General features: G+C 30.6%; 7 protein-coding genes and 1 pseudogene across 10 annotated transcripts in view; 7 read left to right on the top strand and 1 right to left on the bottom strand.

Moving 5' to 3' along the window:
• The window catches only part of LOC123212900 (receptor protein kinase TMK1-like), a 3,711-nt gene extending 2,054 nt beyond the window's left edge, over nt 1-1,657 (top strand). The window contains exons 1-2 of the mRNA XM_044632136.1: nt 1-348; nt 1,098-1,657. The exon at nt 1-348 is cut by the window's left edge and continues 2,054 nt beyond it. Of these exons, the coding sequence (XP_044488071.1) occupies nt 1-348; nt 1,098-1,495 (746 nt within the window). The 3' untranslated portion in view covers nt 1,496-1,657. The remainder of the gene's footprint in view (nt 349-1,097) is intronic.
• A 23,410-nt stretch (nt 1,658-25,067) lies between these two features.
• Nucleotides 25,068-29,569, top strand: LOC123214010 (receptor protein kinase TMK1-like). Its single transcript, XM_044633690.1, has 2 exons — nt 25,068-27,617; nt 28,740-29,569. Exons 1-2 carry the CDS (start codon nt 25,307-25,309, stop codon nt 29,267-29,269), a joined length of 2,841 nt encoding a protein of 946 aa, XP_044489625.1. The 5' UTR covers nt 25,068-25,306; the 3' UTR covers nt 29,270-29,569.
• A 5,772-nt stretch (nt 29,570-35,341) lies between these two features.
• LOC123213665 lies at nt 35,342-39,010 on the top strand (annotated as a pseudogene).
• A 5,114-nt stretch (nt 39,011-44,124) lies between these two features.
• On the top strand, nt 44,125-45,646 carry LOC123213006 (U-box domain-containing protein 21-like). Its single transcript, XM_044632315.1, has one exon. It carries the CDS (start codon nt 44,231-44,233, stop codon nt 45,551-45,553), a length of 1,323 nt encoding a protein of 440 aa, XP_044488250.1. The 5' UTR covers nt 44,125-44,230; the 3' UTR covers nt 45,554-45,646.
• Nucleotides 45,647-65,820: 20,174 nt separating this feature from the next.
• Nucleotides 65,821-91,968, top strand: LOC123212848 (THO complex subunit 2). Of its 2 annotated transcripts, XM_044632067.1 has the most exons (33): nt 65,821-66,176; nt 66,274-66,399; nt 70,834-70,875; nt 71,551-71,610; nt 71,752-71,814; nt 72,480-72,560; nt 72,668-72,739; nt 72,835-72,882; nt 72,997-73,065; nt 73,166-73,299; nt 75,341-75,416; nt 75,764-75,957; nt 76,843-76,923; nt 77,464-77,674; nt 77,767-77,830; nt 77,867-78,009; nt 78,090-78,170; nt 78,263-78,382; nt 78,491-78,550; nt 79,226-79,353; nt 82,691-82,787; nt 82,883-83,011; nt 84,068-84,171; nt 85,235-85,415; nt 85,611-85,789; nt 85,954-86,560; nt 86,704-86,808; nt 87,277-87,432; nt 87,539-87,619; nt 87,691-88,140; nt 89,180-90,283; nt 91,132-91,448; nt 91,609-91,968. In XM_044632067.1, exons 1-33 carry the CDS (start codon nt 66,042-66,044, stop codon nt 91,676-91,678), a joined length of 5,568 nt encoding a protein of 1,855 aa, XP_044488002.1. In that variant the 5' UTR covers nt 65,821-66,041; the 3' UTR covers nt 91,679-91,968. The 2 variants fall into 2 exon arrangements, with proteins under 2 accessions (XP_044488002.1, XP_044488001.1); XM_044632066.1 differs by having other exon boundaries at nt 77,767-78,009.
• A 1,575-nt stretch (nt 91,969-93,543) lies between these two features.
• Nucleotides 93,544-95,110, bottom strand: LOC123214988 (putative clathrin assembly protein At2g25430). The gene has a single exon (XM_044635015.1). The coding sequence runs from the start codon at nt 95,052-95,054 to the stop codon at nt 93,720-93,722; it is 1,335 nt and encodes a 444-aa protein (XP_044490950.1). The 5' UTR covers nt 95,055-95,110; the 3' UTR covers nt 93,544-93,719.
• A 20,715-nt stretch (nt 95,111-115,825) lies between these two features.
• On the top strand, nt 115,826-118,354 carry LOC123214538 (G-type lectin S-receptor-like serine/threonine-protein kinase At5g24080). Of its 2 annotated transcripts, XM_044634359.1 has the most exons (2): nt 115,826-116,790; nt 116,884-118,354. In XM_044634359.1, exons 1-2 carry the CDS (start codon nt 115,880-115,882, stop codon nt 118,250-118,252), a joined length of 2,280 nt encoding a protein of 759 aa, XP_044490294.1. In that variant the 5' UTR covers nt 115,826-115,879; the 3' UTR covers nt 118,253-118,354. The 2 variants fall into 2 exon arrangements, with proteins under 2 accessions (XP_044490294.1, XP_044490293.1); XM_044634358.1 differs by having other exon boundaries at nt 115,827-118,354.
• Nucleotides 118,355-121,362: 3,008 nt separating this feature from the next.
• Nucleotides 121,363-131,721, top strand: LOC123215132 (protein POLLEN DEFECTIVE IN GUIDANCE 1-like). 2 transcript variants are annotated; one of them, XM_044635204.1, is made up of 11 exons: nt 121,363-122,014; nt 122,762-122,913; nt 123,310-123,402; nt 124,663-124,747; nt 126,662-126,735; nt 127,645-127,795; nt 127,879-128,046; nt 129,817-129,914; nt 130,011-130,133; nt 130,240-130,308; nt 131,233-131,721. In XM_044635204.1, the coding sequence occupies exons 1-11, from the start codon at nt 121,462-121,464 to the stop codon at nt 131,437-131,439; spliced, it is 1,773 nt and encodes a 590-aa protein (XP_044491139.1). In that variant the 5' UTR covers nt 121,363-121,461; the 3' UTR covers nt 131,440-131,721. The 2 variants fall into 2 exon arrangements, with proteins under 2 accessions (XP_044491139.1, XP_044491137.1); XM_044635202.1 differs by having other exon boundaries at nt 123,310-123,413; nt 124,659-124,747.
• Nucleotides 131,722-144,179: the final 12,458 nt, after the last annotated feature.

Genomic DNA, 144,179 nt, shown 5'->3' with positions numbered 1-144,179 from the left:
GCTATTGCTTAGATGGAAATGAGAAGCTCCTTGTTTATGAGTACATGCCACAGGGGACCCTTAGTAGGCATCTGTTCAACTGGAAGGAAGGGGAATTGAAACCGCTTGAATGGACTAGAAGGTTGACCATTGCCTTGGATGTCGCTAGAGGTGTTGAGTATCTTCATGGTTTAGCACAGCAAAGTTTTATTCACAGAGATCTAAAACCATCCAACATCCTTCTTGGAGATGATATGCGGGCAAAACTTGCAGATTTTGGATTGGTTCGTCTTGCTCCAGAGAACGGAAAACAATCAATTGAGACAAGAGTTGCTGGAACTTTTGGATATCTTGCTCCAGAGTATGCAGGTAACTAAAATCAGATTAAATCTTAGTGTTAAGATGTCATGCCTGATTATATTTTTATTTTGTACATGTGCATGCAATGCAAATGTTTAGATTTTGGTAGTTAAGGTAAACAAAGGTAACTTGATATCTTCATATTTTTCATTCCTAGCAATTGCCGATACATCAAACTGGAGCATGTATCACTGAATAATATTTAGAACATTTTCTAACAGGACTGATACATGTAAAGATTATGGAATCGAATTAATCTTGCCCATTTCCCACCTTTTTATTCGCTAAATATTTTATTTTCTGTAGGCATTTTTCTGGGGCATAGGATTGTAGAAGTGAGTCTGTTTCATTATTTTCAATATATTTAAAAAAGTTGATGGATTATGTACAATTGAGTGGTCTTTTTCTAAAGTGACAATTATTTCCTGACTCATTGTATGAAAATGACCTGTGAAATCAAGATAGCACATTACAAGAGAGGGTGTCATATTAGTTGCAAGGATAAATCATTTGCCACTATGATGGTAATTGCACGCCAACTAGGGAGACAATCTGTTTCATCAGAGTGCCTTTCCTGCACTTTTAACTGTTATAATGATTTATAATCTTTGCATTTTCATCAATGCTTAATTCTGAACTTTAAGTTTTAGTTTTCAGTAGTTCAGATTACAATGGTTATTGTTGCATTCATTTGTATTGGTTTCTGCTTAATGTATTTTTGTGATCCGAATGCTGAAAGTGTACTTATGACTTGGCAGCGACTGGACGTGTAACTACCAAGGTTGATGTATTCAGCTTTGGAGTAATTTTAATGCAGTTAATTTCTGGTAGAAAGGCCCTTGATGAAACTCAGTCTGAGGATAGTGTGCATCTTCCAACATGGTTCTGGAGAATGCATGTTAACAAGGACACATTCAGAAATGCTATTGACCAATCGATTGAGCTGGATGAGGAAACCCTAGCCAGCGTAAGCACTGTGGCCGAGTTGGCTTGCCACTGCTATGCGAGGGAGGCCTACCAGAGGCCTGATATGGGTCATGTTGTAAATGTGCTTTCATCTCTGGCTGAACTGTGGAAACCGGCGGAACTGATCATACCTTTTAACTCTTTCTCTGAATCTAATTTTGTACATCAACCTAGATATTGTTCTATATGATTTGAGAATTAAGACTTCAAGATCAAGGTAAACCGGCCTTGATGACGATATGTCGATGTCAAGAAATGTAGTATGAAACTCAAACACGCAATTTTGAAAGGATGCTTTGTATACGTAGTAGAAATTATATTTTCTAAAAAATAAAAAAATTATGTATTACCATGGTATCATGTAAAAATGGATTGAAACTTGAAGATAGAATAAAATTTTTAAGAAATGTAAGTTGTATTAACATGTGAAAATAAGAAACCCTAAAAAAATAGAGGCTTGTTATAAAATTTATACCCTAATTTAATAAAATGTTATTTTATATTTTAAAATAATTCCTTTTTTTCTTTTTTTTTTTTCTGTCTTGGGCATTCATTATATCTAGACATGTTAAAGGGGTTAGGTCAGTTTATAACACGACTCAAACTTTTTTTTTTTGACATAGTTTGTAAGGTCTAAATAAAAAAAATTGTAGATCATATCAAAGGTCTTAAAATAAGGTTTATAAGTTAGTTTGACACGACTCAAAGGACTATGAATCATATCACAGGGTTTCTTATGCTTGCTTGCTAGCATACAAAACTAGCTAATTGGGTGCTAAGTACAATACGACTCATAAATTTGACGGATTGTGTCAGATTTAATTTGACATAACTCAGTACAACTCATTGTTATGTCTGCCCATATCATTATTTAGGAGTTGTAAAATAAGTATATTTAGCCCGTTAATAACACAATTTGCTCATTATATCCAATGGAATTCCCCTTTCTAAAATTATCATTTACATGCTAATACTCTAGCAAGAATCATAAGCAATCAATAGATACATAATTTGCGTGTGAAAGTGCGTATGATTTCTAGCTACTAGTTATCTTTATTGCTTATAAATGACGGATGGTACCATGTTTGCATTTATGCATTCTTTGAATTAGAGGCGTAAGTGGGCCGGCCGGGCCAGCTCCAGGTTGGGTAGAAAGCCTTTTCGAGCTAGGCCAGCCTTCAAATTACGTAAGCATCACGGCTCAGCCATTATATACAAAGGGTTGGGTTTTTGACGGGCCGGAACGTTTATATATTAATTTTTAAAAAATTAAATAAATATTTAAATTTATTAATATAAATTTGTATTCAAATTAATATAACCAATGATTGCAAACGGTAAGTCAATCCCCCTAAATTATATTTTATTTATATTTTTAAACTATGTTAAATTATTTTGTATTATCAATTATTCTATCCAATTAAACGAAACTCTTTATTTTATCAATGGTGTTGTAATAGTCGTGTTTTCTCTAATTATATTTTCTTGATTTATCTGATATTTAAACTGAGATAACTATTTTTTATACGTTCAACTACTAAGAATAATTGAATAAATAGCATGAGTGGTCGTCTGACAGTGTTTGTTGTATTTTTCTATGCTTGCTACTGTCATTATTTTGTATCTATTAACAACATAGTTTTTATTTTATTTTTATAATTTTGTTAATTATTATTTTTTAAAAATATTTTTACAATGAAAATACTTAATATATTCTAAACAAAAAAGATATTTAAACAATTGAGACGACTTCATTTTTATAGAATCAATTGATCAAGAATGGGTGCAGTGTAAACACTGTAATGAAGCCCATGTAATACATGGTCTCTATTACAGTGTTTATAGTGCACCCATTCTTGATCAAGTGAGTTTACAAAAGTTAAGTCATCTCAATCGTTTGTACATTTTTTTATGTTAAGAGTAAATTAAGTTTTTTTCATTATGATAATATTTAAAAAAATTAACAAAATTATAAGAACAAAAAAAAATATTATTAATAAACAATAAGAGAATGGTGGTAGTCACAAGTATAGCAAAAATTATAAGTGATATTGTCTGAAGACCAAACACTCAAATTAGTTGGTTCTTCTTACTTGCAAAACATATAAAATATAATTATCTCGACTCAAGTATAGTGTAAGCCTCAAAGACGTAATTACAAAAAGCAAGTTTATCATAGTGACATCGATAAATTAAAAAATTCCTTTTAACTAGATATGATAATTAGTAATTTAAAATGATTGTACGTTATTTGAAAATATAAACAAAATGTGATTTGGAGGGTTGTTTTAAAATTTACGATCCTCCATTGTATTAATTTAGAATAAATTTTATATTAATAAATTTAAATATTTATTTTTAAAAAAAATTTAAACCAAAGATAAAAAAAATTAATACAAAAATTTAAAGAATAAAATATAGAGAGAAATTGAAATTGAAATATTAAAATTGAATAAAGAAAATGTTTGAATGTAAAAATTTAACCCTATTTTACATGGTAAAAGTAAACTCTTTTAAAATTATGATTTCCATGCTAATATTCTTGCAAGAAACATTCCAAGTTTGCGTGTGAAATTGAGTATGATTTCGAGCTACCACTGTTCTTTATTTTAAAAAGACATATTAAATACACTCATAATTATTGTTTATTTTTAATATTTTATTATTATTTAAAAAATATATACTATTTACAATATATAATACGATTTTTTTTTTATATATGATTTAATTATCATGAATATAAATACACTCATAATTTTAATAAAAGAAATTATTAAAAGACTATCCCAAATTATAAGCATATTTTTAAAAATTTTCAAAAATTTCAGAAAAATAAACTCATTAATAAATATGAAAACAGATGAAATTTTTATCCCAAATTTAACTCTAATTTAAAAAAAAAAAAAAAGAAAATTGATAGAAGATTGTAAATGTCATTTTCCTTTTAAAATGTTTGAAATCTAAGAAAAAACTATTAACTTTAACTAGTAGAATTATTGGATCGTATCAAGAAACGTATAACTTTAGCTATTGAAATAGTATATTTGCGGGTGCGATTCAATTCATTTATGTATGAAAATGTGAAATATGATCACAAGATCACTTTAGAAGCAATTTAGCACCATCACACATTTTGGGTGTTTAATTTAGCCTAAATTACGTTTGAAAATATACGATTTTGACAATCAAAGTCATCAGGTTTGACTAGGTTACTAATTAACTCTTTTAAGAGAAAATAAAATAATTTTTTAAAGCGAGATAGTTACAAGTAAGACAATAATCTCTCTTATGGATATTATACCCAAGCTTCTTTTTTTGGTTAACGGTGATAGGTTTCGTTGCAAATTTGTTATTTAAGAATTTTATGGGTAGGACCAATGATTTCCCCTAATCTTGAGTGGAAAACAGTTATTTACTCTAATTAATTTAATAAAATAATTGTAATAGCATATTAGGGTTAGTTCGGTTCAATTCAAATTTGTTTAGTTTAATTTCAAATCGAATTTAAGTTAAAAGATTCAATTTGATTTGTTTTCAAATAGAGCTAATAGGTGTTCGATATAGTTTAGTTCAAATTCAATTCAAATCTATAGTTTGGATTGGTGGCTAAAGTTCGACTATAATATATAACTCAAACCAAATCAAATCATTTTAATTTAAATTGAACTCAAATTATTCTTAATTTTAGTTTGAAAAACTCATATCAGACTCAAATTGGATTATTTTTATTCGAATTGAACTCAAATTATAGAGTGTTTGAATTCAATTCGGTTCACATTTATGGCTAGTTCTGTTTATGGAACTTGAAATACAATACAAACTAAGATATAATAAAATGAATGCATCATTTATCTTAACATAGCCAATTAATTGATTATGAAATTTGTACCGATCCAAACATGACGTTATTATTATTAAAGGGGGCAACGGGAAAGATGAAATTGAAATGAATGTGACGTTGAGTTAAATTCCCTCGACTCCATAATTTAAAGGCAAAAAGATTATTCCCGCCCAAGGTTTGGCATTTTTGAAAGCTCTCACACAAAAATACCTACCTTTTTTTTTATTTTTAATTCTCTATTATAGTTTAAGATAAAACTATCTAACAAAAAATTAAAAAATATTACTCATTTGTTAGGTAATTTAAAAAATTAACAATTTTTCTTATTTAAAGTTTGAAAAATTATTATTTCTCTTATATAAGGTTTTTTTCTCTTCTTTAATCACATTCGTTTCGATCGATAGTCAACTATTTTCATCCATATCTTTATTTTAGTTACTCAGAAGATATCATCGACGGCTAAAGAAACAAACAAAGAAGCATTTCCGTCTGACAAGGAGACTTTTTCATCTATCTAGACAATGCTTAGATGAATTTATTGTTGTTCATCCAAGCATCAATTATCTCTCAAAATTTATGTCATATATTTGTAATTTATCTCCTCTCTCACCATATCCATCTGATTATTTAATGGGTCAGGATATATTCATATATCTTCATGACTACTGGTATAGAGCACATAATGTAAGATATGGTAAATGTTATAGTGTATAAAAAATTAGTACAATATTGACGAACAATCTTACAATATGATATGAATGAGTTAGTTTTGATCGTTTAAAATCTTTTTTAAAAGGTAATAATTGTGTGAGAGGTATATATATAATCTTACAATATGATATGAATTTCAAGAATGTTTATAATATTTGTTAAGATAATAACATTGTGGTCATTAAAAAGTTTATTCATAAATATTAATCTTATTATTTGAAAAATGTATCCAACCATACAAAAAAAAATATTTTAAATATGGGACATCACAAAAAAATTAATGTAACATTTTAAATATTACATTAATTGGATAAATTTTTTTTTGGGACAAATTTCAATAATCACTTGACTTATAATTATTTTATGAAAGTACCAATAATAATTATAAATAAATTAAACTAAAATATAATGCCAAATAAATGAAATAATAATTGTAATATTCTGGAATTTTCCAGCTGGTTGTCATTTAAACTAGTTTGAATTTTTTTCTCAACTTCCACTTAATCACAAAACTCTTGAATCTATTCCTCTAAACTAAATTTTAGCATATTCTTCTCAAAATATTTTCTACAATTTAATTGATTATAATTTAAAAAAATAAAATGCTTGGTCTATATTTCAATAACTCTATAAGCTTTTGATATGGCATCAACCGAATCGAACTGATCTCCGAGTCACCATCAAACCAATTCAATTGATTGGGTGGATTCAGGTTTTAAAATTCCTATAAACATCACAAGCATTATATATTATATTTATTTTTTGAGGATAATAATATTTAAAGGCATTAATCTATCACTATTTCTATTTAAATGACTAACTTTATTTTTTATTTTAGTTGAGAAGGTTGAATTTTCAAATTTTTCTATCTAAACTTTAAAATTTTTTTGTAAAAAGAAGCAAACTTTCAATTTTTTTAATTAAAAGTACCAAACAAATACAATTAGATTGTTTTATTTTGTTTTGGAAGAAAAAAATATATATAGTTCAATCACTTTAACAAAAAAAATTATGCACAATACTATACGTACTTATTTAAAAATTATGAGTCTTTAAAAAGTAATTAAATAAAATGTTTCAGAAGGACAAATTCAAAACTACTATTTGTACGACATCGCATCCCTGAAGGATTGTAAGTTGAATATGTGGATATGATAATAAATCTATTAAATTTGTGAAGAAATTTGAAAGATAAATTTAAATATTAAATTCAATAATACTCTCAATGACTCTATTATTTAGTACAACTCTGTTATATTCAGAATCTTTTCTCAACTAAGGTTATGTGGAAGAGAAAATGTTCTCCACTTTTTATTTTTATAATATGCTCTTGTTATAACAATATTGAGAAAAAAAATTTGAATTAATATTTTCTCATTAATGAAAAATCATTAAACTCACCCCACAAACGTTGCATTGTTCTTTGAAGTAAATGCAACTACCAAAAATAGTTATCATAGGTGTGAGTAAGGTCATGAATGAAATAATTTTGACTCAAAGATGGTTATAATAGAAAATCTCAATCATACCATCAGAAATGGACTAAGATTGAAGCGAAAATAATAATAATAAAGAGTAAACAACAAAATAATAAGTATGGTTGTAAATGTCATTGGTTGTTTACCCGTAGTATACAAAAACATTGGTTAGATCTATATTAAACATTCATATAATAGAATCAAATTTGTTAATGATTTATATTTTGTTAATCTAATAAATCTTAATGTTTCAGGACTTCTTTCAAAAATAAATATATAGGTCACTTGACTAGTGACATAAATGCCAAATATTTTTATAATGAGAATCCATCATATATCATTATTTTAGAATTATGAACATTATTTTGTGTTTTATTATTATGTTTTCCTCCTTTTTACTATTTTGTATACATTATGACTAACGCAATTTTCAAATGAAATGACATGGACTCCAAAATTGAAGTTTTAACTTCAAAAGCTAATGATAAAGACATGTTTGATGGATAGTGTAACAACGCATACAATTTTCAAGGAAAATAAATTTTTCTTAATTTTAGTAGTAATTGACGCTAAAGTAAACACTATATCAAAATTAATAAATCTGATTAAAGGCTTCAGAAGAGCCATAATTTTGTTGAAAAAGAGGACAAAATTAAACATCAATAATGCATTATATTCAAATAGATCCAGAAAAAATCTATTGCGTTTTAAAAATATAAGAAATAATGGGTATCACATTGAAACCATAAGTGAAAATGGTGCAGAATTCATCTGTATAACTGGTAATACTTCTGGAAGATGCTTATACTAGAAAATTTATTCGCTTTGTATTATACAAAACTAAAGGCATTTGAATTGTATTATATAATCATAAAGGCAATTGAAACTTTGTAGTATCGAACCAAAAGTTCTCTAATCCAAAACTATTTATGTTTTGATATAACTATTTAGGTTACCTAGGATCTACAATAATGCATAAGATTATTGAAAATTTTTATAGACATGCAGTAAAGAATCACAAGATTTTATTGTCCAGTGAAAATTTTGTCATCATCTGTTCATAAGATAAATTAGTAATCAGACCATCTCCCTCCAAAATTTAAGTTAAATTCTCATCATTCCTACAAAGAATTTAAGAGGATATATGTAGACTCATTTATCCATCGAGTAGGTCATTTCATTATTTCATGCTCTTAATTGATGCCTCTATAATTGTTTGGTCTCTCGACCCAAAAAAGGAGTCATTCCATCCTAAAGAAAAAGATGAAAAAATACTCGATCTTGAGTACCATATTTTAATGTCATCAGAGCTTTATTATATTTGACTCAATGCATTAGATCGAATATATCTTTCACAATCAATTTATTGACCTGATTTAGCTCTGCACCAACCCGTCAGCACTAGAATGAAATAAAAAATATACTCTGTTACCTATGCAAAATTAGATATTTGCGATTATTCTATTATGTCAAATCCCCTAAAAATCTTAGTTTGGTTAGATATGAAAATATCAGTTATCTTTCTAACCCTTATAAGACCCGTTCACAGATGAGATATATTTTTATTTATAATGATATAACAATATCATGACATTCCATCAAACAAACTTTGGTTGTAACATCTTCAAATCATTTGGAGATTCTAACTCTCTATAAAGCGAACCGAGAACGCATATGGTTATAGTTTGTCATTCATCATATCTGGAATACATGTAATTTTTCTTCTATAACAGATACTCTTTCCATATTATATGAAAACAATGTAACATATATTATCCAAATTAGAAGAGAATACATTAAAGAAAATAGAACCAAACGTATCTCACTGAAGTCATTTTACACTCATGAGTTTCAGCAGAGCTAAAAGATTGATGTTAAACAAATATAATCTAGTGAGAATCTCACAAATTTGTTCACCAAGACATTATCGACATCAATATTTGAAAAGTCAGTGCATAATATCGGTAAGCGGTAGCTCAACAGACAACCAAATTAATCTCACTACAATCAGAGGGACCATTCATCAAAATAAACACTTATTAAGGGGAGCAAATTGTTTAAGTTCATCACATATTGAATAAAATGTGTACTGTATTTTTTTTTCATTAGATTTTATCTCACTGGGTTTTTCTAATAAAGTTTTTAATGAGATAGTTTAAATACGTCCAACTCTTTTTTATAAGACATTAAATAATTATATTTCTTTGCCGTGATTTTTATCCTACTAGGTTTTTCCTCAACAAAGTTAATATAATTATTTGTAAGTGATAGAAATCTAATGAGAAGTATTATACACAAGGTGGCTTTCCACCACAAGAACACATTGACATGCGTAAGTCTCTATATATGAGTTTGAGTGTAAACACATTTAATGTAATATGGAGTGAGTAAAATATTCGGGCTCATAAGCGGTCGCTAAGCTTATAAATAACCCTTTTCTATTTATATTTTAATGATCCAGAAAAAGAATCTATATATATATATTTCTCAGTTTTCTCTCAATTATCTTCTCTTAATTTCTTCCATTACATTATATGTCTCTCAACTCTTCTTCTTCAGATTATAATATAATGAATATAATTTATGATTGCAATTGTAAAATGGAAATTTAGAGTTTTAAGACACCTGAAGAGAAGAATGGAAGCTGAGTATATTAATGAAGAAATTGAAAGCCGAAGAAAGAAAAGTAAAGAGAAATATTCCTCTTAACTTCTGCATCACTGTACAATGGAAAGGGGTGGGTTCAAATAGCCAAATCTCACCACTCTCCAACCAATGAAATTATTTCACCTTCCAAAGTTATAATAAATGCAACAATAAAAGCTTTGCCATTTTATTATTCAATTCACGTTCAAGTAGCCACCCATAATTTATTGTTTTTACATTGGGTGGAAACCCATCTGATTCGTAACTCTCTCTTTCCCTATCATTTATGTATAATTATATTAATTTTATTAAAAAAAATTTAATATGAAAAAAATTAAAATAAAAAACGTAATTATTTAACATCTAATTCTACTTTATTAAACATTAAATAATTATATTATTTAATTTTAATTTTATTAATTTTTTTGACAAAATTAATATGATTATATATTAGTGGTAAAAATCTAACAGAAAATGTTACATAAAATGGTTTATATTAGTGGTGATTATATATTAATGTGAATGTGAATGGAAAGATAAAATGACAAAACTTTTAATGTTGCATTTATTATAACTTGGAAGGTAGAATAATTTTATTGGTTGGAGACTGGTTAGATTTGGCTATATAAACACTCCGCTTTCCATTGAATAGTGATGAAGAAGTTAAAAGGAATATTTTCTTCGCTTCTCTTTTTCTAGTTTTCAGTTTTTTTCTTTAATATACCCAACTTCCGTTTCTTCTCTTCAGTTATCTTAAAACTCTAAGTGGCCGTTTGATTCCAATTTTTAAAGATTACTTTAGTAATTTATATTTTATTCTTTTATTTGATTTATCAATAATAAAATATTACAGTAATCTTCTATTACCAATACTGACGTGACAGACAATATATGTGGTAATCTGATTATTACCTTCACTTTAGTTATTTAAAGATTACTAAGGTAATTTTGTTTTTATTATAATTATATTATAATTTATTAATTTTTTAAGAAAAAAATAAATTTATTTTTAATTAATATAACAAATAATATAAAAAATATTTAAAAATAATTATGTTCAAGGGCATTTAAGTAAAATAATTTATTAGTAATATTTTATTACCTTTAACTAAACATAATAATTATTTATACCTATCAAATTTATCAAACATAGAATCATTTATACCCAGTAATCTTTTAAATAATCTATCTTCAAGATAATCTTTCTATTTTGGTAATAAAACATTACTCAAACCAAACGCCTCCTAAATTTCCATCGTACAATTGCAATCATAAATTATATTCATTATATTATATCAGAAAAGAAAATGGAAAAATGTCACTTTGTTTTTGGCATGATATTATAGGCAAAAAGACTTTGTTTTCACCTAAGGTATAGTGAAATCTTAATATCTCATTCTTTAACTTTTAAAAACTCAAACATCTATCTATAAACTAATTTTTGTTAAAATTTTTAGTCAGTATTAAAGATAAAATTATTATTTAACAATAATATTTAAAACAAGAAAAGTTTACATCATTTTACTTCCTTAATTTAGAAAACTAACAATTCCCCCTCAAAATTAAGTTTTGAAAAAAGACATTTTTCACTTATTTAGTGTTTCAAATTTCACTGGTGATTTTTTGACAAACTACAACCTATCTCTCTCCCTCCTGATGATGTCTCTCCTTTCGACTTTTTTTCTCCAATTGATGACATCTAAATTTGATGGAATCAATATGAAATCCAAACAAAAAGTCGAAATTGTTTGTCTGAATCTTTATTGTCCAGATGAATCAACTTTGTCTGGATGACAATGATACATCTGGACATGTCATCGTCATCTAGATGAAGTCAATTCATCTTTGACAATGAAGGTCTAAACGAAGAGGATTCCATCAAATTCAGACATCATCGATCGGAGGGAGAGAGACTGCTCGTCATTTGTTGAAAAATCACCGACAAAATTTAAAACCCTAGATAAGGGAGAAAATATCATTTTTCATAACTTAATTTTGGGGGTAAATTATTAGTTTTCCAAACCAATTGGGTAAAATTATATAAAATTTTATTTTTTAAATACTATTATTAAATAAAAATTCTTTCCTTATTTCTAACTGAAAATTTTAATAGAAATTGACTTATGAGTAAGTGTTTGAGTTTTTAAAAGCTGAAAGGTGAGACTTTGGGACTTTACTATACATTGGGCAGGAACAAGTCTTTTGGCTGATATTAAAAGGCAAATAATTTTTTCTTAGCTTTAAGGGCTAGCATGAGTAACACAAATTATTGTATTTTAATAAATCTAAAAAAAAAAAGTTATATCATATATTTTAAATAATAATAATTAATTCAATTTAGGATTAAGAAAATCTAATACGATTTTATTTTGAATCGAGTTATAATTTGGGGTCTTCGACCTAAAACCTAAATTAATACTACACAAATATAATCTAATGGCACGAAGTGTCAGATTTAAATAAATTTTTTAAGAAATGTTAATTGCATTGACATGTGAAAATAAAAAACCCTAAAAAAATAGAGACAAGTTATAATATTTATATACTAATTTATTAAAATGTTTTAGTTTATATTTTAAAATAACTTCCTTCCTTTCTATTTTGTCATTTTGTTTTGACCATCTTTCATATTTAGATATGAAAGGGGTTTGGGCCAATCAATAACACAATTTAGACTTCCTTTTCAATGTGGTTTGTAGGGCTTTAAGATAAGGCCTGTAAGTTGATCCGATATGATTTAATACAAAATTATAATATTTAAAAAATAATTAAAATATACAAATTATGGATCGACATGCTAAGAGTAGATGAAAGCACATCTCCAAGGATCTTCTTGGACCATTTCATGTGCCTTCCAATGCTTGTTTGCCAGCCCACAGGGCCTATTAATTAGGGTCTAAGACAACTATAAATACAATGTGTCATGTTAGATTTGACTTGATATAATCTAATACGACCTATTGTTGTGTTTAGAATGTTCTGATCTAGTTTTTAAGAAAAGGGATTATACTTCATAAGATTTTAAATTAGCAATACGTGAAATCTACGCTTAGTCCATTAATAACGTAATTCGCTCATTATGACTAATTGATTTTCTTTTTTCGGTAACCTAAAGTTTGAAAGCAAAGTCTTGGCCTTTCAAAACATTGACGTGAAAGAGTCAAAATTTACAGCTCACTGAAAACACTTTATGATTTACATGCTAAATATATTGAAATCACTTTAAAATTTACATGCTAAAATTCTAGCAAGAATCATTGTATGTTAGTCAATCAAGCAATCAATAGATGCATAATTTGCGTATGAAAGTGACTATGATTTCCAGCTACTGCTGATCTTTTTTGTTTATTTATGACGGTTGATGCCGCGTTTACGTTTATGCATTCTCTAAATTATCAAACACCGTAATATAAATATAAATATATTTAGTATCTTTTTAATAATATGATATATATCATTAATATAAATTAATATATAATTTTTAAAAATAATGTTATGATATCGGTATATAAAAGGCCTTTAGAAGTTTTTGAAATACTTATAATATTATTTTATGTTTGATATTATATATGATTTGACTATCATAAATATAAATATACGCATAATTTTAAAAAAATTGTAAAAATAACTTTTAACCTATTCAAAGACTATCTTAGAAGGATTTTAATAAATTAAATTATAAGGGGGCCTTTAAAATTTTGTAAAATGCTTTTGGAAAAATAAACTCATTAATAAATGGATAAAACTATGTATATATAAAATTATACATAAAAATTATATATAAATACTATTAGTCATAAATATGAACTGAGGTGAAATTTTGGGTACCTCGTGAACTTTGCAATTTTGGAAAATGGAGAAAACGCGTTGAGCATTGGAAAGGTTTCCACAAATACAAATTGTAGCTTTTAACTTTCGCCGTGATTGAAATAAGTTCTAAAAATAATAGATTTTTAGCATGGCAAAAAGACTAATTACCACCCAAGGTGTAGTCCATCTCTTCTTATCTATTAAATTTTAAAAATTTAAAAAATTATTTATTATTTAAGTTTTATTAAATTTTATTGTTAGTTTGAAAAATAAAAATATCATTTAATAAGTTTTTTAATAAAAATTTATCATTTTTTCTATTGTAATTTTAAAAATTAACAATTCCTCGTTTCTTAGTTTTAAAAGGTCATTCTCTCCCCCCTCTCCTCCCCACTCCCCCCAAAAAAAAAATCTAGGGGTACTCAAGTTTTGAATTTTTTTTTTACCTTTTAATCTCATATTTTTTAAGTTTAAAAACTAATTTTTCTTCCCTAAGTCAACGATTGCAAACTCTCACATTTTTCCCATTTACAACCCCCCTAGTCTTCTAGAAGATTTTAGTTTCACCCCTCTTCAGCTTTCAGTTTCTAGATCGCCTCCAATGTCTTTCTCCCTTTGTCCTTGGCATACTCCTCTGTGGAGACCGAGCCGCCGTCAGCCTATCCTTTATCTCAAACGATTTCTCTCCAGTCCAGTGCATTTTTGACACGACATTTCCCCTTCCATTCATTGTCGTGCATATCTTCCTCTCTTGGGTTTCATCCCCCTCTCCTCCGTGATTGAGCACCCTTGGTCTATTTTTGTTGTCAATGCTAGCCTTCCTCCCTACTATGTTACGTTGATGTGAATCCGACCAAAATTGAGTGAGATCTCTAGCTTAATTTATATTAAATTTTACGTGTTTGGAAACCACCAAGGAGAGATAGGGTGCTAATCGTAAGGTTGATGATGTGCTGAAATAAATTGTTAAGAAGAATGGTTGTTGGAAACAAAGAATACATTTTGTGATGATGTAACTGTAACACCCCTATTGAGATGTATACTCCTACACAGAGAATACACCTGAAGAGACATGTCAATTAAAACTTTCATGCATAAATATTTAAACTAAACATACAACAATATTAAATATTATCCCACAACCCTAAAAATGCATTTATTAATTTACAAACCAAAATAACAAGTCTAAACACCAAATTGTAAAATCCAATGTGTGTAATAACTAAATACAACTCAAAATAAATAAAAAAAAAGTACAATAATGGAAAATTACAAGCTGACCCACTAGTTCACTCACTACTACCCCATTACTCTAAAACTCTATCTACACAATCACATAAATAGAACATGTGAGTAAAATACACTCAGTAAGTAGGTAATCTATAGAACACAATACATATTCCCATATCTATACTCTGTGAAATTTATGTGTCCTCAATATTCTATTTGTGGTCTTATGGATATTTAGATTATCTCAACACACAGTGCCTTTTTCTAAGTTGTGGTGTCATCCTCGATGACTAGGGGATGTATGTTGAGGTCCTAGACGTTTGGTGAAAGTAGATGAATGGTAGGCGGTGCTGAATGCTAATCTGGTAGGTGGTACTGAATGATTATCTAATACCTAGGGATTTCTTCAAACTCTGTCAAAATGTCGAAACAAACCTCATATCCCTATCCGATACGATCGTCTTGGGTGCCTTATAAAGCCTCACAATCTCTCTAACATAAGCTTGACTCAACTGATCGATATTCGTCCTATCCTTGACAGGGATGAAATATGCTGATTCTATCAATTTATCCACAATTACCTATAAAGAATTATATTCACCTTTGACTCTTGGTAAACCAGCCACAAAATCCGTTGAGATGTGCACTCATTTTCACTCAGTAATACTCAAAGGTTGTAACAAACCTTATGGTCTTTGATGTTCAATTTTAACTTGCTGACACATTAGACACTTAGAGACAAAATTTGTCACATTTTTTTTTCATACCAACCTATCAAAGTGATTTCCTTAAATCTTGGTGTAGTTTTACACTCTTAAGGTAGACATTGTAAAAGGAACTATAAGCCTCAACAAGAATCTTATCTCTTAACTCAACAATATTGGGATGTAACACATTTCACAACCAAAACATTTATATATAATACATATATACTGGTTCTTCATTGACATTCGTTCAACCTTAAGCATATTTGATTCGTCATTACTCAACCCATTCACACAAATTTCCAGAATCTCAATGCAAATAAACATAAAATAGAACATCAACAAAATTGATTGCCTACTTACCTCTCCTTCAATTATGCTAATCAATCCTTCACGTGGCCTTTGATTAATCTCCTACGATTTCTTCTTGTGTCTAAGGCTTCCAAAGAACTCAAAAATATCCCAACTCTTTGATTTCCAAAGAAAATGACAAAAGAATAATGAGCTAAACGCATCTAGATTCCTTTTTATTTTCACTTCAGATAGTAATACATAGACATGTGTTAAAGACACATGACTATGCATGTCATTGTGCAAATAAAGCCACATTCTAAAATCCTATTTAAACACATCCTTATCCTGAATTCAAATATGCTAATGATGCATAGACATGCATTCCCCATGCACAAGCATGCATATCCTCTAGACTTAACCAAAAATAAGGCAACAAATGGGAAAAAGACGATTTTACCTTTTTTCACCACACAAATAGGTGTGTGGCCTCCCCACATTGTTGTGTGTCAACAATTTCATACATATTTAATTACTCAAACATAAATAGACATATACAAAGCTAAAAAATGAAAATATCTTTGGACATATATGTGGGTGATACAATAACTGCAATGTTGTGAACTTCAAAGGGGAGCATTTGTTAATCCTAAAATATGGAAACCCTAAATGTAGGGGAAAAAGTAACTTTTTAAAACTAAAGTTGAAGGGAATTGATAGTTTTCAAAACTAAGGTAACAAAAGTGGATAATTTTTTTTTTTGTAATAAAATTATTAAATAATGTTTTTACCTTTTACACTGATAACAAAATTTAGCAAAGTAGCAAAGGTTGAATGATATATGGATATTTAAGTTTTCAAAGTTGACTAAATGTTAGGTGGGAATAAGTCTTTTGGCCTTTTAAAATCCATTTTTCCACTTCGGGATCAAATCCCGATAATGGTTAATTTGCAATACTACAATTTACAATTTTTTTAAAATTATTGAACTCTAAATCTTAAAACTTAAAATTAATTAAATTCGCTATCCACCTAAGGTTTGGAGAAACCTAATTTCACCTTTTAATTCTTAAACTACAAATTCTTACCCAAAATTTAGCTTTGTTTGAAAAAGGTTGATAAAATATCGTAAATGACATTTTCCTTTCAAAATGTTCGAAAACTAAGAAAAAATTTATTAACTAGTAGAATTGTTGGATCGCATCGAGAAAGGTGAAACTTTAACTATTGGAGTAGTACATTTGTAGGTGTTATTCAATTCAAATCATAGATGAAAATGTGCAATATAATCACTAGATCACTCTAGAGGGTGATTTAGCAAGATTGCACAATTTGAGTGTTTAAATTAGCCTAAATCATGTTTGCAAAGGTATTATTCTAACAACCAAAATAATTAGATTTGACTAGATCACTAATTAACCCTTTTGAGAGATAATAAAATAATTTACAGTAGTGAAACAATTACAAGTAAAACGATATTTTATCTTGTGGATATTATATCAAACTTTTTTTTGTTAATAGTGTTAGGTTCTATTTGGAAATTTGTTGCTTTGGAATTTTAGGTGTAGGACGATGATTTCCCCAAGCTTGTGTGGGAAACAGTTATTTACTCTAATTAATTTGATAAAAATATGTATAATTAATATTATAATAACATATTAGGGTTAGTTCGCTTTAATTTAAATTTATTGAGTATAAGTTCAAATCGAGTTTAAGTTAGAAGCTTCTGTTTGTTTTTAAATCGAGCCAATAGTGTTTGGCACAGTTTAGTTTGACTTCAACTTAAATCCATAGTTCAGATTCATAGCTCAAGTTTGACTAAAATTGATAATTCGAATTTGTGGTTCAAATTTATAACTCATTTATAGAACGACATTGGTTTGCCCATTATTGAATAAAATGATGTCCTTTAATCAACCGATCACAAATTTAAACTACAAATCTAAGTATATATTTGAGTTATAAATTTGAGTCAAACTCAAGCTAAACTAAATCGAACTATTTTTATTTGAACTAAACTTGAGTTACTCTTAATTTTTGTTTAATGAACTTAAATTAAATTCAAACTGAACTATTTTTTATTCAAATTGAATTCAAACTAGAAAATGTTTGAATTCAATTTGGTTTGTATTTACCGCTTCTAATTATGAAGCTTGAAATACAATACAAACAAAGATATAATAAAATGAATACATCATTTATCTTGACATAGCATATTAATTATTATAAGATGATGAAAATTTTCGCTGCTTATTCAAACAAGACGTTATTATTATTAATGGGGGCATCTATGCGTTAGTTGACACACAAATCTATCACATGAATCAATGCAATTTGCACAGATTCTTGCGACAAGTCAACCACTTTGGCCAAATTTTTGGTAGTTTCTACTCTAGGAAACTACCAAGAAAGGAGAGAGCTTATCAGTGATGGGGTTGATAATGCGTCAAAGAGAATCATGGCAAAGAACGGTCGTTGGAAAAAGGGAATGAAATTTTGAGGGTGTAAGACAATGTTTTGAACTTTGAGGGGGCAAGTGTTCACCCTAAAATATGGAAATCCTAGGAACTCTAAATGGTAAGGGCACAAAAATAACTTTTTAATTAAGTTAGGGGAAAATTGTGAGTTTTTAAAACTAAGGTAAAAAATGAGAATAAATTATTATTTCTTTAAATAAAATTTCAAATAACAATTTTAACTCTGAAAGTAACGGTAAAAATTAACAGATGAACATGTATTTAAGTTTTTTAAAGTTAATAGGTGAAAACTTGAGAAAATAGTAAACTTTGGGTAGAAGTCCTTTACCCTTAAAATAACGAGGTCGATTATCTCTCACCTATCCATCTAATTATTTAATGGGCCAAGATATATTCATGACTCTTGGAACACAATACATATTGTCACATACGGTAAATGTTATAGTGTTTAAAAAATCAATATAATATTGATAATCAATTATACGATATGATATATATTAGTTAGTTTTTGATAATTTTAAACCGTTTTAGAGAAGTAATCACTAAAACAAATGCAGATATGCGAACTTGTTGAATTTTAAAAATATTTCTAATATTTTTGAGATGATATCGTGATTATTAAAAAATTCATTCATTAATATTATTCCTATTATTTAAAAAACCGCATCCAACCATACAATGCGTAATACATAATTTGAAAATTAAATTTTTTATACACAATTTAACTAAGATACAATTCAAAAAAAAATAATAGAATTTTGCTATGCAATTTGGCTAAAATGAATATATACTCGTTAATTTTCAAGTATGACAGGTCATATTTTATTATTTATGGCGAAAAGTCGACAAATTTTAGATATATAAATTATTAAAATGGCCTTTTAATTTTTATTATAATCATTAACAGTCTATTAAATTCTAAAAAATGTCAACCTGAAAATGATAAAACTTTGCCTCTTATAATTATGAAATTAAAAAACAATATTTTAAATATGAGACATCATAAAATCGAGTTTTATATTACATCAATTTTATTTTTTTGAACAAATTTCAATAATTACTTGATTTATAATAATTTTATAAAAATACTAATAATAATTTAAAATAAATTAAACTAAAATATAATGTCAAATAATAGCTGTAATATTATGGAATTTTCCAGCTGGTTGTCATTTAAACCAATTTGGATTTTTTCTCACCGTCCACTCTACCAGAAAACTCTGGACTCCATTCCTTTAACTAGAATTTAGCATATTCTTCTGAAAATATCTTCCAGAATTTAATTGGTTGTATTGTAGTTTGAAAAAAATTGCTTGGTTTATATTCCAATAGCTGTCTAGGCTTTTGAATTCTAATATCAACTGGATCCAACTAATTACCGAGTCCCCGTCAGACCAATTCAATTAATTGGGTTAATTTATGCTTTAAAAACGGCCAAAGGATTTATCCCCACCCAAATTTTGATACGATCTGAAAATTACATTTATGAGATTTCAAAAATTTTAAATCTCGTTCATAAACCAATTGAGTTAAAATTTTTTGTTAAAAGTAAGGGTAAAATTATTATTTTACTATTAATATTAAAAAATATAAAATTCAGTATATTTTTCTCTCTAAGTTTTAAAAACTAATAATTTCATTCTTACTTAAAGTTTTGTAACCATAAAAAGTCATATTTTCTCCTAAATTTTAAGGTTTTTTTCTTCTCCCTTCTTGCTATCATTTTCGACACTGACGACATCCCCTCTCTATTCTAAACTAGTGGCTGACATAAGGAAAATAATCTAGAGTAGATCTCTTCGTCAAACATGAAGAGAGTGATAAAGAGATCTCTTTGTGTCTAATAAAGAAATATACTCTAAATTGCTTTCCCTCTATCAATCACATATTAGGGTGAAGAGGGAAGGTCGTCACTGCTAGAGATGGTGGCTAGAGGGGTGTCGAAAAAATTTAAAGAGGGAAAAAACTCATATATTTAACATAAATTTAGTATTTGCTCTATCTTAATGGGATGACATTACAGGACTAAAATATAAAAATTAGAATAAAGTTAACCCGACAATAAAATTAAAGCTGACCAATTCCCACCCAAGGTTTGATAAACCAACAATTTTCACTATCTAAATTTGAAAATACCATGATCCCATCCATTAATTGTTAGTTTTAATTGTTAAAGTGCATTTATGTTATTTTACCTCAATATTACAATAATGGTGTAATTAATTATCATTTTGTTTTCAAGTTTTAAAATATTATAATAATACCCATACAATACTATTGAATAATTTTGGTATAAATATCATTTTTTAGAACTTATAAGAAATAAATAAACATTTCTTTTATCTTGTTTAGAAAAATATTATATTTGTCCTCACATATTTTAAAAATATTTATAATCTTAATAGTTTGAAATATGACATATACATTCCTAAATTTGTTGTCAATTTTTTGGAATGTCGTTGTTATCTTTGAAACTATCAAAGAGCACCCTAAATTTTAATTTTTTTCAAAATACTTTGAACTTTTTAAATTTCCAAAAACCTTTGAAAAGCTTTTATTAACATCCCTAACATTCTAAAAAATTTTACTTAATTTAGTCATCCTTAATTTAAGTATAACCTCATTTAGGTTAGCGTATAAAGTCATAAGAAGATAATTGAAAAAACAAATAATATTATTAACGTGATAAATATTGTTATTAAAGTGATAAATAATATCACTGAAAGTACAAATGAGTTGAATTAAAATTTCAACTTGTTTAAATCAAACATGAATTCAAACTCAAATTAACTTAACTTGAATCTACTTACAATACATGTACGACAAGTGACAAATTATTGTATTTTAATAAATTTGAAAAAATATCGTTATGTCATAATACTATCTTAACTAATAAAACTATATATATAGTTTTGAATACATAAAATTTGTGTATCTAATTGTTTACTCAAAACTGTGTACATATAAAATTTCTTTTTTTTAAATCTCAATAAAATTATTTATATCTAGTTTAAGTATACAAATAAATTTATACTCAAGAGGCGTTTGATTTGAATAATATTTTATTATTAAAATTGAATGATTAATTTAAAGATAGATTACTTAGAAGATTATTATATATAGATAATTATTATGTTTGATAAAATTTAGATGATATAAATAATTATAATATTTAATTGGAGGTAATAAAATAATACTAAGATATAATTTTACTTAAATATCCTTAAGTATAATTATTTTAAAATATATTTTATATTACTTGTTATATTTATTAAAAGTGAGAGCATTTTAATTCTAAAAAATTAATAACTATGAATAAAATTATAATAAAATTAAGATTATATTAGTAACTTTTAATACATAAGGTGTATTATTTATTACATCATTATTATTGCTAATAGAATATTACTATAATATTTCATTACTGATAATCTAAATAAGGTAATGTAAGTAATAAGAGGACATTTGGTTGAGGTCTTATAAAAATTATTTTGATAATCTATCTTTTATTATTTATATTACTTTATTTGATTTATAAATAATAAAATATTTCAATAATATTATATTATCAATTGTGATATGACAAATAATATGAGAGGATAATCTGATTATTACTTACACCTTAGGTATTAAAAAATTATCAAGTAATATTGATTTTATTATAATTTATCTTTATTTATTAATTTTTTTAGGATAAAAATAATCGCATTTTCAATTAATATAACAATTAACATAAAAAATACTTTAAAATAATTATACCAAAGAATATTTAAGTAAAATAATATATTAGTATTCTTTTATTACTTCTAACCAAATACAATAATTATTTATACTTATCCATTTTTTTTCAAAATTTATTAAACATAGTAATAATTTATACCTAATAATCTTCAAATAATTTTTTAATTTTAGTAATAAAATATTTTCTAAACTAAATATCTCCTAAAACAAATATTATCACACCGAAAACTCTACAATTAGTTAATGTGTGTTATTAATTGACTGATAACTTTAATTTAAAAATAAAATAATATTTAATTACATTATCACAAATAATTTTACCATTTAAGTCCTTGCATAATTTCAAAATTATTGAGATATCATTACTCGCTAGAATATCCCCTACACTAAATGAAAAATCCAATTCAAAATTTAATTTAATCATATATTTCCCAAATCTACACGTCATAATCATATATATTCTATATCATCCCAAATATTCTATGAATTTTAATTATTATTTTATTTTTCAAAAAGAAACAATATCAACAAATTTAAAGGAGGAATGATATGGTCCATTTAAAGAGAAACAAAACTGATGTATGCGTTTATACATAAAAATTGATAACAATGAGAGGACGGGATTAAAAAAAAAAAATTGAGACGATGGGAATGGCCCGTATGGGACACAAAATTACCCAACTTGCATTTCCAAAAATTGAACAAAATTTCATATGACATGGTTTTTTTGTCACAAGATATTATGGTATAATATAATAAATATAAAAAATAATATATATTTTAAAGTTTATTAAATTATTACAATATAATAGATGTATAATATGATATGATATATATTATCAATATAGATAAATATACCTTTGTAGAGAAATAATAGTGTAGTAAAAATGTAATAAAAAATTTTAAAATATCAAGAACATTTATGATATTTCTTAATATAACGATGTGATAATTAAAATTTATTATTATTATTTTAGCATTGTTGATTGTTTATAATATTTGAGTGTTATAACAAAGAAAAAACTAGTTATGAAAATTTTAAAGCGAAAGAAAGTGAATACAATGTTTCATATATAGACTAGGTGTTGACTTGATCAAAATGTTAGTTTGACTAATTGTCGACGAGTAATATTAGTAATATAATTACAGTTTTACATTCGTATTAAATGGAATGAATACGATTCGAAGATATATTAGCTGTCATACAACCAAACTTATTTGAGCCTAACCACGAACATTTTCATATTCATTTAATATTAATTTTTCAATTGCAAAATTTTATTTTTGATGTCAACAAACCCAATGATCCATCCAGGCCACAAAACATGGGATGAATGTAGATGCTTCTCCAGCCAACGTGGAAAAAAAAAGAATTTTTGAGGGGGAAAGAAAGGCTGAATAACTATGTCCCGCCTGGACTTTAATTAAACTTTCCTATCTATTAAGTTTGAAAATTTTATTTTCCCTCTCGTTTGTCAAAGTTTCATGTTACTTTTAATAATTATTGGATATTTTGTTATATTGTATTAGATATAATAAATTTAATATCATTTATACCTAATAGGATATTTATTTTAGGTATTAAAAAAAAATTTTAATAATATATTTTATTATTAATATTATTTTATTTGATTAAAGAATAATTTTATTATTAATTTCACTACATATTTTAAAAAATTATCAAAATAGTATTGATTTTATTATAATTATATTATTATTAATTATTTTTTTATGAAAAAATAATTTTATTTTCAATTAATATAACAAATAACATGAAAAAAATATTTTAGAATAATTATACTTAATGACATTTAAGTAAAATAGTATCATAATGTTTTTTATGACGTTCAATCAAATATTATAATTATTTATATATATTATTTTTTATCAAATATAGTAATAATTTATACTTAATATTATTTTATATAATTTATTTTTACGGTAATTTTTTATTTTCGTAACAAAAAATTAACCAAAATAAATATACCATGATAGTATAAATAAATTACATATTCACCCTAACTATTATATATATAATATATATATATATATATATATATATATATATATATATATATGTCTCTTAATTTTCTTTCTACATCATTGCCACTCTTTTGTTCCAGCACACCACACCCCCCACCCCCCCAAACTAGATCTTACTATCATAATCCAATCTTGTTGGGGTCAGGGGATTGTCAGTTGGTGGTTAATCAAACACCTAGCGATACTTTGATGAGGCAATGATAATGGTAGTGGAGGCATGACACAAGAGGCATATGACGATGGTGTGCGCAAGTACAAAATGTATGCATAGCATGTGATGTAAGACATAGTCTCCCGAAAGGAAGTGCTCTAGAGGTGCGAAGGCTAAGAAAGACATAGACGATGGCATAAGAAAATAAAGATGAGTGGTGATAAGGTATACATAGTGATGATGGATGAAAATCATTAGAAAAATACAAAGAAGATAACCTAATAAGATAAGTTAAAAGTGAAGGTAAACAATGATATTTCAAACAATCCATACTTGAGAAAAAAATATTTACATATATTTGATAAAAGATTTATAAATTTATTCGAAAACAAAGTTATTTAGCTTCAATAAAAATGGAGGACATTTTTGTCTATTCACTAACTTCATAGCTAAATAAACAAATTTTATTACTAACAAATTTAACAAAGAGGTGGAAAATAGACTTTTCAAACTCAAGGAATGCAAATTTATTTCATCAAAGTTTGGGTGGAAAATGGTAGTTCACCGAGAAAATAGGACCCCACTTCCATGTGCGGATGTGCCTGCAATCACGGTAATTTCAATTTCAATTTCAATTTTCTCCAAACATAAAATCCCACGCCACCATCTTTCCAACATTATTACACTATTATTCTCCTCTATCTCCGCCGCTTCTCCTCACGCCGTCAGCGTCAACACCACTACCAACAACACTTCAAACAAACAATAGAATTTCGCTTAAACACCTTATCTGCTATGACTGTTTAATATATTTTTTCTAGTAAAGTTTCCGCCTTTTCATATTTTCCTTCACTTTCTCTTCTGTTTTCTCAACAAAAATGAACAAACCCTATCTGGGTTTTTCTTTTTCTTTTCTTTCCCTTTTCCTCCTCTCGTTAACTTGTTCAGTTTATTCTCAGTCTAGTCCAGATGCTGCAGCCATGCAAGCTCTCAAAACCAGCCTAGGAGACCCGGAAAGCTTGGGCTGGACCGACCCGGACTCGTGTAATTGGAACCACGTTGCCTGTTCGAATGGGCGCGTCACCCGGATCCAAATCGGATCGCTGGGCCTGACCGGAACTCTCCCATCGGACCTCAGCAACTTAAAATCTCTGATTATATTGGAGGTGATGAATAATCAACTGAGTGGGTCTATCCCAAGTCTTGCTGGGTTGAGTTCTCTTCAAAGAGTGCTTTTTAATAACAACAGTTTTTCATATATTCCTCCGGATTTCTTTACTGGGTTAACTTCTTTGCAAAATATATACCTTGATTCTAATCCCTTTCAGTCTTGGGAGATTCCTGCGAGTTTAACAAATGCAACGACTTTGCAGACATTTTCTGCAAACGGGGCTAATATTTCAGGGACTATTCCTGAGTTTCTTGGGGGATCTGTATTTCCAGGATTAATTAATTTGCATTTGGCTTTCAACAATCTCCATGGGCAACTTCCGGAGAGTTTTGCTGGGTCAGCAATTCAGACACTTTGGTTGAATGGCCAAAACGGTGACACTAAGCTCAATGGCTCAGTTTCTATTCTACAAAACATGACTGCTTTGACCCAGGTTTGGCTTCAAGGCAACCAATTTACCGGTCCTTTGCCAGATTTATCAGGGCTTACTGGCTTGAATGACTTTAGCTTGAGAGATAATCAGTTGACTGGTATTGTTCCTTCATCTTTGGTTAATCTTCCTGGACTTAAGAAGGTCAATTTGTCTAATAATTTGCTTCAGGGTCCGACTCCAAAGTTTGATATTAGTGTGGATATCAGACCTGGGTCTAATAGTTTTTGTTTAGATACTCCTGGTGTTCCTTGTGCGAGTCTAGTTAATATTTTGTTATCAATTGCCGAATCTGTGGGTTACCCAGTGGTGTTTGCACAGAGTTGGAAAGGAGACAATCCTTGTGATTCCTCTCAGACATGGAAGGGGATTACGTGTGATGGTAGTGGAAACATCACTGTTGTTAATTTCCAAAATTTGGGGCTTGTGGGCACAATTTCTTCAAAATTTTCTGAGCTGACATCTCTGAGACAATTGATACTGTCTGGTAATTCACTCACTAGTACTATACCTACCGGGCTTACAACTTTGTCTAAACTTGAGAAGATAGATGTGTCAAATAATCGTATTTATGGTCAAGTGCCAAAGTTTGGACAGAATGTGGTTGTTAACACTGCTGGGAACCCTGATATTGGAAAAAATAGCAGTAGCTCCTCACCTTCTGGAGCACCATCAGGGGGTTCATCTGGAACTCCTGGTACTCCAAGTGGAGGAAACAGTTTGTCAGGTAGTGGGAATAAGAATACCGGAATAATTGTTGGTTCTGTGATTGGTGCTGTTTGTGGTGCCTTTATTATTGGATTAGGTGTCTGTTTGTATACCAGGAAACGAAAGCGTTCCAATAGAGTACAGAGTCCGCATACTGTGGTGATACATCCTCAGAATGCAGGGGACGGAAATGGAGTGAAGATTACAGTAACAAATTCTAGTGTTAATGGAGGTGGGAGTGACAGCCATAGTCTCACAAGTAGTGGGCCTAGTGACATTCATGTGGTTGAGGCTGGAAATATGGTTATCTCAATCCAAGTTTTGAGGAATGTAACTAACAACTTCAGTGATGAAAATATATTGGGAAGAGGTGGTTTTGGGACTGTGTATAAAGGGGAATTACATGATGGGACAAAGATAGCAGTGAAGAGGATGGGGTCTGGAATTGTGAGTGAGAAGGGTTTGGCAGAGTTTAAGTCTGAGATTGCAGTTCTTACCAAAGTTAGACATCGCCATTTGGTGGCACTTCTTGGCTATTGCTTAGATGGAAATGAGAAGCTTCTTGTTTATGAGTACATGCCACAGGGGACCCTTAGTAGGCATCTGTTCAACCGGAAGGAGGAGGAATTGAAACCGCTTGAATGGACTAGAAGGTTGACCATTGCCTTGGATGTTGCTAGAGGTGTTGAGTATCTTCATGGTTTAGCACATCAAAGTTTTATTCACAGAGATCTAAAACCATCCAACATCCTTCTTGGGGATGATATGCGGGCTAAAGTTGCAGATTTTGGATTGGTTCGTCTTGCTCCAGAGAACGGAAAACAATCAATTGAGACAAGACTTGCTGGAACTTTTGGATATCTTGCTCCAGAGTATGCGGGTAACTAAAATCAGATTAAATCTAAGTGTTGAGATGTCATGCCTGATTTTTTTTTTATTTTGTATGTATGCTTGCAATGCAAATGTTTAGATTTTGGTAGTTAAGGTAAACAAAGGTAACTTGATATCTTCATATTTTTCATTCCTAGCAACTGTCTATACATCAAACTGGAGCATGTATCACTGAAGAATATTTAGAACATTTTCTAACAGGAATGATACTTGTCAAGATTATGGAATTGAATTAATCTTGCCCATTTCCCACCTTTTTATTTGCTAAATATTTTATTTTTTTAAGGCATTTTTCTGGGGCATAGGATTGTAGAGGTGAGTCTGTTCCGTTATTTTCAATATATGTAAAGACAGTTGATGGATTGTGTACAATTGAGTGGTCTTTTTCTGAAGTGACAATTATTTCCTGACTTATTGTATGAAATTGACCTGCAAAATCAAGATAGAACATTACAAGAAAGGGTGTCATATTAGTTGCAAGGATAAATCATGTCACTATGATGGCAATTGCACCCCAACTAGGGAGACAATCTGTTTCATCAGAGCGCCTTTCCTGCACTTTAAACTGTTAATCTTTTATGGATAATGATTTATACTCTTTGCTTTTTCATCATTGCATGATTCTGAACTTAAGTTTTAGTTTTCAGTGGTTCAGATTACGATAGTTCTTTACTATGTTCCTTTAATTAGAAGTAGTTGGTCTGTCTCACTTGGCACCTAGTTGATCCATTTTTTGAGGACCTCATTTTTGGTTTTGATGAATGATTATCTAATTGGGTATACAAATTAGAAAGATAGTTTAGTTTTATTGGCCATATTTGAGTTTGTTATTTGAATTATTTACTGCACCATCATTTTTTTATTTTATGGGTGGAGAGGTGTTACTTATTTTGTGTACAGAGTCATGATCTATCATCTGAAGCCAATTTGAATTATGGGAACAGCATATGCTGCTATAATTTACTTTAATTTAAATAATGGATAAATCTGTGGATATGAGCATCTCAGTCACGGCCTATTTCTAGATGTTATTGTTGCATTCATTTGTATTGGTTTCTGCCTAATGAATGCTTGTGATCCGAATGCTGAAAGTGTACTTATGACTTGGCAGTGACTGGACGTGTAACTACCAAGGTTGACGTGTTTAGCTTTGGAGTAATTTTAATGGAGTTAATTTCTGGTAGAAAAGCCCTTGATGAAACTCAGCCTGAGGATAGTGTGCATCTCGCCACTTGGTTCCGCAGAATGCATGTTAACAAGGACACATTCAGAAAGGCCATTGACCAAACAATTGAGCTGGATGAGGAAACCCTTGCCAGTGTGAGCACTGTGGCTGAGTTGGCTGGCCACTGCTGTGCAAGGGAGCCCTACCAGAGGCCTGACATGGGTCATGTTGTAAATGTGCTTTCATCTCTGGCTGAACTGTGGAAACCGGCAGAACCTGATTCCGATGACATATATGGAATCGATCTTGACATGACCTTGCCACAAGCACTAAAGAAATGGCAGGCATATGAGGGAAGCAACTACATGGATGACTCTTCTTCATCATTCCTTGCAAGTGCGGACAATACCCAGACAAGCATACCTACTAGACCATCCGGATTTGCAGAATCATTTACTTCAGCTGATGGACGATGAAGGGAAGAGTACAGAAGAAAAATCAACAGAACATGGTATCTCTTGATGGTTCTAGAAATCTGCTTTGTTCATTCCATCTACCTCTTGTTTTCGACTTTCTGTGAGGTTTTTTCTATTTTCCAATTCCAATATTTTTCTGGAGACAATGTCTTCGCCGCTTCTACATTGTAGCTTAAATGGTAGTTTTATGTTTTCCCAGTGTTCTTAAGTTGTTAAAATACAACTTCAACCTATGATTCTTCAAACTTATCAGGATGGTTAAATTGGTGTAAAAAGAGTACAACATTTAGCATTTTCTTATACCGGGAATTGTGTTTTCTTTTTATACATTATGTTTTCATCGGTGTCAACATCTGAATTCATAATTTCGTCATGTAATTTCCTATTCCCAATATCATGCATTATTGTAAGAGCCAATTGTTGGAGCTTGATTAGCATGCAGAAGATATTAAAGCGGCCCCATTGTAATATTATAGTCATTGGTGGCAAAGGTATAGCTTTATCAGAAAGGTTAGGTGATTGGATGACGATAATAGATTGAGCAGAACAGCTCATCTTCATCCGCCAATGTCATTCCTAAAATCTATGTTGTTTGTCATTGTTTACACTTGGTTGTAAAACAATGGTGGTTGATATGCTTGCCAGCTGCAACTCATTCGCTCTACCCGGAATACTCTTCATTTCTCTATACGGACTACTTTGTGGTAGGGCTTGATTCAATTTGGTTATTGGGTGTGGATATCTTTTCGATGATATTATTAATCGTATCAATGATATATTATATATTTTATTAATAATATTATTTATTTAGATAATAATCTTTAATTATATATTTGGTCAGAATGAATAAGTTTGAATCTAAATTTAAATTAATCGTTTAAAATTTGAATTAAACTCAGGCAAATCCATATTCGGATTCCGCTGAATGCAGCCCCACTGCATGGGTTCATTATTCTTTTACTTCAACAATTACTCAAAATTATTTTTTAATCATGAGATTTAGTAGTGCTTCTCAACTACTGTGATTGCTCTGTTTTGACTCGAATAATTTAATTTCAATTGATTCTGGCCTTTCACCACCAGCCTGCCGGCTTTTCTGTATGTTTTGTATGCCGACTTTTGAATTCTATCTCAACACTTCATCCGTGACTCGCCAATCATGTCAAGCAAAATAGATCTAAATTTCAATTAGCCCCCTTGGATTCAGCTTATCATCTCCAGATTCTGTGGACTACATCAGATTCCCGACATGTGCTCCATAAATTGAGATGTTAATGTAGAAAAGTCTAATGTTGTTAATAAAATAAAGAAATATTGTTAATACACTGTAATATGTGATTTAAATAAAATAATATTGTGTGTATATTTTTTTATATATAATTTAAATATACAGATAATATGTTATTATATAATTGAGTGTTATTTTATCTATAATTTAATATCATCTAATTTTATAATAACACATTAAAAATATATACATATAATTTTATTGGTTTAAATATTAGATATAGTTATTTTATTAAATTAATTAGAGTAAATGACTGTTTTCCACCCAAGATTAAGGGAGACCACTTTCGACTCCTTAAGTTTTAAATAACACATTTTCATTTGAAACTAATGTTGTTAATAGAAAAAGGTCTTGACACGATATCCACAAGATAAATTACTATATTACTTTCAATTATGTCATTTAAGAAAATAATTTATTATTTTTAAAAGGGCAATTAGTGATTTAATTAGATCTTATTATTTCGATTGTCAAAATCATGCACCTGAAGGTGTGATCTTGCCCAATCACACCTAGAGATGATTGATTTTGATCGTATTGCACATTTTTAGGTATGATTTGGTATGAATCAATATTTTGGAAGAAAAATGACATTTATATTTTTCTATAATTTTTTAAAATAGAGTTAGATTTTAAATGAAAATTTGTCGTTTAAGAATTCAAAGGGTAGAACGGTGTTTCCCAAATCCTTATGCGGGTAATGAATTTACTCAATTAGTTAAAGTATTTGTCAAAACTTTGAAAATCATAAGCAGTTTTTTTAAAAAAAAAAAAAACTTTAAACGTTTTTCAAAAATGGAAAAATACCAATACAAAGGTGTTTTTTATGGTTTTCCCTTTGTTAAAAGTTAAAACCTACCATTTGTATTTATGGAGACGTTTCCAATACTCAACGTGTTTTTTTTATTCTATTTTCCAAAAGTTGTGAAATTCTCCATGCACCCAAAAATTCACCTGGTTTTCATATTTATTAATGACTTTATCTCTTTGAAATTTTCAAATATTATTATTCCCTTCATCTTCCATATCAAAAAGAAGTGATAAAGGACAACGAAACATTATCCTTCATCGTGTATCTTCCAAACGATGCTTTGCCATCGTGGGTGGCCGTCTTTCATCATCCTTCGTGGCTAAATCTAAAAAATAGGTAGAAAGTGACCAATCATTAATCAAAATGGTAATAATCAAAGAAGGGATACAAACCCTAGAGATAAAATATACACACCTTACAGTTTTAAGGTTTAAAAATAAAATAACAATTTTACTTTTACTTTTAACCGAAAATTTTTACGACAGTTAACTTATAAGTAGATATTTAAATTTTTCATCTTTCATAGATATAATAGGTTCAACTAAAGTTTGGGTTGGAAATAGTGCTTTTCCCTTTTTTTTTATTAATATACTTTCTTATTTAAAAAAAAAGAAAAAAAGAAAGAGAATGCATAATTGCAAACGCGGCATTAACCGTGTCATAAATAAACAATAAAGATGAGTAATAAATAGCTGGAAATCATAGCCACTTTCACACGCAAATTGTATATTTATTTATTGATCACTTGACTAACTTTGAATGAATGAAGATTACCATTAACTGATTTTGGAAAGTTTTTTCAATCAGCTGTACATTTTGAATCATTTACGTCAAAGTTGTTCAAGTCTAAGAGCCTAAGACTGAAAAAAGAAGTTCAATTTCTTATAAAACAGCTAATTTGCTATGAGTTGAATTGCCTTATCCCACCAAAGGTTTTGTCTTAAAACACTTTTTCACCCCTAATTACTATAAATAACACTTTTACACTTAACCATATTAAAGAGTAAAATTACTATTTTACCCCTATTATTTTATTTTTTTAAATGATCATATAGCCCTGAATTAATAAAAATAAAAAACAATATTTTAAATATTCAAATAATTTAAGAAATATATTATTTTCTTTTTTTTTTTATTTTCACTCCTTCCTCTATTCTTATAGATAGAGATGTTTTTATTGTTTAATCATATATAAACTATTGTTTATTAAAATAATAGGGTCTTTATGAATTTTTCAGGGGGTCTTGAAAATTTGAAAAAAATTTGTGGATTTTTAAAAAAAAATTGAAATATTAGTTTATTTTTAATAATTTCAAAAAAAAGACAGTTACACTAATAAAAAATTAAATAAAATGTAATAGAGTTTTTTAAAAATTAAATTTTTATATTTAAAACAAGTGGGTTCTATAGAAAATTGTTGTTTTTTTTTTAACTCTTACGGCACTGAAATTTTTTTAATCGAGTTTAGATTTGAGTGAATAATATTATTTATATTAATTAAGGATGAAAAAATATTTTAGAGAAAACCTTACGTGAAAAAATGTCATTTACTCATTTGTTATTAATCGACCAAGTATACTTATTTTACTACTAATGATATGATAAATGGTGGGAATAAAAGAAAGAAAAAAAACAGATTATATTAAAATATAAAGTAACATTTTATTAAATTAGTATATATATATTTTATAATATGTTTCTACTTTTTTTAGGGTTTTTTTTTTTAATTTTCACATGTTAATACAAATTACATTTTTTGAAAACTTTATTCACCTTGAGATTTCATTCCACCTTTACATGGTATGCTAGTAACATATAGTATTTTTTTTTTTCTAAGAAAAAAAAATCTCAAATATGAATACAAAAATCATCTAAGTATTTTTTCGAAATTACTGTTTGAGTTTAATACTATATTTTCTAGTCGAAGCCAATTTACCTTGACATTGTGTTCTATAATTCTCAAATGATATAGGACAATACAAAGATTTAAATGTAAAAATAGATTATGAGCAAACTCTAGAAAAAAAAATATAATTTTTCAAAACTATTAATAAAAAAAAATTATTAATTTTTAAAATTAAAGAAAAAATAAGATAAAATTTTTATTTTTTAAATATTTTCTATTAAATGAAGATTTTATTCTTAACCTTAAGAGAAAATTTTAATTTTTAAAACTTTACATATGGGAATTTAAGAATGGATAGAACCCTGGGTTGAGTAAGTCTTTAGGCCTTGGCTAAAAGTAAACAATCTTTGCCATGGAAAATTTGAAAGTTCATTTTTTGTAAGAAAGATGGCAAGCCACGTTCTTCTTACCAAGCTTTGGCAAGTTATTCACATATTTTATAGAAGAACATAAGGAGAGTGCTCAAGCCCAGATGATTTATTCAATATAAAAGCCCAATATTTTTTTCTTGGCTAGACTGTCCCTGTGTTTGGGGAGCCTTTACACAAACTAAGAGTGTTCGAAACTATCTAATAATCGAACTGAACTTATTTTTAAATTGAAAACTAAACAAAAAAAAATGTTATTTAAAAAATAGCTTCAGATACCAGTTTAAGAATATGAAAAACCTATACTAGTCAACCGAATTGAATCGATATTAAACAAATTGAAAAAGAAATTAATAAAATATTAAATATATTTTCAGAAAAAAATTGAAAAAAATAATAAAATAAGATGATCTTTTAAAACTAGGTTTAAAACAGATTAACTGAAAATTCAATTCGGTTAATTAGTTTTTCAATTCAGTTTAAAATAAGTTAGTTTTTAAATCAATTTGATTTTAGTTTATGATTTTCTTCGAACCAAAATTCGGTTTGATTTGATAAAAAAATTGGCAAACTGATTTGGTTAACCGGTCCAACACCCCTCACATACTCTAAATTCTACAGCAGAACGTGACCCTTCACCAAAAGACATCTCAGAATTTGACTACATTGCGCATTAACTTTTTCTACAAGTACAGACATTCACTAATCAGAAGTATTTCAATTTACAAGTCATTTAAGAAAATATTTTGAAGAAGCTGATCAAAACTCTTACATATTTACTCTATACTGCTGGGCTGAGTTCTCATTAAGCAGTGTTTTCTTGAAAGCAGCAGTTTCTGCAAAATCTTTAAGTCTTAATGTAGTTAAAACTATTGTCTCTTACTTGGAAATACTTGAACGTTTGAAATATGCATTTCCAGGATTAATTAACAAAATTAACAACTTTCTCCTTCTACCGTCTGTAATTTTTTTCGTATTGAGTTTTTCACGTAAAATCTTGCGCTCTTGTGTTGCTGTGTATCATTCTTTCCCTCTTGAGTTTTCCACACTAGTTAATGTGGAAAGACCTTTGCAATTATATAATGGCATGCAGGTTTTTCTTTCTTTCTTTTTTTTTAAACTGTTGTCATGTTATTTTCCATATTTACACATATCTCGAACTTAGTCCCATCACTAGGGAATTTTTCAGTTTATCCACTCAAACCAACCCCTGGGATGAAGAAAATACACATATTAAAGCAATTTAAATTTAAGTTTAATTAAGGTAAAGTTGATTATATTAGCATAAGTGGCTCCGAACTTTTACTCAAGTAAATATATGGCGATCGTGATTGATTGTTATTAAAAGAAATGAAACATTAAAAAGATTTCAGTCAGATTTTTATGATTATATATTTTCTGTATCGTGAAGACCCCTAGAAGAAAGGGAAATCTGTATTCATAAAGAACATCCGCACTGTTCTTTTATTTTGTTTCTTCCTGTATCTTTGTTGGACGGCTTGCAATTTATTGGATTAAAAATATATGAAATTCCAGACAGTCTGACTGAATAAATTTATCCTTTTCATCGTAATTTCCCCTCTCAAGCAAGAAGCCGACCCACAAGACGACTTTGTTCTTTTTCAGAAACTTGGAATTGCTGACAACAAGAGAAAAATTTATTTCTAGACAATTTTTGTATGCCATATTTCCTGAGAAAATGAATAAAGGCCATCTGGGTATTTCCCTCTTCTTTGTTCTCTCACTCATTCTCACAGTTTACTGTCAGTTAAGCCCAGATAGCTCACCAATGCACGCTCTGAGAACCAGTCTAGGAAATCCATCGTCATTGAATTGGTCTGACTCTGACCCGTGTGAATGGAGCCACATTATATGCGGGAACAGCAACCGGGTGACCCATATCCAAATCAGCCGCTTGAACCTGAAAGGAAGGCTTCTTCCAGAACTGAGGAACCTCACTTCCTTGATGGTCCTGGAAGTGGCAAACAATCAGCTCACAGGGCCGATTCCAAGTCTTGCTGGTTTGAGTTCACTTCAACAACTATGTTTCACCAACAATAATTTCTCATATATACCCTCTGATTTCTTCACTGGATTGACGTATTTAGAATCTGTGAGTCTTGATTATAATCCCTTCTCTTCCTGGGAAATTCCTGAAAGTTTGAAAGAAGCCACAGCTTTGACGAATTTTTCCGCAAACGGGGCTAACATTTCGCGGACAATTCCAGACTTTGTAGGAGATTCATTTCCAGGATTGATGAATCTACATTTGGCTTTGAACAATCTCCAGAGGTAAATTCCAGGGAGTTTTTCCAACTCTTCTATTCGAACACTCTGGCTGAATGGCCAAACTAGTTCTTATAAGCTCAATGGATCAATTACAGTGTTACAGACCATGAATTTTTTGACTCAGCATTGGCTTCATAGAAATTTATTCACAGATCCTTTGCCAGATTTTTCTGGGCTTGTATATTTGGAGGAATTAAGTTTAAGAGAGAATCAGTTTCCAGGCATTGTGCCTTCATCTTTGGTTAATCTTCCCAGGCTTAATTGTCAATCTGACACATAACTTTCTCCAGGGCCCGACGCCAAAGTTTAATAATTCTAATGTTCGCGTTGATATGGAAAATGGGACTAACAGTTTCTGCTCGGATGATCCTGGACTCAAATGCGACAGTCGGGTTAATATCTTGTTATCAATTACCGAATCTGTGGGCTACCCAATGATTCTTACACATGATTGGAAAGGAAATAATCCTTGTGACAACTGGAGGGGCATCACATGTAATCATGACAGAAATATTACCGATGTTAATTTTCCAGGATTTAATCTTTCAGGTACAATTTCTCCGAATTTTTCTATGCTTACCTTCCTGGAACGATAGATTCTTTCAAATAACTCACTTATGGGCACTATACCGACTGAGCTCATAACTCTGAAAGGTCTTGTGGTATTAGATGTTTCCAACAATCTTCTTACTGGTAACATGCCAGCATTCAGAGACAATGTAACTCTTTACACTTATGGGAATCCTGGTATTGGAAAAGATAATAATACTTTGCCTGCTCTGCCTGGAATTCCCCCTTCTCAGCCTGGAATTCCTCCCATTAACGATGATAATGGAGGAAAAAATTACTCTACTGGTAGGGGTAAGTACTTGAATGCTAGAATTGTTTTGGGTTCTGTAATTGGGGCCGTCTGCGGAGTGTTTATTGTTCTATTAGGTGTTTGTATGTGTATCAGAAAAAGGAAGTCTTATGTGTCGATACAGAATCAGAGTCTTCTTGAAATGCAAACTTCTGATGAAGGGGATGGAAGTGGGATTAAGCCTATGGCATCAAAGTGGAGTGTTAGTTCTGGAAGTGAATTCGGATGCATTTTCAATTCCATTTAAGTTTTGCGAAATGCAACCGATGATTTCAGCAAGGAAAACATTCTGGGATGAGGTGGTTTTGGGGCTGTTTACAAAGGCGAATTCCAGGATAGGACAGAAATTGCTGTAAAGAGGATGGAATCTGGAGTGGTCAATGATAAGGCCTTGGCAGATTTCAAGTCTGAGATTGAAGTTCTTTCCAAGGTTCGACATTGCCATTTGTTGGCCCTACTTGGCTATTGCCTGGATGGAGATGAGAGGATTCTTGTTTATGAATACATGCCCCAGGGGACTCTCAGCAGGCATCTGTTCAACTGGAAAGAGGAGGGATTGAAGCCACCTGAGTGGAAGAGAAGGCTTACAATTGCCTTGGATGTGGGCAGAGGTGTCGAGTATCTTCATGGTTTAGCACATTGGAGTTTTATTCATAGAGATCTTAAACCATTCGACATTCTTCTCGGAGATGACATGAGGGCCAAGGTCGCAGATTTTGGATTGGTGCGGCTTGTTCCAGAATACGGAAAGAATTCAATTGAGACAAGAGTGGCAGGAACTTTTGCGTATCTTGCTCCAGAATGTATAGGTAACAAATACATCTTCTGCATATAAAATCGTCCTCACATGTGACCAAGGATAAAAAATTTAGGATTATGCAACCTCTCAGGTAGGGCAGGATAGGAATTGAATTGAGCTCGAATACTTTCTAACTCAAGTTCAATTTGGATTAAAAATATTTTGGCTAAAGTTCGATACAAATTTGTTAAGTCAAAATTAATAGTAACTTAAGTTCAGTTTATATATAAAATAGTTCGCCTCAAGTTTGGTTTGAATTTATCACTCGAATCAATGATTCGAATTCATGGTTTAAATTTGTAATTTGAGTTTGCGTTTCATTGATAAAATGACGTCAATTCGTAGATGAGTCACAAACTTGAATCACGAATTCGAACAATATATTCAAGTCAGGAATTCAAGTTGAGTTCAAGCTATGAATCAGAACTACAGATTCGAGCTAAACTCGAGTTGAACTAAAACGAACATCCCTTCACTAGAGTTTAAATGACAAGCTTCTCTAACCCAAACTCAATTCGAATTCAAACTAAACCAACTTTCAAGACCGAACCAATTTGGTTTGAATCCACCTTATTCTTAGGTCCAGCGTCAAAAATTTTTTTGATTTTATTCTTATCTATCTCAAATAATGAGGCTCATAGAATTTCATCCTTACAAATGAATTAGGAAAACCTAATTTGTTTCATAGGTAAGTCTTGAGTTAGGGGTGGTCTAATTCGAACAAGTCAAGTTCTTACTGGAATTCTAATTTAATTTGATATCTACTCGTTTGTTCATTTAGTGATATTATTTATCATATCAATAATATTATTCACTCTATCATGATATTATTTATCCAACTGACTACCCTCAATGACACCTTAGGCCAATTTAAGCAAATTCAAAGTGGGCATTATGCTTTAGATTCAAGCTCAAGCAAACCTAGACTTATTTTGGCTCAGATAGAATCCACCTGGATGTGTAATATCAATATACGGTTGCACTGAGGACCTTTCCTATTATTTGGCAGTAACTGGACAAGTTACTACGAAGGTTGACGTGCTCAGCTTTGGCGTAATCCTGATGGACCTAATCACTGGCGGAAAAGCCATTGATTCAACCTCTCCAGACGATACGGTCCACCTTCTCACCTGGTTTCGAAGCATGCAAATCAAGGACGACACATTTCGAAAGTTTCAGAGTTGGCGGATCATTGTTGCGCCAGTGAGCCGTGCAGGAGGCCTGACATGGCTCACGCAGTGTACGTTCTTTCATCCTTGGTTGATTCATGGCGGCCGGCTGAGCCAGTTTCCGACGACAGCCGTGGATTTTTTGACTTCGACATTACCTGCAAAAGTCAAGAGACGACGAATTACTTCATTACAGATTCAGATTCTCGACCTTTCGTTACAATGGAGGAACTAAACCACACTGCACCATAATTCTTTACCCGGTGTGCTTATTGAAGAATGTTTAAGATTTCTATCAGTACTTGAATAAATAAATAAAAAGTACTTCATTTTGTGACTACAAACCATCAACATTTAAATTATTATTTTCAGTAAATTGTTGCTCCATAGATGAATGCTGATCTAGACCTGATATTATGCCTCCACCATTGTTAGCAAGGCCTTAATTGGCCCAAAGCCCTATGAATGCCTGATTGTCTCATCAACTGCAAACTCTTGACCCATTTCAGATTTTGTTTTTAGAGGTGGGTAGATCCATATCAATGTTCAACTCGAACGTGTTAAGTTTGAACAGGGATAGCCTCCGCTCAACTCATCTTTTCATCTTTTTTAACAGTTTTTTATTTTTTTGACGACTTTTTATCTTTTTCAATGATTTTTATCTTTTCTGACATTTCTTTTCTACACCTCCAGTAGATCACCAATCAAGTGAGTTAAGTTTGATCTCAAAATAATAGTTCTAGATTTTAGTCGAGCTTAAATTATCTCTTGTTAGAATTCTACTCAGCTTAAATCCACCTCTAGTTGTGTTCATGATTTCAAAATCTTCCCCACACTTGGATTTGTTTTCAAGTACTTCAAAAGATTAATATAAGATTTCAGCTAATTACTCAGATGAATTAATCTGTTTCTTACCATTGCATGTTAAGGAGAGAATGAAAATATGAAGCAGTGAAGTTTTACCTGTGACTTGATCTTCCCTTATTTATCCGCCAAATTGGAGTATTTTAGCAGAACCTTGGACTCAAATTTGGTAGGCACAAAGCCACCAACCATATAAGAAAAAACTTTTCCACTAGATATAGTAACATGTCCTGGGCAGGTCAGGTTGGTCAACAGTTTAAATAAATATTTAAAAAAAAATTATATACTTACCTGTACGTAAAAATAAATTTATATTATTCAATGATAATTGAAAAGATGTTAGGTTTAACTTTCAACAAATTCCAAACTTTAAACATCTTTTGTAACAATATAAGTATTAAGTAGGAATAAACCGAATCATAAAATTATTTAATCTAATTTAAAATACAAATAAATTTTATATCTAAATCAAATTGGATTGTCTTTCGATTAGAGGTATTAGTGGGTTGGGTCAGACCAAACTTAAGACCTATATAGTTATGGGCCTTAGGGTCAGGCCAAACCCCAAAAATACATAGGTTTGGGCTGTATTGGGCTTTAAAGAAGCCTACGCGTTAATTCTAATAAAAATATAATTTTTTATATTAAATTATTTATATTTTAATAACTATGTGAACAAAAGTGGGTTGACCCGTGCCAACCTGTACATTTAATATCCAGGCCTGAGGTCTGTCCAATCATAATACTAGATCGTGTCCTTCTAGATCAGACCGAACTGTAGGCCAACCCATCCCATTAGTAATATCTACTTCTGGTCAAAGTCTAATCTGATATTTAAATCCCTGGAAGGCAGGAGAGTTTGAATTTTAAGTCTGATTCTAATTACAAACCGGCCATCTTTCTAAATACCCAATAAGAGTTGGACATCACATTTTGTCACATCACCATCTTTTTTAATTTTACCAGTCCAGGGCATTTTTAAATTTCAAACTATAGTTGGTCTCAAATCTTCATGGCCGTCCAGGCTTGGCCTAAGGACACAGTGGAAGCCTTCGTTTTCCAGATGGTCTAAAACGAACAACTCTGCTGTGTCTCACATCATGTCACTTGTTTTTGGCTCACTGACGTTGTCCGACCGTAGTTAACTTTCTACTATTCTTGAAGCTGAGCCCTAAACAGTGGTTGTACAAGAGTTGCTCAACCTCTTTTCCACCTCTCTTTGATTTGTAAACATAATAAATTACTATTATCATTATTTATTGACCTCAAATTGCATTACAAAACTGATTTTAATTAGTATTTATTTTAAAAATAGCACCAACAAAAGGACTCTAAATTTATTATAGATTTAATTTGATGAAAGATAATTATGAACTATCAAAATTAAGATCAACATATGATATTTTTTATATGGTTTAACATGTTACACAAAAACTTTTATTCACAGTTATATCATTTATCAGAAATATATTAAACCTATAAACATAAAAATTAAAACTCGTATTATATAAAATTAATTGACTTGTATTAAAGTCTAGTTCACCACACGTATATACCACTCATTTTACTCACTTTTATTAAATACAAGACTTTTTTTTTCTTTTAGTCTCTAACAATCTGAATCATATCAGAAATATATTAAATATATAAATGTGAAGATTGAAATTCGTATTATACAAAACTAGTTGACTTGAGTTTAAATCTAATCTATCACATGTATATACCACTCACTTTAATTACTTTTATTAGATATGAAATTTTTTTTTTTTAAGTTTTCAATATAATTGATTTTTTATTACAATTTGACAAAATAATAGTATTTAAGTTAACTATCACATTCTACTCTCTCTATTATTTCTGAATAGAAATATTCATATTTGTTTTTTAGGTTAACTTAGGTGTAGATGACATTGATAGTTACTACACACTCAATTTATTAGGGTTAGATTCAAATCGAGTTAAATTTAAATTTGACTCATTTTACATACAACCAAACTCGAGCTTAAGCACATCGAGCTTGCTTCAAAGATATTTAAGTTTGAGCTAGAATTGAGTTTGAAACTCATGACATCGTTTTAATGTTTATTAGTTAAAGTGATATTATTTTGTATTGAATTTTTTATGCTCGCGAGCTTAATAAATTAAATACTCCTAAAGTTCAAACTCGCTTAAGATGGTCTTGTTTTAGATTTATTTAAGGCCAAACGACTATTTCCCACTTAAACTATGCAGAATTCTCAAAGTTTTCTCAATTAACTATGAAAATATCGTTTATTCACCTATGAGCAGTTAAAATTAACCGTGGTAAGGATAAAATCGTTATTTTCTCTATAATATTAAAAATAAACCAAAATATCATCTATTTTTGCCCCCCTAAACTTTAAAAACTAAAATTTTCCCCCAGCCTAAGTTTTAAAAAATGGCAGTTTCACCTTAGGGTTTCATTTTGAAATTTCCAGCTACATCTTCAGCTCCATTGCCGACGACCTCTCCCTCCTAAAGCATCATCTTCTTCCGGTGATCTCTTTCCTCTTATTTGGACGTCCAATCGGTGTCGGAGAAGCCTTGGGAGACGAAGAACTTCGTCGGGGAAGAGGTCGAAGTTCATGCTTCGGGAGGGAAGGAATATTACTCATTTATTCATGCTTGTTAATATCCGACAATCTTATGTTTAAAATAAATATGTATAATATTACTTTATATTTATACTTGTTAATATCCAATAATTATATATATATATATATATATATATATATATATATATATATATATATATATATATATAATTTTATATTTTGCAAAATAATTTTCATGTTACCTACTAACTATACCAACATTTTTAAAGTTTAGAGAGGTAAAAAGAGATAAAATTTGTAGGCGTTAGGGTTTTGTTAAATTTAACCAGTTATGAGTAGGGCTGGATTCGAGCCGAGCCGAGCTCGGCTCGGCTTTTTAATGGCCGACTCGAGTTTGGCTCGTTTTCAGCTCGGCTCGGTAGCAGCTCGGCTCGGCTCATTTTTTATATCAAAACGATATCGTTTTGTATATATATATGGATCAAAACAACGTCGTTTTGTATAAAAAAATTTTTAAAAAAATATACTGAGCCAGCTCGGGCTCGGCTCGAGCTCGATCGAGCCGAGCTGAGCCCGGCTCGTTTCGGACTCGAATCGAGCCGAGCCGAGCTCGAGCTGGCTCGGCTCAAATCCAGCCCTAGTTATGAGTAGGTAAACAATATTTCTATAGTTAATGAGAGAAATTTTGATAATTCTGCATGGTTTAAATAGGAAATAGTCCTTTGGCTTTTATTTAAATTGAACTTAAATTTAAACTTAAATAAATTTAAACTTGTTTTAGGTTTGAATTTATATTAATTTAAACAATTTATATAACTAAAATGGTTAGTATAGCGACATTTCCGTGAATTTGTTAACTAAATCCTGCACATACCCAGACAAGAATGACTTGATGGTCATCATTTTAAATGAACCAAAAGTTGGTACTTATCTAGAGAGACTAATTCGTGTGGGAAAATGCAAGGACAGATAACTGCAAGCTCATTTTTTGAATGCCTTTCTTATCAGACGCTGACACACCACAATTCATGCGCGTTTAACACTTGGGCGTACCCAAAACGGTGGCCCGGGTGCGCGTTTCCTACGCGTAAGGTATAAGTCTGAAATTGTGAAGCCACTGTTATCTTAATTATTGTACATAGGCCCAAGGAACTTATCCCCACTTTGTGCACATAATTATTTGAATAATATTATATATATTTATTTTAAATATATAAATAATATATATATTTATATATATTATTATATAATTAAATTTTATTTTATTATTAATTAAAAATGATTTAATGGTATAATAATATATAATAAATATATATTTATATGTATATTTAAAATAGGTATATAAAATTTTATTACTATAAAAATTTATAGTAATTTGATTTTTTGAAACTCAAAAATAAATATGTGTTATTTCATCAAGCATTGGGCGGGTAATAGTCACGTAGCCAAAAATAATAATCTTTTTTAACTAAATAATTATAAAATCCCTTTATATATATATATATGAACAAGTGATATATGATAATTTTGTAGTGAAAATATACTATAAAAACAAATAAATTAACATATAATTATATAATTGAATTATTTAATTATTAAATTTATTTTTAATTTAAAATTATTTAATTGAAAGTTAATAGAAGCAAGCTGGGGCATGGCTCACATGGCTCACGTATTCAGTTAAGGTTAGTCAGTCAGACCACCGACCCGTGCGTTGACGCCTTATTTCAAAACTTTGATTCATTCTAAACAAAACCCGCCGCACCCACTTCGACGCTTCATTTTACCATTTCAAACTTTCAACGTTCAAACTTTCATCTTTCTTCCTTCCTTATTTTTATTCAAATATTTTATCCTTTGAATGTTGAACAAAATCCAACCGCGTCTACATGCGTGTGTGTGTATATATACACATATGTATATGCCCATTTCCTATCTTCAAAAGCAAATGAGACAATTCACAAACCCAAAGCAAAACCATCTTCTCTTCTGAAAACGTACCTTCAATCGAATATTCTTAGCACAATTTATCATGATTTCTACATGGAGACGGCGGAGGGCTGCCAGGCGGGCGGCGAAGAAGCTGCAAGACGGGGAGAGCGGGGAGATGGAACTGACTATACCGGATCATTTCCGGTGTCCAATATCGTTGGACTTGATGAAAGATCCGGTGACGTTATCGACTGGGATCACGTATGATCGTGAGAATATTGAGAAATGGATTGAGTCTGGAAATGATAAGTGCCCTATTACTAAACAAGTTTTAACGAGTCTTGAGTCGATTCCGAATCATACAATAAGGAAGATGATTCAAGATTGGTGCGTTGAGCATCGGTCTCACGGCATTGAAAGAATCCCCACGCCAAGAATTCCTGTGAGCGCCATGGAAGTTTCAGAGATACTTTCGAAGATTACAATGGCGAGTAAAGAGATGGATCAAGTTAAGTGTAGAGATTTGGTGATGAAGATCAAGACTTTGGCGAAGGAGAGTGAGAGGAATAGGAGGTGCATTGCTGGAAATGGGACCGGAAGTGTTTTGTCAGCGACGTTTGAAGCTTTTTCGAAATCATTTTTCGAAGAAAACGCTGCCGTTTTGGAGGAAATATTGTCAGCTTTAACGTTAGTGTTTCCACTAGACGGAGAGGCTGTGTCTTATTTGGGATCATCTTCATCTTTGTATTGTATGGTTTGCTTTCTCAAGAATGGGGATTTATCCCGGAGAAGAAACGCCGTGTTGGCGTTGAAAATGCTGGTTTCATCGGAGCAAAGAATAGTAAACGTATTATCGAAGATTGAAGGCGCCATGGAAGCATTATTCAAGTTGATTCAAGAGCCCATTTGTCCAACTTCCACAAAAGCTTCATTGATAGTCATCAATCACATGGTCACCATTTCTGCCACAAGTGAGAAAATCGTTTCGAAATTTGTCAATATGGGGCTCGTCTCAGTGCTCGTAGAAATACTTGTGGATGCTCAACGAAGCCTATGTGAAAAGGCTTTATGCGTTCTGGAGGGAATTTTCAGCTTCGAAAAAGGGAGAGAAGAGGCCTACACTCAAGCCTTGACAGTGCCGGTTATAGTGAAGAAAATACTGCGGGTTTCTGACATCGCAACGGAGGTCTCCGTCTCCATTCTATGGAATCTCTGCAAGAATGAGAAGAGAGAGGAGAAATTTGCTCTGGCCGAGACTCTTCAAGTGGGCGCTTTTCAGAAACTGCTGTTGCTTTTGCAACTGGGATGCGCCGAGAAAACAAAGGAGAAAGCCACCGAATTGCTGAAGCTGCTGAATCTTCATAGGGATAGATTTGAGTGTATTGATTCCATGGATTTCAAAGATCTCAAGAGGCCTTTTTGAAGTGATGATTTACAGTTCAAGTATTGTACAAAAACACAAATCAAATCAAACATACAAATCATACAAACTTATCCGCAAAAAATTATCGTCCAAGTTTTCTTATGTTCTTAATTTGAATGTTGAATGTGCTTGATGTTCCATGAAGTCTTTCTTTGCAATGAAATAAAATAAATAATTTGTGTTAATTATGCTCATGTTCAAAGACATTACAGTCTTTAACAAGACTTTGAGCATTCATAGAGGCGTGATATGAGTAACAATATGAGAATACACATTAGAAATTTAGAATGAGACTTGACTGGTCAATATGGCTATGACATCATTGTTAGAAAATCTTATAATACGTGATTAATACATTTAAATGTTATGATCTGAGTATACAATATTAATATGAGTCTTTGATGGGATCTAAGAACCCAGTTAGATCTCTTCTTTAAACTCATATAATATATCTTTAAAGCCAATTTCAAGAGTTCATATAGTATATCTTTATCTATTAAAAATTGTTACTCATGAACAATTTCAGAAACAGAAAACCGATTACTCGTAAGTAATTTCAGTTGTATTATGAATTCAAATATATAACGTTTTAAGTATTCCTATTATAACCTTAAAAAATTTATATATATATTTTATGTTTGTTTATGAATGAAATCTCACCTACATGATTTTCTATATATATTTTCTCAAAATGAATAATTATTAGAGTGTTTTACCGGTTATTAAGTTGGAAAAAGAAGTAGGGCTGATTTCAGAAATCGATAATTGAGTTAATTATATGTTCCTATCAGCTCATCCTAGAGGATATGCAAGTATACATACAGCCAGGATGGGAAGACCGGCAAGTGCTATAGTTGGCAGGCAGCTGTGCAGCCATGCAACACTATATTTTGAGAACCTACTCTTCATCGATTCCTCGCTGACTTTTGTCCTTTCTTGGATTTTCTCAAAATTATTTATATTTATTTTAAATATATAATATAATTTAATATTTTTAAATTAAAAATAAAATAATAATTAATAATATATATAAATATATCTATTTATATTCTTAAAATAAATACATATAAATATAAATCAGAGTTTCCTTTATCCTACCAAAACAGTAAAATGATTTCAACATTTTCCGTAACCTTAATGACCAAGTAACAATGTTTTCAGAAGTCAGAAATTTTCTTATCTTTGTGTATTGAGCAATTATATGTCCAACTTTGAATACTTAATTAAAATATCAGATAATATATATTATCATATGATTAATTATTATTTATTATTAATTAAAAATAAAAAAATTTATTATTTAATTATATATCATTTGAATATTTAATTGGGTACACACAATTTTATTATTGTCGATTAGAAATATTTAAAATTTGGTAATCAAGTTTGAAAACTGGTACTAATAGAATACGTAGGATTAAGGTTAGATTCAAAGTGAATTTATTCAAATTTAATATAAGCTTTGTTTGAACGAACTTGAACCCAAACTCGAGTCTAACATCTACGATCTTTAGCCTAAACCTAAACTAAAATATATTTGAAAACTGATTCCAAACCTAAACCTAAGCTAAAAAACATTTGGAAACTTATCACAAGTCTGAATCTAAGTTAAAATATATTTAAAATATTTTTTAAATGATGTCACGTAAGTTACAAAAAAACTAAATTCAAGTAAACGGGTTCATTATATTTGAATTCGATTTCACTTAAATCCATCCGTACACGCCGGATTATATCGGGAGGTTTAATGCATTAGTTTCCAATAAATGTAAACAGCCAAGCTTCTCTTTCAATTAAATGCCTGACCAATTTTCTAAATTAGCAGCTGGGGCGTCTTCGCATTCACAAAGCAGTCACCAAATCAAATGTTGTCATTGGATTCGTGAAAAAAATAAAGAGCAGTCGGTTTCAGTTTTAATCAAATATTTATCCAAAGTTTTCTTTTTTCTAAAGAAACTGACAATTTCAAATATTTTGACCTTAATTATATGACTTATTAGTGCAAAACATAAATAAAAATTAAATTCAGTGTGAAGATTATCGAAATCAAAGGGATGGGCAGGTGAGAAAGCCATTATTGTAGTCAATATAATATTTTGTCTTGGAAATGTCGTTTTAACGCTATTATCAATTTTCTGGCAACAAGACTTTCTGTTTAAATTATGGCTGTTTTCTAATTAAATTAAATTATTTTATTTTAAATTGCCCACCCTTCTATATTTTTCAAGAATTATTTATTGGTGAATAAAATTCAGTGCTTGCTGATTTATAAACATACAGTGTTTGCTGTCAAGTCAAATATTTCCCTAATCAAATTCATTTTTCTAACAAATTGATGGTCCAAAAATAAAGAATATTCAATTATAACATGTGTGAACATGATAGTTTAGTTGTATATTGTATTATATATTAAAAATTTAATTGTTTATATTATACATTGAGCATAGTATAATATAGTTTTTAAAAAATAAATTAATAAAAAATCTAATTAATAAACTATTATTTTAAAAAATATTATAAACACATTTAAAAATTTAAGATTTTATATATATATCTTTATTGTATCATTTTTTTAAAAGTGTATCGATTTATATTGATAATATGTATTAATTATATAATATATTATATCATATAATATTTTTAAAATCAAACTAGTCATCTTATTAGTTTACAGTTTGATCGGACAACTAACTGGTTTAATTTATTATTAAATTATTATGTGTTTCTTAAATAGTATTAAACATTTACCATATCTTTTAAACATAAAACATATGAAACATAATTTCAAATATGTTAATTAAATAATTAACACTTTATTACATAGATTAAAAAACATCAATAACAAATTGTTGGTTAAAATTTTTTTTTTGTTCAACGAACTTACCAAGTTCGATCAAATTTCAAATAAGTTGATATTTATGTATAAACCAGATCAGATTGTAAAACCATACTAGAGTATAGATTGATTTGTATTTTAACTTATCGATCCGAGTGATTTGATTTAATTTTAAAAATATTAATATTATATTAATTTGATATATCTTATTTACATATTATTTTTTATTTATATCATATTATATTATAATTTTTATATATATATAAATACTAATGACTATATTAATTTTTTATCCTACACACAAAGAATAAGAATATTATTGTAATATTCTTTCTTATGATGCTTACTGATAAAAACAAAAAAAGATTTTGCTTACACACAAATAAAAATATATCAATTCATTGTCCTAAGCATATTTATGTGAAGAATATATTCATTAAAATTTAGTATTTTGACAGAAATTAATGGGTCAAAACGTTTTTTCAGATTTTACAGGTGCTAAAATTATCATGTTATGCGATTCTTTTGACTATAAAATTAAAAAATGGTCAAAAACAGAATAATTATAGCCTAACTATATCCATATTTACTTTCTATCTTCCCAGAATTTACCGATAAAAGTATAAGTATGTTTTTTTTATATATAATTTAAATATATTAATAATATATTATTATTTAATTATATAATAATATATATTTTATATATAAAAAATATACACACAAAGTATTACTAGAGTTTATTGCAATTTGAAAGCCTACACACACATATAGAGTAATACTTGCACAAACCATTATAAATAAAGTGATGTGTTATTATATAATTGGATGATTTAATTTTGTATTCTATCTTTGTTCTAAAGTCATATAATCATATAATAATATACCAATTTATTTACAATAAAACTATATATATTTACTTATATGCATAAATGTATACACATATATATGTGTTATCATGTGATTGAGTGATTTTGAATTAAAGATAAAATAATACATAATCATGTAATAATACCTATAAATGTATACATAATTATATATTTAAAATATATATATAATATTAATCATTTATTTATATTTGTTAATATCCACCAATTATATATATAAAATTATATATTTAAAATAAACATATATAATATTACTCATTTATTCATGCTTGTTAATATCCGACAATTTTATATCTAATATATATATATATATATATATATATATATATATATATATATATATATATATATATATATATATATATATATATATATAATATTACTTATTTATTTATACTTGTTAATTTCAAATAATTTTATATATGTATATATGCATAAAATTTTATATTTTGCAAAATAATTTTCATGTTACCTACTAACTATACCAACATTTATAATCAACGATCCAATCCGGAATCATGGGTGGGATTTGGTCAAGACTTGTGGGCAATGCCAGGCCATCATATTAATTATCAATGTAAGTGTCATTTTTAACCTAATTGAATTAGGGTTATTATCCGTGACATCCCTCAGGTTTAGATTTGTTTGTTGGCACCCCATAAGTATGAAATAACATCTTTCAATCCCCTCACAACTACAATGCAAGTTTAAATAAAGTCACCTAATGGTTGAAAAATAAGAAATCAGTCTAAGTAATTAACTAGATTTTACGCTAAACCATATTAGTTGTTGAGAATGTGACACTAAGATTGGCCAACTTTAATGTAACATTATTTTCAGCTTTACAACAACGGAACCATTGTCATTTGCATAGGTAGATAGAGCTTGTTAAGATTTTAATGACCTCAATAGTGCATTCTCAATTGTTAACAATCAACAACGTTTAACTTTTTCAGGTCACGAGTTATGGCATCGACATCTTTTACTATCAATTTTGAATTTTTTTTATATTTTATATATTTAATCATATATGAGAAGTGGATAATTAAAGGTAAGTTTTAAGGGTAAATTTAACTTGAGTTGAGCTTGAACAAGGGCTAATTTGATATTGATTTTAATTGAAAAGATCTAGTTTAATATCAACTTAAGATCAACAAACCAAGACTTGAACTTGAGTTGAAAGTGATTTAGCTTTAGATTTGATCTAATTTTAGCTTAAATTTGTCTCATATATCAAAACGGGTCCAATTCTTGACTCAAACTCAATTCATTCACTCTAAATTGTAATTAGAGTTCAAGTAACTCAGACAAATCTAACCTTAATGATTTTAGTGAGAGTGATGAATAACTAGTTGTATAATAAGTCAATTAGACATACTTAGGTATGTTAAGTGCAATTAATATTGGAAATTCAAAAATTTTATTGTCATTTTTCATTAATATACTTATAATAGAGGAGATATCGGGTAAAATTATTGAAATATGAGGGCAGTAAAGGACGTTAATAAAATATTTGGGGCATCTTGATGGAATCCACTCCTTAGGGGAGGCGAACGTAATTATCCTTTTTCTGTACATGTGAGAAGAGAGAAAAAGCAAGACATTTCTTCTTCCATCCATAGTTCAAGACTTCAAAGATGCCCCCATATAAGATATTAAATAATTTTTCTTCAATATTTCAAACTAATTTTTTAAAAATCAATGAAACCCATCTCATCTGTTTATTATTTAATTTGTAAGTGACTATTCATAAAGGAAATCATTTTCAATGCTTTAAAAACATACGCCTTGACTCTTGAATATTTTTTATTTTATATTAGAGGAATTTGATCTCCACCCTCTCTGTGTATAATTGAATAAAATATTTTTAATATATATTTTTTATTCCCTTTTGAAAAAAACAACTAGTTTAATTAATTAAATAATATTATATGATAAATAATAAATATAATTTTATATATAAATAATAACATTTATGAAGACATATTATCATTTATGTATAAAGATATATTTATTATTTATATACATAATTTTATTAAAATTAATTGCCCATATAATATAATCTTTTTATAATAAATGGCATAATATATCAATTTCACCCAACAATCCAATTTTATAAGTCGATGATATGTGAGGTGGTTGTATTAGTAAAATTACATTTTCAACCCAATCAAGTCATCATCAAGGACAAAGTTTACAAACGGTCGAGCGACTATCTTCCATCCAAGGTTTGTCAAAATGACAAATTTTTAATTTTGAATTTAAAAGTTAATTTTTCTCATTACGCATCTAATAATTAATTTTAACAGTAAAAGAGTATTAAAGTATTAATCAAACATAAAAAATGGAATTACTGAAAATTCTCTAAAACTTTTATTTACTTTCTTCAAAATTATTGTTTGAATTTTTTTCATTTCTGTCTCTATCTACTTTATTATTAACGTTATTATCTTAGTCAACAAACCCTAAGCCTCTATTGCCTTCTTCCCTATCTCCCTTCACCTAACTTTGAACCTCATTCACCATCATCCATGTCTCCATTAGCCAATCCTAAAACCTCCATTGTCACATTCTCCATCTCTACCCAACCTTGAACCTCCAACAGCTCCATGTCTAGTCTAATATCGTCTTCATCATCTCTCATGCCAAATACCAACACAATCTACAATACTTGCTCCTCCACTACCATTATCACCATCTCCATGTGAGGCTTTAATGCCTGGAATCATTACAAAATTTTAGTTTTGAGAGCAAGAATTGGTTGTTTCTCATGTGAATTTGATTAATTCTTATGTAAATATGATTTGAAAGTTGGTTTGATAAGATTTGTGGTCGCTTAAATGGGCTTTTAAAGGATACTTATGTTGTTTTATGTAGAATGTCATTGTCACAAGTCCATGTTTAGCGGTTTATGTGAAATGGGTAGCCTTGGGAAGCTAAGAATTAGGCTGAAGAGATGAGAATAGAGGGACCCAAGCCAATTAAATTCAAGTTTAGGTATAACGTTTCCGGGTATAAGAGATTAGTGTCATTTGAAAAAATGGATAAAAAGATTAAAGTCAAATTATATTATGTAATTATCGATGTGATTTCAGTTGATTAATTTTATGTCATAATTTTATTTTTATAATTATTAATTAGAAGTAGAAAAATTAATAAAAATTTTTGGAGGTAAATGGTTCTTCCACTTAGGAAGGATAATAAAAGACAAAATTATTTTTTCATCGAATCTATCATAAAAATTAACGCATTTCATAATAAAATTGAATTGCGTAAAGGAAACCTAAATTGTAAAACATAAAAAGAGGAAGCTGTCATTTTCACAAATCTTGGAGGGGAAGCAGTTATTTTGCCTTTTGTTCCTTTTTAATACGGTATGTAAAGGAATTAAGTTATTGTTGTACATTCTTAACATCTTGCAGGCCCATTAACTATCCACAGACCCCAATGGCCCAAACCATTCACCAACCCTTTGAAAAACTAAGCCCAACTTTTATACCATTCAAATCAGTTAACATTTACCAAAATATAAATGCACATTTGATTTAGGCAATATTTTATCATCAAAATTAAAAAATTATCTTGAAGATATATTATTTTGAGAATTATTAGGTATAAATTATTATTATTATAATTGATAAAATTTGATAAAAATTAGTTGAAATAAATAATTATTGTGTTTAATTAAAGGTAATAAAATAATATTAGTATATTATATTACTTAAATGTCTTAATTATAATTATTTTAAAATATTATTTTATATTATTTGTTATATTAATTGAAAATAATATTATTTTTGCTTAAAATAATTAATAAATAAAAATATTATTATAATAAAATCAAGATTACTTTGTTAATATTTTAATATTTAAGGTGGAGGTGATAATAAGATTACCTTTTATATTATTTGTCACATCATCATTGATAATAAAAGATTATCGAAATATTTTATTATTTATAAACTAAAAAAAGTAATATAAATAATAAAGATAAGTTATCAAAGTAATCTTTATTACCTTTAAACCAAACTACCCCAAAAAGTTATCGGGATATCAGTTTGGTTTTGGGAAATCAACAATCACCACTTCTCAAATTAAGGCCTAATCCATCCTATATGAGAAGATTAAAGTATCAAGAGAATTGTCAATAATGTTATGATTTCAATTGCTTGGTATGAGACTTGATTACGCAGTGCAAACATAGTTTTAGACTTTAAAATCTTAATAACCAGCTTTTAAGATGTGATTTTTTTTAAAGTTCATATCATCACTCTTAAAGGATACCTAGAATAAAAATATAATAGAATAAGCAATAGCCCTGACGTCGCAAACCATTTTCTTCGTTTGATTTGATTCTCTATATAGTTTGGTTGTCCTGCAAAATGCCTTGTTACATGACAGGATTGAAGACAGTCTCTATCTGTGATATGAATATGTCTATATTTATTTATTGCTTGATTTCAATAAATAATCAACTTTTGTTACTACACAATAAGTGGAGCTACCTGACCAGAAATATAGATATGCAAAACAAGCTACCAAGAAATGCAAAAGTTTCTTTTGTTTCTAAAGTCTCAATGAAATTTCTATAATCGACAAACATAAGTTGATCTTCTACTACCCTAGCCTTCAATAATTTCCTTGTTGATTGGTATCAAAATTTCAAATTCAAAGCTTTAAAACAAATAACTGATTACACAATGTTGTTATATACTTTTTACTTGGGCATCAGGAAATAAAGAAAGAATAGAAAAATACATGTAAAATTTTGTCAAAATCTTACATGAATTGCTGAGAAAGTGAAGAACGTTTGTGAAGAAAAGTGTAACATTAATTGATCAAATATGACATGATATTGTACCTTTTCCATTTTTTACTGCCTCTACCATTACCACATACATTAAAACACTTTAGTGTGCAAAAGGTTGTTAATATGCTAGTTTGTTTTGGCATGCATATTGCTTCGTGGGAGGTATCTACAAAACTATTATCAAAGTTAAATGGCTTAGAAGGATTAATTTTCCATTACCTTGGTAGACTTTTGAGAATACAATTGTTAACATTCAAGGTTTATAAGTTATATAAGTCATAGACCATTTTAGATAATACAACTATGTTTATGCTATTCAAATACAATGTGTCTCTAATAGGCCCCAAAAGTAGTATGTGTTAGAATATCTTGTATTTATTGTGTTAGAATATTTTGTATTTATTTTGAGAATATCTTGTATTTATTCTTTTAGGTAGAATATCTTGTATTTATTTATGAATATCTAGTATATCTTTGACTTACCTTTAGCATCCTATTAAGCTTAATTCTAATAAGATTCAATAGCTACATTATTGCCTATTTGAGAAGGCTTCTTTGTATATATTTTGTATATTTCTTATTTAATGAGATATTGAAAGTTTTGCCCAACATAAAATTCTTTATGGTATCAGAGTAATGGATCCATCACCCAACATGAACTATGTGTTGGATCCATATGCCTTACACCTATCAGATCATCTTTGCCTTATCTTTGTTCCTATTTAGTTCATAGGTGAAAACTTTGCCTCATGGAGAAATTCAATTGAGACAATGCTATTTGCAAAGGGTAAAGAAGGTTTTGTAGATGGAACCTTGAGAAACCTGATAACGAAGACAAAGAATTCTAGTTATGGAAAAAGAATGACTCTATGGTGAAGACATGAATTCATAACTCACTATCAAAATAGATTCAAGAAAGTCTAACTTATATCGACATTGCTCATGAGATTTGGAGTGAGTTGTGTGAGTGCTATAGACAAAACAATGCACCTAAACTCTGCAAGATTAAGAAAGAACTCTCTAACATATCAAAAGAAGAAAGGCATAACATTATGCAATACTTCACCAAATTCAAAATTCTATGGTAAGAAATGGAAGTTTGTAGTTCGTTACCGTATTGTAAATGTAAGGTAGCAAAAGAATATCAAAAGTTGAGAGAAACCGAAAAGGGACATCAATTTCTTCTTGGTTTGAATAGGAATTTTGATAGGTTAAGGTCACATATTCTATTTATGGAGCCAAATCTATCATTAAGCAAAATTTTTACTCTTACTTTACAAGAAGAGCAACAAATCTCTATATTGTAGATGGAGCAACTTTTGTCACAAATTCAAATTACAAGCAAACCAATAAGAGACGCGGTAAAGGACAACAATACAATGACAATCACATGTTGAAAAAATGCAATCATTGTGGCTAAAAGAGACAAAGGAAGAGTGCTTTGAGATTATTGGCTATCCTTCAAATTAGAGGAATAATCGAGTTGGTACAAGTCACAATTCAAAATAGAATAAGGTTGAACAATGACGTGTTGGCCAAAGAATTCAACAAGCATGGAAAGAGTGACGGGGGACAGACAGTAGGGACAACACCCAAAATGATCAAAAAAAGTGATAGTGTGGAAACAAGGAATTCACACGTTGTTGCCTTAGATAAAGAAAAGTATGCAAAACTTATCACTATGCTTGGTACAGAACCTAGTCAAAACCAATCATATGGTAATGAGTTAGTGGCCAACTTTGTACATAACTGTAGTTTATTAAAAGAAATTTTGGGTTGTTGATAATGGTGCTTCAGACCACATGGTAGATAACATTAAGGTATTAAGTGAGATTGAATATGCTTCCACTTGTAGGCTTGTTAAAATTCCCAATGGATCCACATTATGTGTATCCCATATTGGTAAAAGTGAAATTACACCCCCCCCCCCCCTCACGACCCCCAAATATAAAACTTAAAGATGTTATGGTTATTCCTAATTTCTAATACAACATTTTGTCCATTGCTAAAACCACCTATGACCTTAATTGTTTAATAGCTTTCTTTCTTGACTTTTGCGTTTTTTAGGACCTATATACGAGGACACTAATTGGTTAGGATAGAATTTGAGATGGGGTATACTAATTAAAGAGGATTTCGCAATGGTAGGTTGGAGTATTTTTCAAATAGATGTAGTCTTATGACATATGCGTTTCAGTCATTTACCTACCAATAAATTTTATTTTTCACCAAAGGTTTCTTTTTTAAATAGGCTAAAGGACTATTTCACCCCCAAGTTTTAGTGGATTCTTAAAGTCATACCCATAGGGTTTGAAAAACTCAAAGTCCTACCCATGAGCTAACTTCCGTTAAAAAAATAGGCCAAAGGACTATTTCCCACCCAAGGTATGCTTTTTTTTCAAATTCCCCCCGTTAACTTTGAAAATCTCATTTACTCACCCATGAGCAGTTAAAATTAATTGAGTTAGTTAGTCATATTATCTCCCCCCCCCCCCCCCTTCAAACCTTAAAAACTAATAATATCCCTCCAACCCAAGTTTTCAAAAACTCCTTTTAGGGTTTCCAAACTACGAAAGTTTGGAAACCCTAGGGGGGAAATGTTATTTTTGGAAACTTGGATTGGAGAAAAATTATTAGTTTTTAGGGTTTAGGGATAAAAATAAAATAAAATTTAAGTTTATTTTTAATATTACAGATAAAATAATAATTTTGCCCTTGAATCCATCAATCTAACTTTTTTCTTAACAACCTTTGGGTAGGTAAATGGGTTTTTTAAAGTTAACGGGAGGAATTTGGAAAAAAAACATACCTTGGGTGGAAAATAGTCCTTTAGCCAAAAAAATAAGGATAAAATCGTTATTTCATTAATTATATTAAAAAATATAAAATTCATTATATTTTCCCCTTACAGTTTTAAAAATTAATAATTTCATCAATGTCTAAAGTTTTCTAACTTTCAAAAGTAATATTTCTCCCTCTAAAACCTAGGGATTATTTTTCAGACGTTCTCCGGCTACTCTTCGGTGGAAGAAGAAGTAATGAAGACATGTCTTCGTCGATTCATCTAGAATTGATGAAAACATGTCTTTGTTGCCTCTTCTTCCACCGAAGAGTAAAGATCTGGTGGTCGACGAGTAATAGGTTGAAGCGTTGTTGTCGGTTGTCGGAGATGGTGGCCGAAGAACGTTTGGAAAATAATCCTTAGGTTTTGAGGGGAAGGAATGTTACTTTTGAAAGTTAGAAAACTTTAGGTAGAGGTGAAATTGTTCGTTTTTAAAACTATAGAGGGAAATATAATGAATTTTATATTTTTTTAATATAATTAATGAAATGATAATTTTACTCTTATTTTTTTAATGAAAGTTAGCTCATGGGTAGGACTTCGAGTTTTTCAAACCTCTTAGTGTGACTTTAAGAAACCATTAAAACTTAGGGGTGAAATAGTCCTTTGACCTTTTAAATAAGTCAATTGATGTCTGTGATACTTGTCATAAGACAAAATAAACTCGTTCCTCTTTTCTAATTTATAATCCACGTTGTGCTTCTATTTTTGCTCTTATTCATGTGGATATTTTGGGAGCCTATTTTGTTCCTTCCTTGAGTGGAGCCCGTTATTTTTTAATTATAGTTGATGATCATTATAGCTGCACTTGAATTTTTCACATGAAAAATAAGAGTTAAACTTGTGATTTTTTAGTTATGTTATACCATTATGTAGAGACACAATTTTAGGCCAATATCAAAGCCATAAGAAAGTGACAATAGTATTGAATTTCTCATAATAGAGGAATTTTTAATTACACATGCAATTAACCATTAAACAAGTTGTGTAAACACATCTCAACAAAATGGGGGTAGAGTTTAGGCATCATCACATACTTAAAGTAGCCTGAGCCTTACATTTCCAAGCCCACCCATTTTTAAAATTTTAGGGAAAGTGCGTCTTGACCATAGTGTATCTCATTAATCTTATCTCAACTCTAATTCTTGGAAACAAAAGTCATTATGAAGTTCTTTTCAAGAAGACACTAAATAATGAAAGATTGAGAGTTTTTAGGACACTTTGTTATGCCTACAAACATGACAAACTAAAACATAAATTTTCCCTTAGAGTATACCATTGTATCTTTCTTAGATATCTACATGGTAATAATGGATAGAAAGTGTATGACTTAGAAAAGGAAAAAATGTTTGCTTCAAAAGACGTTGTGTTTTGTGAAAAAATCTTTCCTTTTAAACACAACTTTTTTCCCTCGTAGTTAGGACCACATTACACATGATACATTAATTGAAAGTCTTACATTCAACTTAGTTGATGAAAATTCAATAACTATAGGTCATTTTGACCAGTCAAATTTAACTAATATGACAATCTCTTAAACCAAAATGGAAACACCATATGTTTTAGATAATGCAAATAAGTTAAAATCTCTTACACCCACAACTGAGACCAATACAAAATCGAACAAATAGAAACTATATAGTCTCCTATACTAAAACACAATAGACACATATCCCATACGCCGATTGGCTTTGAATATACTCTTCTACTATCCTTGCTCCCATCTCAAGATACCACCCCAATGGCGAATTCAAGTAAGGTTTATTCCCTTTTCTCATAATTTGAATTATTTTTTATTAACTCAAACTCGTCAAGCTTTTCTTGCATCCATATTCTTTCTCGATGAACTTAAACATTATTACCAAGCCATACATGATCCTAGGTGGAAGCATGTCATGTAATAAGAAATAAATGCACTTGAACTCAATCACACTTAAACCTTAGAAGACCTATTAGAAGGTAAGCATGTTATTGACTCCAAATGGGTTTATAAAATCAAGTATAAATTTGATGGTTCTAGTGAGAGAATTGATTATTATGATATTTTTGCTCTAGTGGCAAAGATTAACACATTGAGATGTTTATTATTGATAACAATAATTTGACATTGGCATGTACATCAATTGATGTAAATAATGTCTTCATGTATGAAGATTTGACTAAAAAGGTCTATATGAAGGTTCCATATGGTTTTACTAGTCCAGGTGATAATCGAGTATGCAGGTTGTGAAAGTCTCTATATGAGCTCAAACAAGCATTATGAACTTGGTACAAAAAAATTATACACTGTTTTTTTAGTCTTTGGTTCAATTAGTTGGTAGTTGATAATTCTATTTTCTCTTATGTGTGTGAAAATTCCTTTACAATTATATTTGTTTATGTTGATGATGTAGTGATTATAGGGAATGACTCTAGTTTTATTGATTATGTCAAGTAACATCTTGACATCTCAAATACTTCTTAGGAATTGAAGTAGCTTGAAATAAAGAAGGTACAATGTTAAATCAACGAAAATGTACTTTGGACTTGTTAGATTAAGCTGGCTTGTTGGGTGCTAAACCAATTTCTTTTCCTATAGATACCAAACAAGGTTTGACAATTGATTTGAGAGAAAAAAGTGGGTGATCCAAATCAATATCAACCCTTTGTTAGTAGACTTCTTTACTTAACAATCACTCGATTGGACATTGAAAGAATATGAAAGAATATAATTTTCTGTATTTCATATTCAATAGAATTACAATTATATAGGAGGTTAGGATAGCTAATTTATGAAGACTATTAACTACTCCTATCTAAGTTTAGGAAAGATATTATCGCATTCCTAATCTATATGATTCTCTATGATTCACTATCAATACAAATATATGAATTCCTAATCTATATGATTCTCTATGATTCACTATCAATACAAATATCTCAACAATATCTCAACACTCCCCCTCAAGCTGGAGCATATAAATCATATGCACTAAGCTTGTTACAAATATAAGTAATTCGTGGCCCTCGAAGTGATTTAGTCAGGATGTCAGCGAGTTGATCATTTGACTTGACATGACTTGTGCTAATAATACCAGATATAACTTTCTCTCGAATAAAGTGACAATCAATTTCTATATGCTTTGTTCTTTCATGAAAAACTGGATTGGAAGAGATGTGAAGAGCAGTCTGGTTATCACAAAATAATGTCATTTGTGGAACATCTGTAAACTTTAATTCCTGAATTAACTGCTTCAACCAAACAAGTTCACAGGTAACTAATGCCATAGCACGATACTCAGCTTCGACACTTGATCTAGCCACAACATCTTGTTTCTTGCTTTTCCACGATATAAGATTTCCTCCAACTAAGACACAATACCCAGAAGTAGACCGTCTATCTGAAGGTGAGCCTGCCCAATCGACATCAGAATATCCAACTATCTGTGTATGACCCTTATTCTCATAGAGTAGACCTTTTCCTGGTGCTCCTTTGATATACCGTAGAATCCGAACAACAACATCCCAATGATAGGTACATTGCGACTGAAGAAACTGATTAACAACACTCACTGAAAATGAAATGTCAGGTTGTGTTATAGTGAGATAATTGAGTTTACCAACCAATCTGCGATACCTCCCAGGATCATTAAGAGGCTCCCCCTGTCTAGGTAAGAGTTTAGTATTAGGATCCATAGGAGAGTCTATGGGTTTACAGTCTAACATCCTTGTTTCTTCCAAAATATCCAAAACATACTTTCTTTGTGAGATAACAATTCCAGATTTAGATTGTGCCACTTCTATGCCGAGAAAATACTTGAGTGGCCCCAAATCTTTAGTCTGAAAATGTTTAAACAGATGTTGCTTTAATTGCATAATGCCATCTTGATCATTTCCTGTTATAACAATATCATCTACATAAACAACCAAATAGATACTTTGGCCTTGTGAGGTATGTCTATAGAACACCGAATGATCAGACTCACTTTTACTCATGCCAAATTCCTGAATTACTGTACTAAACCGCCCAAACCAAGCACGGGGAGATTGTTTTAAGCCATATAAAGAGCGTCGGAGTTTGCAAACCAATCTAGACTCCCCCTGAGCAACAAAACCAAGTGGTTGCTCCATATAAATCTCCTCTTGAAGTTCACCATGGAGAAAAGCATTCTTGATATCCAACTGATGTAGAGGCCAGTGCCTAATGGCAGCCATAGAGAGGAACAGACGAACAGATGACATTTTAGCCACTGGAGAGAATGTTTCATAATAGTCCAGACCATATGTTTGGGTGTACCCTTTCACAACCAACCGAGCTTTCAATCTATCAACCTTGCCATCCGAACCAACTTTAACAGTATAGATCCACCGACAACCAACAGTGGTGTGTTCAGGGGGTAATGGAACTAAATCCTAAGTACCATTGACATGTAAGACAGACATCTCATCCAGCATTGCTTGTCGCTATCCAGGGTCAGAAAGGGCCTCATGAATATTGTTAGGAATAGAAATAGAGGACAATGTAGACATAAATGCATAATATGGTGGTGATAAGCGATGATAACTAAGGAAATTATAAATAGGATGAGGATTACGAGTGGAACGCATACCTTTGCGAATGGTAATGGGAAACTGATCAGTAGGAGACAAGACCTCAGTACTGGAGGAGATTGGTGCAGGAAATGAAGGCACAAGAATCTCAGGAGTTACTTCATGCACATCTTCACCTGTAGGACCCGTACTTGGCTGAAGAGACTCCTCAATGAGAGGAGCAGACTCAGACAGAGAATTAGGAAATGAGATAATAGAAGACAATGGAAGAGTTTCTGTGATAGGTGGACCACTTGGAGAAGAAAAATAAGGAGAAGAAAAATAAGGAGAAGACTCAAAAAAGGTGACATCTGCAGAAATATAATATCGACGTGTTTCAGGAGAATAACATCGATATCCTTTCTGAAGACGAGAGTACCCAAGAAAGACACATTTGAGAGCACGAGCGGTTAACTTGTCTTGACCAGGAGATAAGTTATGAATAAAACAAGGACACCCAAAAATACGAGGAGAAAGAGAATATAGAGGTTGTTCAGGATATAAAATATAGTGAGGTACCTGATGCTGTAAAACTGAAGACGACATTCGATTTATTAGAAAGCAAGCAGTAAGGACTGCCTCAGCCAAAAATTGAGAAGGGACATTATTGTGTATAAGAAGGGTACGAGCAGTTTCAAGGAGATGTCGATTTTTTCGTTCAGCAACCCCATTTTGCTGAGGGGTATAAACACAAGATGACTGATGTAAAATACCTTGAGAAGACATAAACTTGGTGAAAGGAGCAGAGAAATATTCAGTAGCATTATCACTACGAAGGATACGTATAGTAGTAGAAAATTGAGTTTTTATTTCAGCACAAAAAGTCTCAAAAATAGAAAATAACTCAGATCGATTTTTCATTAAAAACAACCAAGTGCAACGAGAATAGTCGTCAATAAAAGTAACAAAGTATTTAAATCCTAAACCGGACGTGACTCGATTAGGACCCCAAACATCTGAATGAACTAACTCAAAAGGGGATATAGCCCGATTATTGACTCGCTTGGGAAATATTTTCCTAGTATGTTTTCCAAGCTGACACGACTCACATTGAAGAGATGATAAAGAAGACAAACGAGATACCATTTTCTGTAGTTTAGAGATACTAGGATGTCCAAGGCGGTTGTGAAGTACTGTCGGAGACTCAGTAACTGGACAGGCTACAGACTCAGATGGTAGATGTAAGTGGTAGAGACCCTGTGACTCACGTCCTGTATCAATCGTCCGTCTTGAACTGCGATCCTGTATAATAAAAGAATCTTTAGTAAAGATAATGACACAGTCTAAAGAATGAGTGAGTTTACTGACAGAGATGAGATTAAAAGGGCATTCAAGTATATAAAGTACAGAGTTTAAAGGTAAAGAAGGAAGAGGAAGTGCACGACCTAAGATCGTTGCTTGAGCTACAGAACCATTGGCTAATGTGACAGCAGGTAGAGACTGAGATTTAGTATAATAAGAAAGTAAATTAAGGTTACCAGAGATATGGTCAAAAGCACCAGAATCGAGAACCCAAGGTCCATAAGAAGAGGACTGAGTAAAGCATACGGCTGGGTGACCTGGATGTGCATTAGAAGCAATGTTGGATGAGGACTGTTTCGATGTCTGATACTTGAGATATTCTTCGTAATCAGCACCTGTGAGAGTCAATGATGGTTGAGACTGATTATTAGAAGAGTGTGGAACATCCATCTGAGTAGAAGCGTTGAAAAGCTCTCGAAGATAAGGCCGGTAGAAGAATCACAATTTGAAGAGAAGAGAAAGGTCGACAGAAACTGATTTCCGACGATAACAGAAGCGGACGGCGACAGAACGACACGTGGATGGCCGGAGGAGGATCACCAGAGATTTCTGTAACTGACAGTGCCGACAGTGAGGCAGCACGCTCTCCGGAGAAGTAGATCGGAGATCACAGTCTGAGCACGAACAACGGCCAGCGCGTGCCAGCTATTTCGGCGTCAGATGACGGCAGAGTTTCCACGGATGGAATTGTCAGTGTCGTCTGAGTCCGATTGAGAGGGCGGTGTCGTTTCACGGTCATCGGAACAGGAGATCGACGACGGAGATACCGAGGAAACAAGCGACGCGTGTGAGCGCGTGCAGCAGCGAACAGCAACCGGACTTCGACGGGTTTGACGGCGAGACTATTCCGATCCCTCCAGTGTGAGCACAATCACCGGAAGATGATGAAACGACGATGATCGAAGAAACAGCCGGAAAGGATGCCGGAAAAATTTCAAATTCTTATTCTAGGCTCTGATACCATGAAAGAATATAATTTTCTGTATTTCATATTCAATAGAATTACAATTATATAGGAGGTTAGGATAGCTAATTTAGGAAGACTATTAACTGCTCCTATCTAAGTTTAGGAAAGATATTATCGCATTCCTAATCTATATGATTCTCTATGATTCACTATCAATACAAATATCTCAACAATATCTCAACAGACATCACTTACTCGATGCAAGTTCTTAGTCAATTCATGTAAGACCCACAGGTTCCTTATCTTAATGTCACAATTTAAGTTCTTAGATATTTAAAGACTTCTCCTAGGCAAGGTATTTTCTTTATTTATCAAGTTGTCTTGAGTTGTTTGCATATAGTGATTCATACTGGGATAGTTGCCTAACAATTAGATGTTTCACCACAGGATATGTTGTATTTCTTGGGGATTGTCCTATTTTTTGGAAGTCAAAGAATAACAAATAGTTTCCAGATCTTCAGTTGAGGTATAATATAGAGCTATGACGAATGCCACAAGTGAATTGTTATAGATTTGTTCTTTGCTTAGTGACTTGTAGGTGACCTTGTCCAAACCAATGATTCTTTACTATGACAATCATACGACTCTCCATATTGTTGCTAAGTTGATCTTTCATGAATGCACTAAACGCATTGAAATAAATTGTCATTTTATGCATGACTAAATCTTTAGAAATGATCTGCACATATCTCATATTTGCTCAATTGACCAAGTAACGGACTTATTCACTAAAGCTTTCGACAATGCTTCTTTTCAACACTTAGCAAATTATACATTTGCTATATCCATGCTCTAACTTAAGAGGGTGTATTAGAATGTCTTGAATTTATTGTGCTAAAATATATTGCATTTATTTTGAGAATATCTTGTATTTATTATTTTAGGTAGAATATCATTAATAGAATATCTTGTATTTTTTTAGGAATATCTTGTATATCTTTGACCTACCATTAGCATCTTATTGGACTTAATTCTAGTCAAATTCCATGGTTATATCATTGCTTATTTCAAAAGGGTTCTTTGTATATATTATGTACGTTTATTATTTAATGAGATATTGGAAGTTTTGTCCAATATAAATTTTTTTAATATGAGTAACAAAGTATATAGAATTCTCAAGTGAGAGAATTTGGGTTTGAGACTCACCGACAATATATTAAGATTAAACCTTTAACTTACCTAGTATACTGGGTATAAGGCTAGTCACTGAATAAGAGTTTCATTTATTTGATGTGATCGATTCAGCTTCAAAGAAATGCACTTACTCAAGTAAAATTTTCTTGTTATAAAAAACAAATATGACTCTAATATTTAATTAAGTATTCAGATGATATGTCATCACATGATTAAATAATTTTAAATTAAAACTAAAGTAACAACTAATCACATAATTATATAGTGTCTAAATACCTAATTTGATATTTAAAATTAAATATACATAATATTGCTTATATAATAAATATAACTTTTATATATTAGGTTAGAGAAGGGACCTAACACCGTACAAGGTGTTTTTTTCTGGGCCTTTCTTTAATGGGCCTCAACAAGCACTAAACCTGCGCCAATCCACCCATCTAAACCCAAAACACAGACTTGTTTTTTTATGCTTTTATTCAACAAAAAAACAAGAGAATACAAGCAAAATGTTCTTGGATTTTCTGGTAATCACCCAATCAGACTTTAATGAAGTTCTCTGAAGTTTCTTGTGTTTTCAAACCAAAAACCTTAATTAAATACTTTGATTGTCCTTGAAAACATTATTCATTTATCAATTTTTTGATTTGGAATTTTTAAAATATAATATTTCATATATTTATAACTAGTATTAATTATTAGATTACCAATTCTAACAATAATGAGATGCCACCAAGTTTTAAATTATTTTTAAATAAAATATTTGCAATAAATATGTAGAAAATAATTTTTTTATAATACAGAAAATCCAAACGGAAACCCATGTGCACAACTTGACCCGAACAGATCCGAAGTTGTCGGATTCGATTCTACCCGGCCCGACCCACCACAACAAATTCGCTGTCTCTCTCGCTAGGAGAGAGTAAACACAGATTATTTTGTCTCTCATCTCTCCGTGAGAGTATCAAACAGACGAGTGATAAGCCATAAATAAACCCTCCAATCTCCAAGATTTTCTTCGTTTTAGCCTATGAACCTCCCAATAATTACAACCCGACCACTCTCTACCCGTCCGCTGTAATCGACTTCGGTATCTCTCACTCTAGGGTTCGGCGCTTACCTCTCTCTTCGAAGAGAAAAAAAGATGTCTCTCCCTCAAATAGAGTGTAAATACATAACGGAGGAATGTATTCGCGAATGGAAAAGTGGAAACCCTACCTTCAGAATCACGAACTCAGTCTCCATGCTGCGCTTCCTATACGAGCTTTGCTCTGCCATGGTACTTTGTAGTGTTTGTGTAGTTGAAGTGAATAGTGATTGATTATGGATTGTTTTCGATTCAAACTAGTTGTTTATGTGTCGGTTTTGATTTTTAGGTGCGCGGCGAGTTGCCGTTTCAAAAGTGTAAAACGGCGTTGGATTCGGTGGATTTTTTGGACAAACCATCGGAGAAAGAGATCGCCTCTGGTTTTGCAGATATTGTTACTCAAATGGCTCAAGATGTGAGTTTTTCTTTAAATTTTTTTGATGTAGTGGTGAAAGATTGTTTTATATTAGAAAGAGTTCTATTTAAGTAGGCTTATTAATTTATTCAACTCACTTCGATAAGCAGGCATTTGATTTTTTGATTATAATTTATGTCTAGGAAGAAAGCTGAGAAGACAGTTAGCTCAACTGTAGTGAGTCTGAGTTTAATTCAGTTAACAACTAATGGGCCTAAGCTCGGTTGAGCCAATTATGAACCTGTAAACTTGTTTTTATTCTTCACTCATACAATAATTTACTGTAGTTTAAATGCAACCATTTTAATTGTTAATAATGAGTTTGATCCTATTTTTGGAGTAAATAGAACTAGTTGGTGATGGTGCACTTATTGTTGTTTTGATGTGATAATTGATTATTGGTTCGACTTGTGCTAGACTTAGGAGATTTTTCTACTTTTGATTTCAGTTGATGAGTATATCATGAGCCAACTTCCAACTTTAAGTGAGGGTTTCATCTCAAGGTTTTAGGTGTTTTTTAGATGAGAGACTGGTCGTTGAGTTGAAGATATTAGCATGATGGAGGAGCTACTTGTTGATGACATGAATAAGTTATGGATGTCCTAATGAGTTGGACCTAGAAATGATTGAAGGGATGGCTAGAGTGTTGTATATGGCTTATAGTTAAAATGGATTATGAGAAAACATATGATCATGTAGATAGTATTTTGTTGACTTTTCATCAAGATAAAGGTTTTAGGAAGAGATGACACAATGTATAAAGAGTTGTCTTTCTAGTATGGATATATCTATATTGATGAATTGGAGAACTAAGAGGGGATTTGGGGCCACCAGGGGCTCGAGCGAAGGAAACCCGTTTTCATCTTTTCTTTTCACTTTAGTGCTGGATGGGCTAAGCAAGTTGATGGGTGAAGCTCTTGAAGTAAACTAGTAAAGACATTGCAGTTCTAAGAAGAAGTTTAAAGTATTACTTCTACATGGTGATGGTGCTTTTTCTTTTCTCAAATGATGATGATCAATAAATTATAAGTTACTATAAGTTTCTGAAACGTTTAATCTTACTTTTGGACTCGGATTTAATGTCTAGAAGTATATTTATGGATATTATTCTTCAGAAAGAACAGTCTAGAACTTATCCAATCAATCTAGGCTGATTATAGGGATTTTACTGATTTAATATATGAGTTTTCCCATGGGGTGCTAATGATCCTAGATCTTCAAGCTTTTGTGACCAAACAAAGGAGAAAATTGAGAGAGGCCCAGTGGGTGAAACATGGGATTTTATCACAATGGTGTATCTCACATTCATACATGTTGCTAGAACCCCTAATATTATTTCTTTCATCGTTCAGGATCCCTTGTGTTATTGCAAAAATATTAGAAAGATTGATGAGATGTTTTGGAGAAGGATATGAAGAATCGATCTCATCTCGTCTAGGAGTATGTAGTGGAGAAGAATATCTCTTTATTAGCTAAATTGTTTTGGAGATTCTTTCTTGGAAGATTCTTTGACATTGGGTAGTTAGACACAAATTTTGGTATGCATCCAAATGGTTGGGAGACAAATTTGGCTCATTGGAACCCATAGAAATCTGAAAGCTATCATAAAAGAGTGTCTTTTCTTCTTTCTCACATCTTTATTGGTGGTAAATCTAAAGGATATTTGGTTTTGGGATGAAAAATCATTAGGAGAATTTTCCTTTAGAAATCTCTTGGCCTTGTTAAAAATGTCACTATTCAATATTCACATATGTATATGTTGGGGTCCTAACACAATTTTATTGATATTAAAAGAAAATGTGTTGGCAACAAGAGGTGTCAACTCCTCCCAGAAGCTGTTGCCCAAGATACCCAAATAATAAATTCTCTTCTCGTCCCTCAATCCAATCTTTATTTATTCTACCCATATCGAAATCCTAATCTTATCCTAACTTAAATATCTTATTCTAATCTAATATTTTATTCAAATCAAATATCAGATATTTTCATAATTAATTAATTAATTAGATTATTATAATAATAATTATTGTTATCTAATCCGAACATTACCTGCCCCTTTGAAACTCACCTTGCCCTCAAGGTGGGAAAATTGGAAAATCTCTCTGTTTTTTGTTTTGGTTTTATTTTTTTCACCAATTTTGATATTTTTTAACATTTCTTTCTACCTAATTTGAAAAAATCCCACCAATTTTGCCATTAGTCCAATTGTCGTTACTAGTTAGAAAAGTCAACTTCTTGTTCACCATTGTCAAAAACACCATTCTAGCATTGTTCGTTTTAAGCACCATCGCATGTGCCTCAAATCCTAACCTCACAACCCTTTTCTTGTCAAATTCAACATCATCCACCTCCATGAATGCACCAGGTATTCCAAAATCAACCTCGATCTTGTCGTCTTCCTTGTCAATCATTGCTCTTTTTACTACTTTCTCCTCAGACAACAACAATGAAAATCAAGCTCTTATCTCGTTGTCTTCCGCCTAAATCACCTCCCATTTCACAATCTCTTTTTGTTCCTTCAAATGCATATTATCCAAATGGGATTTCATGGCTTCCAACTTCTCCTTCACTGCCTCCAATTTTTTTTTTTTTTTTTTGTTCACATCAACTCTTAATCCTATCCATCATTTTTTAATTATTGCCCAGATATCACTGCACTGAGACTAATTTGTTAGGGACCTAATACATCATTATTAATATTAAGGGAAAAAATGTTGGCAATAAGATGTGCCAACTCCTTCCAATGGCCGTAGCCTCCCTTTCGACAAAAGGCTGCCCAAAATACTTAAATAGCAAATATTCTCTTTCATTCCCTCAATCCAATCACCTCTATTTATTCTACCCCTATTTAAATCCTAATGTGAAATATCTTATCCTAATCAAATATTTTATTCAAATCAAATATCAAATATTTTCTTGATTGGTTAATTAATATTAATATTATCATTATAATAATTTTTGTTATCTAAACCTTACCCACTCCTAACAGTATAGATTCCTTTTGCTAAATTGGAATTTAAATTTCATTTTTAATATGAGTTTGACTTAGTGGGAAAGCAAGAATATGCATTCATTTTGGAGATGACAACCAATGTTTTCTAATGATGACATGGCAGAAATTGGAAGATACAGAGTTCACATAACCAATTTTGTGAGTCATTTCTAGAGTGGTTGATACTTAACTGTCAGTGAGCATCTCTAAGACTCCCAGTGATATGAATATCTAAGAAGTGATTTGTTTTGTTCGCTTATATTTAAAGAATGAACTCAAAATGAAAAAGAAATTTCAAATTTCTGTCTTTAAGAAATGAGAATGCAGTCAGTATTAGAATTAAAATTTAACATTGTGAAACTTAATTAACAAGACTGGTTTTTTCATATGGTCATTAAAATGATTTGCTCATATTCTTAATAATTTTAGACATCAAATTAAAATGAGAAAAAAATTAAATAAAAAAGAAAAATAATTCAAAAGTGTTTTCCAGTTTTGACATGATTTTGAAGAGGAGAAAATAGAGAAAGTTGTTATTCCTGTTTCATCGCTTTGTAGTTATCAGTAGAAAATACATCATTTTTTCGTTTTTTTTTTAACTAAATGAAAACATGTGTTTATAAAGTACTTTGCATTTTATGAGGGAGAACACTAAAAATACCAGAAAATCAAGGTCAAACAGGGCATAAAGTTCCTCATAAAATCCAAGTCTTTGGATGGCCTTTAGCTTAAGGAAATATTAACATTAGAGAATTGATCCAAAGAAAGTGTCCATTACTTTCTTGGTTTGTGTAATGTGTAACAGAAGATACTTAAGATCATTGTGTCCTACACATTAGAGAGGAGAAGGTAGAAATTATGAGAAAAATGGGAGGAGAAAAGCTTGTTTCTTCATTTGGAGATTTAACTATCATCTTCATACTAGAAGTTTAATAGGTTTAATGAAAGCCTAAGCTTTTGGGGCAATCCTATTGGTATGACTCATATGAGAACATTTGAGGACTTGAATATCTTTATATATGAAATTGCACCTCTTTCTAGCCATTTTCTTTTTCTCTTTGTTTGGCTTTCATCTGTCTTTTCATTTGAATTTTAGTGGATTAGATTTCTGTATCTACTGGTTTAATTTAGAGTTTGGGAAAACATTTGAGAAGTCGCTTCTTATTTTAGCAAATCACAAAGTATTAGTAGAAATAGATTTAAGGATTTCTTTTTCCCCGTTTTGATATGTACGTGTTAATATAACTGCTTAAAGAAAGGACTATCAAGAAGCACAACTGCACAACTGTGGTGGTGTTTAATTGGTTGCAAATGATCCTATTACTATAAATATTTTTCCTGGCTGCTTAATTTTCTTTCATCAGGTAGTAAAGATATACTTTTCAAGTGTTGTATTATGGCCGAGTGTTTGCTTACGCTTCTGCATTTATGTAATGTTGCAGCTTACAATGCCTGGGGAGTACCGTGCACGTCTAATAAAGTTGGTCAGTGTTGAATATTTGTTATTGTGTTTTTTTAAAATGTGTGTTTAATGTCACATGAACACTAGATGTTTTCATTTCATTAACATTTTATCAATACTGAAAACAACTCGTTAATAGTCTAAAAATTCTTTGTACATTAAACTGAATGGGTGAAAATTTTTTTATCGGAGGAAGAAAACCCAATAGATAACTAGCAATTTGAAGAGTGATAGTGACTGGCTGTATTTAAGTGCACTGGCACATGCCATGGAGTATGCTTAAACTTGCTTTTACTGACATAATTTTTCCTTAGAAGTCAATTGTTCGAAACACCTGATTTTTGCTCAGCATGGTTATCTAATATAAATGTTTTGAATTATGCATGTTAATTATTAATGCTCTGTCAAATTCGTTACTTTGAAAATATGCATGGATTTTGTCCCCAAGGGTAGTACCCTAGAAGAAGTACGGTTCCTTAGTTTGTTCCATGAGGGTAGTTCCTTAGAAGAAACTGTGATTCCTAATTGGCTTGTATGTTATTTCTTTTGCCTTTAGCTACAGTAGTCCTAATTTTATGTTCTACTGCTCTCTTGTGCTTTACTGTGCATGGTGCTTCATTGTTATTTTATGACAGGAATGTTTCCATTTTTGTCAGTTGTTTTGATTTCTTTAGTTAGTTTATATTCTTGTTTCTAGGCAAAGTGGCTGGTGGAATCTGCACTGGTCCCATTGAGGCTCTTCCAGGAGCGATGTGAGGTAAATTTTTACTTAATAATACCAATTTCCTGGTAGCAATTTGTTTCTTGTTTTTATTATTCTATAATGATATTCCTTTCTGGTCAATGATACTAAAGATAACTAAAAGAGCTTACACAGGGTTTGCATTGTATTTTGTAGGAAGAATTTTTATGGGAGGCTGAAATGATCAAGATAAAGGCTCAAGATTTGAAGGGCAAAGAGGTAATCTGTCATAATTGCTTGTTACTTACTCAAGTGACAATCCTTGATGTTTGCTAATTGAAGCTAGTCATTTCATGTAAGTGTAATGCACATTGGGGAAGGACCCCTGGCACTATATTTTTTAGATAATTGAATTATTAGATCAAAGCACATTGGATTATTGGAATTGAATCTAGCATGCATATGATGCATTTTGGAAATGACAAGTTAGATGCAATCTCAATGGTCTAAAGTGCTTTGATCCACTGTCCCTTATAAAAAATGGTGTAAGAAGTTGTGTTAAAATGTGCTATTATTGATCCTAGTATGCATCTGAGTACACTTGTCATCTGACTGTGATTAAATGTAATGATTTTTGGAAGCCTTCTGTTTCCTTCCCTTGTCAATGGAGAATATGTCGTAATTTGTTGTCCCAATTGTTATATTGTGCATAATTAAATATTAAATATGTTGGTTTAAGATGAATCAGTTGATGTTCTACCCATTTTTTAGACATCTTAAGCTTAAATGACTATCACAGGTAGGATTTATATTTTTGTTTGTGTGCTGAGTAATACATATATTTGAGACATGCTAGTTTTGTATGATTACTCGGATATGTGCAGAATCTGGACAATGAAAATCTAATTGCTCTGTGAACTGATGTACATGTTCTTTTGATTCAGGTGAGAGTTAACACTCGAATTCTTTATCAGCAAACAAAATTCAACCTTCTTCGAGAAGAGAGTGAGGGCTATGCAAAGCTGGTATGATCTATACTTAGTAATACTTTGGAAAATTCCAAGGATCACTTGATTTGTCATCTCTTTTGATGTTGGTTTTATTTGCTTAATACTGCCTTGTTGATCTGTAGGCCACCCTTCTTTGTCAAGGTTCTGAAGATTCAACTCAAAATGCATCAACAGCGACAGTAGGCATTATTAAGGTTTTGACTTGAAGTTCATAACTTTTATCTGTACTTTTCTGAATCCAATCTTGTCTTGATATTTTTCTTTTTCCTAATTGGTGTAATCTTTGCAGTCATTAATTGGACATTTTGATCTTGACCCCAACCGTGTTTTTGATATTGTAAGTTGTCTTATTTTTCCATTGTCTAGAAAGTTGAACTATTTGATGTTTCTATCTGTGGTATTTGGAAAATGATATGACAATGTAAATTTCAAATATCCTTTGAGCCTTCAGGTTTTGGAGTGTTTTGAACTAAAGCCGAATAGCAAAGTATTTCTGCAACTGATTCCCTTATTTCCCAAGGTTAATATCTTCTACTTTAGATTGATGGGTAGCTTTAGGTTATTTTCTCTTGAATTTAGAGAAATTCTTTGTTTTCTCCTAATGTTATACTATTTTGCAGTCTCATGCATCCCAAATTCTTGGATTTAAGTTTCAATATTATCAGCGGTTGGAAGTAAACAGCCCTGCACCGTTTGGGCTCTATAACCTTGCAGCCTTGCTTGTGAAAAATGAGTTCATTGACCTTGATAGCATGTAAGTGATATGTGTGCATTTGTTTTCATACTGTTGCATTGTAGTTATCTTTTTTTTTTTTTTGGTCAGTTTATAAATACCATCTGAAATTGCATTCTGGTTAAATTTATCTAGCTAAAATTAGCTATAAATGTTCATTTGTAGGGATTTATTCTATCTAGATGCTTGCAACAATAAAATTATAAGAACTTTAAATTCCTGTTCCTTTTATGTGAGACTTAGAATAGTATATTTTAGTTGTTTATCTTTTTTTATATTATAACATGGAGTTTTATGCAATATGAAGTTACTTAGATGTGAACTTGATTGGCATCTTGCTATGTTTCTTTTTAGTGCATACTTTGAGAACTGTAATTTGTTGTTTATTTAATCTTTTTAGTTAAAGATTTGAAACTAAGCCCAATAGAGGCCCCATTATTACTTAGCTGATGCCTGATAATAAAGTGAAAATAAATTTGTTATATCATGTTTGACTTTGGGCAATGAGAAGGGAGTTTGCCAATTTTATGTTCACATTGATCCCTAGTAGTATGTCAAGTGATTTATAGAGGGGCATGGATCAATTGTTTGTTCTACAAATCTAGTTAATGTGGTTAGATTGGCAATGGTTAAAACAAAGCATTATGTTCTTAATTTCTTAGCTGTCTGTCTTTAGATGATAATTGTCAAGTCTTTTCTGGGATTTGTTCTTCAAGAAAAAGAATTATAATCTTGTAGTAACAGAAAAGCAGAAATAATTGAGCTAGTTCAGAAAGGTATAGTTCTGGGTTTGATTTATGTCAGTAGAAGAATACTGTCGCAGAATAAAGTTGTATGTAAAGGATTAGGACACAATAATTACTTGGTGAGGATAATTAATCTACATAATTGCTTTTATTATTAGTAATGTTATCTTGTGGTAGAATGCATAATGTTCTATACCTTGAAGCAGCAATGTACAAATGCAGACTCATGTAAATTTATACATGTATATGATATGCATTTTAAAGTGCACATGCTTATAAATATACAATAATCTTCTGTTGGATAGGCTGGAAATGGAAGTGGATGTATAAACTGGATATTTACTATAGTTGTTTCTGGAGTTTTGTCTTTTGTGCTGCAAAAGAAACTATGTTCGTGCTGTTTTCTTCCCAATATGTAGAATTCACTTATTTTTTTATTTCACATCTAAAGGTGCTGAAAGTTCAATCTTTATCTGGAACTTGTCAGTTGTGTTCCTTAACTCTTATTGCAAAAGTCGCTCTCATTCTGTTCATCACCATGCATATGTCATTATGCTTTCCTGTTATCATGGAACACAAATAGGAACTCTGGGCTTTATGAAACTATCCCATTGAAGTCATCAAAATTTCTACCGAATAAGAAAATGATTTATTTGAACTAACTGAATCAAAATCATATGTTGGGAATTGCTTGATATGATCTGATGGGATCTTATGGAAGGCTTTAGATATTAAAGAAAGGTGGTGAGTAGTGATTGGTTTTGAAACACAGAAACTAGGTGATTGAAGGCAGAGCAAGTTAATAATGTTAGTGTATTCTAAAGATGAACTTCAGCTGTGTTCCAGTGCTTTAAATGCTAATAATTGTAAAGATAAATAAATAAATACACAGTTGGCTTCAGAATTTTCATTATGCATATGGCTTATATATGATTATGGCATTTAATTGATATTGTCTTGCCAGATTCAGATGAAAGTTGATGACCATGACTTTTATGGAACTGTAGAATCATCTTTTAGCAAATTAATTTGTCAAAATATGCCGTTTTGGATTGTGTGGTAATATAACAATGGGAGGATACAGACTTTAGATTGAAGATGATTTAGGAAATAGAAACACTTCACAAGAAAGATTTTAAAAAAGCACTGCCCTTTTTCTTGCTATTTTTTTCTTAAATTTCTTGTTTAGGCTAGGCCTTAATTTATGTTAATCCGCTTGTTTCCATATCTGAGCTTTGGCATTGTGTTCCTTTTTGTGTTATTATCTGTTAAGTTTTCTGCTTATTATTTGATATATGAGCATGTTTATGTTTCAGTTGTGCACATTTACTTCCCAAGGATGATGAAGCATTTGAACATTACAATGCATTTTCAGCTAAGCGGCTTGAAGAGGTATATCTACTGTAATTTAAGACTGATGAGTTTTCAGTTTTGGTGTTTGCCTTAAGTTAAATCATATATGATTCTGGTATTGGAAACTTTGTGTTATACTAGGTTGCATAGGATTTTTTGTCTATATATTAAAGAGTGTATTCTTCCATTGCTCCTGATTTTAGGTGTCATCAGTTGATTGGTTTTGTTCTTAATTCCTCTATTTTGGGTGCATTGACCAATATAGACAGGTCTATAGTGGAGGCGTTATAGACTACTTTAATCATTGTTTGTATAGTTTCTTACTCTGATGAAGCTCAGAACTTCATGTATGGAGATTCTTGTTTTAATAAAAAAACCTGTTACAGGCAAACAAAATTGGAAAAATAAATCTTGCTGCTACTGGTAAGGATCTGATGGAAGATGAAAAACAAGGAGACGTGACTATTGATCTATATGCTGCTTTAGACATGGAAACTGAGGCTGTTGCTGAAAGGTCCCCAGAGCTTGAAAATAGTCAAACTTTGGGCTTGCTTACAGGTTTTCTTTCCGTAGATGACTGGTAGGTTTGGTTTTTTGCCTTTATCTTTGGTGTCGGTGACTGTTTAAGAGGCTACTTTTGTGATTCTCTTGTAGTTTACTTTTCTGTGCCCTTTTCTTCTTTCCTATTTTCCTCAGTACATGATAAGTTTCTATTGCTTCTGCTTTTGAATATGTTACTGCTTCAAGATTAGCTTTTAGTGTCCTGTTATTTAATAACTCATTTCTATGTATATGAGCTGTTATAGTGCCTTTCTTCAGTCCAGTCAATTATTTGTTTTTTATCCTTTAAATGTCTTTTCCAGTGGTGGGCATGTGATTTACCTTCCTATTTCCTTTTTCTTTTTTCCCCTTTATTTATTATATTTTAAATCTTATGGTATGCATTTCCCGAGTTAAAATGTTTTATTTTACTTCCTTGATGCGTGTGGACATTCTCTTAACATGAAATTCTGGAAATATTTCCTAAACTTGGTTTATAGTTCTGATGCTTATGATTAACTACTTGTGCTAAACTGTACTTTGTTCTCATATGGCTGAACTGATGGATTATTATTTGAAAACCATAATATAAGATTTTAATTTTCTTTTTGACATTTTTATTTTTTAGTCATTATTGAAAGGGATTCAGTTTTGCCAAAATCTTTTGATGGGCTAGTAAGTACCAAAAGACTAAAATATTTAATGTAGTGTTGACTTGATAAGCTTATCATTTTTTTTTTTTTAAATGTAATTGCTGACCTCCACTTTTTTCATCTTATGCATACGATGCTTCTATTGTCAAATTTTTTTTCATGTTGGTCACTTTGTGTTTCTTCATTGTATTGTCTGTTATTAAATTTATATGTTTCTATTTGATTATTTATGTATTATGTATCATGCTTTTTTTTTTTTTTTTGTGTGTCAGGTACCATGCCAATGTACTATTTGAACGTCTTGCCCCACTTAATCCGGTAGCACACATTACAATCTGTGATGGCTTATTTAGGTAAGCTTTTTATTTTAATGGGCAACTTCTATTTGATTGTAGTAGGTAGGGCTGCTTTAATTTGTAATTTTAAAATAATTTTAAATGAGCAATATTTAATCCAAAAATTGAATTGTATCATTGTATTTTTAATATCTGAGAACACATTTAATATAACTTCTAAAAACTATTTTCTGCCTTAAAAACTATGTAAAACAGTGAAAAGGATGATTTTTATTTAAGACTAATTATTGGGATTGTTTAAAAAAATTTTAGGAAATTCTTCGAGTGAACATGTTTCTTAAAACTTGTTGAAAAAATATTTTAATTCTACACCAAACTGCCCTTAAGATTTTTGATGTCTGCGTTGGGTGTAAGTTCATACATTCTTGTACATAAGCACGCACTGAGAGTCATGCAAGACTATAAATCCTCTGCAATCCTGTAAACTCTTCTAACATAAATATGGCTTTGACCTTTCTATGTTTGAACATATTCACAGTTACTTTTTTTTTTGGTTCTTTTTTTTCCTTTAAATAATTGTTTTGTATTTATGTCCAGGCTCATTGGAAAAACAATTTCTTCAGCGTATGACATCATTCGTCGTACGCATATTCAGAGCATTGGGTCAATTTCTGCTGTGGGTATTGATGCAATGGATACGACTGATGCACCAGTCAATAGGTCTTTTGTAGATCTTCCTAAAGAACTTTTCCAGATGCTGGCTACTGTTGGGGCTTATCTTTATCGTGATACTGTATTACTGCAGAAGGTGCTTTGCTGTTTATTTCTTGCACTCGCACACAGACATGAGCACACAAATAAATGTTCATTACAGTTTATTGTTGGTGTTTTTGTGAGAAGGTATGTAGAGTGTTGAGAGGTTACTATGTGTCAGCACTTGAGCTTGTAAACTGTGATGATGACGTTTCAAATATTGAACCTGATCTTGGTGGAAACCGAGTTCCCCGACAGCACCTAAAGGAGGCTAGGTCAAGGGTAGAGGAAGCTTTAGGAACTTGTCTACTTCCTTCTTTACAGTTGATCCCTGCAAATCCAGCAGTTGGTCAGGAGATTTGGGAAGTAATGAATCTCCTTCCATATGAGGTTGGCATTACATCAGTGCTATTTGATTCTTTCATTTGAGAATTAGAAAAATCTTGCTAGATGAATCTCTGTCTGCTTAGGTGCGATATCGTTTGTATGGTGAATGGGAAAAAGATGATGAGCGGAACCCTATGGTTTTAGCTGCTAGGCAGACTGCTAAGGTATCAACATAAAGTCTTTTAGACTGTGTTCTTCAGTTTGTTTCATGCTTGGTCCAATAAGATCCTATTTGCTCTTTATTGCTGTTTTACAGCTGGACACAAGGAGGATTCTGAAAAGGCTTGCCAAAGAAAATTTAAAGCAGCTTGGTCGGATGGTTGCAAAATTAGCTCATGCAAATCCAATGACTGTACTTAGAACAATTGTTCACCAGGTATTGTTTTTGCTGCATAATGCATTATTTATTTCCTTTCTTAAAAACATTGATTTTCTTTTTTTAACAAAACAAAATGTTCTTTTTCTTTGGGATTCTGTGATGCAGATTGAGGCTTACAGGGATATGATTACTCCTGTTGTAGATGCGTTCAAGTATTTGACACAGGTCTGCACTTTATGGTGTATTTTAGTATATTGGTTTGTCTGAATCCTATGGTTGGTGATATTTGTTTGTACTGAAATTACAAATTGTAGAAGGCAGATAGTTTTGTTCTAGTTTCCATTGAAAAATTGTTGATATGTTTTTATCTGACTGAATGAGTTTTTTTAAAGTGTCTGTTGGTTTTGAAGTTTTAGTAATATTCTACTGTATTTGCATCCTTATGTTACTGTAACTTTTTGATGTAAGCCATATTGGATCTCTTTTGTGTGTTGATCTAGATGTTACCGTTGCTTTTGGTGATAATAATCAGCTACATTTGTATGTCTATTGAATTGGCCTAGTTTTTAGATCATTGGAGTATCTTAGTGTTACTGAATAGGTGGTTAAGGATATCTGGTGTGTATACAGCTTCAAAATATACTAGTGTTTCCTATAAAAAAAAAAGGAGTGTTATTGTGAAGAACAGTTTTTATAGAGTTGACACACAACTTTTCATTGTGGTTGATAAATCAACTTTATATTTCTTCTATACTGATTTATATGCATGAACTATATGCTGCCTTCATTTCAAAATTTCTGAGCGATGTTAAATTGTGTACAGAATGCTTTGTGTGGAATTTCTTCAGTTAATCATCTGGTATTTAGCATGATCTTATTAAATTTTATGGTCTTATGCAGCTTGAGTACGATGTTTTGGAATATGTTGTCATTGAGCGCTTGGCACAAGGTGGGCGTGACAAGCTCAAAGATGATGGCCTTAATTTGTCTGATTGGCTTCAATCTTTAGCTTCATTTTGGGGTCACCTGTATGTATAACTTCTTTATTATTCCTTTGTTTTTTTTAAATGTTTCTATACATTTTATGTGTTTAGCTCTTGAACAGTTTATTGTCATTATCATTTTCCCTTGCATATGTTTACTGACATGTTTGTTAGCAGTTAAATTTGTTGTTTTCTGATTTAACATTATAAAATTATTTGGTCTGGAAATTGATAGAAGCACTATTTGTCTAGAGGTTTCAGTTTCATTCTTCTTTTATATGGTTTCTACAACAAATCACCCTTTTTTATTACCTTCCGTGCATTTCTGCTATCTTCTCATCTGTTTTTGTTTACCAATGTAATTTCTTATTGATATGACATGAATTAGTCTCTTTATTTGTTAATTTCACCTATCTAGTTTAGATCTATCTTGGGATGCTTCACTTCAGTTTCCAGGCTGCAGATTAAGCTTTGAAAAAGCTGGATGACTGGACCCTGTAATATTTTGGGACATTGCTGATGTGCAATTTCAGATCAGTTCCAACTCTTTGGCTCTCCAATTGGGTGGGGCATGATTCAGTGAATATGTTTGTCTGACTAAGTTCTGATGTAAAGTCATAGGAACAGGAGAGTGATATCTGTTGAACTGGGAAGTTTTGGAAGGATGTTGTTGTTCAACTTCCTCTCAGTGTCATTTTTATACAATTTTCATGTTTGGTGTATGGATGGGATGTTAAAGAGGCGAAAACGGTACCTTCAGGACATTCAAGTAATATTCATGATTCCTGGACATGGAAGATTTTCCCTGAACTATAATAATGTCTGTTAGCTGGGGAGCTGGCCCTTATGTTTTCTCATATAACTTAAAGATTTGATGTAAATTGTAATGATGATAGACTGATGTAAAGTGGACAGTAAGCTCATCAGTGTCAAAGACCACAATCTGATGTCAATCTGCTGTTGTATTGAAGAGTATGATGCAAAAGCATATATAGCATTGTTTTTGCTGTATAAATTTGATTTTCAGACAGAGATTAGGCTTTAAACAGGTTGGTTGGACAGATGGACTGAAGGATATTTGTGGGACTTCTACTGTTGATTGAGAGCTGTTCAATTTTATGCATATGATTATCTGACAGCTGAATGATTAGTGGTTGCAACTCTTGAATTTTTGCTTAATGAAGAGCTTAGGTATAGGTGAGGACTTGAAGGTAGAAGCAGTTTGTATACTAAAGACTGTAGTCAGCATTCTTCTTCTGAGCGCTCCTTATTGTTAGTTAATAGCTGGTGGTTTCTCATTTGCTTTTGGAACATTCCATTAGAGATTAATTTTTCAGATCAGGCTCTTTCTACAAAAGTCGACCACTGACCATTCCTTCAGAGGAAATTATTCTGTGGTGAGAGAGACATTCTAAGAGTAGGTGTCATTGACGAGGCTCTGCTTAAAATTGATCCTTGTTTATTAGTTCGCTTTGGTGGTGGCTATTTGGTGGTCTGGAAATCTTTGGTCCTCATTATTGTGCATTTTGCATACATAGATGGCAGTCCTGCCTTCTATGGAAAGAGATGTACTAAAGAGATGTACTATAATAGATCATTTTTGGCGTATAGAAAAAAAGGTTTTTGCAACCTTTCTGAAGTATACTTCAATTTTTTTCAAGGCAACATCGGAAGTTTGAGGTCAACAATATTTCTTTTGAGGTCCATCTTTCCAAGCTGTCAAGTGTGTGTGGCTATTCGCTTATTCAATAAATTATGGGGTAGTTCTTTATTGGAGATCTGAAAAGTTTGCTTTATTAATTTCTCTTCGTTTTTTTCCCTCCTCCATGGTGAATGATCATGTTATGTACATAGTGTCGTCTCAGTTAGCAGATACATATGTGTAGATTGTTAAAAAAGTTGGCTGATAATAGTTAATGGACTAAGTGCATAAGAGGTCCCCTGTCAGAGAGTTGAATACATGTATGTCTGTGCTTGTGTTTATGAATTTACATGTTTATGTGATCTCCTTGATGTCCATGGTTTAGGTAGTTTAAAAACATGTCACTATTAAGCTTTCATGTACTATACTGATTGATTTTGCTAAATCCACTGTTTGTTTGTTATGGGTTGTTTTATTGATTGCTGGCACACACAATGTTCATATGTTTTATCATTACAGAAGTTTTATACATTTGTAGAGGTATAAATAGAGAACCCTTGGAATGCCTATATTGCAGCAACGAAGATTTGACACAGAAGAATTAAAGTGAATTGATGAATTTGACTGTTCTACTGAATTTATGCTAGTAAGAGTGAAGGTCAATTGCTGAATATAATTTTATTTTAAAATTAATGCTTAAACAAATTTTATGGCTTTTTTTTAAACTGTAGCTGGTTTTAATTCTTATGTTATCTTAATGCAAGAAACAGTCATAAGACTTCTATTGGTAGTTGTGTGTATGGCTTATATTAATTAGTGGACTAAGTAGAATAAATTTTAAGTTTAGCTGAATATATTCTAAATGGATATTATTTTTATAGATGGGGTGAGAAGGGTGTCTCACATCATGATTTCTCAAAATGAATGTGCAATATAGACATTCATTTGAACTGCTTGATGCACCAAGGGTATTCTTGTCAAGTTTGGTTAACACTGGGTGTAAGTATGTCTATAAACAAATGGGAGCCAGTCTCTAAACAAGAAGAAAATTGGGTTTATTGTGGGCACACCAATAACTTCAACCAGAACAATGCAAAATATATGGTGAAAATCAATTTTCCTACTTCAGTCTTTAACATTTTCCATTTTGAACCTCAGTCCAATACACATGAAAATATTTTTAGGGATTAAAGTTTGAAGCCAAATCCTCCAATTCATTTGGCTCCCACATTTTGTATCGTATATATCTGCAGTGATGGAGTTTTCAACTTCAGTAGTTCATCTTTCTACTGTTGATCATTGGAAGAGTTACGACTGTCCTTGGTTGCATACCCTTGATTTAACAATTTTTCTTCTTTATTAATGGTTTCTTGTTATAGTCATACCTATGGCTGCAGCTAGGAGCTTTTAAAATGATGGTGACAGTTAATTTCTATCTATTAGTTCTTTGAACATTTCCTCGACTACACAAAATGGGTAAAAATTAGTATTATGGAGAAAAACTGAGTCATCCTCATTAATAGTTATGCTGAATTATGTATTTTACACGTGGAATGAAATAATGATCCCTATGTTGGCTTGTGAAACATTATTAAAATTTTAGTTGTTTTGCCAATTTGATAAGATTGCGTTACTCCTTTCATTTGATGTGTTTACACTGATTATCAGTTATATATTATTTGAATTATGTTCTTCATGAGTACTTTCTTGAAATTATGCTGAAAGCAATTTCCTTATCAGGTGTAAAAAGTATCCATCAATGGAACTGAGAGGCCTTTTCCAGTATCTTGTAAACCAGTTGAAAAAGGGGCAAGGAATTGAGCTTGTTCTGCTTCAGGTATTATTTAGTCCCAAAGTTTATTATTCCACTCATCATGAATGATTATGTTCAAAACCGAGCAATTACATTTTTGTTTTTTATGATTAATTCAGGAACTTATTCAACAAATGGCTAATGTTCAATACACGGAGAACCTGACTGAGGAGCAGTTGGACGCCATGGCAGGGAGTGAGACCCTTCGGTATCAGGCTACTTCTTTTGGAGTAACTAGAAATAACAAGGTTTTGTGGACGTTTTGTCATGGAACTTTCATTGAGCAATGTTTTAAATGATCAAGTGAAGCTTCATCTGTGCATTTGATTTCTAGATTGTAGGAAATACTTGCCAAACTGGTGATTTGGTAGTCTCTTTACCAAGCATTCAATCGGATCCTGAGCACATTTGAATCTTAAATATGAAATCTTTGTTAGAGTCTATACTATCTTTTATAATTATATAAAGTAAACAACATGATACATTGTAATATATGAGGTGAAAAATAAAAGACTTAGTGTTTTACTTCTGAAATAATTTTTAGTGGGTGTCTTAGCAAGCTCCCTAGTTTAAACCGTGAAGGAAAAAAGAAGAAGACAGAATTATAGTTTAATTAGACCCCAAGAATCACAGGTATAGTGGAAACAAACAAAATGTGAATTGCATGAAGTGATAAATTTTATTTGATTTTCTCTTTAATATCTGAACCAAAGTGGATGGTCTCCTTGATACGTACTTATTGGAATCATTTTTCTCAAGCTTAAGGTCATTTTTTCCTGTGACATTAATCTTGAACATTTGGAATGGCATAATGTTTTGACATTATTTAATATCTCATTCTTATGGGTGTAAAATTTGCCAGGGGTTCTAGAACCCAGAACACTTACAATGTATGGAATAAGTGAATATATGAGGCTTTGTGGGTTTTTTGTTAATCGAACCCTGTGATCAAAATCTACACAAAATGGATAATCTTGTGCAGTTTCTGGTGCATTGGGCATTGATTTATGTAAGATGATTTCAATAAAATTTGTGTATGAGTTTTTTTTAATTGTGATGTATTCATGATGTTTAAAATTTCCTCATTAGCTGATGAATTGTAGAAAATTCTCATCTTCTAATATGCTATCTTTTTCCTTTTCTTTAATTAAATGAATATTTATTACTATATTAGTGAATGCTGTAATGTTCAATGTTCCTTTTCACTGTTATTTAATCAGGTTTTGAAAGTTGATATTGAAAGCTTTGTATTGATTTACATCTACCAAGTTTTAACTTATTACATCTTTCTTTGCACTTTGCAGGCATTGATCAAATCCACCAATAGGCTAAAAGATTCATTGCTTCCGAAGGATGAACCAAAGTTGGCAATCCCCCTCCTTTTGCTTATTGCTCAACATCGTTCTGTGTAAGCTCATCCTTATTCATATATAACTTGACGAATATAAGACCTTTCTATCATTATTGAAATCACTCCAAGGTATAAGTTATTTTAATAATGTAAAACAGAATGATAATTTTTTTTAATTGATAAGTCTTTTGCATATTTCTTTGGTTTATAATATTATGCTTTGTCAGAGAAGTTGATGAATGACATCTTAGGTACCTTTGCCATTGTGCAAGGCGTAGGCATAGGGCTATTTAGGATACTTATATTATTTTATATGAGAGTTTATATATGAAGTTATTTAGGGTTTTGCTAGTGTTTGCAATGTTGGTTTTTTGTCCATCATAAATATAGGGCCTCATTATTTTGAACTTTAGGCATGCTTTTGAAATAAGAGATCCTCTCCACTTATTAATATGATCCCAGTATGTCAATTACTATTACTTCCATCCCACGTGGAAAAAAAAAAGACATCTCAGTAAAAGGTCCATGTTCCTTTTGATAGTTTCTCTTTGAGTTGTTTGATAAATCTCTATCAGAAGGTTATATCTAACAGCAGCATGCTGAAAACAAGAATTAGGGACAAATGTTGATGTTTTTTTTCCTAAAGTTACCATTGTATTAATAGGAATATTATATAGTGTTATGTCAAGCTTAGAATGGAATAATTTATTCCATTCATTTATTTTTATTTTTATGTGTTAGGTCAAAATTATAATTATCACCTTTCTTTTTTCCACACATTAAAATTAAAATTTATCTTTTTTTGTGAAACTAACTCTTTCATATTACTAGTAAATGCATTATTTTATTTTATTTTTTGATACTGTACTCTGACAATAATAATGAAAATCTTTTCAATTTTTGATAACATAAATTCTAACTTCTTATTTTCAGTTTTGAAATCATTTTTAAACAAAATCACCAAATGAAAATAGTACAAGTAGTTATGTAAAATTTATGTGATAATTAAGTATTTGGATTTTTGTTGCTGTGGTAAATTGATTGCCACAAGAATTTATCTAATTGCTTGCAACTTTTCTGATTCTATGATTATCTTTTCTGACTATATCATTTTCTTCAGGGTTGTTATAGCTGCAGATGCACCTTACATAAAAATGGTTAGCGAACAGTTTGATAGATGCCATGGAACTCTTCTTCAGTATGTGGAATTTCTTTGCAGCGCTGTGAATCCATGCACTGCTTATGCTCAGCTGGTCCCCTCACTTAATGATCTTGTGCACCAATACCACCTTGATCCTGAGGTATGTCTCCTCTCTGTAGGGATGATAAGGCTTCAAGATGTCAACTTACCTAGTTTGTTTAGGTAGTTGACTTCTGATATGCTTTATCTTTATTTATGCATAAAAAAGCTATGTGTGCAATTTGAATCTCTAGTTTTCATTAATTATTATACTGTAATGGAAAATCTTCTCATTTTCATTTTTTCATTCATGTAGGTTGCTTTCTTAATATATCGCCCTATAATGAGGCTCTTTAAGTGTCAAGGGAGTTCTGATGTTTTCTGGCCATTGGATGATAATGACACTTCAAATATCACAACTGCAAACTTGGAGTCCGCACCTATAGGATATCCGGGAAAAGTTGTTCTGGATCTTGGTTCTCAGAAGCCTATAATGTACTACAATAGTCTTCGATTTTGTTTTCTTTATTCTTTCTTAAGCTGATTGTATGATTAGCGTCAGCCAGCATGCAAATCTTCAGTTTTCATCACTGCTGTTTGAATAGAGAGAAATGGAAAAGTACTATGCACACTGTTGATGTAATTATATCCATATGCAGGTGGTCAGATCTTCTTGACATTGTTAAAACCATGTTGCCCTCAAAAGCCTGGAATAGCCTTTCTCCTGATCTCTACACAACTTTTTGGGGGCTCACACTCTATGATCTTTATGTTCCTAGAAACCGTTATGAATCTGAAATTGCCAAGCAGCATGCTGCACTTAAAGCTCTGGAAGAGCTTTCTGATAATTCAAGTTCTGCAATAACTAAGAGAAAAAAAGACAAAGAAAGAATTCAAGAGTCTCTAGATCGTCTGACCAGTGAACTCCAGAAGCATGAAGAAAATGTAGCATCAGTTCGTCGGCGGCTTTCTCGTGAAAAAGACAATTGGTTGAGTTCCTGCCCTGATACTCTAAAGATTAATATGGAATTCCTCCAGCGTTGCATTTTTCCACGCTGTACCTTCAGTATGCCAGATGCTGTGTACTGTGCCATGTTTGTACATACACTTCATTCCCTTGGGACACCATTTTTTAACACCGTCAACCACATTGATGTTCTAATTTGTAAAACCTTACAACCTATGATATGCTGTTGCACCGAGTATGAAGCAGGTAGACTTGGGAGGTTTTTGTATGAGACACTAAAGATTGCTTACTACTGGAAGGTAATAGTTCATTTGAACTTGCTCTTTGTGTATCGATTTGTTTTCTTCTTGGAGAATCTTAGTTCTGCTTGTAGTTTATTTTTTCATGGCAGATTTGTTTCTATTTCAATTGTTAATTTTGCCCCATTTGTTTTGTTTTTCAGAGTGATGAATCGATTTATGAACGTGAGTGTGGGAACATGCCAGGCTTTGCTGTTTATTATAGATATCCAAACAGTCAGCGTGTTACATACGGCCAGTTCATTAAGGTCAATTTTAGACATAATTACTTTAAAGTTCATTCTTGCTTAATTTTCTTGCCTAAAAATATAGAACTACTTTTGAGGAACGTCATTTAAATCCACATTAAATTAGATATTTGTCAAATCTTTACCTTTGCGTTTTGCCCTTACTTAGCCCTCTCTTTCTATTTCTTTATCTATAAGTTGTTTCAATTGTATTTACTATCTCCATTAAGGAATCCAATTTTTTTTGGTAGAAAAGTGAAGATTTTTTTTTATCTAATTTAAATTGTCTATGTGTGAGTGTGTGAGTATAACTTTGTTCGGCCTTCAGGGCTATAACTTTGTTTTGCTGTTGCTTTGAAGTGATTTACATTGGAACTTCATTGCTACATAGAAGTCAGTCAATTGGCTATTGTTGCCACTTGCTCATATTTGCTTGTCATGAAATTTTGTTATTTTCATCACTTAACTCAAGATTGTTTTTGCTTATAGGTACACTGGAAGTGGAGTCAAAGAATTACACGACTATTGATTCAGTGCTTGGAATCCACTGAATACATGGAAATTCGTAATGCTCTTATAATGTTGACAAAAATTTCTGCCGTGTTCCCTGTCACTAGAAAAAGTGGGATCAACCTTGAAAAGCGGGTATGAAATATATATCATGTATAGTCAGCTACTTCCTCTCTTGCTTTTCTGTTATAAAATTTAATCTAGTATGATCAATTTGTTTCATAATCTACATGTGATTCAGGTAGCTAAAATCAAAAGTGATGAACGAGAGGATCTCAAGGTGTTGGCAACTGGTGTTGCTGCTGCTTTGGCTGCTCGAAAAGTAAGCTGTAATATTAACTGTGCTTCACTGTGCGTGGTTGAACATCTACTAAGTTTTCTTGTTTTTTCCAGCCTTCATGGGTTACAGATGAAGAATTTGGCATGGGATACCTTGAACTGAAGCCTGCTGCTTCACTGGCTTCCAAGTCTTTATCTGGTAATGTAATGGCTGTGCAAAATGGTTCTCATAGTGATCTTGGCTCAGGAAAAACAGTTACTGCTGTAACACAACATTTAGAATCTGGAAGTTCAGTTAAAGACCCAACTTCAAGAACAAAACCTACTGATGGGAGGTTGGAAAAAACAGAAAGTGTCACACTTGGAAAATCTGATCCGGGACATCAAAAACTAAAAGGTAGTTCAATGGCCAATGGTTCTGATATTCATTCATCCATGTCAGCTCCTGCACAAGGGGGAACATCAAGATCTGTGGAAAATCAAAAGCAGGTGGATGAATCTGTAAATAGAACCTTGGATGAAAACATGGCCAAAGTTGCTACAAAGAATTCTGCAGACTCCGAGGTGTGATCCAAATCTCATTGTATTTTATGGCTGGACATTCTGAGCTCATTAATAGGTTTTATATGATTTAGTGGCATCAAGTTTTTCATAAATAGTGGGTTCAAAGAGTTTTTGGATTATTTTCTTACTTTTTATGCATGTAATTTCTCATTTAGAGGCCCCATGTATACATCTAAATAATGATAAGACAACTATTATTTAGAAGATCATCCATGGAAGTATAGTGATGAAAGTTGGTAGTTAATTTAACCGGTCAAGACAGGTGTGATACCTGTCTCATGGGATATTTGGGGAATATATGTTATAGGTGTCCTGAAAAGGATTTGAGTGGTTTCTTGTATAGGTCTAATCTAAAAAATAATTCTTGGAGATGAAAGAACATCTATAGAGTTGGTACCGGAATTTCTTGGTTTCTTGTATTGAGAAAAAATTCTTTTGATAATTATAAAAGAAACTGTGATTTCTCTGGAGTGCAGCTTGGAAGTTCAAGTGAAAATTCTGAATAAGTACTGTTATAGATAACCTATGAAAATCTCATTGTAACCTATAATATTTTGCCCTTTAGAAAATTATACTCTCATGTATGTACATGCACTTGGCACTTTTAGATTTGGTTGAAAAGTTAAAATTTATACTGTATGTTCTTAATCTTTTAGGCATGGTTGTAGCTTGTGGTGATGTTCTCTAAAAAAATTTGTAGAGTTCTCTGTTGTTGGTTGTGTTGTTAGGTGGGGAGTGCATCTGTGTGCATAAATACAGATTTTGTAAGTGTTCAGATTGCTTGTATTATCATGTTGTATAGATGGGGAGATTCTCTTACTATAAGAAGTGTAGAATCTATAAAGAAAGCGAACAGATGGTAAACAAAGTACACTATACCAACTGATACATAACACAATTGTTCTAAAATTTCATTGAAGTTCATTACGAAGTTCACTTGAAAGATCTGAATTATTATTGTTTTTTCCTTTAGTCAGTAACATGTGTATTTCCAGTAGTTTTCCTTTTGTATTAAATTTTTTACATTTACTATTTGCAGTCCAAAGCTTCAGTGAAACGATCTCTGCCAGCTGGATCACTCAACAAGGCAACAAAACAGGATATTATGAAGGATGATAAGTCTGGAAAAGCTGTTAGTAGAAATTCTGTCTCTTCCATCAGTGACAGAGATTTGCTTTCTCATGCTTCAGATGGCAAGCAAGTTGGGACGACTAATGTTTCTTCATCAAGATCAGAGATGCATGCTGTTGACTCAAAGGCAGATAGTGGAGTAGTCAAGTCTTCTGAGATAAGGTTTTCTGGTGGTAAAAATGATAGCAATGAGGTGTCTGATGCTCCAAGGGCCTCTTCTTCCCGAATCGTTCATTCTCCAAGACATGATAACTCGGCTGCTGTTTCAAAATCTAGTGACAAACTTCAAAAAAGAAACAGTCCTGCTGAAGATCCTGACAGACCAAGTAAACGCTATAAAGGGGACTCTGAACCAAGGGATGTTGATATTGAAGTCAAATTATCTGACAGAGAGAGGTCCCAGGATCCTCGATTTGTGGATCTTGAGAAAACAGGCACAGATGAACCAAATATGTATAGGTCCGTGGACAAGCCTTTGGATAGGTCAAAAGATAAAGGCTATGATAGATATGATAGAGACCATAGGGAAAGAGTTGACCGCCCTGATAAGTCCCGGGGAGATGATGTTATAGCTGAAAAACCCAGAGATAGGTCCATGGAAAGGTATGGAAGGGAGCGTTCAGTTGAGAGAGGGCAAGATAGAGGTAGTGACAGGAGTTTTGACAAAGTAAAAGATGATAGAAACAAAGATGACAGAAGTAAACTGCGCTACAGTGACTCATCTTCAGAAAAGTCTTATGATGATCGATTTCATGGTCAAAATTTGCCTCCACCACCTCCTCTGCCCCCTCATATGATCCCCCAATCTGTTAATACTGGTAGACGAGATGAAGATGCTGATAGAAGGTTTGGAAATACCAGACATTCACAGAGGCTTTCTCCAAGACATGATGAAAAAGAGCGGAGACGATCAGAAGAAAATAACTTAGTTTCACAAGATGATACCAAACGTCGGAGGGAAGATGAATTTCGAGAGAGAAAGAGAGAAGAACGAGATCTTTTGTCATTGAAGGTAAGTTCCAGAGATTAATTGTTCTAATTTAATTTATAATATCTGGATGCAATTTTGAAGTATATTTAGGGTACTCATGGAGCAAAATATGGAAGCTCAATGAGCTTCCTGTATAAGCTCATCATGAATATGTCTAGGCCTTGAAGTTTCTTTGATGGCTTATTGCATAATGGACTTCTTTAGTCATTATGGAGGAGAATTTCTCATCCAATGGCTGTGATCTCTTAATAATGTTTAGGCAGTCTGGGATAGCCATTGTGAAAATTTTCATTTTGATTTTCCAAAAACATTTTGGTCAACAGTTTTGGAATGTTATTTGTGAAAATTGACTATCTTAAATTTGAATTATATCTATTGCAAATTTTCTTTGCCTCATTCGGTTGAGCTAAATTACTTTTACTATGTAGGGCTTCCTATGCTCTCCTGGCTTGTTGGTGGAAGAAAGTATTTAATCGACAATTTTTTTACATGCTTTCTCTTTAAATTTCAGTAAACTGTTAAAATTATAAAATGCTCATATAGACTAATCACATCATAAATTTCCAGCATAAAGTTATCTGGTAAACAATCTGTCTCTCACACTTGGAAGTAACAACTTATTGAATGTTTGGTGAATTGTGTTTTTTTTATTTCACTGGTGTTTATATTAAATGAAACAATATCATTATATGACTCTTATTGCAGTCTTGCTTTGCTATAAATAGCTATGCAGTTTTATAATTTCAGTTAGTTGCAGTCGTTTTTCTTACCTGTTTATCAAAAAGATTGAACCCTTATGCCATCAAGGCATCTGATGTCTGTGTGTATAATGCATATATGTTTTTTAACTCGATTGCTGCATTGAGTAGGTGGATGACCGAGAGAGAGATCGGGAGAGGGATAGGGACAAAGCAAATCTTATGAAGGAGGATGTGGATGCTAATGTTGCCTCTAAGAGACGGAAACTAAAGAGAGACCATCTTCCATCAGGGGAAGCTGGTGAGTATTCTCCTGTGGCTCCACCACCTCCTGCTCTTGCTATTGGTATCTCGCAGTCGTACGATGGACGAGATAGGGGAGACCGAAAGGGAGTCATGGTGCAGCGGGGTGTTTACTTGGAAGAACAAAATATGAGGGTTCATGGAAAAGAAGTAGCGACCAAGATGACTCGTCGTGATTCAGATCCGTATCCTTAAACTCCATGATCATGCATGCAATCTAAAAAATGCACTTTAGCCATTTATCTTTTGTCTTTTACCATTTAACAATGCATGCAGAATGCTGGCCTTTCTTAATTTTCAAACAATAGTATACTAGAAATTTGCAAGTCCTTAATCATAGTTCAGAATTTACGACCGAGAGTGGGAAGATGAGAAGCGGCAAAGACCTGAGCCGAAGAGGAGACACCGGAAGTAGTTTTCTTCGAGGGAAAAAAGTTGCCTTCGTGCACATTAACCCTCCTGTTCATTTTCTTCCTCGTGATGTTAACTTTTATGTACAATTTTGTTGTTTTTCGCTAGGTTCTTGGCTAAATACCTTAAGAAATTAGTTATGCTTCAAATGGGGCATGCCCATCATCCTTGAACATTCTGTCTCAGTAGCAGATTTTCTGTAGTCCTGGATTTTACTCTTAAATTTATTTGGAACAAGCCTATCAATGAGAAGATGAAACTGATTTGTACGCTGTACAAACACTGTAAATTCAATCAGTCTTTAGTCAAATGATTATTCTAAATCTTTATTATAAACAATCCAGTTCTTTTAAATTTGGTTGCCACTCTCGAGAACTGATTTCAAAGACATTATTTGAAATCAAAAGAGAAGCAGAAAACAATTTAATTCTTGTTAGTAGGGGTGGAATTGATCTGAGCTGTGGAATTGGTGTTTGGTTTAAACAAGTTGAGTTCGAACAGGGATATTCAAGTTTAATTGAATTGAGTTGTTGGAAATTCGTTGCAAATTTATCTACCCTGTCATTTATTTATTTTCTTTGCTAATTGTTCTTTTCCATTTGGCCAAAGGACTATTTTCCATCTAAGATATGCTTCATTCTCAAGTTTTCTCCCTTTAACTTTGATAATTCTAAATATCTATCTATGAGCAGTTAAAATTAACGGTAGTAAGGGTAAAATCATCATTTTATATTTAATATTAAAAATAAACTTAAATATGATTTTATTTCTTCCCCTAAACTTAAAAAATTAACTTTTCTCTCATAAGCCAAGTTTGAAAAGATCACATTCCCTCCCCACCCTTAGGGTTTAGTTTCTAAACCGGTTCACTTTCTCCGACGCCATCATCAGTTGTCTCTCTCTCCCGACGGTTTTTCTTCCACCGATGGCCTACCTCAACTTCACCCCAACCCATCTAACGCCGAGAGACATCGTCTGGGAAGATGATCGTCTTCCCAGATGAAGACAACTCGTCTTCCCAAAGGACGATGAGTCGTCTCGTCTTCGTCTGGGAAGACGATTTCTCTTCCCAGACGACGTCTCTCGACACCAAATGCGTTGGGGTGGAGTTGAGGCTAGTCATCGGTGAAAGAGAAACCGTCGGGAGTTAGAGACGGTCGACGATAGCGTCGGAGAAAGTGAACGGGTTTTGAAATAAATCCTGGGGGGAAATGCAATTTTTTTAAACTTGGCTTAGGGAATAAAATGTTAGTTTTTAAACTTTTAGAGGGGGAAATGAGATTAAATTTTCAGGGGTTAGAGTTCCGTTAAATTTAACTGGTCATAGGTGGGCAAATGGTATTTTCAAAGTTAATTGGGGGAACTTTAAGAATTCAACATAGTTTGGGTGGGAAATAGTCCTTTGGCCTTTCCATTTAATGACTGGTTTTCTCTTTTTCTTTTCTTTTTTTGTCTGTTTTTGGACAATTTTTCCATTGTACTCTTCATAGTTATTAGTATTTTACGATACATGATAAGATACGGATGAAAAATGATATATATCATAAAGTGTATCGTAATTAATACGATACAATAAACGTATCGTATGATACAATATATATTTTATAATACGATGCGTATTATCAATACAAATCGATATATTTAAAAAAAATGATAATGTAATAGGGGTGTATGTGAAAATTTTAAATTTTCAAAAGTATTTGCAATATTTTTCAAAATGATAATATGTCAATTATATTATTTTATTTCTTAAAAATTGTATTATATGATACAATACGATACTTGATACATTATATATAAAATTAAGTTTTCGATATAGGATACAATACACAATTTGATTACCATGATACTCATTGCCAATCGAGAAAGACAAGTTTGGTCTTGTGTTGATAGTTTGGATTCAGATCAAGTTTGAACTGATCTTTGTTTAGATTTGATTTCGATAAAATCCACCCTACTTATCATACTAAAAGAAAGGTTTATCATTTATTAGCGCAAAAAAATTACGAATCTAAGATGATTTCTCACTTGCCCAATTGTATTCCTCATTGATACATAGCCATAGGTAGGTTGAGATATAATCCAGGTTGATATGGCATCCTGTAAGGTTGATTAAAAGAACTTGCAGCCCAAGGATTATACACCTGGATCTTCCAATCACTTGTATAATCTCCTCTGTTTCTCTCTTCCTTTTCACACCCATCTTTATTCAACAAATTGCTTCCAACACAAGGGAAGTTTACAGATGCATCAAGAAGATCCTCCCAGCTATCATTTTCACTTTCTTCAAACCTAATCATTGGCACTATCTCCCCTCCTCTTCGAACACCTTCATCTTCAAATTTCTCCCATTGGGTACTAACATCAATAGCCTTGCTAACAGCAATTTGCTTGTCTCCCTCGTCTTCGGTTAATTGTGGTGTCAAGGTCGATGAAGACGAGGACGATGATGACTCTGTTAGCTGCCACATTTCATGGAGGAAAGCCTCGAGAGCCTGAATTTGAATCTGTGGGATCCGATCGACAAACGGGTATTCATATGCTCCACAAATTCCCATTCCCTTAAACCAGTCATAGAATTCACAAAGCTGATTTGCTTGCAGGGCTGCTTTCTTGTAAATCCCAAAAGCTACTATGCAACTTCTGTATGGCATTTGAAACAAATTGTCCAGCACCAAAACGATTTCTCTTCTGAAAGTTCTGTAACAAATGAAACTATCCCGGATTATAAACTTCATTGCTATTTCAACAATGAAGCTCCTGGCTGCAACCCCACTTGGCCTGCACTCCATTACTCTATCAATCAAGCTTTGAAGCTGTGTCAACACTTCAATCATCCTCCCAACTTCCTTCATTTTATTCGACAAGCTCTGGCCTTCCCTCTCAGGCGTTTCCGACGCTCCCCCATCCAAAGCAAAGCAATCGAGTGCTTCATCGAGCAAATTAGCGTATGATCGGATGAATTCAGTGTAATCTTCAGGGGTGGAGGAGGATTCATCTTGGAAGTAACATGGATTCAGAAACAAGTAACCATTGGTTCTACTCCATAACAACTCAGTCCGAAAAGGACTGCTTTCAGGCAGTGATCTTAGCAAGCGGTGGAGGAGAATTAAGCATTTGAGTGCAACTCTCCAGCTGCGAGTCTTGGCGAAACGACGGCTGAAGCTAACTGAAAAGGCTCGAAGTGATAAAGAAGAGATGGAGAAGATTTTAAGAAGCTCAAGAACGTATTTATCTGAAAATGGTAAATCATCTGGAGCTGTTGCCTTCACAATGATGAGTTCAACATCGCAAAAACCTCCTGCTGTGGCAATTTTAGCATAACTGACACTGCTGTGTTCTTTAACACGAGTGAAAAGTTGCCTCAGTCGCCTGTGCATGGTGTTTCTGCGACAAAGAGAAAGCAAAAGCAAAAGGGTTTTAGAATGTGAAGATATTAAAGGCGTTTTGTTTTATGGGGATGGAAATTAGCTTAGAGAATAACGATATGCAATAGAAGCTTCTTGTTGGTTTGCGAAGAATATGGCAAAGATTGATTGTCATTTCCTGTGTTTTTTGCTTTGGTTGAATCAAAGCTATAACCAATAGAAAAAATAGGGCCAAATGACTATTTCCCACCTAATGTAAACCCAATCTCCCGTCCATTAAATATTGAAAATTTAAATACTCTACTAAATTGTGATATTATTGTTAGAGGTAAAATTATTATTTATCAAAATATTAAAAAAAATAAAAAATTTATCACATTTTCCCTCTTAAATTTAAAGATCTAACAAATTTCTCTTTATCTAAAGTTTAAAAAATCAACATTTTTCCATAAGGATTTTCCAACCACACTGCTAGCAACCGAAGACAGTGACGGCCTTCTCCTCTCTCCCTCTCGACTTTTTTACCACGGAAGACCACTAATACTAGTTGGAAAGATGGCCTGAAGATCGACATTTTTTGGAATCTCTGTAGGCTCTTGATATTGAAGATCAGTGTTTCACATCGATCTTCATCGCAAAGAGTCAACAAAGATTCCAAGAAACGCCGATCTTCAAGCCACCGTTCCAATAAGTATTGATAGTCTTTTGTGACAAAGAACCTAAGAAGGAGAGAGGAGAAGGTTGTTGTCATCTCTAACGGCTAAAGTGGTTGGGAAAACCCTAGGGAGAAATGTTAATTTTTTAAACTTTAAATGAAAAGAAATTTGTTAGATTATTAAACTTAAAGGGGAAAATGTGATAAATTTTTTAATTTTTTTAATATTTTGATAAATGACAAATTTACTCTTGACAATAATAGTAAAATTTAACAAACGGATGAATATTTAGATTTTTAAAATTAATAAATAGAAAGTTGGGTTTGTACTAAATCTTGGGTGGGACATAGTCATTTGGCATAGAAAATGTAAAACAATGCACTTTTTTATGCTTAATTGGTTGGTGCTTCGAAGGAACTTCATTGAAATTTATGGCGAGATGATACAGTTTTGCCGGTTTCCATTTTAATAAATTATTAAATCTTAAACCTTTTGTATTTTCTTATTGTCATTTAAATAGATTGTTATGGGAAAATAGACGAGCAACTTGGGATCAAGCTCCCTATATACTCCCCCTACATTTGCTCGCCCAATCAAGCTATTTGGTTTAACAAAGAAAAGCCCATTGGCCAAGTCTTCGGTCAGGTGCGACCTAAGCCCAAGTCTGTATAAGGTTTGATTTGTGATCTTAAAGCTCTTCCAGATTTAATCCATAAGTATAAAAAATATGCAAGGAATCTTTTTAAATGCTTTTGGAATACCTTATCAAAAGAGGTACTTGGACTTAAAGAGGAAACTAGAATTGTATTAGGAGCTGTACTTTTGTACGTACATCCTAGTTGCCCATCTAGAGTTAGATTCGAATCAAGTCAAATTAAAACTCATTTGAGTTCAAACTCAATTTGGTTTGTATATAGTAAAGCTCAAGTTCGAACTCGAGCTCGTAGAAGCTACACTCAAACTCAGTTCGAATTTTCTTCAGCTTGTTTCGAGCTTGAATTTTTAACTATTTCGTTATTAAAACGACATCGTTTTAATATCTATTAGTCGAAAACGATATCGTTTTCTATCAAAATTTTTAATTAAAAATTTGACGAATAGCTCGAGTTTGAACAAGTTTATATAGGGCTGATTCATTTCAAACCCGTTTGGACTGAGTTTAAACTCAAGCTCGAATAGACTCAATTCGAATCCAACCCTATGCCCATCCATCTAAATGAACGCGTAATAATCATAGAAAAAGTGAAAAAGGAGTATTCAAAAATTTACTTTTAAGAAAATCTATACTTAAGGTCAATCGAACAAACAATTTCAATATGGAAGTGAAGTATAAATAGTATTCAATAATTTATCAAATATATAATATAAATATAAGACATAAAGTAAAAAAGACAGAGAAAAGAAATGTTCAAGATTTAAAGTGGTTCGAAGTTTTCTCATCTAAAATAAATTTTTAGTTTTTTTAAATATTTTTATTAAATGATAATTTTACCTTTGATAATAACCACAAAAATTAACAGATGAGTGGATGTTTGAGTTTTTTAAAGTTAATAGGTAGAAACATGAGAAAACACTAATCTTTGGGTGGGAATAAGTCCTTTTGCTGATTATTAAATGTTAAACCTTATGGTGCATTTAGTTTGGGTAATATTTTAGTATAAATAATTATTGTGTTCAATTAAAAGTAATAAAATAATACAAAATTATTATTTTATTTTACTTAAATTTCTTTATGTATAATTATTATAAAATATTTTTTATATTACTTGTTATAATAATTAAAAGGGAAGATATTTTTATCCTAAAAAATTAATAAATAAATATAGAATTGTAATAAAATTAAGATTAAGATAATCATATTATCTCTTATATTATTTATTGTATTACTATTGATAATAAAATATTATCAGAATTTCTTATTACTTAATAAATCAAACAAAATAATATAAGTAACAGAAATATTATTATCAGAATAATATTTAAATCCCCCAATCAAACGCCTCATTATTGTATTTTTTTAATAAAACTATATATATAAACAATGGATATAATTTTGTATATAAATAATAACATATTATAAGATGATAGTCAAGCAACTTGGGAGTGATCAAGTTCCCAAAATGCTCCCTCTACCAATCAAGCTGTCTGAGCTAACAAGGCAAAGCCCACTGGCCATTTCTTCTGTCACAAGCAACTTAAGCCTAAGTTTGTATGGAGTTTAATTTATGATACTTGATATGGAATTATCAAAGAGTAGTATTATGTGTATAATTTTATACATAAAATAAAGTATTATCATATAATTAAATAGTTAAAAAATAAAGATAAACTACACCCAATCACATGGTAACAGATCATTTCTTGTGTATAAAGTTGTATATAAAAATTATGCGTATAATTTTATTGATTAAAAAATACGTTTGAAAATATTTTTAAAAGCTTTTGAAATGTCCTCTTAAAAGTGGTATTGAGGAAATTAGAATCGTACCAAGATTCTTAATTTTGTAAAGTATATGTTAATTATCCATCCAGATAAATTTATAAAGATATGAACAATCAAATGTACTTAAAACTTTACGAATAAATAGTTTTAGTTGATATAATATATAGTTCATTAACAACAGTGAGAGCAATGCAATAAAGTTTTCATGCTCCATCATGCTTAGTTTCTTTAAGAGTTATGAGTTTTATATAGGCTTACTTAATATTGATTTTATGTTTGTATACTAAGGTTACATGATTCAAATAGGGTCATAAGCTTTGGTTCAAAGATTTCATCTCATCGAATGGACCTATGACAAAATGTAATTTCAATTCAAGTGATGCAAGCAATGGGCAAGAGGATGCTCACAAGCATGGAAAGAAATCCTATAACCATTTAAGATCTCATGAGCTTTGGTTCAAAGATTTCATCTCATTGAAGGGACCTATGATAGAATGTAATTTCAATTCAAGTGATGCAAGCAATGGGTAAGATGATGCTCACAAGCATGGAAAGAAATCCTATAACCATTTAAGATCTCATGACATTTAAGATCCAATCAAAACTAGTCAAATTTAAGCCCGCATTGATGGACCATGACAAGAAGATTCAACGATTTAGTCTTTCTTAAAAGAAAATTGATGAGTGGATTAATGATTTCATCTATGATGTTATTAACAAGGGTCTTGATGATAATCATCATGTGATAAATAACCAAGAATCAATTTCAAATTGCAAAGGTAAATACAAGCTTTGAAAGAATTTCGACACATTGGGCTATCTATAAGAAGACGACAACGACATCATCAGTCATCATTTCATCTTCAATCATCACTGCACATATTAAAACTCTTAGACTTAAATAGTATAGTGGAAAAAGGGATTCGAAAAAGTTAAAAAATTCCTTTGGTATCTAAAATACTATTTTGATCCGATCAAGCTACTTGATGAAAATGAAAAGACGAATCATGCCACAATGTATCTACATGATCTTGCTCATGGTTGGTAGTGTCTGAAACATTCAAAGATAAAATGAGCTAATAAAAGAATGAGTTGAAGCAAACTCAATTACATAGGGATTATGTTGAAGAGTTCACCAAGCTCATGTTACAAATTGAAGAAACGAAGAGACGTTTGCATCAAAGAATACACCATCAAAAAGTCTTTTCCAGTTGTGCACATGTGCCCCTAAGTCACTGGCAATGGTTGTCCTTTTCCTTCTTCTAAGTTAAATAATGATGGAAATGGAAATTAATGGTCCAAGTCTCAAGTCCAAGACAAAAAAATACACATTAAACGACAAAGGGGGCCCTCCGTTTAGCTATGATCTAAGTATCAATCTAAAAAATAGTAATGAAAAAATGACATTTTAGATTTTACGTTTATTGTTATTTTATACACCCCTTATGGGCTGTTTATGCACATAAAATTTTAAAAAACTTAATAAAATATTCCTATTTTGACAAGTCTTGGTGTGTAGGAAAAAGGCTCCACTTTATATTTTTTTTTTCACAAAAAAAAATAAATAAACATAAGGTAACAATTCCAATTTTTCACAAAGATTTTGAATAATTGCCCCCATTTTAAGACTATTATGTTTTGCCTAGAGATGCCGAATAATCGGCCTTCAGCATAGGAAAATTATCCAATTTGTACTGTAGCAGATTGAATTAGACTTTGGACTTAGACACAAGGTTGGTAGGCAGGCCTGACCCGTTATTATTTTTATAATTATTAAATAATTATAATATAAAAAATTATTTTTTATTAAAATTAATAAACGACATGTTACTATAAAGTCTAACCCAACCTATAATTATTGGGTTTGCCCTAACCCTATATATATTGGATCAGATTATGAGTCTCATACTTTCAATAGTCCAATCAGACCTATAAGATCTTATGAGCTGTGCTAGAGCCAGTCTAGCCCAACCCAACTCATTGTCATCTCTACTTTTGCCTTTTACCCAACAAATCCTACTGATTTATGTATTAGTTATTTTTAAATGGTTACAATTGTTCTTTTAATTATGTTTTTGACTTCCTGGGAAAACTAAAGAAAGTTTTTCTTTTTTTACCATTTTAACTTGGTGTTTTAGAAAAATAAAATAAAATAATTAAGTTTAAATAATAAAATTATGTATATCTAATTTTAAATATTTAATTAGGATTTAGGTAATATATCATTAATAATTAAATAATTTAAAATTAAAGATAAAATAATATTTAATCATACGATGACATATATATGAATACTCAAATGAGAGTCCATATAACATTTCTCTAGTTTGAAAAATCAAAGACCCTCTATTTGTACCTTGATTCGTAGCTAACTAATTTGAAATTTGAAGTAATTATTTGAGTGTTTGATGGGTTTGTGCAAACTTAGAATGGCTGACTTTGCTAGATGTCAATTGATATTGAAAAATAATATAAATTAAAGAAATATCAATTTAATTTACTAATTTGAAAAATAATTAAAAAAATAAACATGATAGATTTGGCCAGAAGACTATTTCCCGCTTCAGATTTATTAAGATGACAAATTCCCATTTATAAGTTTTAAAAAATTAAATTATTATTCGTTATTTATTTTTATTGGTAAATTTCATTTAATGAAAAGGTAAAAAATTTATTTTATATAGATTTTTTATTTTATTTTTTTCACTTGTTCTTTCTACTTTCACTTTTCATCCTTAAGTAATAAATTTTCAATCTGGTAAGGATATATTGATAATTTAAGATAATTTTGTAATTTTTATAAAAATTTAAAAACAAAATTTATAAGCGGATTCAAATTGAACTAAGTTAGCTCAAGTTCAGTTCAACTTACGAAAGTCGAACTTAAACCTAAATTCAAGCTCGACAAATTTTAATAGAGCTAAGCTTAATATAATTATATAATTAGCTAAACTCAAATTTAACTCGGTTAAATTTGATATTATAGCCTTCTTATAAGTACATTTTTAACTTATTAATGATTAAATTTTAAAAATTATGTTTTCTTGTAGTATTAAGAGAAATAAAAGAATTAAGTTTATTTATAACATATGGATTAAATTCTTAAAATTAACCTTAATTAAATTAAGGCTTAATGCTTGAATGTAGATAAAGAAATGATTGAAGTGCATATTTTTTAATATAAAAAAATATGATTTATATATTTAATAAAAAAACAATTTTTCAAATCATTCCTTGGAAGAGAAAATATAATCCACTCCTAAAATATATTATATGGACAGAAATTACTTTTTTTTCTTCTATTTTATGGATGAAAATATAATTAGAGTAAGAGATATTAATTAAAATAGGCAGCCGTTTTCCCGCTTAAACCTTTTTTGACAGCAATTAATATGTTTTACCTTTTTAAGCAAATTGAATTTTTTATTCCAAAAATACTCTCGTTTAATTTCTCAACGTTTACCGTAGTATTTCGTCGATTAATTACTTACGTTTAACTATACGCATTAAGATTAATTTATCTGTAATGAATAAAATCTATAGATTGAAAAACAAATATACTACAGATTGAAAATGTTAATCTACGAATAAAATTGAAAAACATATTAAAAATCTATATATTGAATAAAATTTATGAATAAAATCTACAAATTTTATAAAATTTATTTTATAAAATCTATAAATTTATAAAATAATTAAATTTAAAATTGATTGATATATATGAAAAATAATGGATATATCGAAAACAGTACGTTTTTCTCAAAAGGGGTACAGGAAAGTGTTAAGGGGTGCGGGAAGGGAATGAAAATACAAACGAGTGTGTGAAAATACAAATGGGTGCGTGAAAATGTAAAGAGGTGCGTGAAAATACAAAACAAGTGCGTAAAAATATAAACGGGTGCGTGAAAATGTGAAAGGGTGCGTAAAAATACAAACGGGTGCGTGAAAATGTGAAGAGGTGCATGAAAATGTGAAGAGGTGCGTGAAAATACAAACGAGTGCATAAAAATGTGAAGGGGTGTGGGAATTAACTAAAGGGTACGGGTGCGTGAATTTACTAAAGGGTGCGGGTGCGTGAAAAGGTGCAAGAATTGGTGTAGGTGCGTGAAGGGGTGCGGAAATGTACTAAAGGATGCGGGAATAGGTGCGGGTGCGTGAAGGGTGTGGGAATTTACTAAAGGGTGCGGGAAATTGCACCCCTCCACGCACCCCTTTATATAATATAAAGGGGTGCGGGAAATTGCATTTCCCGTACCCTGCACGCACCCCTTTATATATAAAGGGGTGCAGTAAATGTATATATATTATTAATATAATATATATTTTTTATATTTCATGCACCTGCACTCATATTCGCACCTCTTCACACACCCGTACCCTTTCACGCACTTGCACCCCTTCCCGCACCCTTTCAGAAATTATCACACTCTTCCACGCACTCTTTCAACAATTGCCGAAAAAGTGCGGCAATGCTAAAAGGGTGCGACAAGCATTGCGGATGCGTAGAAGGGTGTGACAATTGCTGAAAGGGTACGTGAAAGGTGTGACAATTGCTGAAAAGGTGCGACAAGCGTTACAGGTGCGTGGAAGAGTGCGGTAATTGCTGAAAGGGTGCGACAATTGCTGAAAGAGTGCGTGGAAGAGTGCGGCAATCTCTGAAAGGGTGCGGGAATTGAATAAAGGGTACAGGAAGGGGTGCGAGTGCGTGAAAGGGTGCAGGTGTGTGAAGAGGTGCGGGAATGGGTGCAAGTGCATGGAATATAAAAAATATATATTATAATAATAATATATATATATAATATATTATATATATATATATATATATTATATATATAATATATATATACATTTATTGCACCCCTTTATATATAAAGGGGTGTGTGGAGGGGTGCAATTTCCCGCACCCTTCACGCACCCGCACCTATTCCCGCAACTTTTAGTAAATTCCCGCACCCCTTCACGCACCTGCACGAATTCCCGCACCCTTTCATGCACCCGCACCCATTCTCGCACCCTTTAGTAAATTCACGCACCCGTACCCTTTAGTCAATTTCCGCACCCTTCACATTTTCACGTATCCGTTTGTATTTTTACGCACCTCTTCACATTTTTACGCACCCGTTTGTATTTTCACGCACCCTTCCACATTTTCAAGCACCCGTTTGTATTTTTACGTACCCTTTCACATTTTCACACACCGTTTATATTTTTACGCATTTGTTTTGTATTTTTACGCACCCGTTTGTATTTTCACGCACCTCTTTATATTTTCACGCACCCATTTGTATTTTCATATACCCGTTTGTATTTCATTCCCTTCCCGCACCCCTTAACACTTTCCTGCACCCCTTTTGAGAATATGCACCGTTTTGAGAAAAACATACCGTTTTCGATATATCCATTATTTTCCATATATATCAATCAATTTTAAATTTAATTATTTTATAAATTTATAGATTTTATTCATAAATTTTATTCAATCTATAGATTTTCAATGTGTTTTTCAATTTTATTTGTAGATTAACATTTTCAATCTGTAGATTGTATTCAATCTGTAGTATATCTGTTTTTCAATCTATAAATTTTATTCATTATAGATAAATTAATCTTAATGTGTATAGTTAAGGTTGAGAAAAATAGGCAATTAATCGATGTGAAAGATAGATTTTATAAAATAAATTCTACGTGAAAGGTAAACAATTAATTTACGAAATACTATGGTAAAGTTGACAAATTAAACGAGGGGTATTTTTAGAATAAAAAAATAATTTGTTTAAAAAAATAAAATATCAAATTTATTACCGAAAAGTGTTTAAGCAGAGAAACAACTGCATATTTTAATTAATATCCTTTAGAGCAACTTTGGATGAAAAAATTATCATTCAAGCACATCAAAATGTCTTTTCCTGTCTGTCGCATGTCACATGTCACAAGTTACTATCAATGAAGTCACTAACCCATATTTAATAATAAAAAATTTATGCGTTTTTATTTTAAGGCTAAAGGTTTATTTGCCACTAAAATTTAGATGCATTTTCAATATCATATTTGTAAGGTATAAAAAGCTAAAAGTTTTATCTATTTATTTAAAATCTCAATTAAAGTTAAGTATAAAATTATTATTTAACTAAAAAATTTTAAAAATTAAAATTTTATTACCTTTACCTTTCTCATTTTGAAAATTTCATAATTCCTTTTATCAAAAATTTGAAAAATTAATATTTTTCCTCTAAAGTTTACAAATCATTGTCTAAGATAGTGAAGTTTATCATCTCCAATCGCGTTGACTCTCCCTCTCAACTTATCTCTCCCTATTGATCAAATTTTAAGCACCAGAGAGCTTGATTTTCTCTGACAAAGACAAAATCGTTATTGTTAGAGTGTCTTCATCTTATACAAAGACGATTTCATCTTCATCCGAGATGAAGACAACCATTGTCTTTATCTGAGACCTCCAACATTGTTTTCATCTCAGATAAAGACGATTTTGTCTTCTTCCAAAATGAAGACACTCTAACAAAGACGATTTTGTCTTTGTTAGAGAAAATCACGTTCTCCAATGGTTGAAATTTGATCGATAGAGAGAGATAAACCAAAAAAGAGAGTCAACGCAGTCGAAGTCAACTATCTCCGATGATAGTTTGCAAACTCTAGGAGAAAAAAATTTATTTTTCAAACTTTAGGCGAAAGAATTGTAAGATTTTCAAACTAAGAAGACAAAAAATAAAACTTAGTTTTTAAAATTTTTTATTAAATGATGGTTTTATCTCTAACTCTAACTAAAATTTAAATGGATGAGTGAGACTTTTGATTTTTTAAATCTCACGAGTGTGACTTTAAAAACATATCTAAACTTGGATAAAAAATAGTTTTTTGGTCTTATTTTTAAATATATAAATATGTATGTATTTTATATTATCTAATTAAATATTTTTAAATTAAAATAATATTTAATTATAAAATAATATTATATATATTTAAAATTAGAAAAAAAATAGTATTACTGATTTAATCATATACATCTAGTCTCTAAAAACCCTCCAATTAGCTATTATCTATCAATTTAAAAAATAATAACGAAAAAATTAACATTTTAGATTTTGAGTTTATTTTATGTACCTCTTATGGTACACCTCAGAGACAGTAGAGTCAAATGCGGATCGGATTGATCTGAATGTGGATAAAAAATTGGTCAAAATTTTATACTAATTTTGCAGATATAGGTCGTTTCGTGGGTTAATTGTTAATATTAATTTCTTAATATTTTTTATTATTTTAATATATTTATTTTATAATTTTTAATATTTTTCTTTTCAAATATTTAAATATGTTATAAAAGAATGAAAATTTACCCTAAATTATAAAAATATTTCTTTTAAATTCAAAAAATTTCAGTATTGAATACGAAATAAATATTTATAACAAAAAGTTTAGTGTTCATATTCTTTCAGTTATTTTTAAGACAACAAATTCTTTAATTTTATAGTAGATTTGAGTTTATTTCATGTTAAGAGAAGAAAAAATATGTAAAATTTATATTAATTGTATTGTAAATTTGATGTTAAAGAGGAAGAAGATAATGAATTAAAAAGAAATAACGAATATCCTATGAGTAGGGCTAGATTCGAGCCGAGCTTGGTTTACATATAGCTAAGCTTGAGTTCGAGTTCGAGTTCGAGTTCGAGCTAGTGAAAGCTAGGCTGAAACTCGGTTCGAATCATTTTTTGTTATTAAAATAGCGTAGTTTTAATAGATATTGGTCAAAACGACGTCGTTTTATATCAAAATTTTTAATTGAAAATTTTACTGAGTAGCTTGAGCTCAATCAAACTCGTATAGGACTGGCTCGTTTCAGACTCATTCGAATCGAGTTTAAACTCAAATTTGAACAAACTTGGTTTGAATTCAACCGTACCTATGGGTATCTACAGACATTCTCAACCTAAGTGCAAAAATTTATTATCCATAGGTATGGATTCAAAAATAAAAAACTCATATATATTTTTAAGCGAATTATCTTTGAATCTAATGGATAACTCATCCATTTTTTGGGGTCTCCCTTATGGGTTGTTTATGCAAATAAAATTTTTAAAAAACTTATTAAAATCTTCCTATTTTGAGGAGTCTTGGTATGTATTCATATTAAATAATTCCAAAAGAGGTGTGTGGGAAAAAGGCTCCACTACAAATTGTTTCAATTTTTTTTTTTTTGCAGAAAAAACAAACACAAGATAACACATCCAGATTTTCACTAAGATTTTGAATAATTATCTCAAAATTAAGTTGATAATTTTTTGCCTTTTAAGTCAGTAAATCCTAGAGATTTATGTATAGATTGTTTTATAATGGTCACAATTATTATTTTAATTATGTTTTTTAGTTGCCTCAGTTGTGAAACTACAGAAAATTTTTTTTTTTTAGCAAAATGAAATAAAATGATTTAGTTGGATTAATAAAATTATGTATACTTAATTTTGAGTATTAAATTAGATATCTAAATAATATATTATTATGTAATTAATTATTTTAAAATTAATAATAAAATAATATTTAATTATATAATAATATATTATTTTAATATCTAATTAAATATTTAAATTATTCAAAACATAATTCTAGTTTGATAAACTAAAACCCTCAACTTTTTCTTTCATCTATACCTAACTCATTTGAAAATTTACTAAGTATTCGAGGGTTTGATGGGTTTGTGCCAACCTAGAATTGACCAGTTGTGACATGACTTGTTGTACATTAAAAAAAAAAAAGGCCAAAAGAGTTGTTCTCACCTAAGGTGTAGTGAATTTCAAATTCCCACCCACCAACTTTTAAAAACCCAAACACCCACCCATAATCAAATTTCCATTAAAAAATTCAATTAATATTAGGGATAAAATCGTCATTTAATAAAAAAATTAAAGTTTTTTCATTTATCTCTCTCATATTTAAAAACTTACATTTTTTCCCCAATCCAAGGTCTCTTTCCTCGACCATCGGTCGTCTTCTCTTCCCTTCTTATCTCTCTTTCGATCTCTCTCTATAGCCTCTCCGACTGTCTTCAATCGAAGACAAAGATAAAATCATCTTCGTCGGGACCGAAGGAGAGATAAAAGGGAAAAGGAGGACGACCGACGACAGGAGAAGGAGAAATCGATGTTGAAAGAAGAGGAACAAACCCTAGGGGATTTTGTCACTTTTCAAACCTTGGGTTGGGGGAAAATATAAGTTTTTAAATACGAGGGAGATAAATGTGATAAAACTTTATTTTTTGCTTAATAATGATTTTACCCCTAACATTAATTGAAATTTAACATGAAAATTTGAATGTGGGTGGGTGTTTGGGTTTTTGAAAGTTGGTGGGTGGGATTAGGAATTCACTATACCTTGGGTGGGAATAGGTCTTTTGGCCAAAAAAACAGTCAAATTGAATAATTTTGGCCATATTCGTGTCAACCCAATTTCTGATCAGGTCAAGTTGAGGAAGAAACATGAATTTAATGAGCCTGATATAGAAGGAGCAGCAGGACAATTTGGGTACTGCTTCTTCGTTCATCTTCTTGTGTTATGATCTAACATTCAAAAGTCACCCACAAGAACCATCTTTGTGAAGAAGTTTGCCTCTTATCCCTTTCCCTCTATTTTCAACAGGTCATATCTTGTCAACCTTTTTATAAAACGCATCATTCTCAAATTGAATGTTTTTGATACAGTCGTATTTGGATTATATGTTTTCCAATTTGTACAGTATAAGATATAAACATAACTTATTTATACAAACCACACGTTCAAACCAAAAAATTAAGATTAATGTTATATGTATATATTTTTTTATATAAATTAAATATATAAATAATATATTATTATGTGATTAAAAATTATTTTACCTTTAATTTAAAATATTAAATAATATAATAATACATTATTTATATACTAAAATATATATATTTACTCTTTCTGGAATTCTTATAACCAGAGTAATTTTAGGGGAAGTTCTAGCTACTGTTGTTATTTTGAGAAAATATGATTGTAAATAAAATTTTAATTATTTTATTAATTAATTACTTTCCCATTAATTACTCTGGTTATAAGAATTCCAGAAAGAGTAAATTACGTTTCCCACCCAAAGTTATATATATATATATATATATATATATATAGTTTTATTAAACAATTAATGGGGAAGTAATTAATTAATAAAATAATTAAAATTTTATTTACAATTATATTTTCTCAAAATAACAACACTAGTTAAACTACCCCAAAAATTACTCTGGTTATAAGAATTCCAGAAAGAGTAAATCACCGTTTCCCACCCAAAGTTTGGTTCAAAACATTTTCCATCCTTTATTGACAAAAATTATATTTTTTCACACAAAATTAATCTTTGTTAACTCAAAATCTAAGAAAAAAAGGTAATAAAATATTATCCAAACTAAACGTATAGTTATACAAATATAATTCACTCTTAACAAATCTCATATGGGTGAAAATTATTTTTTATGCTCTAATTTTTTTTTTTGGATGAAAAATGATTACAGCAACTTTGGTTGTAAAAATACCATTCAGCCCCCATCAAAAAAGTGTTTTCCAATTGTTCACATGGCCCCCTAAGTAAGTCACTATTAATGGAGGTCCTTTTTCTTCTCCTAAGTTAAATATTGATGCCGTGTCCAGACCACCACGTTGTTTTCCATGGTTGCAGTATTTAATAATGGAAAAGGAAATTAATGGTGCAAGTCTCAAGCCACCCCAAAACCATACACATTAAGTCACAAGGGCCCCTCCGACTAGCTATTATTAAATATCGATTTAAAAAATATTAATGAAAAAATAACATTTTAGATTTGCTCAAAAGACTAACTTTAACCGAATTTTACTAAATGAGTAGTGTTATATACATAAATAATGATAAATAATCATATAATAAAATAGTTTTAAATTAGATATAAAACAACATTAAATCATATAATGATATATTATTTTTTATATATAAAGTTGTATATATTATTTATGTGCATAGTTTTATTGTTATTAAACTAACAAATTCTAATCTTTTGAGTTACAAAAAATAAGATTATCATTCTTCGTTCATTTTCATTGGTGAATTTCGTTAAATGAAAGAGTAAGAAGATCATTTTTGCATAGATTTTTTTATTCAATAAAACTATGTGTAAATATTTTGAGTAGACAAAATTAGTATATATATGATATATTATCATGTGATTTAATAATTTTAAATTGAGAATAAAATAACACGTAATCAGTTGTGAAAACTAAATAAAGATTTTTTTTTTTCTATTTCAACTTAGTGTGTTTAGTAGAAGTGGCAAAACAAGCAGGCACCCTTGGGAAATCCGTCTAAATATGGGTATGAGTTTTAAACTTTTGGATCTACCCCCACGAGTAATGAATTTTTGCAGTTGGGCTAAGTATGTCTGCGGGCACCTCGAGGTCACCTTTTTTTTTATTTATTTTCTTTTTCCATTTTAACATCAAACTTATAACACACCAAATACAAATTTCATATATTTTCCCTTCTCTTGATATGAAATAAATTCAAATCCATTCTAAATTGAAAAAAATTGTTGTATTTAAAACAAATTTAAAAAATATGAACATTAAGCACTTTATTATAAATATTCATTTCATATTTAATGTTAAAATTCTTCAAATTTATAAAAACATTCGTATAATTTGAGGTAAATTTTTGTTTCTCCACAAAATATTTATATACTTGAAAAGAAAACTATTGAAAATTAAGAAAATAATACATTAAAATAATTTTAAAAAAAGATAAATAGTGAGAAATTAATTTTAATGGGTACCCTGTAGGTCAACTCGTACCTGTCGAGCAGGTTATGAGTTTTAAAAATTATTATCCGTATAACTCGATCCGTACCCATTTTTCCCGTATTTGCATCGACCCGACCCACACCCATCATAGCCCACTTGTTTACTAGGTCTAGTGTTTACTAAAATGAAATTAAATGATTTTATTTGAACAATATAACTATATACACCCAATTTTTAGTATTCAATTATACATCTAAATAGTGTGTCATTATGTGATTAGTTACGTAATTAAGGATAAAGTATCAGACAATCAAATAATTTGAGTGTTTGACAAGCTTGTGCAAACCTAGATTTTGATATTTTGAGGAGTGCAAGTGATAAATTTTTAATCTAGTAATGATATATTAGTAATATGAGATAATTTTGTAATTTCTATAAATGGGCAAAAGCAATGTTAAGGGTAGATTTGAATTGAATCGAGTTCAAGCTTGAGTTAGTTTTAGTTCGATTAAGCGCATGGGAATCAAGCTCAACCCTAGGTTTAAGCATGACAAGCATTTATAAAGTTAGGTTGAAGCTCGATAAAATTAGTCAAACTCACACTCAGCTCAACTAAGCTTGATATTTATAAATTATTATCTTATTAATGAATGATTTTAAAAAATTATATTTTCCTCTAAAAAAGAAACATAAAAAAGTTGTAGCATTAAGAGAAATAAGAGTAATTTATAATATATGAGTTGAATTTTTAAAATTAATTTTATTTATGTAGAACAATTGAACGCTTAAATTTGATTAAATTTGATACTTAAGTTTTTATTTATATTTAGTGAAAAATTATTAGAATATATATTTTTCAATATAAAATATCATTTATATATTTGATGAATGGAAAAATGTTTTTGGATCATGTATTGGGTAAGACAATATAATTCACTCTTAATAAATATCACGTGGGTGAAATTTTTTTTTTCTTCTGCAATTCATGGATGAAAACATACTAAAGCACGTTTGGTTGAAAAAAACATCATTCATCCCCCATCAAAAAGTCTTTCTCTGTTGGTCACATGTCCCTATGTCACCATCAATGAAGTCAACATTCATGGACGTTCTTTGTTAATATTAGAGGTAGGTTTGAGTCGAGCTTACGCATAAATTGAGTTTAAATTTAGTTTAATTCGAATAAAATTAAGTTTAAATTTGAGTTTAAATTAGTTGAGCTTTCTTTAAATAAACTCGAACTCAAACTTGAATTAAGTTTTTAATTAACTTGTTATTAAAATAATATTATTTTAATATATATTAATCAAAATAATATTGTTTTATATCAAAATTTTTAACTCATGAGTTTGACGAGTATTCGAACTTGAAAACATTGGACTTTTAAATTTAAACTCAAACTTATTTTAGACTCATTCGAATCAAATTTAAACTTAAATAAATTTAATTCGAATCCAACCGTAGTTAATATTTCAAACCACTATATTGTCCTCCGAGGTTGCACTATTTAATAATACATGCTAAGTTACTAAAGGGCCCTCGAATTAGCTATTATCTAAATATAAATTTAAAAAATAATAATGAAAAAATTAACATTTTAGATTTTGAGTTTATTTTTTACACCCTTTATGGGTTGTTTATGCATATGAAATTTTAAAAAACTTATTAAAATCTTCCTATTTTGAAAAGCCTTAGTATTTTTTTATGAATAATATTATGCGTACTCATTTTAAATATATAATATATTTATATTCTTATATGTGTCATTAAATGATTGGGTGTTACTTTATTTTTAATTCGAAATCACTCAATCATATGATAATATATGTAACTGTATATACATTTATATATGCAATATGAGTACATATAGTTTTATTGATATTTTCATATTGAATAACTCAGAAAGAGGTATGTGGGAAAAACACATCACTTCCCTTTGTTTTTTTTTTAAAAACAAAAATAAGATAACAAATCCAAATTTTTTAATGAGATAAGAGTATGTATCATTCGATTCAAACCGTAAAACCTGGCTAAATTACTTAAAAATTATGGTTTAGTTTGGTTTAATTTGTAAAATGATTTGTTCTAGATTGATAAATTTTTTAAAAACAGTTTTCAATTTGAATTATAGTTTAAACGATTTTCAAATAGAATAAAATTATAAATCGTATTTTTTTTATATATATATATATATATATATATATATATATATATATATATATATAATTATATTAGACAAAAATTTTCAATAAACAATTAGATGTATAATTTTTTTCATATTTATTTTATCATTTTTTTACATGTATATTGTATATATATTTTATATTTATTTTACATGTTTATAGTATGTTCTAGAAAACGATTATTCAATTAATTTTATTAAATAATATATATTTAAAAATAAATGATTTTAATAGTTTCAAATTGTAATTCAAATTAGATCAAACTGTATTTTTTAGTTTGATTTGGTTTCATTTGAAACCTAAAATTGTTTGATTTAGTTTAAAAAATTTTCAAGCCGTTTTTCCAATTTGGTTTGAAATAACTCTTAAATTACATCAAACCGAACTGTACACACCCATACCTTGAGATATTGAATGATTATCCCAAATATAAGTTGATTATGTTTTTGCCTTTTACTCAATAAATCCTAGAGATTTATATAGAGATGTCAAAGGATTTGACCCGAGCTAAAGGGTGTTTAGCTCGATTTGGCTTAAATCAATAGTTGGAATTAGTGGCTTGATTTGGGTCGAATCAGCTTGAATTCAGTAGTTGAAATTGGTAGTTTGAATTCATGATTCGATTTAGCTTGAATAAGAAGTTTTGAATATTATTTAGATAAAATGAAGTCATTTTATTAATAAATTATGAATTCGAACTGTAAATTCAAACCATTAATTTGAGTCAAATTGAATTATTAATTCGAATAATAAAATTAAGCTAAACTTAAATAGAATCTAATTGAATTATTTTTTATCTAAATTAAATTTGAGTCAGAGTTAATTTTAATTTGATAAATTTAAAATAAATACGAACAAAATTATCTTTTATTCAAAATTTGAGTCAGAAAGATGCCGAAATCCAACCCAATTCGTGGCCAACAAATTTGAAAGTCAATGTAAATTATTTGAGGGTTTTATACATTTTCGTGCAATCTTAGAATTGACAAGTTCTGACATGACTTATTAATTTGACACGGTAAGATTAAAAAAAAAAAAGAGAAGGAATTTAGAATTAATAATTTTGGTGCGAATATAAAACAGGTCATATTTGTATCAGCCATTGATTGAACAGGATTGGCAGGTTCACGAGGCAACATGAATTCAAAGAACCTGATCATCAGAAGAAGCAGGACAATTTGGGCTCTGCTCCTTCTTCATCTTCTTGTACCATGAAGCCTTTCTTTTTGAAGGATCAAAATTCATTTGTCACCGACAAGAATCATCTTTGCAAATGGTTTACAAAAGAAGTTGGTCTTTTCTTCCTTTCTCTCTATTTTGTCAGGTTCTTGGACCATTGATTTTTCTCACGGCTTGCTAATTTTTCCCTTGCAAGTGACTTCCTTTTTCATACGGCACGTCATAATGAGACCTGTTGCATCGTGTCAACTTTTCTATAACATAAATCATGCTCAAATTGAATTTTTTTATAGTTATATTTGTGTTAAATATTTTTTATTTCGTAAAATATTATGATACGAACACAACTCATTTACATAACTAATCAATTAAATAATAAAAATTTTATTTATTATCATATTTTTTGTCAACAAAATAAAACTAATTAGAATTACCCTTTAAAATTACTCTTACAAGAATTCTAAAAGAGTAAATTTAATTTCCACCCAAAAGTTTGGCTCAAGACACTTTTCTATCATTTGGTAACATTAATTATATTTTTTAATCTAAAATCAATTTTCGTTAATAAAAAATTAAAGAAAAAAAAAAGATATAGTCATTAATTTAATTTTTAAAATTAAAAAAAACCCATTTTCCTTTTTTAAATTTCTTTCTTCGTCTTCACCATGTTCATGCCCGATCGGTAATGCCACTTCTTGTCGCGACCTCTCCTCCTTCGTTCAACGGTGCTGTGACCAAAACCCGTTACCCATCTCAACCCACTGTCTCCCTTCAACAACTTCCATGTATATCGCCATCAATCACAAACCACAGTCTGTATTTTGCTTACGTCCGTTTTTATTTTGTCACCCTCATCTCTCATCACTGTCATTGGCTTCCCATCCCTTCCAATTACAGGCCAAGGTCAAGCCACTACGTCACCATCCTTCACGTCTACGTTGCCCTCATATACCTTCATCAAAGGCAGGCACAAAGTAATTAACACAAATAATTATACTCTTTTTTTTATGTATTATTCTTTTTTTTATTGTAAATATTTTATTTTGTTTCCAAAATTTAAAGATGTGCATAGTTTAGTTCGGAGAGATCTAGGATTTTTTTTTAAAAATCAAATTAAAAAAAATAATTTAAAAAATGTATAATCTAAACCAAACCGAAGGAATACAGTTTAGTTTGGTTTGGATTACGATTTGAACAAATTAAAATTATTTACTTTTAAATATAATTATTTAATAAAATTAATTGAATTATAAATTTCTAAAACATAATATAAATATGTAAAAAAAAAAATATGAAATATATATATATATATATACACACACAATATACATGTAAAGAAGGCAACAAAATAAATATAAAAAAATAAGTTCTAGACCTAATTATTTATTAAAATTTTTTATAAAATATAATTATATATATGTATTAAAAAACTACTGTTTAAGGTTTGGTTTGATTTGAAAACTACCCAAACTGAAAAAAAAAAAACCGTTTGGTAAATTTTCAAATCAAACAAAATCAATTTACAAACCAAACTATAAAATTTTAAGTGAGTTGATTCAATTTTATAATTTGAAATAAATTATACATATTCCTATCAAAATTGGTGGATACAATTAGTTTGATTTGTTTTTCATTAATGTGGTTGTGGGATCGTGCTCACAAATTTTTGTGGGATCGTGCGAGGGTAATAAGACAACATGCCCTTGTCAGCTAGGAGTAATATCATAAATTCAAAATGTAATAATAAGAGAAAATATAATAATTATAATTTCTTAACTAAGTATGGTAGACCTTTTTCGTTAACAAAGCTTATTTTGGATATACATTTGGGTAGGTATGAATCAAATTAAATTTAAATATTTTTTAATTTGAGTTCGATTTGAATAAAAAATAACTTGATTCAAATTTATCAAGCCAACATTATAGGTAATTCAAATTTGATTCGAATAAAAATGATTCGATTCGAATTTAACTTAAATTATAATTTAAATCTATAACTCAAATATATAGTTCAAATTCACAGTTCAAATTTATGATTCATTGATAAGATGATATTGTTTAATAATTACTTAAAATAATTTAAATCAAATCACAAGTTAAATTCGAATCAAATCAAACTATCTACTTAGTTTGTAAGTTAACCTAAGTCGATCTATTTTTAACTCAGTTTTAAAATAAACTAAATCTTTTAACTCAAATTTGAATCAAATTTAAAATAAATAAATTCAAATTGAACTGAATTTAACTGTCTCGATGTTTTAGTATGTTAACTTAGTTTAGATTCAACACTAGTTTGCACTACCAAGGGATGGAAAATCTATTCGGTCAAACCTTAGGTGGGACATTGTTATTCACTATTTCACTCTTCCCCAAAAAAAAAAAAAAAAAAAAAACAGAGTTGTCTATCTGTATCAGAAGATTATTAATGGATAGGTAACTTTTTAACTTAAAGATAGAACCAAGAGTCAACAATATTGGTCAACGCAGCAACAGTTGTTCAACCTTCAAAGCCAGCCACCATTGTAATAATACTACCTTTACATCCTTCAATCCCTCACGTTTCACATCCAGAACCAATTCCAAACCATGTCTCCTTTCTTCCTCTTCTTCTTCCTCCTCTCAAATTTCCCCCCACCTTCATTCTCCCAAAACCTCTCTTCCTTCTCCTCCTCCGACTCCACATGGACCCCCACCCAAAACAAACAACTCCTCTCCCCCAACTCCCTCTTCGCCGCCGGCTTCCAGCCTGACCCCACTTTCCCAAACCGTTTCACTTTCTCAATTTGGTACCTCAATATCTCCCAAACCACCGTCGTCTGGTCCGCCAACGATCCCAACCACCCTCTCAGCTCAACCGCCTCTCTTCTCATCTCCGCTACCGGTCAACTCCGGCTGGTGAACGACTCCACCTCCGGCTCCAATTTGTGGCCTGGAACACCATCTTCTAACACAAACGCTTCAAAACTCGTATTACAAGATAACGGGAATCTTGTATATGATAAATGGGAGAGTTTTGATTTTCCTACTGACACAATCTTGCCGAATCAGACAATTACTGCAGACACGAAGTTGGTCTCCAGAAATGGGAAATTTAGCTTCTTGAATGCGTCGGTGCTGGTATTTCTCTCTTTAAATGACAGTTACTGGAGTTCGGATTATGCGATTCAAGTGCTTGACGAAGAAGGGAAGCTGGAGAAGGTGAATCAAGCAACAGCTTTTTCAGCAGATTTCGGCGAGACCAGGTTAAGAAGATTAAAACTTGACGACGATGGGAATCTCAGAATTTACAGTTTTGATCAGAGTCAATGGACAACGGTCTGGCAAGCCGTTCAAGAATTCTGTACAATTCATGGCGTTTGTGGAGAAAACGCTATATGCCTAAACGACGCCGCCGCAGGCTCGGATAATTTCTCATGTGTTTGCCCGCCGGGGTTCAAGAACAGCTCCAGCCAATCCTGTGAAAGGAAAATTCAGCTCGAAAACCCCGGAAACACCAAGTTCTTACCGCTTGATTATGTTAATTTCTCCGGTGGCTCCAATCAAACAAGTCTGAAGATTGCTAATTTTTCTCTCTGTGAATCAACTTGCAGGCAGAACCCGAAATGTCTTGGATTCGGATTCAAGTACGACGGAAAAGGCTATTGCGTTATTCAGGACAAATTGTTAAACGGGTACTGGTCACCGGGAACAGAAATGACATTTTTTTTGCGGGTGGACAAGTCGGAATCGGAGGTTTCAAACTTCACCGGAATGACCAGCTTATTGGAAACGACATGTCCGGTGAAGATTACCCTCCCTCCACCGCCGAAAGATTCCAATTCCACCACCAGGAATATCATAATTGTGTGCACACTTTTTGCGGCGGAGCTGATTTCTGGGGCGTTGTTCTTCTGGGCTTTTTTGAAGAGGTATATCAAATATAGAGACATGGCTCGCACTCTTGGGCTTGAATTGTTGCCAGCGGGTGGGCCGAAGCGGTTTACCTATGCGGAGCTCAACGCAGCCACTAATGGATTCTCAAATCTCATCGGAAAAGGTGGGTTTGGTGATGTTTATAAAGGGCAACTGCCGGATCATCGGGTTGTTGCCGTGAAGCGTTTGAGTCATGTCACTGGTGGCGATGCTCAGTTTTGGGCCGAGGTTACAATTATTGCCCGTATGCACCACCTGAATTTGGTTAGGTTATGGGGCTTCTGTGCTGAGAAAGGCCAAAGAATACTGGTCTACGAATATGTTCCGAACGGATCTCTAGATAAATATCTCTTTCGGGTGGGTCAAATCGAGTCTTCTAAACCTGGAATGGAATTGGATCCGAGTGTTGATGATCAAGAAAAGCCTATTCTTGATTGGAATATCCGATATCGAATTGCACTTGGGGTGGCAAGAGCAATTGCATATTTACATGAAGAATGTTTGGAGTGGGTTTTACATTGCGATATCAAACCTGAAAACATACTTCTTGGGGATGACTTCTGCCCAAAAATTTCTGATTTCGGATTAGCCAAATTGAGAAAAAAAGAGCATATGGTAAGTATGTCTAGAATTCGAGGGACTCGCGGATACATGGCACCTGAATGGGTAAAATCAGATCCGATTACCCCAAAAGCAGATGTTTATAGTTTCGGAATGGTGTTATTAGAAATTGTAAGTGGGACGAGGAACTATGAGATGAGAGGGTCCAAGATAAATAGTGAAGAGTGGTATTTTCCTATGTGGGCTTTTGAAAAGGTGTTTAAGGAGATGAAAGTGGAGGATATTTTAGACCGTCACATAAAGAATTCTTATGATTGTCGGATGCATTTTGATATGGTGGATCGAATGGTGAAGACAGCGATGTGGTGCCTTCAAGATCGGCCGGAGAATAGACCATCAATGGGAAAAGCTGCCAAGATGTTAGAAGGAACTGTGGAGATTATGGAACCGAAAAAGCCCACCATCTTTTTCTTAGAAGAAGAGTAGATAAATCTACTTTAATTAGCTTTATAATGTAATGAAGGTATGTTTACTAGGTATTTTCAATCTAATGTTTCATTTTTATAATAAGAATCGAGTTTTGACTTATTCAAGGACTCGAATATGTTCTTTCTTATTCTGATTAAAATACTATTTAAATAAACTTTAAAATAATATTTTAAACAAACTTTTTTAGTAAGGATTAAATATTGTTCTGTTAATCATCTGTGACAGATAATATGAGAAATAATCTGATTATTACTTCTATTTTAGATATTAAAATATTAGTAAAGAAATCTTAATTTTATCATAACTATATACTTATATAATATTTTTTTCATGGTAAAAATAATCATATTTTTAAATATTTTATAATAATTATACTCAAAAGTATTTAAGTAAAATAATATACTAATATTATTTTATTATTTATAATCAAATATAATAATTATTTACACTTATTCAGTTTTAGTAAATTTTATCAAATATAGTAATAATTTATAATCATTAATCCTTAAAATAATGAATAACATATAGTCTTATACATCAAATTACCAATTGCAGAAACATAAGACACTTCATTTCTTCTCCATCATTTTCACCAGGCGCTGCTTAGAATTCACTTTGAAATGACTTTGTCCCTATTATTAAATCTCTCAAGTAAGCCTGTCAATCAAGCTTGCCCATTCGGATCCAAACCCTATTCATTTGTTTTCACCCCCGAGCCCAATTGTTTTTTGGGCTCAAGCTTTGGACAGGCCTTTGGGTTTCATTTGTTTTGTTCAAACCCAATTCATTTAAATATTTCAGGCTTCACGCAAAATAAAGTGACGAACAGAATTAAGTAATAGCTGTGTACAGGGGTACATACGGACCAGGTCGAGCCAAAATTAAGTTCACTTTGAATTTAGCTAAGATGAAAAATGACTCAGTTCGATTTAATTTGAGTTTGGTTTGATTTCGTAGTTTGAATCAATAATTCAAATTTGTAGCTTAATTCAATTCAAATTGAGGGTTTAAATGTATGATTTAAATTTATAACTCAAATTTGTGATTGATTGATAAAACGATATCGTTTTATTTAAATAATATTTAATTTTTTTTATTCGAGCTATATATTCGAATTGAACCGACTCATAAATTCGAATTGTCAATTTGAACTGTGAATTCAAAATGAATCAAGACACAATTTTGAACTACTAATTCTAGCTAAATACCTCCTAACTCAAATTATATTTGATTTAAAAAACGAGTTAAATCTTTTGATTTGAGTTTAGTTTGAATTTAAATTAAACGAATTTGAGTTGAATTGCCTTTTAAAACTGAGTTCACTTAGACCATATCTAACCCTAGATGTGTACGATAGGTGAGTAATTGGACATTTCAAACTTAAAGTACGAAGAACCTCGTTCATTCAAATTTGGGTAGGAAACAGTTATTTGTCCTTGAAATTTTGATTAGCAGTTATTAATTGAACTCTTTTTGGATGATATGGGCATTTATGATATTTTACCCATATTTTTCGTTAAAGGGAAATATTATATAAATAAATAAAATTTGTATATTTATTAATATAATTTGACATGATAATATTTAATTAAATTACTTTAAAGTATGAAAATTATGAATAATTACATTATTTAACCACCTATTACGATAGTTGGTTGCATGGATAAATTATAATTTTATTCTTAGTTAAAAATGGTGCATGGAGAGATAGTTGAAGAAAACTGAAACCCTCGGGTGAAGGTTTAATCTCTGAAACTGAAACATTAAAGAGGTATAGAGCTTGATTCAATTCCGGTTAATTCAATCTTGAAAGTTAGTTTAATTTGATTTAAATTTGTTTAATTCAAATTCAAATTAAATTTGAATTAAAAGATTTGGTTTATTTTTGAAACAAAACCAAACTTAATTTAGAAGAAATTCAGTTCGGTTTAATTTGAATTTATAATTTGAATCAATAATTCAACTTGATGGTTGAATTCGATTCTAATTTATTGTTTAGATAAGCTTGAATTCATATTTCAAATTGGTAGTTCGAATTTGTGCTTTGTTCAATTCAAACTCATGACTCGAATAAGTAATTTTATATATTTTTTAGGTAAAACGATATCATTTTATCAATGAGTCAAAAATTCAAACTATCAATTTGAATCACGAATTTGAACTATTAATTTGAATTATGAATTTGAGCTAAAAATCACCTATAAATTCGAACAATTGATTTAAACTATAAATTTAAATCGAATTCAAACTAAACTGAATTGAACTTGATCATTTTTAATTTTGATTCAATGAATTTGAATCTAGTTTGGGACAAAATATTTTTTATTTAAACTAAATTTGAATAAAAAAATTTTTGAGCTCAACCTTAATCGTCCTTACAGGGGCATTTGAGGACTATGTAGACTTTGTAATGGGACATTTAGTTTGGGTAATATTTTATTACCAAAATAATGAGGTTACCTTGAAGATAGATTATTGAAAAAATTACTGGGTATAAATGATTATTACGTTTAATAAAATTTGGTAAAAGTAGATGATATAAATAATTATTGTGTTTGGTTAAAAGATAATAAAAAATTACTAGTAAATTATTTTACTTAAATATCTTTGAATATAATTATTTTAAAATATTTTTTATATTATTTGTTATATTAATTAAAAATAAATTTATTTTTATCTTAAATAATTAATAAATAATAATATAATTATAATAAAATCAAAATTACCTTGATAATCTTTTAATACCTAAGGTAAATGTGGAAATCAGATTACCATCTATATTACCTATTACATCAGTAAAATAATTTACTAATAATTTTTTATTATCTTTAACTAAACACAATAATTATTTATACCTATCAAATTTTATCAAACATAATAATCATTTATACCTAATATTTTTTTAAATAATCTATTTCAAAATAATCTTTTTATTTTAATAATAAAATATTATCTAAACTAAATATCTCTTTTAAATAATAAAAAATAAATTACCAAGATAATCTTCAAAACATTCCAAACAAACACTCCCTAGGAGTTATCATAAATATATCCCAAACGTTCAAAACATGGTTTGTCCAAGCCTGTCACTCTCAGCGGAAAACCAGAAACCCGCCAAGTAACTAACAATAAATTAAAATTCTCAAAATTCCAAGTTAAAAACATTCCATCACTTTCTTCTCTTCTCTAAAAATTCCCAGAAGAAAATGGGGTTGAGATCTTCAGATAGAAAACTATCTTTCGATATTCTCAGCAACATCAATAATAACTTCCTTTTCGATGATGAAGAAGAAGATGATTCGCTTCCTCTTTTTCGTTCCACCACCGATCCCTCACAGAGCCGGACCAAATCCGATTCAGAAATCTCGCTTGTTCCGAAAATCCGGAGGAACAAAAAGCACAAAAAGAAAAAACCGGCGTCCTCGGGTTTCGCTGCCATCCCGGAAGATCCGGTATTGGATTCGGATGAGAGAATTGGGTGTGGGATTGTTTTTGGGAGCATAAGCGATTTGAATTGCCAGAGTAGTTATGGTGGGAGTGTGTGTACAGTGGTGACGGCGAGTTGTGAGAGTGGGAATAGTTTGAGTCAGAGGAATGTGAATGGGAGTGATGACTTGGCGGAGGAGAGTCCCTCCAAGAACCAACAGCGGTGGAATGCGGCGTTGCCTAATGGGAGTGTTGGTGGCAGTGATATTCTCACGAAGTCGGAGACGGCAGAGCTGTTGAATTGGAAGCCACTTATGGCAGATGATCCTCACTGTGAGAAAATGAAGATCCTTTTTGTAGTCCTTGTGTTTTGTTTGATTTTGTATAGGGGTATTTTATTTTATCTGATTGAGTTAATTATAGTGCAAGAAAAACTTATAGCGTAACACTATTGAATTAAGCTTATTTGTTTCGTTCAGTTATTGGTAGAAAATTCAGCGATTTGAGAGTTTGATGAATTGAATGATAGGTAATTTTGTGTTTTCTGGGTCTATTACTATCGTTTAAGGTTGGACATTGCACTAGTGTTAAAAGTTATGTCATCAAGATGGTTGTTGATATAAATATAATTTGGTGGTGATGCTGGGATTGATGACTAAAATGGCTGCCAAAATGAAAAGGTTTGTGTTTTTTAGAGGTAGGTGGAACAAGTGATCGCCGTCGGGATATTAGGAATGACTTAGGAGTTTGCTATAAAGTTTTAGATGCATGAGACAAATCATTGAAAATACGAAATGGGATAGGAGGACTCAGAGATTTTATTTTTGGTAGAGAAATCATAAACTTGTGATAGCTTGGATGGGTACAATGAACATAGGATTCATTTATTTGAGCTGAATTAATTGTAATTAGATTGGTTGTGCTTGGATATGTGTTTTTTAAAATTAATTAAATTATCAATGGGCAGCTTTCACAAATGATAGTTTCTGTATGCATATGTGATAGTTATTATGACAGACTGTTATCAAGCATTTCTCTCTTCTAGTTTCCCTTTGAATTTTTGCTATTTTTCCCTTCTAGGCACATATCCAATAGAGCATTCACCGTGGAAATACTTTTTGGGAGCAATGTATAGTGGAAATTCATTGCAGAGCACAACGACAATTGGTGGTGAGAAAGAACGGCAGAGAGTATATGATACCATTTTCCGCTTGCCATGGAGATGTGAGCTGGTAAGTTTGGTTTTTCCTTTTATACTCAAATAATAAGCGACTAATCTCTTAGGAAGTGATGTATAACTATTCAATGTTTTTTGCATGATTGAATCATTCATCTTTTTTTTTTTTTTTGGTTTACTTTCTGCTTCATTACATGTACAGAACCTTTGTAACTTCAAATTAGGAGTGCTACCAATTTTCTGAAATGATGCTCTGATTTAATTTGCGTAGGCTATTATTCTCTTTTGTCCTAGAAACACACTGGAACTTTTGAAGTTTGACACTGAAATGACATCCTGAATTAAGGCTTTGCAGTGATTAAATAGTTCAAAATCTGATTTATGCATGGGTACTTATGTTGTTGTGGTTGAGATTCTTGAGTATGATTCTTTTTTTTTTTTTTTTTTTCAGATTATTGATGTTGGCTTCTTTGTCTGCTTGGATTCATTTCTGTCATTGTTAACCATCATGCCAACAAGGATTCTGATGACTCTTTACAGGCTTGTAAGTAAAAGGTTCGTTTATATGTTCAGTCTTTTTGAAATAAGCTTAAATATCATATTTCTCTAATTCAATAATTTTAAGATTTATTTTGTAAACAATTAATGGTGTAGTATACATACATTTCTTCTTCCGGTTGAATGTGAAAATCCTTTTCCACACTATCATTGTAAATATTGATAAATGATGGCTCAAGACACAGAAAAGTTTCTTCAAGACAATTTATTTTTGTGGTATCTGCTTGATTGCGTATTTAAATTTATTGGGAGAAAATGTGTTTTTGGGTAATTTCCAATGACCTTCCCTTACATAGAAGGAAACTGTCAATTGCGCCCAAAAGCTTTTGAATTATAATGAGAGCTCCCCTTAAAAGAGTAATCAGTAAGGCATCAATGTAATTTTACACAAAATATATATTTGTTAAAAGAAGTTAAATTGCCTAATCTCCCTGAGGTGTGAGAATTAATTTTCTTTTAAAAGAATTTTTGGAATTATTAGAAGGCTTTTCCCTAAACTCAAGGGAGCGATTGCAAATCAACCATTCTTATCATTTTTATTTTGATAATACTGAAGTTTGTGAGGTTTGTTTCTCCAGTTGTTGTTGTGTCAGATTGATTTGTTGATCTGAGTTGTAAAGATATGGGAGATGTGTTGTGTGTTTTATGGTTATAGAATTTGATGGTTACAAGGTGGATAATAATTGGATAATTTTAATGAGGCTTGTAGAGGATAATTTGTTTCTCCTTGTTAACAGCAATCCAACCCAATGTTTTGAACTCACAAATCTATTATTTATTTGGATAAAATAACTTAAGATATTATGTAGTGAATTTTGCATACGGTCACTCGCTATACCATTCATAGATACTAAGCTTGGTGGAATCATTGGCAAGTTAGTTGTGTGCTCAATTTGGTTCTAGTGTAAAAATGTGTCTGTGTCAGCTTCAACATATAAATCATTAATTTTCACCTTCAACATATGAAAGAAGGTTCTCTCTTCACTTTCAGGGACTGGTTTTTGTAATATGAAGAGGAAACTCTGTTGTTTTAATCTGATATGATTACAAGTAGTTACTACTACTTTCAGAGATGGAAGATGCTTGTTTTCTTATCTTCCCTTTTCTAATGGATTTTTTGTGTTTGAGGGTTATGCTTGTTGGTTGGTTAAACAACTGAATCCTCCTACCTCTGTCTTTCTACATTTTAGAGTCATGGTATGATGAAATATTTATAGAGTAACCTAACCATGTTTGTGGCAGGCAGTTTGGTAGTCTTTCTACGGCTGTGCTCTGCGATTTTTCTTGCTTTGTTGTGCTGGCTTGTGGACTCACCCTTTTGGAGCGAACAGGTGTACTAAGGATTATTGTACTTTCTTCATTTGCGATTTTAGAACGATTGAATTATCCTGACCATGCCTGAAGTATTGCCAAACCAACCATTAATTTAACAACTTTGTAACAAGAACAATACTATATGTACCTACTTTGAGTATACAAATAGGTATATATGTATGTGCATCATCAGATAATTAGATATTATTTTATCTTTCATTTAAAACATCAAATCATATGATAATGCACGTAAGTGTATACTCATTTGTGTACTCAAGGTGGATATATATAGTTTTATTGTTATAACAAACACTATAACTTGGGCTTGTATGACTTTATCCCCATCTTTTGTCAGCTTACTGAAATGGTTATATTTATTGGGTGACTTAAAAAGCAACCACCAAACCAAAAAACAATTTATTTCAAAACAAGATGATAACAATAATACAGTCTACTGACTTTATTTTGTTTGTTTGTTTGTTTCTTGTTTATGGTTATTTCATTAGTAGCATTTTGTATGGTTGCATCTACTACTAGTGATAGCAACAGTATTATTCAACAGAAAACAATATGTCATGAGTTTGGGGGTAATTGGTGAATGTTTAGCCAGTGTGAGAGAAAGGGATTGTGCTCTAGGAAAGGTGGCTCCTTGGTTTTGTTCATTATTTTTGGCAATCATCATATGATGGTTTTTGGGTATTTATAATTTACTTGAAGGCAGTGGATTTGTTACTAGGTTTTTGGGTTTAGATCTGGGTTGGTGTTAAGTTGAGATAATTCCATAGGTTCGGTTGTGATTTTGGGGTTGTGGGATTTGGCTCTTGGGCATTTTGCTTCCTCTTCTGAAGGTGCTTAGAGAGAAAGGTAGGCAATTATGCGGTGACAAAATATGGTGGCCTTTGACCATGTCTCTAATTTTCAATTATTTCTACACAACTTTTCGCAAATAATAAAATATAAAATTTTGTATTTAATAATAGTCCACAATTAACAAAAAAAAAAATTGATAATTACTCTACATAATATCACTCAAATAAGACAAATTCATAAATTTTTAGAATTGTAGCTGCTCAGTCCCTTTAAATAAAGCAAACAGGAGTTCCTTCAAATTGAGAAATTTATGATGTCTCTGTATACTTACCTCATTCCAAAAAGAATTTCTTTGTGGAGGAAATCTCCACGGCCATTTCCCAAATTAAAATCTTATTGTTTTTTTTCCCCCTATTTTAACAGTCACTCTACCTGATTTTATACTGTAAATTTTGAAAATTTATGGCCTCCCCATCGCTACAAACATGTGCAAAATAATCCCATATATTTTCCCAGGCATTCAAGCACAAGAGGTGCAAAGCTTGGGTAAGAGAAAGAGAGATACTTGAAAGTGAGAGAACATTGGGTGTATTTGGGTTTTTGTTTGAGAGTTTTCTCCATATTTGTTAGTAAATTCTTCTTTAAACTTTGCCCATGGACATAGACTAAAAGCTGAACCATGCAATAATTGGTGGTTTGTGTGAATTCTTACTTTTCTTATTAACCTCTCCATTTAATATTTACAATAATTGGATAAACCAACAATTTGAGGAGACAGGGGCTCTCAATTCTGGGCATTCGAGACACCAGAAACCTCCCAAATCAGCCTAAACGTCTGCCTACAGCTAAGCTGCCCAAAACTCTAATTTTTTCCTTCCCCCTTTAATACTAAACTCTACCCTCTAAACTTAGGACATGTGTACCTAAAAACCTACCTCCTAACAGACTCATAGCCAAGTTGAGTTTTTTTTTTTTTTTTGTGTTTATAGTTTTCTCAAATCTCAACTTAAGTTATGAACTACTGTTGATGCATACTTATGCTATCCTTTGATTGGTTTGACCAGACGATGAATATCACTAATTTTTGTGTGCATTTTTTAATGTTGTATCTATTATTTCAGATATCAGCTTAATTTATCACATGATTCGGGGTCAAGGAACAATCAAACTCTATGTGGTGTATAATGTCTTGGAGGTCTGAAATATTTAATGAACTTTATTTTCTTGCTTCTTATGAATATGAATTTTTTAGTTTAAAACTTTTTCTTGAAGTTCAAGAAGAAGGTATTACTCAATTAAAAATTTCAAATTAGATAAACCGCTTGCTTTCCTAATGTTCTATGACTAATTGTTGTACTTACATATGGTATTACTATCTTTTCCAATTTTTATTACTTTATTTTAAAAAGGTTTCTGCTTGGTCAAAAGTTCAGTAATTTATTTCAATAAAGAAAAGAGAGATCATTGGCATGTTTTTCATCAGTTGGATTAAAATTAGTATGACAGACTGCCTGATATAATTTTATTAAAACTAAGATTTTGATAATAAGAGTAGCTGCATTTTAGAGAGGGAAATTGATTTCTATGAATAATTGGAGTTATTTATGTCTTTTGGGGAGATTGTAATAATTTGTACGGTCTTCTTATGTTCATGTAGGAATGATTCCTTAGTGCAATTTATATACTTCTGTGAACTGTTGGATTTTGTACTCTTTTTGGGCACCTAGTCAACAACTTTTTCTCCTTGCTATTTCATTTCTTTTATTATTTTTAATAGAAAGTATGTTTTTTATTTAATATATGTATATTAATTGAAGAAAAATAAATAAGAAAGTAACATTACCTGCACTATTTTCATATCATCAAGAAAGGGAAAAGAGAGAAATGACTTTATATGCTAATTGAAGGGATAGCCTGGCAAGAGTAAGTAGTTAATACAATTGTTTGGAATGAACTGTTATATGCATTAGACTGGACCTAGATCATGTACAGTGAACAGGCATAGATTTCTTTGACATCACCCTATCATATTTTTTTGTTAGCTGACTTCATTTCCTTCATGATTTGGCTGAAAGTGAAATTTCACTTTTTCTTAAACTTTCAGATGTTTGATAGACTGTTCCAAAATTTTGGTGGAGATGTAATGGAAACATTATTTTACTCAGCAGAAACACTTGCAAATTGTTCTGAAGAAGACAGGAACTCCTGTATTTGGAAATTCATTTATGATCTAGCATTAGCCACGGCTTCTTCAAATATCCTTTTGGTTGCTGTGATCTTTTTCTTTTTGTTGCTTACCTATTTTATTTTCCCAACTTGTCTCCTTGACACTTCCTACTCTGTCATTCTTTTGTTTTATTAGCTCACGCAATTACTTTATCGACTTGTATTGCTGCTCACAGTAATGCTTTGCTGGCATTACTGGTATCCAATAATTTTTCTGAGATAAAAGGCTATGTGTTCAAACGCTTCAGCAAGGAAAACATTCAATTTCTTGTGTATGCTGGTGAGTTAAACCTCTTTGCACTCATTTGTGTACGGTCTGATTAGATCATCAATGATACTGTCCTTTTTTTTTTTGTACCATTGTGTATAATAAATGCTTGCTTACTTTAGAGAATAACATTGCTTATGTTGGTTTATGTCTTGCGTGGAAAATTGTTTCCTTAATGTGCCACAATTTTATGGATGCACAAGAAAGTTAATGTGATTATTTGGTATAGTGTTGAGTTGATCAATTTTGAAGACACAGTCTGGCTTTGGGTCACTAAACTAATTTAGGAATTAAATCATTTTCACAATTCTAAGTCTTTCTTAAATTTGCCGGATCAGCATACTCTGACCAATTCATGAATCTTTATAATGAGAAATAGTGGCATCGGTCTGGTGTTGGGTGATAAGTAACCCTAGAATCCAAGTAAAATTTGAACATAAAACTGGTTAGATCTTGCAGTGAATCTAACTCCTTTCCCTGGGTAATACTGAACTGGAGTTGGTCAGACATACAGTTTTCTTTATATTCATTAAAACTATCATGTTTCTTTGCATGATCATGTTGAATTTTTGTACACGATCTTTTCTTTCCAATGACTATATTGCCTTCAAAGCCATAAGCTTAAGTATCTAATTAAATGAACTTTGGACCACAGAAACATGAGAATATTTGATGATATATTGACTGAAAGTAGAGAATGAGATCTGTGAGCAATTAAACTGGATCTTTGTATGTCTGCATAGCAAGCAAAACTGGATCTGCATCTTAATTTTCTTTTCCAAGTTTTTCAACGGCCAGACTAATGATAAATGGTAGAATAGATGGAAGAAGGATGGATTGAAGAATCCCTTACCAATGACCATGTTTGCACCATCTCCCTGTTGATTTTGACAGAAGCACTTATTGGTCTGGTCTCTCTGTGTCCTTCTCTTCACAATTGCCTGCCTGCTTTAGGTTAATGTACGGGTTACCATTTATTCCTACTTCTAGAATTCTAGTTCCTTGCTTATCTGTTTACAACCCAAATTTAGTGAATGGAAGGAGTTGCTACCTCTGTTTATGGTTAACTGAAATTTCTTTTAGTCTCTGTATCCAGTTTTCAGTTTTGTATGCATGTGAGATTCCAATTCGTTTAGACTATTGATAGTTGGGCTTTGTCCATCAAAGAGTGGATGCTGTCAAACAAACTACTTTGCATTGTAGAATCTCCTTGTTTCAGGGGACGAAAAATAGGACTGCTTTAAAATGGCTGGCTGGTGCTCATATTTCTCTGTTTTATTCATTTGATTGAACTTTCAGACGTTTTTGTAGTTTAATCCTGAGTGTCACTTATGTTATCTTACTGAACTGACTAATTAACTTTGTTTATATATTTTTGAACTAGTAGAAAGAGAAGAAGCTCAAAATTAAAAGATACTTCGACATTTTTGAGTCCTTAATCATTTTTATGCTCTTTGGTCTGTTGAGTAGTATATCTCATCTGCATTTGATAACTATAATATGTGTGATTAAGTGTTGAATATATATCTTACTTCTTTAGATTGGATAGTTTGTTTCTCAAGTGAGTGCTAATTTGTCTTCTCTATTGAAACATAAAAAATTGGAAAAACTATACCACTTTGCAGATGTGCAGTATAATTTCTCTAGACATTGGTTTGCGTCTTCTGTTCTGCGGCAGTATCAATAAGTTGATAAGCAACCTCCACATTGTAAATTTATAGTTTCTGTTCGGGGTTCATTTATGCAGTTCTAAAAATATTGTTTTGTTTTGCTCATGAACAGATTCAATTGAGAGATTTCACATCTTAGCGTTTCTCTTATTTGTTTTGGCGCAAAATATTCTAGAGGCTGAGGGTCCTTGGTTTAAAAGTTTTGTTATTGTAAGTTCACCTCAAATTTTCAGAACTCTATGGTGTAAAAGGTTTTCTGCATAACTTGTTTGGTTTTCTTATATGTCTTTGATTTTTACTCTACAGAACGCTCTTATGGTTTTCATAGGTGAAATGTTGGTAGATATTATAAAACATTCATTCCTTGCTAAATTCAATGGCATAAAACCTATTACATACTCTGAGTACCTAGAAGACCTCTGCAAACAGGTATATTCTGTATTATCATAATTTTTTTCTTAATGTATTTTTTGCTTTTTTTTTCCCCCCTCTTTTGATCGTTTGCTTATGTTGAAGACACTTTATCTTCTCTCAGACTTTGAATAGGAAAACTGAGGACGAGAAGAAAATCCTCACTTTTGTTCCTTTGGCACCAGCTTGTGTGGTAAGTACTATATACAGTTTGCATGGTGTTAATGATATTTAAGTACTGACATTTGTTATTTTGGTAACAATTCCGTCGATAGATCATGTCATGTCTGTACGCTTACTTCCTGAAACCATATATTCTTTTCTGATTAAAGGGAGTGGTTTCAGTTGGAGAACACTCAGTCCATAATTGGCAATGTTTTCGTTTTCAAATTTTGTGTTTTCTCCCTTATAAAATGCAAAATACTTATTCATGCATTTTCTTTTCTGTTTGTAAGAAAAGCATCAAATCTTGTGAGTCATTTAAGACTAGAGATAGCAAGACAGGAAATACAACTTTTCCTTGTTATTGCCATTGCAAGATTCATTTGTTAAAACCAAAAAGCATTTTTCAATTGGATTCTTTTTTTATTAAGTTTTTACAGGTTATCTTATTTTGAATTCTAAAACTTTAAGAATGTCAACAGGGTATTTTAATAAATATTTGTTAAAAAATATATAACATAAACAAGAAAACCTCTTCTGAACAAGTTTCCCTTTTATTTTTAGAAACAATGTTTATTGCATTTTTTCAATTCTTAAAAATCAAAATTTTAATTTCCAGATTTCATTGTAAGCTCATTCTTTAGAAACAAAAATGCAAAATAATATTAAGTTACTGCCCCTAGGATGCTGGCAATTTCAAAGCAATAACATTATCTTTTATGCTCATTAGCTAGAGTTTAAGAGATTATCACATTCTAGCTTGCATTATAACTACAAAGTCATATTACTCTTTGCTGTAGTCAATGAAAGAACAAAGAAATTTGGAACAGTGACTTCTGCTCACTTGGTTTTCATCTAACTAGATAGTTCAAATGATTTCTCAAGTCATTTAATTTAATTGTTTGTTTGAGGTCCTTTTTAGGTGAAGATTATACTTTCTTCTCTAAATTTTCAGGTCATCCGAGTATTAACTCCAGTTTTTGCTGCACACCTGCCCTGCAGTCCTCTTCCATGGAGGCTCTTCTGGATTTTCCTCTTGTCTTCCATAACCTATGTGATGCTCACAAGCCTTAAGGTGATGATTGGCATGGGTCTACAGAAACACGCTGCATGGTATGTTGAGAGGTGTCGGAAGAGAAAACACCATCTTCACTCTGATTAATTCAAGACATGCCTCCTACAAATATAGGAAATGGCATGTTCAGCTGGCACAATCTTCCTTCTGCCGAAACTGTTTATGGTTTGTAGAGAAACCTTCTTAGTTTACATGTTAGATGCTCGAAAGGCAGCCGTGCACACACAGCTAAAGCAGCCCTTTGTACAGTTTGAGATAATTTTTTGAGATAGCATTTGCTTCCAATTTTGATATAGAGAAACATTTCTTGATAATGAGAATCATAAGTTTATACAAATTTTTTACAAGGAAATTTTTCGTTTGAAATCAGAGTAATGTGAAGGAAATGAACTATCTCTATCTGGTGTAATATATTCCTTCATGCTAATCTAATTCATAGACTCTCCATTAATTATTCTTGCACAAAGATTTTTTTTTGTTTATCTAAATTGGATGACATTCCCTAATGTGAAACTAAGGTTGCAAATGAGGCAAGTCACAAATGAGTTGCTCGTAGTTCATGTTAAGTTGGGCTTGACTCGATTATTATGAAATCGAGTTCAAGGTAATTTTAACATTACATTTCAATTTAATTTTAATTTAACATAAAATTTGAGAAAAATATTTTTTTAAGACTAATAATGACAATGAATGAATAATAAGATTATTCTGTATAATTATATCTTTGTTATAAAATTTATATAACTAAAAAGAGAATTGAAAGAAAAATGAATGGAAAGGTGAAAGGCTGGAGTCGAATTAATAATCAATGTATGGATAGCAATTACAAATGAAGAGAGGAAGAGATATTATTTATACTAGTTTTGCCGCCTCCAGTCCATGAGATAAAGCCATTTTCTAAGGGCATTTAATGCAGTGCAGGCCACCCAAAGTCAATATTGCCTGTGCAGATGGCTTATTTCTTTGCCGGGTGGGAAAATTATGTTCATATGTAGGAGACCACCAAATAATTTAATGCGTTCCCACATCAAACATGAGAATGTGGTGGAAAATCCCCAATATATTTAACACCCCCTTTTATATTTTCATCACCTATAAATAATTATATTAATTTTATTAAAAAAATCTAATGAGATAAAAATCAAAATAAATAAATATAATTATTTAATATTTTATAAAATAATATTAAATATTCTTAAATTGTCTCATTAAAAACTTTATTAAAAAAATTCAATAGAACAAAATTTAGTAAAGAGAAAAAGAGTACAATACACATTTTATCTAATATATGATAAAATTAAAAAATTTATTCCTTTGATAATTGCTCTCCTTGATGAATGTTCTTTCTTTTTATAGCGGAATTAATTTAGTTTCCTATTGAATCGTTGCATTTCGATGTTATACATAAACTTTTTAAATATTAATGTTGGTAATATCTTGGTAAACAAATCTGCAAGATTCTCATTGTATAGTATTTATTTGACATCAATCTTTCTGCTCTGTTAGAGTTCATGAGTGTAAAAGAATTACAATAAGATATGTTTGACTCTGTCTTCTTTAATAAATCCACCTTTAATTTGAACAATACATGTTGCATTGTTTTCATATAATATGGAATGAGTGTTTGTTATAGAAGAAAGATTGTATACATTCTAGGTATGATGGATGATAGACTATACCCATATGCATTCTTGACTGGTTTCATTGAGAACTAGAATCTTTGAATGATTTGAAGACATTGCAACCAAAGTTTGTTTGGTGGACCGTCGAGATATTGCTGTGTCATTATGAGGGTTAGAAAGATCATCAACATCTGTATATTGAACCAAACTAGGATTTTTAGGGAAATAGGATAATCTCAAATCTCTAGTCCCATAAATGTAACAAAGTATATGTTTGATTTTGTTCTAATGGCAACGGGTTGGTGTAGAGCTAGATCAGACGAATAAATTGACTATAAATGATATATTTAGTATAATGCATTGGGCTAAATATAATAGAACTCCAATGACATTAAAATATGATACTTCAGGATCGAGTATCTTTTTATCTTCTACTTTAGGACGAAACAAGTTCTTTTTTGGATCGAGAGATCAAATAACTATTGGAGTGCTTAAAGGATAAACCTTATCCATATTAAAGTGTTTTAATAATATTTCAATATACACTGATTAATGGGTAAATATTTCATTTGAATTGTGCTAAATCTGTAAATTGGGACAACATTTTGTTTTTTTCAAATCTTTCAATTCAAATTCTTTTTTCAGATATTCAACAGTTTTTTAGAGCTTTTTAGGAGTTTTAATTAAATTCATGTTATCAATATAAACTGCTTTAATGACAAATCTTAATTTTGACTTTTTGATAAAGACACATAGACATATAATGCCATTCATATAGCCCTTTTTTTTTTTCAAATAGTCATTGAGGTAATTGTACCATATTCTTCCAGATTGTTTTAATCTATATAATGATTTTTGTAATTTAATTCAGTATATGCTTCTTGAGTTGACCTTTTTTACTTTAGACAATTTATATCCTTTAGGGACTTTCATATAAATTTTAGTGTCCAAGTTTTTATACAAATGAACAGTAACCATGTTCATTAGATGCATATGCTTAATCAAAGTATATACCTAGTCTTTGGGAAAAGTCTTGGGTTATAAGTCTGACTTTATATTTAGCAATATTATTTTTCTCATTTCTTTTTTTCATAAATACCCATTTATATCCATCAGGTTTACGTCCTTAGGTGTTAAAACTATTGACCTAAACACTAGATGTTTTGCTAGAGAAGCAAATTTTGTTTGAATTGCTTCTTCCTATTTAAGGCAATCATGTCTTTATTTGCACTTAACCCCAGTATATGGTTCAAAATCATCATTATTCATAATTTCAGTAGCTATTGCAAATGAGAATATATCATCAATGTTAAATGTTTCACGGTTACACATCTATTATGTATAAGCATAGTTTAAAGATATTTCAGTATTTTCATTTTTTTGTTCTTCAAAGATTTTGTACTACTTTAGGGGTTTATCCTACTTCAAGAGCTTGAGTCTCTTCAAGGATCATAACCTCTTGTGGAGCAATATTAAAAAGTGTAGATTTTTTTATTTATTTTAGGATTATTACGATTAATATTTGTTTGTTTATTTGTCTTTCTTTTTCGAGGAACAATGTCCTTTGATCCAACATGTCTACCACGTTTTTAATGTGTAATAGATTGATCAGTTACGACTTAAATGGATTATGTAACAATTACATTAATTCTTGTTAGTGCATTGACAGTTGGTATATGTGCTCTTGTCACTTTTGTCGCATCTACAAATGCATCAAGTGTTTGGTTGGTAATAAATTGTAAATGCACTATACTCTGCACTTCAATTTCACTATGGGATGTGAGAGTATTTAAATGAAACATGGTAGGTACATACCAAGTAAGTTCATGCCTAACTTTAGAAGACATTTTCTTTTCCCTAAACATAGGAATATTATCTCATCAAAGTGATAATTTACAAATCCTGCAGTAAAAAAATCACCTATTAATAGTTCAAGATATTTGATAATGGATGGTGAATCATATTTAACATAAATTCTCAAAACATATTGGGGCCCCATTTTGTGCATTTAGAAGACGTAATAAAGACATATACAACAAAACCAAATATCTTTAAATTAGAGATATCAGGTTAGTGATCAAAAACCAATTGTAGGGGAAAATATTGATGATAAGAAGAAGGTCGCAAACAAATTAACATTGCAACATGTAAATGACATGCTCCACATAGAAGTCGATAATTGAGTTCTTAGTAATAAAACACATGCAATTACTTGAAGTCATTTGGTGAGAAACTCAGCTAATCCATTCTGAGTGTGAACATGTATGACTGAATGTTTAATATCAATCCTTATAGACATACAATAATTATCAAATGTCTTGAATATAAATTCACCAACATTATCAAAGCATATTGACTTGATTAAATAATTTGTGAAATGTGTCTTTAATTTGATAATTTGTGTTAACAGTTTAGTAAATGCAACATTTCGAATTGACAATAAACAAAAATGAGACCATCGAACAAATGTATCAATTAAGACTATAAAATAATGAAATGACCTACTTGATAGATGAATGGGTCTACATATGTTCCCTTAAATTCTTTATAGGAATATTGGAGATTCAACTCTAATTTTGGAGGGAGATGGTTTGATTACCAATATACCTTATGTACAAGAGGTATAAAATTTTTCATTTGACAATAAAATTTTATGAGTTGTAATGTATGTCCATGTGAATTTTTAATAATTTTAAGCATCAATGTAGATTCTGGATAACCTAGATGGTTATGCCAAAACATAAAGACTTTTAGATTCGAGAACTTCTGATTCAATACTGCGTAGGTTTCAATTGTCTTTATGATTGTATAATATAATTTAGGTTATAAAACATACAATTTTTCTAGTATAAGTCTTCTTTTGGAGGTATTATCAGTTATACAGATAAATTTTACATCATTTTCACTTAAGATTTTAATGTGATAACCATTATTTCTTATATTTTTAAAACTAAGTAGATTTCTTCTAGAGCCACTTGAATATAATACATAATTGATGTTTAATTTGGTTCTATTTTTCAACAAAATTGTGGCTCTTTTAGAGACTTCAATTAGATTTATTGATCCTGATATAATATTTACTTTATCTTCAATTAGTGTTAAAGTTAAAAAAAATTTATTTTCCTTGAGAATTGTGTGCGTTGTTGCATTATTTACCAAACACATCTCTATTATCAACGTTTAAAGTCAACGCTTTAATTTTAGAGTCCATATCCTTTCATTTGAAAATTACGTTAGTCATAACATATACAAAATAGTGAAAGGAAGAAGAACATGATAATAAAATACAAAATAATATTCATAACTCCAAAATAATTATATATGATGAATTTTAGTTATAAAAAATCTTGGACATTCACGTCACTACTCAAATGACCCATATTTTATTTTTGAAAGAAGTCTTAATTTATTAGATCAACAAGATCTAAATCATCAATAAATTTAATTTTTATGGATGCTTAATATAAATCCACCTAATGTTTGTGTGTACTACATGTATATAACTAATGACATTTACACCCAAATCTATTATTTTATGGTTTACTCTGTGTTATTATTTATTTTGTTTCAGTCTTAGTCTACTTCTGGTGGCATGATTGATATTTTCTATTATAACCATATTCGAATTGAAAATTATTTCTTTTATGACCTTACACACACCTATGATAACTATTTTTAGTAGTTGTGTTCACTTCAAGAAACAATGCAGTGCTTATGGGGTGAGTTTGATGGTTTTTATTAACGAGAAAAATTAACTCAAATTTTTTTTTCCAATATTGCTATTATGGGAACGTATTATATAGAAAAATAAAAGATGGAAAATATTTTTTCTTCCACGTTATTTTAATCAGGGAAAGATTCTAAATATTACAGAGTTGTACTAAATTACAAAACCATTGAGAGTATTATTGAATCTAATGTTCAAATTTATCTTTTAAATTTCTCTATGAATTTAGTGGATTTATCATTATGTCTACATATTCCACTTGCAATCTATCAAGGATGTGACGCCTAAAAATAGTAGCATTGTATTTATCTTTTTGAGGCATTTTATTTAATTAATTTTTCAAGGGTCATATACTCAAGGTGGAGAGTCAGATAGAAAACTCATTTAATTATATTAATCCAATTTAAAGAATTTCATGTTCAAATATTGTCATATTCACAAAACTTTTAGTTTTAGAAAAATATATTGAGATTAATCTTTGAAACTTCATATTAAAATATTATTTCATATTTATAAAACAATTGGTTTTATAGGAAAAATATTGAGATTAATTTTTGAAACTTTAAATTCATATATCATCTCATATTTAAATTCATATATATATTCGCATAATTTTATAAATTTCAAAGTGTAAATTAGATATAATTATTATAATAAAAATAAATATTCAAATAATATTTAAGATTTTTAACTTAAATTTATGATTTTGTAAATTTTGAGTTATAAATAACATTCAAAACTTTAAATTCAAATTTATGATTTTATAAATTTTAAATTATAAATGATATTTAAAAGTTCTGATTATAAAATTTATATAACAAAAAAGAGAATCCAAAGAAAAATGAGTGAAAGATGAATGGCTGGAAATGAATTAATAATCAATGTACGGATGGCACTTACAAATGAAGAGAGGAGGGGATATTTGTACTACCTTTGCCGCCTCCAGTCCATGAGATAGAGATAAAGCAATTTTCCAAGGTGACTTAATGCAGGCCACCCAAAGTCAACATTGCCTGCCCAAATGGCTCATTTCTTTGCAGGGTGGAAAAATTATATGAAGCCACCAAATTATTTAATGCATTCCCACATCAGGGAGGACTATGTGTGGTGGAAGCAGGACTATGTGGTGGAAAATCCACCGTGTATTTAACAATCTTTAATTTTAATTTAAAAAAAAAAGGCTAATACCATAAACTACCACTATAATTTGACAAATCTACCACTATACTTCAATAATTCATCAATAAAATCTACCACCTTAGGTTTCAAAATCTCATGATGTATAAAAAAGAAAAGAAATGTTATGTGTATTTATAATGAATATTAATTTATATATTAATAATAATATGTTATAATGTGATTAAATATTATTTTATTTTTAATTAAAAAATATTTAATCATATGATAATATATTATTATTTATACTTAAATTAGTGTTTTATTTTTTATTTGGTTTATGTTAGAATTATTTTCTTACATCCCTTCAACGTATTAAAATGACAAAATTATCCCTATAACTTACCACTTACACCTTTTACTGACAGTTTTTTGAGTTTAATGGATAAAAGGGCAAATAAACATTTTATGTTAAAACACAAAATTATAATTAAATAAATTTTGGAAAAACAATTATAAAATAGAATATATTATTTACGATTATAGACGGTCTCCTTTGTGTATTATTGAAAAAAAAAATTATTTTTTATTTTTGGCTTTTATATTTGTAAAATATTTTATCTCGTACTTATTATTTAAAAATTATATTTGAAATTTACTTTTCAGTTAACAAATAAAATGTTAAAATAAATATAGCTACCTGTTTTTGATAAATTGTTTTAATTTTTATGCATTCTTCAAATAAACATTGTAATTTTTTTCTATCATGTTAAATGGATATAATGGTCAAATCTTAAAATTTCTATGGGCATATATGTAATTGCAGAAGATGGGGGCATTATGAAGAATATCGTGGTCTTTTCCTTGGTTAATTATTGTATTAAGAGTTTTTTCATTTTAGAAAAATCAGGGTTCTAACAATCTTAAAAAGACATTCCTAAGATAATAGATTGTTAAACACCTCCTTTTAAAAAATATTTTGTAAAAAATAAAATATATTTAATATTTAATATTATATTTAAAAAATTTAATTATTTTATGGATAATATTATGTGTATAAATTTTTTATATATAATTTGAATATATAAATTATATGTCATTATGCGTTTAGATTTTACTTTATCTTTAATTCAAAATCATTTAATTAGATAATGATACATTATTTGTGTATTTAAATTATATATATATATATATATATATATATAATTTTATTATTTTCTTAATATCAACATCAAAATTTGGTAATTGAAAATATAAATGTCTAATTATTGGGGTAATTTGTTAGTGTTTTATATTGAAGGGTTCTAATAAAATTACCTTAACGAAGTCCTAAATCCTAATGGAAGTTTTGTGTGATTGAATCTAAAATATAACTATTTTTATTTTTATTAGATATTATCCTTGCAATTTCATTATTAATAACCCCTAGTTTCAAAGTTCACTACTGTCTTTGTTTTTTTTTTTTTTTAATTTATAGTCCACTACTATCCCTATAAGCTTACTCTTGTTTTTTAAAATCAAATATTTATTTTTTATTAGAATTACTATAGTATCCTTGTTTTGAGAGCCTTTCCCTAGGCACTACTTTGAGGAAGATTCATAAAATATTTTTTGGATGCCCAATCAATAATTTATTTGTTTTATATTGAAGTGGTTAATTAATACAATTATATATATCTAGTTTTAAGCATTTAATTGTGTACTTTAATAATATTTTATCATATAATTATGTAATTATAAATTAATGATATAATAATATTCAATCATATGATTACACAATAATAAATACTTAATTAAATATTCAAAACTATATACATATAACATTGATAGGTTAAAAATTATGAAATACAATGTTTGGGTTATAAATAACTATTTCATAATTGATTAATTGTGTTACTTTAATATAAACAAAATTAATAGTTTAATCTAACATTAAATATTTAAATAAATTTCCCCCACTTTAATGGTAATTGAAAAAAAAAAGCTTATAGGGTAGCTTTTTATGGAAATATTAAAGGTGAGTGAGTTTGGTTTGAAGTAATTTTTTATTACAAAAATTGAAATATTACCATAAAAGATAAAAGTTTATATGTATAAATTATTATTGTGTTTAGTTTGATATAATAAAAATATATTAAGATATTATTTTACTTAAATATAATTAGTTATATTAATTGAAAATAATAGTATTTTTTCATAAAAAATCAATAAGTAACGACAAAATTATAACAAAATCAAAATTATCTTGATACTCTTTTATTTTTTTGGGTATGTACGTATTGTATAAACAAAAAGCAAATGAGACCCTATAAAAAAGACACTTGGAGACAACCTAAGCTCAACCTAACCTTTAACAAAATGAAATGATAGCCAAAGATTAGGACAATGCCACAAGACACCACATAAAACTTGAAACAGATAAGAAACAAACCCAAAAGAACCATCTCTTGAAGGTTTATCTAAGATCTTACAAAGATAGAATTTAAGAGACAGAACTTACAGAAAACCAAAATACCTATCCATATATAATCTAGGATAGAGTTGCTCAAACATTAACGCAGAAACCATCTAAACCTGTACAAACTATTTACAATAATTTTGATTGTATGGAGGGAGCTAGTCTAGGGAGCCATTTTCATATGCTAGGTAAATTTGTTGAAATGGTACAAAATTTTGAAGAACAGGAAAATAATAATATTAAAATATCTTTAAATTATGTTTATACACGGGAGATGTGGACCGTGAAACAGTTAACATTGATGATATATTCTTATTTGTAATAGCTACTGAAATTATGAATGATGATGATTTTGAACCATGTATTATGGTTGAGTGTAGAAAAAGACATGATTGAACTAAATGGGAAGAAGCCATTCGAGCAGAATTAGCTTCTTTAGCAAAATGTTAAGTGTTTGGGTCTGTAGTTCTAACACCTAAGGACATACAACTATTAGATATAAATAGATATCTGTGAGAAAAAAAAGAGAAAAATAAGATTGTTAGATATAAAGTTAGACTTGTAGCCCAAAGCTTTTCCTAAAGGCTAGGTATAGACTTTGACAAAACATATACACCTGTGATAGATATAATCACATTTAGATATTTAATCAGTTTAATAGTCTCTGAAGGACTGTATATACGTCTAATGGATGTAGTTATTTTTTATTTGTATAAAAACTTGGATATTGAAATTTATATGAAACTCCTTAAAGGATTTAAATTGTCTAAAGCAAAAAAGGTTAATTCAGAAGACATGTACTTAATTAAATTACAAAGATCATTGTACGGATTAAAACAATCTAAAAGAATGTGGTACAATTGCCTCAGTGAATATTTGAAAAAAGAGGATTATGTAAATTACCGTATACACTCATGTGTTTTTATCAAAAAGTTATAATTGAGATTTATCATTATAGCAGTTTATGTTGATAACATGAATTTAATTGAGACTCTTAAAGAGCTCTAAAAAACTATTGAATATCTGAAAAAGAAATTTGAGATGAAGGATTTGGAAAAAATAAAATATTGTCTGGGTTTGCAGATCAAACACAATTCAAATGAAATACTTATCTATCAATTAACATATATTAAAAAAATATTAAAACGCTTTAATATGGATAAAACTTATCCTTTGAGCACCCCAATAGTTGTTCGGTCTCTCAATCTGTAAATTGACCCATTTCATCCTAAAGAAGAAGAGGAAAAGATACTCGATCTTAATGCCATCGAAGCTCTGTTATATTTGACCAAATGCACTAGATCGGATATATCCTTTGTAGTCAATTTATTAGCCTGATTTAACTCTATACCAACCTATCGTCATTGGAATGAAATCAAATATATACTTCATTACCTATGTGGAACTAGAGATTTGTGATTATTTTATTTTATCAAATCCCTTAAAAATCCTAGTTTGATTGGATATATAGATATTGGTTATCTTTATAACCCTCATAGAGCCTGTTTACAGATAGAATATGTTTTTACTTATAATGATACAACAACATCCTAACGCTTCACTAAATAGACTTTGGTTGCTACATCTTCAAATGATTCAAAGATTCCAGCTCTCTATGAAGCCAATCGAGAATGCATTGATTATGATCTGTCATCCATCATATCTTGAATACATGCGGTCTTCCTTTTATTTCCATATTATATGAAGACAATGCAACATATATTGGACACATCAAATGAGACAGAACTAAACATACTCACCGAAATTCTTTTACACTCATTAGTTCTAGCAGAGTCGAAAGATTAATGTCAAACAAATACAATCTAGTAAGAATTTTGCATATTTGTTCACCAAGACATTGTCGACATCAACATTTGAAAAGTTAGTGTATAACATCGATATGCGGCGGCGGCTCAACAGACAATTAAATTAATCTCACTACAAAAAGAGGGAACATTTCTCAAGGGCAACATTTATCAGAGGAAAATAATTTTTGAAGTTTATCACATATTGGACAAAATGTCTACTATACTTTTTTTCTCTTCAGTAGGTTTTTCTAGTAAAGTTTTTAATGAGACAATTTTAGCATATCCAACCCTACTTTATAAGACATTAAATAATTATGTTTCTTTATTTGGTTTTATCACATTGGATTTTTCTTTGGCAAAAATTAATGTAATTATCTGTAAGTAGTGAAAATATAAAGAAGAATGTTATAGTGTGTGGTGAATTTTTCCACCAGTGAAATGATGCTTACCTACCCTCATTTAATGTGGGTAGTGAATTCTTGACCTTCCACTAAGAGTTGTGTAAATTTATCTCATGTAATTGTTTTTGATTGGTTGTGGGGTGGTGTAAATGTAATATAAATAGCCCCTCATTTTTGTTTTACATATAGAAATTGGAAATGCTTGAGTTCCTTATTCTGTGTTCTATTTCTTCTCTCTCTCTCTTCATTTGCTCTTAATACCGTGTACACTTTCTTTCACTTCTCCTTTCCAATTATTAAAACTTATAACAAAGAGAACAATAAAGAATAAAGTAAAATTTTGAAGTTGTTTGATTTATTGATCCAAAGGCAAAGTTCACTATCATTAACTTTACAAGAACACTCTGACAATACAAATTGTTGTCACCTCGCCTATAAACAATTCTCCTATTTATAGAACAAGAGGAATGAACTATTGAACTATGTTGATAGTGCTTACCCCAACAAAATAGAAAATGTTGAGCAAATTATTGATTTTTAATACTCATTATTCTTCCACTATTTCGGATAGAAGATTTCTTACATGTTTTTATAGTCAACATGTGTGTATATAACATATTCAATCATTACATGTTGCTCGTATAATTAATCAGTCACTATATAACGGTTTCTTTACTACTTTTCTCGTACAATTCTCTCAGGAAAATCTAATCACACAACATTTCTAAATCCAAAGGGCATAACCTTTTGAAAATGGAAATCAAATTAGTTTATTAAACAGATCTGTAAATGTTTGTATTGCACACAAACTTTGAAGATGATTTGCATAAGAAAAATGTTATACTTATCCACTTTGAGTACATAAATAGATACATATTTGATGCGTGTCATTATGTGATTAAATGTTACTTTATCTTTAATTTAAAATCATCTAACATATATTAAATATATACCCATTTATGTATTTAAAGTATATACACATAGTTTTATTATTTGTATAAATCACAAGTCTACGTATCACCATTATTTACATATTTTCATGCAAATTAACTGGAATTGTTTAACTTTAGAATTAACCATATTGATTCAAATCAAATATATGTCTACACTCAAATCATCTTAATGTTTGAGTGATTGTGTGTGTTGCCATTTCAATTCTTGTTTAATTTCTTTTGTACAATAATTTACCACTTTTCAATTTGAAATATCATATACATTATTCATTTATAAAAAAAATTAACTTGTTAGGTTAAAACTCAATATTAACATTCAAGATTAACATGTTTAAATTGACATACTCAAATGGCACGTAATTGAGATTAACATAGTCTAAACAAATTTATCGAAAATGAAAATTTGAGAGATAATTGATAACAAACGACACTTTAAAAGAAAATCGAATAAAACAAACGAATGAGCTTTATATATGACAAGATTAATCATCATCATAATCGAGACGTCAACAAGTTATTGCAACTTAAGATATTATGAATTTGAAATCTTTAACCTTATGCCAATAATCGAGTTACCCAAAAATTAAAAATTTTGAAGTAAACAAATATATATACTAAAAGGTAATATTACTTAGACTAAGCAATTTAAAAATTCTAATTTAACAATATACTTCACTTGAGGGTTTGGATGATTGTAAAATACTAAAATGAGCTAATAAATTTAATGATAAAAAATCGTAAA

This window comes from Mangifera indica, chromosome 4 (genome assembly GCF_011075055.1).
Source record: "Mangifera indica cultivar Alphonso chromosome 4, CATAS_Mindica_2.1, whole genome shotgun sequence".
In the NCBI taxonomy this organism is placed as follows: domain Eukaryota; kingdom Viridiplantae; phylum Streptophyta; class Magnoliopsida; order Sapindales; family Anacardiaceae; genus Mangifera; species Mangifera indica.
The sequence above is the reverse complement of the archived record's forward strand: the minus strand, read 5'-3'. Positions and strand labels throughout refer to the sequence as shown.

Excerpts from the sequence above, each read along its gene's own strand:
- LOC123214010 (XM_044633690.1), top strand. The coding sequence starts at position 25,307 with ATGAACAAACCCTATCTGGGTTTTTCTTTTTCTTTTCTTTCCCTTTTC. Across the intron at positions 27,618-28,739 it reads TCTTGCTCCAGAGTATGCGG|TGACTGGACGTGTAACTACC; the intron begins GTAACTAAAATC and ends ATGACTTGGCAG.
- LOC123213006 (XM_044632315.1), top strand. The coding sequence starts at position 44,231 with ATGATTTCTACATGGAGACGGCGGAGGGCTGCCAGGCGGGCGGCGAAG.
- LOC123212848 (XM_044632066.1), top strand. The coding sequence starts at position 66,042 with ATGTCTCTCCCTCAAATAGAGTGTAAATACATAACGGAGGAATGTATT. Across the intron at positions 87,433-87,538 it reads GGATCAACCTTGAAAAGCGG|GTAGCTAAAATCAAAAGTGA; the intron begins GTATGAAATATA and ends CATGTGATTCAG. Across the intron at positions 88,141-89,179 it reads AGAATTCTGCAGACTCCGAG|TCCAAAGCTTCAGTGAAACG; the intron begins GTGTGATCCAAA and ends TACTATTTGCAG.
- LOC123214988 (XM_044635015.1), bottom strand. The coding sequence starts at position 95,054 with ATGCACAGGCGACTGAGGCAACTTTTCACTCGTGTTAAAGAACACAGC.
- LOC123214538 (XM_044634358.1), top strand. The coding sequence starts at position 115,880 with ATGTCTCCTTTCTTCCTCTTCTTCTTCCTCCTCTCAAATTTCCCCCCA.
- LOC123215132 (XM_044635202.1), top strand. The coding sequence starts at position 121,462 with ATGGGGTTGAGATCTTCAGATAGAAAACTATCTTTCGATATTCTCAGC. Across the intron at positions 129,915-130,010 it reads GGTTTAAAAGTTTTGTTATT|AACGCTCTTATGGTTTTCAT; the intron begins GTAAGTTCACCT and ends TTTACTCTACAG. Across the intron at positions 130,134-130,239 it reads TAGAAGACCTCTGCAAACAG|ACTTTGAATAGGAAAACTGA; the intron begins GTATATTCTGTA and ends ATCTTCTCTCAG.